This window comes from Lycium ferocissimum, chromosome 1, assembly GCF_029784015.1.
Source record: "Lycium ferocissimum isolate CSIRO_LF1 chromosome 1, AGI_CSIRO_Lferr_CH_V1, whole genome shotgun sequence".
Taxonomy (NCBI): Eukaryota; Viridiplantae; Streptophyta; class Magnoliopsida; order Solanales; family Solanaceae; genus Lycium; species Lycium ferocissimum.
The window spans coordinates 4248238-4392416 of NC_081342.1; the positions used below are offsets into that span (position 1 = coordinate 4248238).

Here is a 144179-nt window from a genome sequence, read left to right on the forward strand (position 1 = left end):
ACGAAACCAAGAAAACCTTTTGGATTAATGTTGCCTTCCCCATTCTCTTCAAAGTATATTGGTAGTAGTACAATATTATTGATATCTTAACTGTGTTAATTTAGCAAAATGAATTTATAGGGAAGAAAAGGCTTTGACCAAACTTTCAGTTGATGGAGAAATAATAACCTGTTGTTGCAAGCATCATATGACCACAACTTACAAGCGCATTTTCATATACTCCTCACATATTGGAGTGTATCCAGAAGTCAACCATTGAACTTCCTTAAAATTTGCTTTCACCAGCGTTTTCATGTAAAATTGAAATAATTTAAAAAGTAGATTAATTGAAATTCTCCACTATAATAATAAAGTTAAACTCTACCCACTATTTTGAAACATGTTTCTCAATCTCATAAATGAGGGAATCAGAAATTAAAGACTAAAGTTATATGGTTCCAATATATATTTGTACTATATAGAAGAGCCAGTTGGGCTCACTTTTTCGTCGTCCGTTGTCCGTTCCAATTAAAAAAAAAAAAAATTATGGGCCCCATATATATATTAAACAACAACTAATATTTAAAAAAAAAAATTGTGGGCCCCATATATATTAAACAACAACTAATATTAAAAAAAAAAAATGTGAGCCCCATATTAAACACCAACCGGTATTAAAAAAAAAAAAAAGAGAAGAAAAAAAGGTGGAACCTATTAACAAAATCTAGCAATATCAAAAAAAAAAAAAAGTGAACCCCATATTTAAAAAAAAATCATGTCAAAAAAAAAAATTTGCAGACTTTGTATTCGTAGTAAACACTAGTATAATAAAGTTTTAGATACGGAGTACAAACTACAATGTTATATTAATCGTGTTTTGAACATATATATATAAAAAAATCATGTCAAAAAAAAAAAAATTTGCAGACTTTGTATTCGTAGTAAACACTAATATAATAAAGTTTTAGATACGGAGTACAAACTACAATGTTATATTAATCGTGTTTTGAATATATATATATATATATATGCATAAAAATAGTGCAAATTAATAATGTCCAAAAAAAAAAGTGCACCCCATATTAAAAAATCAAGCAATATTCATGTAATTTCCAAAGTATCTCATTAAGTCAATAATGATGGATTATTGCACGTGCGTATCAATCCATTAGTGGTGAGCAAATAAAGCTTTTCTTCAAAAGTTAAGTAGTCAAACCATACAATTTTCTTTCTTTTTTTATATTAGCCTAAGATCTAATCTAGCTATTAAACTGTTGTATTTGCTATTCCGCCATGTCATTTATTTGTTATGTTTACTAAAATAAATATACTTAAAATATTATTTTTTTAAATTATGGGCCCCATATATATTAAACAACAACTAATATTAAAAAAAAAAATTGTGCGTTCATGATATCTACATTCAATCATTGAGACACGGTCGAAGCACGCCCCATATATATTAAACAACAACTAATATTAAAAAAAAAAATGTGGGCCCATATTAAACACCAACCGGTATTAAAAAAAAAAGAGAAGAAAAAAAGGTGGAACCTATTAACAAAATCGAGCAATATAAAAAAAAAAATAAAAAAAAAGTGAACCCCATATTAAAAAAAAATCATGTCAAAAAAAAAAAAAAAATTGCAGACTTTGTATTCGTAGTAAACACTAGTATAATAAAGTTTTAAATACGAGACAAACTACAACGTTATATTAACGTGTTTTGAACATATATATATATAAAAAAATCATGTGTAAAAAAAAAATTTGCAGACTTTGTATTCGTAGTAAATACTAATATAATAAAGTTTTAGATACGGAGTACAAACTATAATGTTATATTAATCGTGTTTTGAACATATATATATATATATATATATGTGTGTGTGTTTTGAACATATATATATAGAACGTGTGAAGCTCGACCGCTGGTGACATGGCAATGCACCCAATAAAAAAGAGACAGGTCACTAAAGAAAAGGAAAAAAATAGACACATTAGAACTTTTTTTTTTTAAAGAAAAACACACATATGTTGGCCGATCTACTCCACAACCAGATCCTACGAATCCACCCTCTTACCACTCTCCCCACCTACACAGCCACCAATTTGTGCCAATAATGAGGCTCGATAGTGTGTAGGAGGGACCTATTAGACTTGAACCATGACCAGCTGCCACATCCCTCACCGACCATCCTTCTCACCTTGATCGGAAATTTTCATCTCTGGCGATGCCCAAAAGCTCTATGGCTGTTTAGTTTGAATTCAAATTTAGTTTTATTAATTTATATACAAAATCTTGAGAACTCTATCCTAGCTTATATTTGAAATTTTATTACTGTGGATGTATATACATTTACACTTTGTATTTTGTAAACATTATATAACCAAAATGCTTTTGCAAATTTGTGTTCAACGGTGTAAAGTTCAGACTCATTGTTGATTGCAACAATGATTGATGAAAATTGTAATAGCGCTAAGGGGACAATTTTTTCCACTGGTAAACGAATAAAGAATTGGACAGAAATAACGGAAGAGAAAAGGGATGAAGAAAGAAGTATCCTACGCGCTAAAGATCAGTGAAACACACGCTATGAAACATGTCATCACTATGTGTGTTGATAGACACATGCACTTCAAGGGAGTTTGAGTGCTTAATACGTAATTATCTTAGTTGAGATGTCTAAATAGAAAAAATGGACAAATTTAAGGGCCCACACATGTATTCAGCCTATTAGTTATGAGTTGACTGGGGCCATTTTTTATGTTCATACCTGATATGAATTAAAATACACGGAAACATTAAATTGATAAACACGTAATTAAATAACAAGACAAGATATAGACCAAAACTAAACAGGAAGGGAGAGGAGACTTAGAAGAAAGAAGGGATAATCCCGCAAATGAGCTAACATTTAATTACTAAAATAAATACTAGGAGTAGAGGTATGAACACATAGATATTCTATCCACGCATGGATCAATTCAAGACAGAGATAAAGGATAAACCCTAACAGTCACAAAGGGATTACAATCCAAAACTAGCTAGAATAAACCCAAGATTATACTACTACTTAAGTATAAGTAAAACTTACACAAATAACTACCTTTTAATAGCTTTTAACAAGTTATAGCTACAAGTTGAAGATTTACAATTCGTAGCTACTTTTGGCTGTATTTCAGTTGTATCTCGCGTTTTTGAAATACAGTGAAATACAACGAAATACAGCGCGGCTGTTGAGTAAAAAAAAGGCTATATTTATGGCAATAAAAATCTTTTTCAAATTATATGGTAATTTGTATTAATGGTTCCATGACTCACGCAAACTTCATGAGGTTCCATTACCTAACGTCTCTCTATCAAAATCACTCCATTCAAAAATTTTCTTTGGTTTTTGTTGTATTCGGTTGTATTTCGCGTTTTTGAAATACACGAAAATACAAAATTTGGTAGAGTAGAAATAGGCTATATTTATGGAACATATTCTCTTCTTTCACTTTAAATGGTAAGTCAAATTAAATCAACCATGTATCACGCATAATACCAAGTTCCATAACAACCCACGTTTCTCTCTCCAAATTACTCCATTCCAAACTTTTAGAAATACTTCCAAATACAAAAAAATATACACTGGAATACAATGAAATATGGTTGATTGTTTAAGAAATATAAAATTGTAGTATCCGTGTATACAATGGAATACAATGAAATGTATCAGAAACTGTTTCGTAAATTAGAAATACATTGAAATATAGCGAAATGTACTGAAACAGTACATTGAAATACACTAAAAAAATGACGAATATACATTTCCTCCTTCGAAATACAAAGCGAATACAAAAAAATACATTATAACAAAAAAAATAAAAAAAAAAATACAACCACCACAACCACAAACCCTACTGAACCACCACAACAACTGGAAAAACCCTCCTCCTTCCTCCGCCGCCTTTCTTCCGATCCACCATCCTGCTCCACTCCAAAAACCCTACCGAACCACCACAACAAACTGGAAAAAAACTCCTCCTTCCTCCGCCGCCTTTCTTCGATCCACCACTGTCCTTCTCCACTCCAAAACCCGAACCGAACCACCACCAAAAACCATTAATACATAAAGCATATGGAGTTCAGATCTGAAGAACTAGAACCTTAAGGTTTTTTTCGAGTTTGGAGATGGAGATGGTAGTAATAGTGGTGGTGGTGGTAACTGTTGACATGCATGGGTGGTGTAGATAAGAAGGAGGGAGGAGAGGTACGTGAGGGGAAGGAGAGAGACTAAGGAGATAAAGAAAAAAGGGAGGGAGAGAGGCGGCAGTGAGGGGAAGGTGAGAGAGGAGAGAGAATTTTTTTTTAGGGTTTAGAGAAGATGATAAATTTTAAATGTGTAGTGAGGGAGAATAGAGATGTACATGTATTTCAAAAGTTAATGGACCAGTTATGAAATGTAATTTTGGAAAAATAAAGCTACAAAAATTAAATAAAAAATAAGGTAGTTATTATTCATAAATAAATCTTAGAGGTAGCTATAGCAAGTAAATTTTCCTAAGTACAATCACTATAAACATATCTAGCCAAATTAATGGGCCCTAATTGGAATTAATGAGTAAGGATTGAGGCATATTGCCAATATGAATTTGGCATCGGGCTGTTGCCGTAACTAAGAGACTTGTTATGCATGCCATCACAGATATTTAATACTCATATCGGATGACTACGGTTTGAAAGTATATTTATGACCCAAACTATGCTTCAGACTAAGACAATGCATATGACGAGAATCAGATTTTTTACAAAGTTCAGGGCTGCCAATGATGAGCATGCATGCATATGGGGGAATTGAATAGGGAAAGATGCTTCAGCCCTTCTCCTTCATGATATCATCATGTTATATAAATATACTGAGATGGTATCATAAAAGCTAGTGATACCATCATGGTATATAAATATCGAGACGATATTATGGATGATCATGTTCATTTATTAAAAATAACATACTTTTCTAAAAAAAAAACCTCTATGATACCATCGTCTTATATAAATATATTGTGATGGTATCATGGAGAACTGCTTCAGTCCTTTAATGAGACACTCTTCAGGACCATGGTACCATCGTGGTATATAAATATACTGCGATGATATCATGGGGGAAGGGATTTAGGCGAGGTGGCAAGACGTTGGGTTGGGCTGGGCAAAAGCGAAAATAATTTGGGAGGGGGCGTGGCGAGTAATTAGTTTGGGTTGAGCGGGCAATTAGTGATGATTTCCCAATTGAATAAACCAACCCTCTATTTTGGATATTTGTGGCACAACTCATGTTTTTAGCCAATGAACAGGTTAATATTACCATCTGAGACTTGTTGGGATGGTTTGGATTATGTTATATCCCGTGTTTTGCACATTCGGGAAAACCGGACATAGATGTGACTTGTTAAGAGTAAGGCCAAATCTTGGTTCTATTTATCATATAAGTTATTTATGAGAGGTATGGACGCGGAAGTATCGAGGAAGGCCTAAGGGCAAAAATTGGAATTTTGAAAATTTGTTTCGGGAATTTGCAAAATACGATTCATGAAAAATTGGGCCAAAGAAAAATGGAAAAAAAATGAGGCCCAAAAATGAGGGTGGTGGCCGGCCATTAATAGGCCCAAATCCACCACATTAATAAAATTTCCATGTGCCAAGCATGTGCCCGATTAAGGAGGCATATATATATATGAGTGTTCATCCTAGAATGTTCAAGAAAATCAAAGAAAACTTGAGAGCAAACACTTAGGGCCATTAAACCTTCAAGAAGAAAAAAAAAAGAAATTCCAAGTCCTTTAGGCTTCATCCAAAAATCTATCCTCCTTGAATTCTTGACAAGTGCAAGACGCCCTTCGACGCGGTATAATTGGTTAAGCGAGAAAACTACGTTTGCGACAAGTTGGAATTTGAAGGAAAAGGTAAAATTCCATGTTTTTGTGTTATGGAATGGGTATATGTGTTATAGTGATTAGAGTTGCATGAAAATTATGGAATTGTTGAGTGTATGTGCATGTGTGTGATGTGGCCGTGGGGTGCCATGCATGAAAGGGAGAAGGATTGAATTTATTTAATGTATTAATTGTGTTGTTGTGTTCTTGTGGAGTAAATGAAAGGAGAATGGTTCAAGTTGGCATGAAAAATCCATTGTTAGGTTGTTGTAGGAATTATGTGATTTTATTCTAGTTTTATGTTAACATGGAAATGAAATTGTAAGATGCAAATTATGATGATTGTTGATGAAATTGAAAGATGGAAATATGCTATGAATATGCATGCTAAAGATTAAAAGTTTTGGATGTGTTATGGCTTTGTTGGAAAGTTTGCATATGTAGTATATGTTGCGAATATTTTGTAGAAATGATATGAAGTGTTTAGAATTGTATTTGAATGGTTTTGGATTAGTAAATGGATATAAGAATGTTGACATGAAGTTGGAAAGGTGAAGTCGGAATGGAAGTCATAGTGTTATGTTGGAAAGAAGATTAGTTGTATTATATTGTGATTTGTAGTGATTGTTGTTATTGTTGGTGTTGTTGATGTTGTTGTTGGATTGGTTGTTGTCATTAAAGCGGAGTTTAATGCTCGGGGATGTTGAATTTATAGGGGAAATCGAAATTTCGGTAGGCAAATATGGAGTTAAACTTGGAGTTCTTAAAAGCTTGTAACTTATTTGGTAACTATGACCAATTGTAGATTTTGGTAGAAACGGGAGCGGAGCCCAGACGAGCGTAAGACGCGATCAAGGTATGTAAAGCTAACCCTTTCCTTCCTTTGGCATGTCTAGGTGTACTAGGTTTGGATTTGAGCCTCGGGGTTATTCTATTCATAGAAATCCGAGTTTGAAATTAGTACTATTCATTGTAACGCAATTGAATTAAAATCCTTATCTTTGGTCAAAGTATGCTTAAACCTTTGTAACGATGGCCAATGTGTCCAAATCGCTCCGGAACCTTTATGGATGGCTTAAGGGAGCCTAATCTTTGTAATTCATGTTTGCCGCCTCGACTCGACCCAGGTGGGCCCACGATCCGAGATCATTTGACTCAATTTGGAATAATAATTAGAGAGCTAGTTTTGTACAAAGAGACATAAAATTGATTTTCTTTTAAAAGAAAACCACCCGAAGTGGGGTGCGAGGTTTTATTATTTAAACTTTTCAAAACCACTCCAAATGGGTGCGATAGCCTCGGCTTATGCCTAAGTGTGCTATGGCCTTGGTTTGTATCGAGTGAGCCATGGCCTCGGTGATCCGTTTGTGAGTGTGCTATGACCTCGGCTCATACGGCGCTATGGCCTTGGCTTATGCACGAGTGTGCTATTTTTCCAAAACCACTCCATGAGGGGTGCGAGGTTTTACTATTTCATTTCATTTACTATTTATGTTTACGCTATCGTTAATAATACGCCGGCCGTGATCACTATTATGCGAAGCGGCAATGCCTTATGATCGGCGGGAAGCGGTAATGGCTATTATTATTATTTCGCCGGAAGCGCGCGTGTGATGTATTGTATTACCTACCTTAAAACGTTAGTTAGATTGCGATTATTTATTAAAGCTTGTATTAGGGCTTTGTGTGTTTATTTATGTTTTTCGGTGTTTGTGAGGTATTGGGTTGGTTGTGACTTCTTTCTTCCTAAATTGCGCGGTTGCTATTATCTATCCTCGCTTTACATATTCGGTACATATTCGAATGACCCCCTTTCTTCGGGGCTGCGTTTCATGCCCGGGTACGGGACGCGACTCGAATTAGGGGGAATCCGGCGCTAGATAAACTTGTTCGAAACCCTATTTTGGTATAATTTTGTGTATATATTCGTAAATCGTACTTTTAGACGTACGATACGAACGGCGTGGGTGTTATTTCTTTGTTTGGTCTTGTCGATCACTATGTTATTGTACAGTAGCGGTAGCCTCTTCGCCGCCTTGTCTTATACCATGTATATATTTATGTATGTGTATATACGTCAGTACTTTTAAAACGCTTTAAGTTATGTATCGACTTTAGTGTTTTATCTAGAATTTCAAAAAAAAAGTTTATGAATCGCCATATTTGGGTGCTAGTAGTAAATGTTGAATCCTTAGACAGGGTAAACCCGGTCACTTGTCACGGCCCTAGGTTGGGTCGTGACAGATTAGGACCTTGAGGAGCTCGGGTGAATTTCGACACCGTTGGAATACTTTATAGCCCAGGCCATTGGGCCATGTAGCTAGTGCTCTACTCCCGAAATGGATCGGAGCCCATGCTTTTGGGCGATACATATATCTTTGGAATAATTACTTGGTGTAGTTACTTTTAAGAGATAATTATTGATAATAACTACCTTTTGATTTATTTATATTTAGTAGCGATAATGATTTTGTAAATTGTCATTCATAGCTATATCAAAATACATCAAAGTGGTTATTGGGTGTGGCTCTGCCACTGCCCGCCCAGGTTCAAACCCAGCCAACCACATTAAATATGAAAAGGTAGTTATGAATGGTTAATTGCCCCTAAAAGGAAGTTATTTAATTTGCCATAATATCTTCAATATGATGCATGTTGAGACGTTTGGAACATGACTTGTTTTAATATACCAAGCATGACATAGTTGCACAGTTAAATTTCATGACTTGGCATTTGCTATTGAGATACGTGACATATGATATGTTAAGACAATTTTGCATCTAACTAATGTTGTTAAATGACACATATTATCTTACGAGCAATCTATGCCCCTTCTATGCACGGCATCCAACATAGTTAATTTGGTTACTCATTTGTTAGTCTTTATGGTTTGTATTTTGTTAAACAACTCTTAATAACATTCTAATTGTTACTATACTTTTTCCGTACACTTTTACTTGTCTATCATACTAAAAATAGATTTAGCTTTTACTTGTCCACTTTAACATATCACGAGAAAATGATTTCTCTTTCCTAACCTTAGCATTAATTATTCATTCTAAATCATTTTTCAAGTCCATTAAGATTATATAAGTACCAATTAATATGGGTATCATGGTAATATATGCACTTCATTATTACTCTCTTAAGGAGTGTGCAAAGTCTATTGGGAACAAATAAAAGTGAAAGGAAGGAGTATATAGCAACATATAATATATTATACGTATTATCACTTCAGTTAAAATTAAAAAATTGAGTTTACAAATTAAATATGCCTTCTAACGTTAACGTTAATGCAAGCAAGTTTCATCCGTTTTAAACCATTTTCTTTTGAACATATGATGGAAGTCTTTCCAATGGAAAGAGTTGGACTTTTTCCTCACTGTCATATCAATGAAAATTTCAACTTCGAGATGTAGCACAAACCTATGTTAATGAAGACTGACTGAGAACAAAATCGGTTAAGATTTTTCTGATGCAACTGACATAAACATACTAAATCAATAATTTTCGACAGAGATAAAAATATTTAAAGGTTACCAGGTGAAAAGTTCCTCAGATTATAGGAGCGAAATATCTAAAGGTAATTCCTGAACTATTTAGCATCCACAGCCAAGTGAGTAAAACAACAGTTGTAGTTCTCCATGCTCCCTTTTAAGAAAAGGCGTGCCAAATAACAATAAGAGTTCCCAATGACGCACTTGACATACCATGGCATATATTTTCAATGATAAAGAAGGAACCAAGAACCATCAAAATTGAGAAATTTGGAAGAAAATGGTGTGAAGCTCACAGAGAAGCTGAGAAGCGCAAAAGAAACTGGACAAAATCATGTTGTTTGGTCTAGCTAAGGACTTATATATGCATGTTTTAGTCTAGCATGTCTTAATTGCGGGGGCCTATGTATTTGGTCTAGTGGATTCATGCCACGATGGCCTATTGTGTGTGCGTTTTAAGATCAATCCCTTGCTTGAATGTTGTTGAGCTAAAATACGTTATATGGTTTACTTTTTGCATATGTGACATATTATTCTCTCATATATGTGACATATTATTCTCTCATGCACGATATTTTATAGAGTTGCTCCAAGGCGTATGATAGGGGCGGGTCGGTGACTTGAGTCTTTATGGCTCATCATTTTTTGCACCATACAAATCCTTCCATTAGCACTACCACACGACCCCTGAAATCGTTTGTGGCATTCTTGGATTATTGCTAAGGTGAGCCAACCACATCTATATATCGTGGCAGCTTTTGGTTTCCTTCCTTTATATTCTGCAATCGGGCTACGTCCCCAAACTATTGTAGGTAGATTTATAATAGATGCTTCTTGGCTACATTTTTGTGAGTTATGATTGGGTTTCAGACTTTGTGTGAGATGTTTAACTTTTACTTAAGTTGTGATTTCATTTTTAATGTGAGAATGCTTTATCATGATAAATTATAAACAGTTCTCTTAATATATAGATAATAGTTTGTTAGGTGTCAGCTGCAGCCCATGGATTTAAATCGTGACATATTGGCACTTGACGAGTATTCAATTATAAAAAGAACCACCAATATGTATTTCAAAATAGAGGTATATTTAAATCTCTAAAACAAGAACAATTCGGATTTAATTGAAGGTAAACCGCATGGGGCAAATAACAAGTTCAGATACAGTAAAAAGGGTCAAGGTTTACCTTACATCTAACCCCATTTTACTTTCGGGACATATATACCCTTATCATTAGCAAAGTATTCAAATCTAGCCTTATTTTGAACGGTGCTCCAATGTGACAGTGTGGACTCAGATACTAAAATGCTACCATCAATTCCACGTGTGTATTATTGTTTTCTTATTTTTTGCCCATCATTGTGTCGAGAGTTTGGGTTATTCGTTAATGCAATTGCTCTCTTTTCGGTTAATTACAAGATACAAACATTTGCTTACTCTTTTTTCCGCTTTTCCCATTCCAAAAGATTGAACTTTCAAGTTACTTATGTTTTTTATGGTTTGAATAGTCTGCCTTGAAGAATGAGGGTAGATTTGAATACTTTGCTAACTGTAGGAGTATATATATCTCAAAAGTATAACGGAGATTAAATACGGACAATATTTGAATGTAGAGGGACAAAATCTAACCCTTTTTCCTTTAATTGTTTATCATTACAAATGAAGTCCCAAAAACATAAATCAGTCTTTGTTGCTCTCGACGACTTCTAGTCCATTATAAGCTGGTTTGGGGTTGGGTGGGGTGGGGGGGAGGGTAGTTATTTTACAATAACAACTACGTGTCTCCAAGTCACATGCTGGAGTAGTACCAATTGAGCATATTAGTTGGTGAGGACAGTCGTCATCATCATTGCATAGAAGCCCCCCATTGCTTCCTTGTCCTAATTACATCATTAACATTGTTGAATAAGTTATAATGAAAAAAAAAAAAAAAAACTACAGTTCTCATAATTAATTTAATAAAAAAAGATTAAAATTGCTCATAAGTGGAATATAGAGGAGAGTTGGATTAGTACTTACCTAACACAATAAGCAAAAATGACACCAAGAAAACCTTTAGGAATGTTGCCTTCTCCATTCTCTACTCCAAGTACTAATTTGGTAGCACTATGATAATTATATGACTGTTTTTATTGATATCTCTTCATAACTTAATTGTGATCTTAGCAATGTATTTATAGGGAAGAAAAGGCTTGCACCATAATTTCAGGTGATGGAAAAATAGTTAACCAAGGTTAACTATAATCTAGCTATTTGGAAAAGTTAGTAATTACTTGATCAGTTTGTCTTTTGATGTTTGGGAAGTAATTTAACTTCTTATTCATTTTTGACAAGGTAATTAATAGAATTGTTATAAATTCAATGTATTTGGTGGATATCCATCCAATGAATCTTTTTGTACATGTACCTAATTAATATTATGCTTAACTTTAAAAACTCATGGATAATTTTTCATCCTACAAAAGGTGTTCTACCCTTTGTTATGACACACACTTAAGATATACTTCAAAATCAATTGAAATAAGAAAGTCTTCCCCATATCCTCTCTACAATTATCTATATATATATCTGGTATATTAATTCATTTGCTCTCAATTTAAAGCACGTTATCAGCACGACAGTTCTATCTCAGAGAAGACTTTGGTATGATTTTTTCTTTTGCTTTACAAACATCAAGCGAGGTATGTTTTCCAAAAAAATATACTTTAATTCGGTTCTTGGAATACAGATAGATGGTTACATTCTACTACATGCATGTTGTCAGTGTAGAATTTGATTATATCTTGAATTCTCAATACATAAGCATGAAATAATACTAACGATGATGGTTGTAGCTTAAATGAATTTGATATAGGTTGATTGTATATAACCTTATAATTACAATCACATGGTCGTCACTAGGTAATTTTACCTTGATTCACTATTATGTGTTTGAATATATGTGGGACGATATAATTTTTTTTTTTCAATTATCGCTCATATTTGGTAATATTGTTTGATTATCCAAGATGCCAAAGTTATTTTTCACAATTAAAGTATGACAGTTTATGGTGTGACGTTGCATTCTATATAACCCATGAATTAGCTGCTCAATTAACTATCACATGAGACCTTTGTGTTTAAAAAAAATAAAATAAAAATAAAAACCTTTCTCTATGATAAAAGACTTTAAAAATGACTAAATTTTTCATTAATCTTTGAATGCAAACATCAACAATCAATTGTATCTTGATCGTCTTTCATATTAAGGGAGTGATGATCATCATATTTATGTAGATATCAACATTAAATATATCTTCATTAAAATTTAAAGATTATAATACGAAATACGTGATCGTGTTTTTAGGAAATGTTACTTACAGAAATTGTAGATTGACATTAAATATTTTCATAAAAACTTATTATGACTAGGCATTTAACTTTACAACTATTAAATTAATTTATAAAACGTTCAAAGTACTATTAACTATGATTTTACTATGATCATTAAAAGTGAAAATAGCTTCAAATGCTTTTCATGTTTATTATTGATGAATACATATTAGACAAATATTCTTTATATCACATGCCTCAAATTTACCCATGAAGTAGAAATATTTTGAAAGAGGCTTTAAGACAAGTGAAAACATATCTCTACCTTTATATTCTTGTTCCTAGCTTGTTGCTTACTTAGTTATCACTTTGTAGCTGGCCACGGTTGCTTAAAGTTAAATTTGTTCACATATTTTTACTGCTTTACTACTTGTAGAAAATTATTTAGTAAGTTTTTTAATGATGTGAAAAAATTGTAGCTTACAATTGTATAAAGGAGGAAAAAGTTTTGAAAGTCCTCATCAGGTATGCAACAAGACCAAGTTATGTTTTCAAACTTTTTGCCTACTAAGATATAACATTCAATTATTCCATAAAATTGAAAATACATGAATATTGATCTGAATAGCTTTGAGATTAATTACGAGAATGTATAAGAAAACATTCTCTATTTTTATGGTCTCAACTCTGCTCCAGAAGCAGCAATTATGAAATAAATAAAGTAGTTTTGAAAAATATTACTCCCTCCGCCTGTTTAAGTGTCCTACTTGCTTTTTTGGTTTGTCCTAAAAAGAGTGTTTCTCTATATTTAGTAAGTTTTTCAATTTTAATATTTTACATGGAAAGTTTAAGACTACAAAGATCTAAAGGACTGCACACATCTTTAATTTAAGAGCGCAAGATTCAAAGTCTTCCTTTATTTTTTAAAGTCAGTCAAACTAAGACAATTAAATTGAAACGGAGGGAGTATGAGATTATTTTATACCTAATTGTGGTTACAAAATTGTGTTTTATTCTTTAGAGTATTTGAGGGTAAAATAATGGGTTCAAATCTCAGCGCACCATGAGGCCGGTAAGACATCGATGTCAAATCCTTTAATATTTTTCAATCCTTCCAAATACTCTTTTTGGTTAATTACAAGTTACAAACATTTGCTTACTCTTTTTTCCGATTTTCCAATTCCGAAAGATTGAACTTTTCAAGTTGCTGATGTTTATTTTATTGTTTGATTAATCTGCCTCAAAGAATTTGGGTTTCTACACTTACTCTGTTTTTCTACCTTTACAGCATGTGAAAGTTGGAAAATTCTCTAAATTAAACAGAAAATTATAGTGATGCTTTTTTCAAGATTTTAGTTCCTTTTCGTGGGAGTTTCTAGAGTAACCCTCTTCGGCACGGGTAATGCAGGAGAAGACTTTCTAAAAGGGTTTTTCCTATATAAAACTTTAAATATAATGATTAATAAAATAGCAATGCACACGTTACGGCATCGCGTCCACTGCCCACATTGGAGCACCATCAAAAATTAGGAATAGATTTCTACTATATTAAAATAATTTTTTTAAAAAAAATTTAGGTGAGGTCCACGTAAAAATAATTAAAAAAATTAAAGTGGGGTCCATGTAAAGAAGTAGGAGACAATTACAAAAAGAAAAAAAAGGACATTTAAATAATGATAATAAGTTCATAAAATGATAAATGTACGCTTAGAGAAAATTTAAAGAAGAAAAATTCAGGCAAAAATAAATAACGATTTAAATTGAATATAAAAATCGCTAAAGAAGTCATAAAATCAATAGATTTAAAAATAATGATAATAAGTTCAGAAAATGGTAAAGGTACGCTTAGAGAAAATTTAAAGAAGAGAAATTCAGGAAAAAAGAAATAACGATTTAAATTGAGCACAAAAACCGCTAAAGAAGTCATAAAACCAAAAGATTTAAAACTTAGACCTTTGGGTAAGAAGAAAAAGGCACTAATTTTAGATACATACGTCCCACACAAATAATGAAGAATAACATCAAGAAGACGAAATATAAACGATCAAGAAACGTATACACATATTTTCTTAAAATGATGAAGTTGGTCTATACTTAAAATTTAAGACTACAACGGATGTTGCTAACACACGAAAGCGTTTTCGGTATTGTTGAGTAGAAAGAGATGATGGCATGAAACTCGGTAAGAGAATGTGTATTTCAAATCTTTCAATTGGAGAACCAAACCAGGAAAGTCATATATGGGAGAAGCGGACTAAGTAAAATAACTTATTGATATTTTCAATTAATTGAATTATAATAATTTCTAGAATAAAAATTCCATAATTATATTACTAAAAGGTACTCTCTTTATCCTAATTTATGTGACGTAGTTTGACTAGGCACGAAGTTTTTTTTTTTTTTTTAAAAAAAAAAAGGAAAGATCTTTGAAACTTTCGGTCTAAAATAAGTCATAGATATTTTTGTCGATTTAAATTATTTCATTAAAGGTAAAAAGAAAAGTTTCAAGTTAAATGATTTTTAAACATAAAAATATATCATTCTTTTTTTATATTAAAAAAAAAAATGTGATCTTATTTTTTTTGTGTTGGTAACAGGCTTTCATCATTATATATATATATATATATATATATATATATATATATATATATATATATATATATCATCTACTATATAGATATATATCCGAACCTGTAAACTAGATTAACTGTAGACAATATTTGAATGAAGAGGGATAAATCTAAGCTTTTTTTCTTTAATAATCGATCATTATAAATGATGATGACCCAAAAGTATAAATCAGTCTTCGAGGACTTTTAGTCCATTATAAGCTGGTGGGGGTGAACAGATTTTACAATAACAACTCATTGTCTTCAAGTCACATGCTGGAGTAGTACCAATTGAGCATATTAATTGGTGAGGACAGTCGTCATCCTCATGACACACAAGCCCGCCATTGCTCCCTTGTCCTAAGTCCACCATTAAAGTTGTTGAATAAGTTATAATGAAGAAATAATAATTAAGTTATCATAATTAATTTATTGAATAGAGATTAAAATTGCTCATAAGTGGAAGATAGAGGAGAGTTGGATTAGTACTTACCTAACAAAATAAGCAAAAATGACACCAAGAAAACCTTTAGGAATGTTGCCTTCTGCATTCTCTCTTTCCAAATACTAATTTGGTAACACTTTAATAATTATATGACTGTTTTTTTATTGATATCTCTTTGTAATTTAATTGTTATCTCAGCAATGTATTTATTGGAAGAAAAGGCTTGCACCATAGTTTCAGTTGATGGAGATTAGATTATCTATAATCTACCTATTTGGAAAAGTTAGTACCTTGATTAATTTGCCTTTTGATGTTTGGGAAGTAATCTAATTTCAAATTCATTTTTGACAAGGTAATTAATTTATAAATCCGATGCAGTTGGTGAGTGTCCATCCAATGAATATTTTCTTGTACATGTACCTAATTAATATTAGGCTTAACTTTTGTAACACGTGGATGATCTTTTCATTTTATAAAGGGAAAAGGTGCAAATATACTCCTCAACTTTGTGATTTAGAGTTGATATACCCTCGTTAAAAAAAGTAGTGCATATAAAACTTTTAGCTGACGGAAATTTTTTAATTAAAATAAAAGCAACTGCAGGGGTATATTTTGACCTTTTCACAAAGTTGGGGGGCATGTTTGCACCTTCTCACATATGATTTTTTTTTTTTTTTTTTTGCTTCTTTAATTCAGCTATTAATTTGAATTTATTGTTTTGATGGTCAAATGATATTTTATTTTTGTGCGCATCTTCTTATTAAATCTACCATAGATACCCTGAATATGCGACTCAAAGAATAAATTGCAATTTGATCACTTACGATTTTTGGGATTATTAATGATCACTAATGGGTGGGGTTTAATTTTTAAATTAAATAATATATGTGGCCAATAACAACAAGCCACGTGGCATTTTAAAATTCAAAAAATACCATCAAAATTAGGGTGTCAGTTTGAGGGGTATTCTTGAGCCAAAAAAATAAGTTAGGGGTATTTTTGGACCAAATAGGTGGATGGAGGGGTATTTTTAGACTAATAGGTGGATGGAGGAGAGTATTTGTGAGCCATTTTCCATACGTGTTTTGGGACCTTTTCCGTATCTTGTATTATGAAATAAAAACCTTATTTGAGCTAACATTTTCAAGTAACTTTAATTAAGTATCATATCAGCTATTAACTATATTTATATTAGAGATTATTATTTTTTATTCAAATTATTACCAATAAACTAGTTTATAAAATAAATAGACTTTCAGTATGTAAGTACAACATGAAAATAGAAAAATGCTTCACAAAAATTTAGTTGTTGTAGTAAAATTTAATACTGATAATAATATAAATAACGAGATATATCGAGACGTTTTTAAAATTTGAGCTCTAAAATAAAATAATTATACGATCAAGCCTAATTTTTGGGCTTTAAAAAAACAAAAGAAAAAAAGATGTATAAATTTAATTATAAAATACTATTACTTATATATTTTAATTATTGAAAAATATGTCATAATTTATACTATTGAGGGTTGTTTTTTGACATTTTAAAAATATATGAAATAATTCAACTTATTTCTAGCCATTGATTTAATATCAAAGGGGTTTATTGTCCCATTCAATATATGAAGGGAGTATTGTTTTCCAAACCCAATATGTTAACATTTTTTTTGCGAGGATTGTCCTTCAAAGGCACTGGTCTTTAATTTTTGTTTAATTTTTGCCCCTCAAATTTTTGGTCTTTAATTTTTGCCCTTCGCTTAAACAAGTGACCGAAAATATCCTGAGGTTCCGGGTTCGAACTCGCGCTCAGTCAAAAATTTAAAAAAATTACAAGGTAAAGGTTGGATTCGCAAAACAGAGTTTGCCTTATAAGGTAGAGTTGCTACCTTAAGGAGAACTCAGCCTTACGATTTTTTTTTTTAATTTTGATTGAGCGGGGATTTGAACCCGGAACCGACCAACAATTTGAGGGGCAAAAATTAAAGACCACTAAAAAAAATAAGTAGACATTTTTTAAAGTCGCGTGGCCTTTTTTTAGACTTTTTTTAAAGTCCCGTGGCATTTTTTTAAATTAAAAAATAACCTAAATGATTTTTAGAAAAACTCTCGTCAGCGAAAAGGGTATATTTACACCATTTTATAACGGCAGGGATATATTTGCATCATTTTGTAACGGCAGGGGTATATATAACCCACTTTTGTAACGAGGGGTATATCGGCTTTAAATCGCAAAATGGAGAAGTATATTTGAACTTTTGCCCTAAAAACTATATTAAAATCTTTGCATAGTTAGACTGTGAACGAAATCACTCTTAATTTCTTTCTTTATAACAGTAAATACGGATGAATTGACAACAGGAAAGTGGAAAAGTAGAATATTACAAGGCAAACAATACTATCGAGAGACGTGATGGACCCGATGAAATGACTTTACCCTTAATTAGAGACCTGGAGTTTAAGTCATGAGAATAGAGAAACTTCTTATAAGGAGCGATTTCCTTTTAAAGAGGTTCTACATAGAGATGGACTTAAAATATGAAGTATATAGGTCCGAGATTCTAGCCATTTTCAATTACTGTGTTATCAGTTGATAATTTATACATATTAAATTAATTTCTCAAGAAAAATACATAGTTTAGACAAAAATTAACGGTTCATTACATCCTCCCTAATCCTACATGACCAAAACCTGAATTAGTCAAATTATTAAATTTCGAATGTCACATGATTAAATATCTCAAGGAGGTCCAAATTATCTTACGTTCGAGCTACGCTATTAACGATCCTCGAATTACGGAGAAAAATTATGAGACAAGAATCAAAGGAATAAACAGAATTGTACCCAACTGTTTATCAATAAAATATTCCTGTTCCTTCAAAAACATTTTTTTTTTTTAAAAATGGAGGAAGGTGGGGATGGTTAAATGGCAGCAACATAATAAGAGCCTAAAAAAATATAAGCCACCATAATATATAGCCTTATCCACGCATGGCCGTTACCATTCAAAATATGGATAAAGTAGAAAACATAGAGTGATAGAGATGCCAGCAGACTAAATTAACAGCAAGAACAGAGCAGCACTACGCAACAACAATGGCGGATTCATTAACTATCTCCCTTCTCTCCACTGTTCCAGTTCCTAATCCAGTACTGTCAACAAAATTTGGAGAATCTCAACTCAAATGTAGTGTTCTTTCTCGACGAAACTCATGTTCGATTTCGACGAAAAGTGGTATAAAATGCAGTGGAATGAGGTCATCAACAAGATTATATGCAGGGTTGACGGAGATAGAGCCAGATATTAATGAAGATCCTGTTGATCGGTGGAGAACTAATGGCATTGACATTGTAATGTTTCTTTCTTTATTACTCTTTAATTTATTTTCCATAGTTGTTGTTCATGAAATTGGAGATAGGCATGTTTTTTTATAATCGCGGTGTTTGGGACAGCTTGAGCACACCTCGATTAATTTTATAAGGTGCTTGCTCCCTCCCATCAGCACAGGCAATGGGTAATTCTGTCCACCAAGATTTGAACTGATAGGAGGAAATCAACTAATGTTTTTGCCTCCGCCAAAATTTAAACATCATAATTCTTAACATATTTCCCCAAACCCCACTTGTGGGATTACACTGGATATGTTGTTGTAATTCTTAGCCTGTTTCTTTGACCACTAGTCCAGGCCTTTGGAGATAGGCCTATTAATTAAGAATTGGTTCTTGATTTGTTGCAGGAAGATTTTGTGTTTGGAAAGTACGATGATCATCATACCTACTTCGAGAGTGAAGATAAAGGTACATAACGATATGTGGGGTTTTTTTTTCCTTACGATTTGTAATTTTGATTGGGGAAAAGTATCTAAATTTGCCATGTATTATCTGAATTGGATAGACTTTGGCCTCTGATAGCAAATGTCTCATATTTCTCCTTGCTATTAACGGGGCTCCAAGTGAGTGGATTTCACATGTCCAAATTCTTTGAAACAAAGATCCAAGCTTACTTCCTTAACTTTTATCCATGAACTCCCTTAGGAGTGTCAAGGGTAAAAATGAATTTTTTGTGCAACTGTAAGAGTATACATCAGACCAAAAGTCAAATAAATGACAAAGTTGCTCAATACAGGGCCAATTTGATCCTTTTTTCTTTTCATAGTGCTATAGGTAAAAAAGAAAGAACCGTGGCAACAAGTTATTTATATCACATTGGTAATTCTTATTCCGAAATGAGTAGCTATAGTTGAAAAAGATTTATACTTTGTCTGTCTTAAATTATGTGTTATATTTTGACAATGGAAGTACTCCCTCTGTCCCATTTATGTGACACTAATATTATTTGAGGAACCGAGCAAATTTTTTTTACTACAATTTTTGTTAAAGTACAACAACATACCTAGTGAAATCCCACAACGTGGGATCTAGGAAGGGTAGAATGTACGCAGACCTTACCACTATCTTGGGAGGTAGAGAAATTGTTTCCAATAGATCCTCGGCACAAGAACTCAATTTTTGTTAAAGTCATATTTTGAATTATTAACCAAGCTGGATTATAGTATTTTCCGTGTCGTTTGCATATATATGAATTTTATTTTAAAAACTTAAAAGAATTTATGTTCAGTTTTATACCGAAAATTAAGTATTTTTAACTTGTGTCCCCAGCCCTTTCACATAATGGGACGGAAGGAATAGTTAACTTGATCCTAACTTTCTAGAAAAACTACTTAGCATTATAAAATTTAGACTTGCAGATTATGTAACTTACTCTAGCTGTTTGATTCCTACCAAAATTTGGTCAATTTGGATCTCTTAATTGACCAAATACTTCATCTACATGTTAAATTCTCTATTGGCTTTAGTGTGACACAAGACTTTGTTCTTTATGTTCAATATGATCTCACCTATCTGATAAGTTAGTCCTATCATCTCTGGAATTCAATTCATGATCTGAACTAGCATTGCAGCAACATTTTGGGGATCTATAAAAGAAGATTATGCTGCTGTTGCACCCCCATCAGGATTTCAAGGTATATACCAAATTACCAACCATTTGATCATGATATCATCAACATCTGTTTATTTATTAGTCATGCACTTAGATAGTAAAATTCACCTTGGTTTCTGGTGTTTCACAATAGGTATTATTTCATGGCTATTTCTTCCAGCAATTGCAGCTGGAATGTACTTCAATGTTCCAGTAAGTTGATGAAATCTCCACTATTATGCATATTTCGTGACTCGAAAATATCCTTTTTCGAGCTAACTTAAGTCTTATATTTTAACTTCTTGACATGCAGGGGGAGTATTTGTACATTGGAGCAGCTGTGTTTACAATTGTGTTTTGCATTATTGAGATGGATAAACCAAGTGAAGCCCACAATTTTGAGCCTCAGATATATAACATGGAGAGAGGAGCTCGAGACAAGTTAATATCGGATTATAACACCATGGACATTTGGGAATTCAATGAGAAATATGGCGAGCTCTGGGATTTCACTGTTACAAAGAACGATATCATGAAAAGATAGAAGTAAAATTAAACAAATCTTGTCCTGGATCATCAACAACCTAGTTGTATAATTAAGGTATATATTCCCTTTTTTCATAATTTGTTAATGCTGTAAATTAGATTTTGTTGGAAGAGGAACTAGAGCAAAGATAGAACCCGGTAAGCATCGTTTAATTTCATCGGTTACTCAGGAATGCAAATGTGCAGAGGATGTTTGGAGTAGCTTATGAAGTAACTGGGAAGTTTCCAATGGAAATAGTTCAATGTTAATAATACAAAGTTTTTAATTGAATTCCCAAATGTCGAGTTATAAGATTCCTTGATAGCAAAAATGATTGTGGTAAACAAGGCTTGTGAAAAATGTCTATCATTTCCAAGCACCATTATTGTTCTGTTCTTTCATGAGATTCTTGATGAATCTTGTGTTAATGAAGCACTTGTAATGGTGAACATCTTACCTTATATTCCTGGAAGAAGATTATAAAATTGGTTTAGGTTTTCATAAATTTCACTCTTCATTAGGATACCTAGCAATGTATACGTGCTATCCCTTTATAGTTGCATATCATTCTCATGTTCTGTTGATGGTTAATGAATTCTTTTTCCCTAGAAAAACAAGGAAATTGAGTGTTCAGAAGTTCTGGTAAAATATTTGCATTAGTTTCTATTTCAACAATAAAAGGAAGCAGGAAAGCTTGATTGCAGGATAATGAGTAAGTTGTTTAGTTTTTTGTTTCCATCTTTTTATACGAGTGTTCTGATTGTTTGAGATCTTCATTTGGAATTTATCGGATTATACAAGTGATTCTGCTTCACTGGATTCTGCAAAGGTTACATGGTTGTAATTATTGTTACAGCATTATTTTAATGACCAATTGCATTAAATTTACCACTAGAAAGTGGAGAATGATGAGGGATCGAGTCCGGAGCCAAAATGGCTTCTTTTTGTATTACACCAAAATCATGCCTTTTTTTTTTTTTAAACCAAATGGGTATTTCGTGTAATGTTCATTTTGTTTTTTTTTTAATTTCGTTTTTAATATAAAAAACGAAATTGAAATGGTGTCCAACGAAATGCAACAAATTTCTTTTTTTTTTTTTTTTTTAATTTCGTTTTTTATATTAAAAACGAAATTAAAAAAAAAAAAAAAATTTGTTGCATTTTTTCATCTGCTTGTCTTCTTTAGCAATGCCATAGAGAAAGAACGAAATACAACTATCCTTGAGTGAAAAGCACGTTTCATTTCAAAGTTAACCGCATAACTAAACATAACTAAAAGTCGCCCTCGTGACTTTTAGGTAACACAACTAAAAATCTCATAGGATGGATAACTAAATATAACTAAAAGTCTGCCCTCCAAAGATATTCGGCTTGCATTTCTAAGAAAGTATGCCTCGGATCGAGCTTGCATTTTAATCTTTTCGATATTGTTCCAACTCACATGCTTAATCTCGCTTTACAAATTAACAACAATTAACATAAGTATGAATTCGGCTTGAGACAAGAAGCGATATGTCCAACTTAACGGAATATAGAGTACTAGATTTTTTCGCGAGCTATTAAATTTAAAGTAACCATAAAACTTTGCGTCCAACGATTGAGTTTGTGGTAATTAAGTTATATCCCAAAGAAATTAACAAATCAATATTAATGATTCGTGTGGATCTCGTATATATACTAAAAAAACCTAACAATAAATTGTTCGAATTACGAATAGTAGTTAGTATCTCACGTTAATGACAATGGGTTCGTGTTTAACAATTAACATCTTTGCTATACAATACAACCCATAATTAGTTTGGAATGACAAATACATATATATTGAGCAAATCATAAGGCATAAGTATGCCCCCGTCGGCATAAGTTTGATAATTCGTTAACAAATTTATCTGGGGCATACTTCACTGGAACAAATTCTTTGGACCGACATAACTTTGTGAAGGAATTATCAAAGTTATGCGGACCGGCATAACTAAACATAACTAAAAGTCCTTTCCCCCCTACTTTAGTTAAACAGCTTTTATCAAACACGTTTAAAGATCCTAAGAGCATAAAACTTTGCGTCCATGACGGTGAGTTTGTGGTAATTAAGTTATATCCCAAAGAGTTGGAGTGGTCAAAAACATTGAAGATTTGTCTATGTATTAGTGTCCTATGTAATTTTATGTTTTTTCTTGGTTACTAGTAGTACTAATTAGTGAAGTGAAGTTGAATGATGGTTGTAGTACTAATTAGGTTGAAGTGAAGTTCTATTTAGATGATTCCATGATGTAATCTAATTTTGGTTAGCATATTGAATATGATTATGATGACTTTGTGAAAATAGCGGTTAGTAATGGTTAGCCTATTCAACATGTTAACACTAACAAACATTCAATGGAAAATCTGGACAGAAAATAGCAACTACCATTTCAATGCAAATCTAGACAATAAGCATTGACCATTTGAATGCAAACCTGAACAAAACACCAACTATTCAATGCAAACCTGAACAAAACACCAACTATTCAATGCAAACCTGAACAAAACACCAACTAACATTCAATTTTTGACAATAAAGATAAGACAAGCATAATTGTCAACAAAAACTACCAAGCTACATTGTTTGCTTACATATAGTTTCACCAAAATAGCTAGCTTAAACATAGAAATTGACTACTTCATTGGAGATTTTCCTTTTCCTTTTCTTGATCTTGTTTGAACTCCAAGAGCCTTTGATCTTGTTTGGATTCTATGATTAGCACTTTGCGCTTGGAGTTGTCTTTATTTGCTTTTGTTCCTTTCCACCATCCTTTCTTTGTTTTTGTATTAAAATTGACCTGAATTCAATCATTCTTTGCAATTTAAATTGGTTAGTGTCATAAAGTGGCTAAAAATAATAACAATGACTTAGATGATTGAGAAACACTTACATTAACACATTTGTATCCGGACTCGAACCACAAATACGCACTTTCGTCCAACTGCCTCTTGTACTTAGTCCTGCCCCTATAAAGTACTTGTAGATGCATCTTGAGTGTCATGAACACTACTTTTCTTGTACTTACGAAGATCAAGAACTGCTACTGTGATAATAAGTTAATATTTGACTAATTAATGGTAACCAAAGTAATGCTATTACACCTTTGTAGTTGCTTTTAGGCCTTGGAGGTCGGTGGCTTTGTGTATTTCCTATCCATGGAGAAGCATGGTCGTGCCTCTGTGGTGTTTAACAATTAACATCTTGCTATCTGAACCCATAATTAGTTTGGAATGACAAATACATATATATCTTCAAGGCAAAGTACGCATGGTAATAAGTATGCCCCCGCATAAGTTTGATAATTCGTTAACAAATTTATCAGGTAACTTTGTGAAGGAATTATCAAAGTTATGCCATGACTTATCATGAGCATAAGTATGGGCCGGCATAACTTTAGTAATTCCTTAACAAAAGTATCGGTCCCGGCATAGCGAAATTTAAACTACGCTTGCGAATTTTTTTTTAAAATTTTTACCGCACGTGGGTTCGAACTTTTGGAACCTGGGTGTTGAAGGAAATTTAAAGATTTCAAACAAGTCTAGTATTATAAATCATTGGTTCAAAGATTAATGGAAAGGAAGAAAATTGATGGCAAAAGAGAAGAAATTTAATGGAGAATTCTTGAAATTTCTAATATATGGTGGAGAGAAGGGGTTGTGGTGTATAAATAGGAAGAGAATAGAGAGAGACGTTGGGAAGGAAAATATTAAAGGAAAATGGTTATTTTAAGTTTTTAACGGTTAAAAACTTAAAATAACTTAAAATAACCATTTTCCTTTAATATTTTCCTTCCCCAAAAAAAAAAAAAAAATTTGTTGTGCGACATTGCACGAAATACCCATTTGGGTTTAAAAAAAAAAAGGCATGCCATTTTGGTGTAATGGCTGTAAAAAGAAGCCATTTTGGCTCCGGACTCATGAGGGATCACTAAGGGCAGATGTGGATGTAGCTAGTTGTAAGTGAGTGCAAGTGCACCTACTGCATACGCTCAAACTATGTACTTAATCTATTTTTTGAAGATAAGACAAATATTTTGACCAAGTTTTAAATTTAACCCGTTGTCACAGAAGAGTAGTGGATGCAGTGTTACTTTATAGCCATTGAATTAAAATTCTGAATCTCTTTTGAAGGATGAAAGGGCAACGCAGCTCGACTGTTCCCCACATGTTGGGCCAAATATGCCTAACAAAGACTTACAAGTCAAGAAGAATTAAATGAGCTTTCCAACTTTCAGGTTTAGGTCCATTATCCATGATATCATGGGTGGAGCTGGGAGTGCTAGGGGTTCATTCCGCTTTCGTCGGAAAATTGCATCGTTTATAAGGTCAATTATTTTTTAGGTAATATAGTAAATGTAGAATGACACCAACAAGGGTTGTGGTGGAATAATAAATAATCATTCATCCTTAGAAATTTCAAACTTCAGTCTTGGGTATGGAATCGCCTTTGTTAGGGACGTTTTACCCAATGTAGGACTTTCCCGTCCAAATGCAGGTTCCGGAAACCAAATGAGAAACCAAAATACAAAATAAAAAAGTTGAATGTCTTTGACTTCTTCGTGTGTTAGTTTTTTATAGTTAGGATCTCATTAGCGAAAAATTCCGATTCCGTCACCACTAACCTCATGAGCTCCCAAAGGATTCGATACGAGGAAAACTACACTTACTGATGAATTTGGATGTTGGGGAAAAGACGAAACCAGAACTGTTGACATGCGCAGTAATCTATGTAATCGCCAATCATTAAAGGCAACAATACCCTAAGTGAACTCTGACATGGCCAGTGATCTAAGTAACCAACTAACTATCAATCATTAAAGGCAACAAATGCCCAAAATGAAGCCTGATTGGACCAGATATTTCATGAGCCTCAACTATCCAATGCACTTGGGTAATAAGAGAGGATAGGGCTAGTGCTTTCTGATTTCTACCTCTTGACTAATAAGAGGATAGACCAATGACTTGTTCAATTTTAACAGAGATTAAGAAAATGTTCTGTTATTTTTTTCACCTATCTAAATTTCGGTGGATACATTTACTCATCTGTGTGGATGAGAAATACAATGAAATAATCGGAATGTGTAATCTGATTCAAACATCACGGTTGAAAAAAATAATAATAAAAGAGAGCTTGACTTGTTCAAAATGGACTTAGTCAAGACTTTCAGAGTAACAGCATTTAGACACTGACACTAAGCTTTGATGACTAGTCCTTTTGATGCCCTCTCCAATATGCCAAGGCCCCATTGGCTTCCATAGTCAAGCTTTAAAGTCCTGGTCCTCCAATATAGATCCCAAGTCAATAACAAATCAAATTGAAACACGGCAATTCACTTTTAGAAACCGAGGTTTCGTACAGTAGGGTTCTAACTAATGTTGGCGTCTGGTTTGGAAAATAAGTTTGGTTCATACTTTTGTTATTCATGATAGAATGATATTTTGCAATATTATAAAGTTGAATTTTTACCGACAATGGTTGTAGTGTGATGAATAAGATTTTTTCACCCTTAACTAAAAGTTCTAGAAATGGAAAAGACTCTATTAGGGAGCATTTTACTTGTAAGGCGAATCTGAATTAATTAAAGTCCTAATAAAAAAATAAAATAAAAAGAGGTAGTTGTTAGTCCTGTAACTTTCCAATCATAAAGAAGACAAAGCTTTTAACTTTCTAATAGTTTCACAGTTGTGATCATGTTGATTTTAACATTAGTTAACTTCATCAGACACTTATAAATGAGAAGAAGTATAATTACCTAATTCTTGCAATACTTTTATTTTTATATATATATCTAATATATATATATATACACACTTTAGAAAAAGATATGTCTGAAAGCCTGACAATTTGTCCAAACATGTGAAAACAAGGATACAGAGAGTAGTGGCAATATGGTCGACCCAAAAGTCTTCTAGGTGGGACCATCAAATTGGAAAAACCTCATTCTTCCATCAATTCTCAAGGACAACACCCATATCAGAAATTAAACAACGAGCGCCAATCAAATGGAAAAAAAACCCATCACTCATGTCTGGTCAAAACCAAGACTGAGAAAAACCAACAAGAACTTTGGTATATAAACTTCTCAGCTCCATCATATTCTCTCTCACACAGCTCTCCTTGGACAAAAACCCAACCAAGAAAATGATAACCAAACCTATGTACGGTTTTTTACTTCTCTTCTTCTTATTCACCTTCAACCAAAATTTATGCTATGCACAAGTTCTACCAACGACATCAGGCATTAAATGTAATCCCAGCCAGTTCAATTCATGTCAAACTTATGTATATTACAGAGCTAGAGTTCCAGATTTGCTTGATTTAGCCTCAATTGGTGACCTGTTTTCAGTAAGTAGGCTAATGATTGCAAATCCTAGCAATATTTCTGCCCCAAACACAACTCTTGTCAATGACCAACCACTTTTTGTACCAATCTCATGTTCTTGCAATACAGTCAACACAACTTTTGGTAGCATATCTTATGCTGGTCTTAACTATAGTTTCAAATCAGGTGACACTATGTATGGTGTATCAACAACCAAGTTTCAAAATCTAACCACTTTTCAATCTGTTGAGGCTATTAATCCAACTGTTGTGCCAGAAAATATTGACATAGGCCAGTCCATAAAGTTCCCAATTTTTTGCAACTGTCCAAACAGGACACAACCAAGATTCCTCGTCAGTTATGTTTTTCAACCTTCTGACAACATTTTTTCAATTGCTTCAAGATTTAGAATAAACCCACAATCTATAATGGCTATTAATGGAAATAATTCCAGGATTTATGATACCCTTTTTATCCCTCTTTCTAGTCTACCTAATCTTCCACAACCAGCACCTTCAAATAATACCCAACCCCCTCCCCCACCCCCACTCTCACCAATAGTGCAAAAAGACAGAAAAGGACAAGTCATAGGATTAGCAATTGCTTTAGGAATTTGTGGGCTATTGGTAATTTTGGTTGGCGGTTTATTTTTTAGAGAAAAATCTAAGAAGAGTGAAAAGTTTAGTGATGTAGAAAGACAAAAAAGTCTATATGTTGGATCAAAAAAGGGGTCTTTTAATAATAAGGATGTTGAAGTGAATTTGATGGCTGATGTGTCAGATTGTTTGGATAAGTATAAAGTGTATAAAATGGAACAACTTTGGGAAGCAACAGATGGATTTGATGAAGGGTGCTTGATTCAAGGGTCTGTGTATAAAGGTACAATTGATGGTGAAGTGTTTGCAATCAAGAAGATGAAGTGGAATGCCCGTGAGGAACTCAAAATCCTGCAAAAGGTAATATTTTTTTTTTACTCAAATCCTGCACATTTTTTTATATATATTTTTTTATTTTTTTAAATCCTACACATTAAATATGCACTCAAGAATTGCTTTTGCGTAATTGATATTGAGAAAATGATAAAAATGGTCCACTATGTTTGAGGGTAGTTTGAAAATAGTCCTTTAAATATTCACTTAAAAAGTTTTGGTCCATAATTTGTCGAAAGTTAGAACTTTTAGTCTTATCCAGTTATGTCTGTTTATCTGACTGGAACTATGGGGAAAAGAAAAATTGGCAGGAACTCACATTTAGAGGTACAATTTTTGTAGTTTATGCTATTGTTGATTTATTTCTATAGTTTGATGCAGTTTTTTGAGGTGAATTTCTGCTATTTTGTAATGTCTGGTGCAGTTTTTTATAATGCATACTTTAAGTTTTGATGAGGCTTTCTTGGTGCTTATGAATAATCACTATTTCTGCTATTCTTGGTGCTTAACGAACATTAGCTTTCCTATTAAATAAAGAAAACGTCATCAAGTCCTATTTTGTAACCTTTCTTGTTGTGGAGGCGTAGCTAAGTATTAGGTACTGATTGGAACAAACCAATATTTTTTGCTTAGATCATGTACTTGTATTAAGAAATTTGTTAAATATGTATGTATAAATATTTAACTGTGAATCGAGAAAAGAAGAGCTATAAGTTCGGTGACAAATTTAGAATCCATAATCATTAAATTGTGGTTCGCTTGCAGTGATGTTGTCCTTGGCTACATGAGTAACATTAAAGGCTTGGAACAAAAACAAAGGGGGGAAAAAGGCTATTGAAATATGAATCTTGTTCATAAATAATTGAGTAGTATTTCGATATTAGCAACTGCCAAGTACTCCGTTTAGCCATCAGTATTTGTGTGAATTTCAATATGTGAAATATTGGTAGAATATTGACAAACTCTTTTTTTTTTTTTTTGTGAAATTCATGTTCAAACACAACTTAATAGTAGCCTTCTTTAACCTAAGTACTATTTTGTTCAATTTCAACCCTTTATTGTCCAAATGTCTACTTAATAATTTTCCCTTTCTTTTTGTTTTGGGTAGGTGAACCATGGGAATTTGGTGAAGCTAGAGGGTTTTTGCATAGACCCTAAAGAAGCAAATTGCTACTTAGTTTATGAGTATGTTGAGAATGGTTCACTACATTCATGGCTTCATAGTGAGAAAACTGAAAAATTGAGCTGGAAAACAAGATTAAGAATTGCCACTGATGTTGCAAGTGGTCTCTTATACATCCATGAACACACAAGGCCAAGAGTTGTCCACAAAGACATCAAGACTAGCAACATTCTCCTAGATTCCAACATGAGAGCCAAAGTTGCCAATTTTGGTCTTGCGAAATCAGGATGCAATGCCATAACTATGCACATTGTGGGAACTCAGGGGTACATCGCCCCCGAGTACCTCACTGATGGGATTGTATCGTCTAAGATGGATGTTTTCTCCTTCGGTGTGGTGTTGCTCGAGCTCGTGTCAGGGAAGGAGGCTATTGACGACGAAGGGAAAGTCTTGTGGGCGAAAATTGGTGAATTTTCGGAAGGGAGTGAAGAGAGAAAGGTGAGGAAATTGCAAGAATGGATGGATGAAAGTCTTCTTAGAGAGGAATTTACAATGGAGAGTGTTATGAATGTGATGTCTGTGGCTATTTCTTGTTTGAGTAAAGATCCTTCAAGAAGGCCAGGCATGATTGAAATTGTGTATGCCTTGTCTAAAAGTATTGACCTTTTTTCTGATATCTCAGAGGAGGGACTATCTCCAAGGCAAGTCACAGCAAGATAGGATACAAGTTATGGTCCTTGTGGAGACTTGGTTAATGCTGAGTCTATATTAGTTGTAGGAGCAAATTATGTAAAGTAGATTTGAAGTGTAGCAGCATTTTGTGTTTTGAAGTTTTTCCTTTACCTAAAGTTTGCTTCTATGTATTAAACTCCTACAGTATCTTTTTGTATGTTCCCTAGTGTTGTGGAAAATCTAATTTCGAATAGGAGGATGTTAAAAAAAAAAAAATGTTTAATGTCGTTTAAGTGCGAGAATAATATATAGTCCTTGTAGTGAGATTGTTTTTGGGTTTGACTCTTCAAAAAATGTTGTCACACTTGTACCGAATTCTTCAAAATTATATATAATTTTTGGAGGATGCAAATGATATTTTGATGGCTCCGAACAATATAGAATTTTTTGACACAACTGAAAAGGAGGAGTAAATATTGTATTGCAACGTACTCCTTTGGTGTGTGAACTAAAGATATGTCTGAAAGCCTGATAAAACAAAAGTCCAAACACGTGAAAACAAGGATAACAAGAGCATTTTCTGCATTATGGTGAAAGTCTTCTAGGTGGGACCATCAAATTGTAAAAACCTCTATCTTCCATCAATTCTCAAGGACAACACCATATGAGAAATTAAACAATAAGCGCCAATGAAATGAAAAAAAAAAACATCACTCATTACTGGTCAAACCAAGACTATGAGAAAAAACAAGAAGAACTTTGGTATATAAACTTCTTAGCTCTATCATATTTTTTTATACACATCTCTCCTTAAACAAAAACCTAACCAAGAAAATGAAAACAAAACCTATGTATGGTTTTTTACTTTTCTTCTTATTCATCTTCAACCAAAATTTATGCTATGCACAAGTTCTACCAAGCATAACAGGCTTCACCTGTAATCCCAACCAGTTCAATCCATGTCAAACTTATGTATATTACAGAGCTAGAGGTCCAGACTTTCTTGATTTAGCCTCAATTGGTGACCTTTTTTCAGTAAGTAGGCTAATGATTGCAAATCCTAGCAATATTTCTGCCCCAAACACAACTCTTGTCAATGACCAACCACTTTTTGTACCAATCTCATGTTCTTGCAATACCATTAATACAACTTTTGGTAGCATATCTTATGCTGGTCTTAACTATAGTTTCATAAAAGGTGACACTATGATTGGTGTATCAACAAACAAGTTTCAAAATCTAACCACTTATCAATCTGTTGAGGCTGTTAATCCAACTGCTATACCTACAAATATTGACGTAGGCCAGTCCATAAAGTTCCCAATTTTTTGCAACTGTCCAAACAGGACACAACCAAGATTCCTCATCAGTTATGTTTTTCAACCTTCTGACAACATTTCTTCAATTGCTTCAAGATTTGGAATAACCCCACAATCTATAAGGGCTATTAATGGAAATAATTCCAAGATATATGATACTCTTTTTATCCCTCTTTCTAGGCTACCTAATCTTCCACAACCAGCACCTTCAAATAATACCCAACCCCCTCCCCCACCCCCACTCTCACCAGTAGTGCAAAAAGACAGAAAAGGACAAGTCATAGGATTAGCAATTGCTTTAGGAATTTGTGGGCTATTGGTAATTTTGGTTGGCGGTTTATTTTTTAGAGAAAAATCTAAAAAGAGTGAAAAGTTTAGTGATGTAGAAAGACAAAAAAGTCTATATGTTGGATCAAAAAAGGGGTCTTTTACTAGTAATAAGGATGTTGAAGTGAATTTGATGGCTGATGTATCAGATTGTTTAGATAAGTATAAAGTGTATAAAATGGAACAACTTTGGGAAGCAACAGATGGATTTGATGAAGGGTGCTTGATTCAAGGGTCTGTGTATAAAGGTACAATTGATGGTGTAGTGTTTGCAATCAAGAAAATGAAGTGGAATGCCCGTGAGGAACTCAAAATCCTGCAAAAGGTAATGTTTTTTTACTCAAATCCTACACATTAGATATGCACTCAAGAATTGCTTTTGCGTAATTGATTTTGAGAAAATGATAAAACTGGTCCACTGAGTTTGAGGGTAGTTTGAAAATAGTCCTTTAAATATTCACTTAAAAAGTTTTGGTCCATAATTTGTCAAAAGTTAGAACTTTTAGTCTTATCGAGCTATGTCTGTTAATTTGTCTGGAACTATGGGGAAAAAATAAAGGAAATTAGCGGGAACTCACATTTAGAGGTATAATTTTTGTAGTTTATGCTATTATTGATTTATTTCTATAGTTTGATGCTTTTTTTAGATGTAATTTCTGCTATTTTTAGTGTCTGGTGCAGTTTTTATAATGCATACTTTAAGTTTTGATGAGGCTTTCTTGGTGCTTATGACTAATTTTTCTTTACTATTTTTATCAAATCTAACGAACATAAATTGTTAAATATTTGAAGGACTCTAAAAGTGTTAATTTCTGACAAATTTAAAGGATAAATATTGTCAAGTGTATGCTTAACTGCTTAAGAGATTAGTTTGAACCTACCCTCAAACATAAGGGACCATTTTTTGTCATTTTCTCAATTGATAGTTTACTAATGTTAGAATTCCACTGAGGAATTATTTTCGTCCAAAGCATCAGTTCAAGTATTTAATTAAAGGAACCTATTTTAATAAATAAAATTGTTAGGTTTAGTGACCTGTCGTAATCTTGAGTTATTAGGACTTTATTTAAATATCGAAGTGGGGCTATTATGCCCGTTTGGATTTGATAATTAGTTATTTAAGCGAATCAACATCATTATATATGTACTCAATTAGCTGTCCTTTGCTGTATATCTCTTCATTAAAAATGCGTTCTCTTTGTTTCTTAATTATTCATTTTCATTGGTGCCCGTGACTCGTGAGGAACCCCCTCAAACCCCTTTTAAATGAACAGAATTGGACCCATAAGTTAAAAAATTTAATGTACAATTTATTTTGTCATAGAATAGAGTATCGTATATTATATTAATGAAAATAGACTCAAGATAAAAATTAAAAGTATTTTAGCTATTATTTGTTTGTACTTCACATGACAAAAACAAATCAAATGAAACTTCTTCTCTATGACCTCAATTTTGTTGGTACTCCACTACTTTCCTCTGCCTGCTTTTTCCCAAAATGCGTCATGCTTTTAGCTTGGCTTGGCTATACTACTTTGAATAGATTTTATTAGCTGTCTTATTAAATAAAGAAAACGTCATCAAGTCCTATTTTGCAGCCTTTCTTGGTGTCTGGCGTAGCTAAGTATTAGGTACCGATTTGAACAAACCAATAATTTTTTCTTAGATTATATATTTGTATTAAAATTTTTATTGAATATGTATAATTATTTAATTGAAAATAAGAAAAAAAAAACCAGCTATAAGTTTGGTGACAAATTTAGAATTCATAATCTTCAAATTCTGACTTGCTTGTTGCAATGTTGTTCTTGGCTACATGAGTAACATTTAATGCTTGGAACAAATACATAAATAATTGAGTAGTATTTCGGTATTAGCAAGTAATCTGTTTAGCCATCAGTGTTTGTGTAAATTTCAATATTTGAAATATTGGTAGAACATTGACAAACTCATTTGAATATTACAAGTGAAATCATGATTTTCACTTCCAATTTGTTACTAACTCTTTTCCTCTGTGAAATTCATGTTCAAACACAACTTAATAGTAATCTTCTTTAACCTAAGTACTATTGTCCAAACGTCTACTTAATAATTTCCCTTTCTTTTTGTTTTGGGTAGGTGAACCATGGGAATTTGGTGAAGCTAGAGGGTTTTTGCATAGACCCTAAAGAAGCAAATTGCTACTTAGTTTATGAGTATGTTGAAAATGGTTCACTCCATTCTTGGCTTCATGGTGAGAAAACTGAAAAATTGAGCTGGAAAACAAGATTAAGAATTGCCACTGATGTTGCAAATGGTCTCTTATACATCCATGAACATACAAGGCCAAGAGTTGTCCACAAAGACATCAAGACTAGCAACATTCTCCTAGATTCCAACATGAGAGCCAAAGTTGCCAATTTTGGGCTTGCTAAATCAGGATGCAATGCCATAACTATGCACATTGTGGGAACTCAAGGCTACATCGCCCCCGAATACCTCACCGATGGGATTGTATCGACTAAGATGGATGTTTTCTCCTTCGGGGTGGTGTTGCTCGAGCTCGTGTCAGGGAAGGAGGCTATTGACGACGAAGGGAAAGTCTTGTGGGCGAAAATTGGCGAATTTTCAGAAGGGAGTGAAGAGAGGAAGGTGAGGAAGTTGCAAGAATGGATGGATGAAAGTCTTCTTAGAGAGGAATTTACAATGGAGAGTGTTGTGAATGTGATGTCTGTGGCTATTTCTTGTTTGAGTAAAGATCCTTCAAGAAGACCAGGGATGATTGAAGTTGTGTATGCCTTGTCTAAAAGTATTGATCTATTTTCTGATATCTCAGATGAGGGACTATCTCCAAGGCAAGTCACGGCAAGATAGGCCATATGTTATTGTGGAGAACTTGGTTAATGCAGACCATATAAGTTGTAGTAGCATATTATGTAAAGTAGTTTTGAAGTGGAGTAGCATTTTGTGTTCTGAGGTTTTTACTTAAAGTTTGCTCCTATGTGTAATACTCCTATAGTACCTTTTCATTTAATCTTTTCTAGTTGTTGCAGAAAATCCAATTTCGAATAAGAGGATTTTTTGTGGAAAAAATAATTATAATATCAAAGAATGTATTTATATTATTATTTAAAGTAGTTCTTTAATACCTTATTATCTTACCATTAGTGTTCAAATCATAATTGTCCCTTGATTCTTCATTAGCCATCAATTCTTTGCCAATAATATGACTTTTACTAGTATATGATAACGTTTGATACATACGTTTTCAACCAAATGCGCTGAGGACCATTTCTTATTGCCATTAACTTCTTGGTTCATTAAGTTCTCAAGTATTAACGTAGGAGGCTTAAAAAGCCATCTTTGATATATATATATATATATACTTTAGTCCTTTTTCTTTGGAGGAGATACAAAAAGAGAAATTCTTTTCCCATACTATGATGTGTTGGGTTTTCTTTCTTGTGAAATTTTTGTCAGATTCTGGCTCATAGTTTTGTACCAGAAGAACTTGTTGAATCCTGGGGGATACACGCGCATCGGATAATATATCATGGGGCATTATCTTAATTGACATGTCGTATACGAAGCTATGAAGAATTCCCTGCAGCGTTCATGATAAAGTATTTTTCGTAAGGTTTCCAATAATCTTAAGGATATTATACTTTATTCTTATGGAAAATAATAATTATGTTGATGCTGTCCCAATCACTCCTCTAATTCCACCCTACGGTATGAGTTTTTTCACTCATTTCCTTTTAGAGAAGATAAAGGTATGTGCTCAAACTTCTTGATAAGTGTTTTTGTCTGTATCTAAAAGGTTTATATATGTATGTTAATACATATGATTTTTAACTTTATTAATTCTCAGAATTATGACATGAATTAGTTTTTGCTTACACTAGTATTTGGTGTGCATGTATTTAAGCAATTTCCATTAACCACTGAAAGAAGTACTTTGTTTGTAAATACTTGGATGGTTCAGTTATATATAGATGATCTTCGTGGAAACAAAAATTGTTACTAAAAGCAGTACATATTATTTTTATAACCTGAGTAAAAAGATATGTATGAGTAATTGGTGACACGAAAGCCAAATTATTTGTTATAGTTTGAAGTTCCTAAAGATCAGTAGTTAATGAGTTATTCAAAATTCTACTTTTTTAGAATTGTTTAATTTAATGTTGTCTGAGTAATGTCTTAAATAATGTCCCGTTTGTTTCAACGGTGTGGCCTAATTTTTTATGGTTTAGTTGATTGAACTTTTTGACTGGTAGTTGACGCACCTATCGTGGAGTTTAGGGGTTGTGATGCATAATATCAGAAGCAATATCTCAACTCCATACTGTTATGTATCGCCAGCCCATCAATAATAATTAAGAATGGAAATTGTACTCGTTTTGTGCGGGAAAATAAGCTATCATATATCCCTAAATGTAAAAGAGGATTCGAGAGAAATGATAATCCCGTTAAGTCTAGAATATGTTTGACTAATAAAATGATATAATTATTGTGGTTATATCTCAAGTGAATCTTATGGTTAGTATGAGTGACTGGGTGATAGACTTTGTGCAACTAGGCATATTTGTGTAAATATTTGTGGCTTACACACAAGTTAGTGGAGGACAAAAATTTATTTGTCTTGGTGATTCAAGAATTACTCAAATTCTTGGATAAGAAAAGTTCTTCTTAAGCTCACATCTAGAAAAATATTGACTTTAACTGAGATGTTGCGTGTTCCTAATATTTGAACCAATTTGGTTGATGTGGTAATTCGTAGAAAATATTGGAGTAAAGATTTCTTTTGAGAATGTTATGATGGTTTTAACTAAGAATAATATTTTTGTCACAAATTTATTTTAACCACGATTTAGTTGTGCTAAATGTTTATAGTCATGAATGAAAATGCTAGTAACTTTTCTTTGAACTTGTGCACCCTATAATCTTTGAAAATAAGCTACTTTTATATGCTTGTTAGATACAAAACTAGAGTACCTTATAAGAAATTAAAAACCTTATGAACTATGGAAATGTTATTCTCCTTATTCTGAAATATTTGAAAGTGTGGGGTGGCTTACTAAGGTTATATTATCTGATTTTGAAAGAAAAAAGGTACAATATTTTGGTGAAGCTATATTATTAGTTTGTTATCTATAAGATGAGTCTTATGAGAAATTAGTAATACTTCTTATATTTTATGAAAATATTATTCCCCTGTCTTAAAATATTTAAAAATGTGGGGGGTTACGCTTTCTTACTAGAGTTATGTTGGATCTCAAAATCCATCAGTGATTATGTATTTACCCTTTGTGGGGGTGTAACATTGTGAAAATCAGCCAAGTAGGCCATAATTAAATATGAGTTTATGGTTTGGAGTTGGCTAGTCATGAGGCTAAGATACTTCTTAGTGAGTATTGAGGTTGAGATGAAACCAACGTGTCTATTTATAGTGGTTATCAAGCAGCGCTAGCTGTAGTGAATAAATAACTTTTCAATGGCAATAAAAAATATCCGTTTGAGACATAAAGTAATAAAACAGCGCTGTTGTGAGATGGAATTATTTCCGTGAATTATATGATATCTGAGGTGAATTTGGCCGATTCACATGACTAAAAGAAACATCGTGGGGAATGATACTTTTGTCAATTGAGAAGATCAATAGTGATGGTAACTCAACCTATTTTTGGAGATCTTGTGAATAAGGTTCATATGGGTAATAACAAGTCATTAGTTGATCAAAAGTGCACTGTTAAATATTGTCCCTTCCTATGGTGTGTGAACATAGTGCTATCTTTTAAGAAGGTAAAGTGAGGTTGAGTTATAGACTCTTAATCCATTACCATGTCCTTCATAGGTGGTGTATTGATCTGCAGAATACACTTGATGGTTGGACCTATATGATGTGGAGTGGTGACGCACCTGTGAAATTGTGACGGATTTCTAGAACACTCATGAATACCAGGACACGCGCATGGCCTCTTAGCACAAAACCGTGATAATGACAAAGATTGTGCGAGTATAATTGATAAAATAAGACCCTAGGCTTACGAAAGAATTCTTGGTTCATAGAAGTTTTGAACTTAACCATTTGTTCTGTAAGTATAATCTTGTTTTATTTGTGTTCGCCTGTTGCACGAGACAGGATTGATTCAATGCATTGTACTTATATGTGAAAACCCACCAAAAACTTCTTATTTTATTTTATTCCTTTTTTTTTTTTTTTGAGATAGTGGGGGATTATTGAAAAAATAATTATAATATCTCAAAAAGAATGTATGTATATTATTATTTAAAGCGAATGTATTTATATTTATATTATTTAAAGCCATTCTTTAATACCTTATTATCTTACCATTAGTGTTGAAATCATAACTGTCCCTTTATTCTTCATTAGCCATCAATTCTTTGCCAAGAATATGACTTTTACTATATGATAACGTTTGATCTATACATTTTCAACCAATTGCTCTGAGGACAATTTCTTATTGTCATTAACTTCTTCGGTCAATAAGTTCTTATTAACGTTGGAGGCTTTTGAGCCATCTTTGATTAATATATATATATATATACATATATATATATATATATATATATATATATATATATATATTCTAGTCCTTTTCCTTTGGAGGAGATACAAAAAGAGAAATTCTTTTCCCATATTATGGTGTGCTGGGTTTTCTTTCTTGTCATGAAATCTTTGTTAAATTAACGAACTCAATTTGTCTTAAGAAGCTTATTGAATTCTTGGGAATACACCACACCGAGTAAAATATTCTTAAGGACAGCGTCTTATTTGATATGCCTCAAGCTATGAAGAATTATTTAGCAGATTCGCGCATCAAGTATTTTAACAAGATTTAATAATTTTAAGACTGAGGATAATATATTTCTACACAAGATCCTTGTAGTGAGCTGCTTTTTTTTTTTTTTTTTTTTTTACAATTGAAAAGTAGGAAAAAAGTCGTTTAACCAAGAGTAAACTCCTTTCGTGTGACGGTGTGAGTGACCTAATATAAATTTTACCACCAAAAATTATGGTGGAATGGTAAGGATTCCTCTATTTTTAAAACGGAGTTTTGGATTCGAGCCTTAGTAATGGAACCAACGCCTTTGATAGGGAGCATTTTACCCCCAAATGAGACTTTTCAGCTCGAATCCAAATTAGTCGAGTTCCAAAATATACTGGCCACTGAATAAAATTTTTAATATGAATCTGTCTTGTATAACTCTACTTTATGTTTATCAAAGTGTAAAGTATGTATACCTTACAAGGATAAAGCTCAGCAGATACACAAGATTAAGTAAATGAAAAAGTGCTCCTTTTGACGGTTTAAGTTTTGAATTGTCACACAATTCAACATGATTTCAAATTTTAATTTATTTACTATTGAGCCCCTAGTATATTTTTCATGCTCCAAATGTCTGGTGGTGGTGTTGGGAGGGAATTTACAAGTCTCATATTGGTTGTGGAATGAGAAATTGGTCTCCTTATATAATCTTGAGGATTAAATTAGACTGAGAATTCATTTCTTAAATCTTATGTGATTAATTGACTACAAATGGACTACAAACATTAATGAAAACTTCCTCGGATTGTTGATGACCAGGGGCGGATCTACGGTATCGGGTGGTTTTCCGAGAATCCAGTAATTTTGGCCTGTATTTATATTGAGAAGTCTATAAAACATATAGTAAGAAATAGTTGTTGGAAACCCAATAACAAAACAGTCTTTTGGTGCGGCGGTAGTTTTGCAACCCACTTAATTAAGCTTAGCTAGCCTTCTGGACGGGGGTTTCATTCCCCTTGGGCACAAAGAAGTTTTCTTTAGTAGGCGTTTGGCCATCAATTTTGAAACCATGGTTTTAAACCGGACGTTTACCATCAATTTTAAGTCGTGGTTTGAAACACAGTTTGAAACCATGGTTTGAACCCAAATCATCCAAAAAACGTAGGTTTGGGTTTTGAAACCATGGTTTCAACTTTTTTAAATACAAAATTTAACCCATAAGTTAATATTTTATTAAAAAAACCCATAAGTTGGTAAATATTTTTAACAATTACCCCCATCAATCATTTACCAATCTCATTAACTCCACTAACGTTTATTTATGTCTACCAATCTTTAATTTATGTGGGAAGATTATATTAAATAGTAGTTACATTACTATTCATGTTAAATTTTCGATTTTATTGAAGTACAATTTGATTAATTGATGTTGCAATTTTTAGAAAAGCATTCTAGTAGTGTATTAATTTTGTTATAAACTATGATTTGCTCATTTGGTAAGATTGTTTAAAAATTGAGAATGTTTTGATAGTTTTCACAATTTGTGGGGTTTTTATGTCTATAAGAGAAAATACAATTTAAAATATTCAAATTGTATGTCCGAACATGGTTTGAAACCAGGTTTCAAACCATGATTTCAAACCATGTCCAAACGGGGCCTTAGTCTAATTCAGTTGTTGATAGATGTAGATAACAAAGAATTTTCAAATGCCTATGGGGTCAGCAAGAAGAGATGGAAGACTGCATTAACCTGTTCTGGTGAATGAGACTAGCTAATGCACCACGGTGGAAAAAATAGAAGGAAAAAAAAGAAAAAGATGTATGTTAGTTGTTAGATAGTCAAATACGTATGTGCAATAATTCTACTTTAATTTGTTTGTTAACTATTAGTAATAAGTTTCCAATGTTTCTCCTTTATCTCCACTTTCAGCCCAAATTTCAAACATACATGGATTAGTTTTCTCCATTTATTCCTTAAATATTATTGTGTATGAGATACAATTGTTTTTGTTTAGCCATCAAGTCAAAAGAGTAAAGAACAAGCACCTCAATATCTGCTACGTTTTAGAATTGTCAATATGAACAAAAACAGTTGGAAAAAAAAAATATAAACAAAAACAAACTATAGCAACAGTGATAATAAAACACTTCTTTTTTAATTTGATAAAAGATGGTGGTCACGGACCAAGCCATTATTCGACATGAAATGTGAGGTGCGAAAAGCAACAAATTGTATACACTGAAACTAGCTTATGTGCACCTCAACTATTTTATCGAATACTTGTTACCTCTTATTATCATAAATACTGAGTAACTTTACCCGTAAGAAAAATTGATTTGTGTCTTAGAAACATATACGAGATGAGTATATTTCTTAGGAAGCACATACACCGTTTTTCTTCTTTTGTTACAACTATGTTAAACACACCATAGGTACAATTACATACACGTTTTCTTTTTCGTTTTTCTCCTCACAGCTATGTTAGAGTTATCATAGGCATAGGTCCAATTGAATCATTTTAACACGAAGTATAAAAATATATAAGTAAAACAAGGCTAAGAGCTCATCGAGCTTTAAATTCTCAATTCATATATTTTTTTTTTTTTAAAAAAATCTTTATTTATAAGAATTAAAACCACCGAGTTGAAATCCTTTCAACTAGTACATCATAGAACAACTAAACCACACACATACTGAATTATTTATCCATGTTCTTTAGTACCTTGAGATTGCTTAGGATCATATCTTCAAATTAACGCTATATATAGTCTATATTTCAACTGAAGAATTGAATTATTTATCCGTGTTCTTTAGTACCTTGAGATTGGTTAAGATCATATCTTCAAATTAACGCTATATGTAGCCTATATTTCAACTGAAGTATTTATTTTCTAAGCTATCTTAGAATTTTACTATCAAATGAAAAAGATTAAACATTAAACAACAAAATCAAGGCAAAAATCACGATGTATCATAGACATTCTTGATTTGCGTGAGTATTTCGTGTTTTTCAATTTTTTTTTTTTTCAAAATAAGTCAGCCATAAAATCGGAAAACATTAATACTAGAGTGATACTTTTTCATCATTTAGCTAAATAAAGACTGTTTTCATCACTTAAAATAGGGAAAAGGGTCAAATTTACCCTCCCCTCCATTAGAGTTTTGGTTCATATTTATCTCTTCCGTTAAAAAAATTGTTACATTTGTCCTTGTTACTAACTGATTGCTGACTAGGAGTCCTTATTTTCCAAATAGATACCATGTGTACATATAATTTTTCTTTTATTTTCTATCATACCCATTGCATTTTGCCATATAATTTTCCTTTTTTATGAAAAATAATACAATATCTAATCTTCTTCACCATCAAACCATCACTTCCCCTCTTTCTTCTCTGCCATTGTCACCATCCAAAAAAAAAAAAAAACGATTCAATGGTGAAGTGGAGATTGCATTTCTAAAAAGTAAATAATATATGAGTAATAATATCCCTCCACAAATCTAACACACATGGCTTCTTCTTCTCCAGATAAACTCCAATTGTAAATGCTTCTGCGAAAGGGGAAAAAACAATTAGTACATTTACAGCTCGAATAATGTGGTGAGAAGCTTTTGCATCCAAATTTTAATCCAAAAATCTAGCACAAAGAGCAACATAAAGAAGAACAGAATTTTTCACATATCCGAAAATTAAAATATACCTAGAATGTGGTAATAAGCAACAAATAAATGATTTACTTACAATGCTAATAGGACTCGTCGATGGTGGACGGCGGTGAAAGTGACGGAGAAGAAGAGGGGAAGTGGTGGTTTGATGGGGAAGAAAATTAGGTATTGTTTTTTTATTTTTTATTTATTATTTATTTTTTATTTTTTTATAGAAAAGAGAACTACATGGCATAATTCAATTGGTATATATAAAATAAAGGAAAATTTATATATAAACATGACATCTATGTTGAAAATAAGGGTTCCTAGTTAGCAATTTGTTAGTGACAAGGACAAATGTAACAAATTTCTTAACAGAAGGATAAATATGAACCAAAACTCTAACAAATGATAAATCTAAACTATAAATAACAATTGGACTGTAAATTTGACCCTTTTTCCTTTAAAATATATAATCGATCAGCATCAATTAAAGCAATTTCTTGTTTAAAGCAATGACTATCCAAACATTTTCAATGCGTGCATAAAGATCGATATTCCATAACTAGGACTTCTATCAGTTGTTTCTCTAACATTTTCTCAATGAAAATCATCTCCTTACTGTAAGATGAAAAACATAATCTATTTACAACTACACACTTAGTAACAAATATAGTTAATATTTATTAGAGAAAAGACATGTTTTGATGGAAAAGAAAATTAGGTATTGTTTATTTATTTTTTATTTTTTTTATAGAAAAGAGAACTACATGGCATAATTCAATTGGTATATATAAAATAAAGGAAAATTATATATAAACACATCATTTTTGTTTTTCCTTTATTATTAAATCAGGGTTCCTTGTTAGCTTAAAAAAATATTGTTCATCTTTGACACCAGGACAATCATCTAACAAATTTCATCAAATTCTTAAAAAAAAAAAAGATCATGAACCATCTTTAAACACACAACCAAACATTTCTAAGCAAACCCATTTCTTCTACCACCATTATAAATCTAAACTTTATTTTGAAAATCAAATACCCACATCTACAACCAACCATTTCTACGAAACTCATTTCTTCTAAATTTGACCCATTTTTTCCTTTAAAATATAAAATACCCACATCAGCATCAATTAAAGCAATTTCTTGTTTAAAGCAATGACTATCCAAACTTTATTCAAAATCAAAAAATCAATGCGTGCATAAAGATGGGATATTCCATAACTAGGACTTGGGTATCAGTTGTTTCTGTAGACATTTTTATTTTCAATGATAATGTTTATTTTATTTTTTAATTGTATAACTTTTATTTTATTTTTTAATTTATAATAATATATATAAGCGGGTCCACTTTTTTAACTCTCTTAATTATTATTTTTTTTTTATTTTTTTTACAACTACACACTTAGGGGGTAAATAAAACAAATATAGTTAATATTTATCTACTTAACAGTTATTTTGTTTTTAACACAAATAATATCCTATCAAAGCAATTTATCTGATTATCTCGATCAATAATAAGAATAATAAGCAATTTGGCCTCAGATCTTTTGATCTAATGGTAAGAGCGCAATACGTGATGTGTGCAGATTAAATATATGTTATTATTCGAACTCTACCACAAATAAAAGCTTGATATTTAAGTGAAAAGAGGTAAATGAGCAAGTTTATTATCCACCTAATTTCGAACGGTGTGCTACTAACCTCCGGAAATTTCTAACTATTGAAAAAAGAGCAATTTACCCATTTACACGACATATAGAGGCAAAGACAACATTATAATGAACTGCAGGGCCACCAGCAAAAAGTTCGTACCTTATTACTGTAAATAAAAGTCTTGTATTTAAGTGAAAAAGCGTAAATATTATCTACCAAATTTCCAACAGTGTGCCACTAGCCTTTGGAAATTTCTAGTTATTACTGCCTCTGGTTAATAATAGGTGGAGTATTCACTTAGCTTTTTTTAACTTTGATCGAAAATAAGTTTCCACTTATATTACCAAGAAAGAATTAATTATATTCTTTCAAATTTACTCTTGTCTAGGTAAGTGAATTTTTATGTAATCAAGAAACTATATTACTTAAGTAATATTCCCTCCGTTCATTTTTACTTATCCACTTTAAACTTTTTACGCTATTTAAGAAATAATAAATGAAGTGCATAATTTACCAATGTGCCCATATTAATTAGTGCATATTTTTATTGGATTTGAAAAATGATTTGAAGTGAGTAATTAATACTATAGGTAAAACAACAAAAATAAAACTGCCTCCTCTTGATATGCTAAAAGTGATAAGTAAAAGTGAAAATCTATTTTTGAAATACTGAACAAGTAAAAGTGAACGGAGGGAATATTTAACTAAAGGCATTTTAGTCATAATACATGTTTGCTTTATTATAGAGGCGAAAACAACATTATGATAAACTCCAGGGACCACAGGAGAAAATGGCACAAAGCAATCAAAAAAATCATGACACTTTTTAAACGCATGCCACAAAGCACCAAAAAAACCAAACAGAAGACATTCCCATTTCAGTTCAGTTTAAGTTCCCTCAAAACCCTTAAAACTTCATCTCGCCGGAGAGATAAATAATCTCCGTCCGGCATGGCGTCAAACCAACAGGAAGGCTACGCAGATGATTTCTTAGAGCAAATTCTAGCGATTCCTTCTTATGCTGATGTTGGCACTCCCTCAGAAACGACGTCGTTTAACTCCTCGGCGAGTGCCGTATCTCATCATCTTAATAACTCTGTTCCCGGTGGCGGACTACATCAGCAACCGTTGTTTCCGTTGGGATTAAGCTTGGATAACGGACGTGATGACGTCACCGACCCTGCTGCTTATGCTGTCAAGCATGTAAGCTTCTTTTTTTTTTTTATATATATATTTTAATCCATCAGTTTCAATTTGTTTGTCTGGTTTTGACATGGAGTTTTAATAAAGTAATCCCTCCGTCTCAAATTATTTGTGGTTTTTTTTGTTTTACAAGCCTTTAAATACTTTCTCTGTTCCAATTTATGTGATACACTTATGTTAAAATAATTATACATTTCTGTATTTATAAGTTATTTTACTTAAAAAAAATTCTCGTTTTACCCTTAAAGAAATGATTTACGGTCATAAATATTTATGACTTAACTTGTTTTAGACCACAAGCTTCAAAAGTCTTTTTTTTTTCTTTTTTAAACTCCGTGCCTAATTAAACTATATCACATAAATTGGGACTTGGGACGAAGGGGAGGAGGTATTAATTAGGAAGGGGTTTTGACTACTTTATCCTTATTTATGGCTAAGTTATAATCTCTTTGTATTAAATGTTTACTCTATTTTATTTGCATCTCCTTTAATGACAAAATTTTACTAAGGATAAAATGGGTAAAACTAATTAATTTGCCTTCAACTTCTAAAATGACAAATAATTTGAGACGGCGATTGTGTGTCACCCTGTGCTTTTTAGTCATCCCAAAAACAAAAATTCGCCTTTCTATATTTAGAAACAATTTAACTTTATAATTTTGCGCTTTACCTAATGAAATGTTTTATAGCCACACAAATGTCCATTATTTTTAGACCAAAAATTTCAAAAGTCTCTTGGGTCTCTTTTTTTCCTTAAATTGTGCCAAGTCAAACGGTGCCACATAAATTGGGACGGAGGGAGTAAACAATTTTGAATCTTGTGGTCTTAGACTAAAGATATATTGAATGTACCAAAGTGTCCTTTAATCTTGTTGTCTTAAAATGACATGTGTAAAGTTGGAATTAAAGAGTAGTCAAGAAAAGAAAAAGATATTCTTTTCAAACGGACTAAAAAGAGAAATAGGGCAAACAAATTGAAATGGAGGGAGTTTTTTTTTCCATTGGGCATTTTCCAAATTTTACCATGTTTATGATTGGCGAAGTGACGAATATTTTAACTTTCTTTTTTTTTTTTGGTTTATTTTGCAGGAAAGAGAAGGGATGAATATCGGAAATTTATATGCAGGTCTAGAACAACATTTGCATTCTCATGCAGTTCGACACGCTGTGCCTCCTGTTCACCATGTCCAGGTTAGTCACTGTCTTTGTGTGTGTGTGTGTGTGTGTTTTTTTTTGGTTCTTTTTTTTTTTGGTTGAGAAAGTTATTGCTAAACTATTTCTCCAGAATTGCTCATTATTATTCTCCAATACAGATTATGTTTCCATATAAATGGCTGGAAATGTAAAATTGAGTTTATCTATAGTTTTATTGTGACTTGGAATGGGTCCCTGTGAAGAGTTGCCATTGTTTCTGATGATGATTGAGGAATTAGTGTGTTTGAAGAATGATAAAATTGGAAAAGTATTGTAACTATGCGTCACAGGATTACTGGATATATTGTCTTTAAAAAACGTTTATTATAAATTTGATTTGCTACTGATTTTTTCCGGCATCTTTAATCCCTTATAGTCCTTATAGCCAGTGAGCTGTCTGAAGCTAGTCCAAAATCTTTTTGTACACAATTTTAGTACTCCTTGCCAATGAGGAGAGCATATTGGCATGAGCGAATAATTCTTTTCTAATTGAGGCATATATCCGACTATAAGAAGGTAAAGCACTGTTATATGTTTATTCTTTTAAGACGGAGGTGTTCTAGCCAGCTTGTGCCCACCTCGACTATTCGACCGGGTATTTGTTATCTCCCTCCGATGCAGGTACCGGTAACTCTATGCACCAAGGCTTGGATAGATAAGAAGAAATTACCTATTGTTTTTTGCCTCCACGGGATTTGAACCTTAGACCACATGGAGTCACGGTTCTTCTCCCACCTTGTTGTTCACTAGACCACGCCCTTGGGTGCGTGGTATTGCATACATTTTTCTGTTTAATTTCTCTTTATTTTCGAAGCCTATTTAGTTGAATGATTCATGCTTGGTAACTATGATTTAGGTTATGTTTCTTTAAGACGAAAATGTCCTCTTTGTCAATGAGCGGAGTAGATAATTACTGCATTTGTCGAGCTTATAATTTCTCTTGGTTTCTGGCAGCCTTTTCAAGGTCCTCCAACGACAAGCACAACAGTAACGGTACCGCACCCACCTTCAATTCGTCCTAGGGTTCGAGCTCGAAGGGGACAAGCCACAGATCCACATAGCATTGCTGAGAGGGTAAGAAGATTGATGTAACATGCTATGTAGATAAGTTTCGTAAGGACAAACGTGAATCACATAGTATAATGCCAGATGTTATGAGAGTTCTCTAGAAACAAGTAGTAATAAATAATTATCTGTTTCTTTTTTGCAGCTGAGAAGAGAGAGGATATCAGAAAGAATAAAGGCTTTGCAGGAACTGGTACCCAGCTGCAATAAGGTGTGTCACAGTGTCTAGTTGCAACAAGTTTTTGTTTTCGTGAATAGTGTGTTTCTTTAAGCATCGCAAATGTCATACACAGACTCTCTAAAACACGAAATATTATGTTTACTAATAGTAGCAATTTTACTTTTTTGTCCACATCATGGCCATAAAATACCAGTACGTGTAAAAGTAAAGACAGGTATCAGATGATTCATCTTGTAGGCAAACTTTTACTTGCGATGGAATGTGTCTGATGGTTCAAATTTACTACTTTCGAGTTTCTAGTAGCAGGCTTTTGGATTAGCTTGATTGCTGATTTTCCCTTTGATTGGGATTTTTTAAAATTGGACTTTGACGTAGTTATTCAGTATCTAATATTAATGGCTCCCTTGTATAGAGAGTGGAATTAAAAAGAATGTGGCAGCTTGGGGTATTGAATTTTTTTTTTTTTTTTTAAACCTTTTGCCAGACAGATAGGGCCGCAATGCTTGATGAGATTCTGGACTATGTGAAGTTCTTAAGGCTTCAAGTTAAGGTAATATGTCATTTTTTAGATTTCGTCTTAGTTGCTAACTTAGTCATTCACTCTTCCTACCATGTCCTAGAGCAATATTAGGTTTTTGGCTTCTGAGTTCTGTACAATGAAGCTGCTTTCAGTATTATTCCTATCCATATGATTTGATTCTCAATCAAAAATTGTTGGAACCACCATCATTAATCCATTCCTGTAGAGCTTGCTAATTCATCTTGACCATCATGTTCTTGAGGACACTTCCTTTCTGGGGATTTAGTGGTCATGTGGTTTTCTGATTGTTGGTTTCTCTAAAGGTGATTGGGTTAACATGATCGTATATGCATTACGTATCTTGAGCTATTTTTGGCTTGATTTCATGGGAAATAGTAGCCTTATGAGTTTAATACTGAGAATAGGTTAACGGTTTTGTTTGTATACTAATTTCAGTTTGCAAATAAGTATATTTCTATATCTCCTGGGTTATTTGGAAGTAATTCTCATCCTGGCTTATTCTACCATCTGCTCCTGTCGTGCTGATATATAAACACTTTCCCGATTTACATACTCTTTCTATTTGGTTTAACATCATTCAGCTAATTAATATGTTTTTAGATAAGCTTATTAATCCTTTTAACTGATCAAATTCAAAATTTTGAGGTCTTTTTATTGAACCAACTTTTCAACTACTATTTTATTGTCCTACTACTTGTATAATATGCAAGTCAAACTAATAACTTTGGTTCTGTTTCAAATAGTATCATATAATGGGAGGGAAGGAATGTTTGATGTGTGCAAGAAATTGAAAAAAGAAGGGAGTAATCTCATACTGTTGTTGGTAGTCTTCTAATCTACCATTCCCTTCTCAAAAGAAGTTCTCTGTTATACCATATAAATGCGTAGCCTCCTTACAGGTTTTTGAGTTCCCCATTTTCCATTCCTTTGTGAGTTCAGTGTATATGGGATTTCTTGGCCATCATAGTCCCCTTGCTTCCTGGTTTTCATTCTTTTATCTGTCCACTGAATTTAAACTGCCTAAAGGTACTGAGCATGAGTAGGCTGGGAGGAGCCAGTGCGGTGGCACAACTTGTTGCTGACATTCCGTTGCAATCTGTGGAGGTAATGAATTGAATCCTGTTGGTACTTATTGAACATCATCAAAAGACCCTAAAAACAGTGTCTAATAGCTTGAGTTAAATAAAATTCTTCATTTGCTTGTTTTTCCTCTATTTTAGGGGGACAGTGGTGAAAGTAGATCCAACCAGCATATCTGGGATAAGTGGTCCAATGCCGACACAGAACAAGAGGTTGCTAAGCTCATGGAGGAAGATGTTGGCGCGGCCATGCAATACCTTCAGTCTAAATCCCTCTGCATCATGCCCATATCACTTGCTGCACTCATCTATCCTACTCAGCAACCGGATGACCAGTCACTGATCAAGCCTGAACCGGCAGCCCCATCATAGACCTCCAATTCGTTGCACGTGCCTCTGAGAACTCCTAATGGTCCTGTGTCCCACCCCTCCTTTGTGTCCTTACCTACCATCACTTTGTATTTTTCTCTGCAATTGGTGGCAATGCAATCAATGTCAGATGCCACAACTTTTGCTTTTAGCCCAACCATTGGCCCCTGTTATTACCTTTCTGGAGTTCCGTCAAACAAGGCATGATGTCATACCTTGGACAAAGTTAAGCACCCAATCAATTAGCATCATTTTCAGATGAGGTGAGCTTCTTTTTCAAAGTTATCTATGATTAACAGCTCTTCCCCCATTTTGTTGTGGGATTGTGGGGACTCCCTTTTATCCTTTGCATAGTGGATGGTGGGGGCGTTGTAAAAGTAACCAACTGGTTGTTGTAAAGTGTAATGTAATTTTAGTATATTATTGCAATGGATAGTTGAAGTTGCTCTCCCCCGAAAAAGTTCTGAAAATATTATTTGTGCCTTTGCAGTATTTTTTTGTCTTTTATGCGTTTGAGTGGACTGTAGAGTTCTGGGAAAAAATAACTGGATTCTAGATCACACCTACCCAAGCTAGTAGTAGGTCGAGGCAATTTCAGTTGATACTAAAAAAAAAAATTGTTGGGGACTTTAATTTCCAATGCCAGAAAGTCAGAAACAGGTGAAATTGTTAAGTCAGAGAATAACCATTGCTTGATCCTAGTGCGGGGAAGTCTCATATTATTCTTGACTATTCCAGAAATTTTAAATTTACCTGAGAAGTACGGTAAAAAGTTTGAGTTAGATTTGACTACAAGTTAATAGGGACGTACAAACTTAAGTTCAAAAGTCTATAGTTGATATATATATATTTTTTTTTTGTTATTTTGGGTAGGTGGGAAGGAGTTGGTTGGTGGGATAGATTAGCTAAGGATATCTCATGGGATTATTTTATCCCACCTTCTATGTGGGATAAAATAAATCCCTAGACTAAATAATATGCATTACTAAACACAAGATAAAAAAAAATCTCATGGGATATATTATTATTCTTATTCCACCAACCAAGTGACCCCTTTAGAGTACTATTAATGTAGATATTGGAGCGGAGCAATGGCTCATAATAATGAGAAGAAAAGTAAAAACAAACTTTACTCCTCTCAATTTGCCACTCTCTTAAAAGTGACTAATCCTAATTTATCAAACTATCAGAAAAGTTTCTGCTCATCATATATCCTATTTCACAATAGAGACAAGACTTATCCTTTGCGGGTGGCTCAGTTGGTTGAGTATGGGGCTTTCCTAATGAAGGTTTCAAGTTCGAAATCCCCTGCCTACGAAAGTAAGGGATTTGCCTTCTTGCGGGTTCCGTTGTCATAAAAAAAAATAGAAACAAGACCTAAAAAGAGAATTTGAAATGAGGATTTTAACCTAGCTAAACCAGGAATCAACAATGAAAAGATAATGCATCAGAAAACAGTTAGTCAAAAAACCAAAGGGATCAATCTCAAAGACTGAAAACTTACTAACGCATGATAATTCCCAAAGACCCAAAAAAGATAAGTGAGAGATCTTGCACGGTCAATTTTGAGAAAGTTAATAACAAAATACATTTCTAGTTAAGTTGAAACTCTTTCTAGCAATTAGACGTAGTTGCGATTTGCCGTCAAAGAACGTTAGTGCCACAAGTTCCTTTTGTATGGAAGTAAAACTACAGATTCTACATTTATACAAAGGCAAGAAAGAAAATTTCCCTTGTTTTGAGGTAACAGTCAAAAGACAAGAAAGAATTATGCGTTCTGCATAAAAAAAAATATTAACCTTAAATAACAAGGGTGCCCGAGGCGGATTCGAAAATTATGAGTTTAGATGAACCAAAGTCAGAAGGCTACTTCGATTCCTGCCCGTATATCTATCCAATTTTAAATTAGAACAGAATTTGTAACTCGAAGTAATTAAATTTTATCTAAGCATATGCTAAACTTTTTGTTTGAGTTATAAAACCAAACTCGTTTTTTGGAATCTTTTCATAAATCTTTTTTTTTTTTCATCCAACAACAAATAAACTTTACATTTCAAAGAAAATCTAATTCAACGCATGTTCTTTTCTTCACTCTCCAGAACCCTTAGTTTACTCCAATTCTAATGCGCAAAAGCCTGTTATAAAAAATTAAAAAAAAAATTAGAAGATGATTTTAGTCCTTGTATTAAAACATTGTTTCTATTTTAGTCCTTGTATTATTGAACTAAGCATGCGTGCCTCCGTCCCAAAAAAAAGATATATATTTCGAACTGGGTGCTACTAGAAAAATTAGGGACCATCTGTAACTACCTCTTTCATAGTTACAATTCGTAGCTATCATTAGACATTTTTATTGTATTTGAGTGTATTTGAATAGACATTTTCGATGTATTTGAATACACTGTTCAGTTGTATCCAACCTTATCTGATGTCACATGTATTTGACTGTATTTGAATGTTTACGAGCTGCCGCGAAATTGAATGTATTTACTGTATTTGAATGTATTTCAACAAAATTTCAAAATACACTGTGTACATTTAAAATATATATGAAGCCAAATATATTCAAATACAAGATAAGAAGTCAAATACATATGAGATACAAGACATATGAGCCAAAAATACATATGAGATATAACCACTCAAGTTGGGCCGCTTGATGTGTTGTATCATGTAGCTACAAAATGTAATTGTTGCAAATAATAGTTATTATCCATAAATAGCTCTTCGAAATAGCTATGTCAAGTCATTTTTCCAAAAAAGTATTATCTAACCATGGATTCATACTTTTGAATTTTTCATTTCTTTTATGTAAAAAAAAAAAAAACAAAGGTAGGATCAAAGGCCACAATTAAAACCGGGAAAAAATAATCCAAAATCCAGGTAAAACATTTTCCCGCTTACGCTTTTTAATATGTACGGAAAACACTGGTATAAGTACAAAAGGATGAAACTTAGGGCTTTCACACGGTAATCTCCACAGTAAAAACTCCCAAACCCTGCTCATTTCTGCAACCCAAATGGAATCCCAAGAAGATGAAGCAAAACCCACAAATTGTGAGTCCATTTCAAGCCAAGATTCAATCTTGCCAATGCCTAATCTTCCTATAGAACTCATCACTGAAATCTTCTTAAGGCTTCCAGTGAAATCACTCTTGCAATTCAGGTCTGTTTCAAAGTCTTGGCTTTCCTTAATCTCTAGACCTGATTTTGTGAAGACCCATCTCTTATTATCAGCTACTAACAAGGACTACACCCACCATGGATACATCTGACAACGGTATTATCCAAATCTCGGCTTGAATTAATCTCTAGCAATGAATTTGTGAAGACCCATCTCTTATTATCAGCTACTAACAAGGACTACACCCACCATGGACTTATGTTTACATCTGACATTATCCACGCAAAAATCCCAATGGTTATCCTAGGCTTGTGGGTTCTGTCAATGGATTGATTTGTCTTGCCATCAAATCAAGATTATTTCACAGATTGGATGAATTGTTTCTGTGGAATCCATCACTTAGAAAGTATAAGAAATTGCCAAGCCGTTACCATGAGGATGAACTTGCTGAATCCAAATTTGGTTTTGCATATGATGAGTTGCAAGATGATTACAAGGTAGTGGGTATTTTCCGTATTTATGGTAGGGAGCGTATGTGTCGTGTTGAAGTTAAGATATATAGTCTAAAGAGTAATTCTTGGAGGTGTATTGATGATTTTCAAGGTAGGGAGTTGTTGGATGGTCCTGATAAGTTTGTGAACAGGAAACTTCATTGGCTTGACAAGGGCCGAAACATCATTTCTATTGATTTGGCTGATGAGAAATGGGCAGAGGTAGAGCAGCCTTGCTTCCTTAAAAGATGTGGATTTTTTAGGTTAGGAGTGTTTGGGAGTGATCTTTCCGTGCTTTGTAATTACGCATGGACTCATGTAGATATCTGGGTCATGAAGGAGTATGGGGTAAAAGAATCTTGGACAAAGATGTTTACCGTCAAGTCTCCTGATTATCCTACGGGACATACATTTTATCCACCCATTTTATTGTCAAATGAAGGTGAAATTTTGCTTCGGTTTGGATCACGTTTCGCGAAATGCAATCCAAAGGATGACTCGATCAGATATCTGGATGTTACTGATCTTGAGACAAAAAACGACGTTAAGACCCTAGATTGTCCCCATCTAATCTACGTTAAGAGCCTAGTTTGTCCCTTTTTGCAGGACCCTGAATGTTACTCATCAAAAAGAAAAAGAAAAAAAAGGACCCTGAATGCAACAATGGAAGGCTGAAAAAAACTTAGATGAAGACAATCTTGTGATAACTTGTAAGAGTTGCACTCTATGTATTTTCTTTAAGTGCTGTTAAATTTTGTTTGATATTGCTTGGGATCTTGTTAGTCATTTTCCTTTTTCCAGTATTTTCAAGAAACGATAATCTTTTTCAAGAGCACTTATTTTGGTTGTATTACCTGGTATGTTGAACTTTAAACTCAATGGTACTGGGCGTTTTGCTCTTCTTTAGCAGTTTTTAAGGGGATGAGTGCCTATAGATAGAGAACATCAGAGACATGGAAATCATGGTAGGTGAATGCACCAATGGTGCGCGTAGCTCTTATGGTTATTTTTTGGTCTAGGGGGTTTCTTTTACTATTCTTCTTTAGGTGAAAGCTTAATAGGCAATGAGGAGGAAACCAAGGTATTTGTTAACGAAGTTTAGACTCTGAGATAGTATCTAATTTTGGTTTTTTCGTTGTTGCTTAATTGCTCACTGCTTATTTTCTTCTGGACAAGTTGGTCTTTCCTTTCTAATTGCTAATTTTGTTTTCTTTTAGTTCGGAACTATCTTCCTATTCTTTTACTTATTTGATGTAAGAAAGTCTGAATCTTCTCTCACTTTAGCATTAATATTGATGAAAGCAAGCATGCATTGCAAGGTGAAAGCATTTTAGCAAAGCTATTCTTTTTTTTGCGCAGATTGCCCTTCTTTTGGAGTGGTCTTTAAATTTTGCCCCTCATATTTGTGGCCTTTAAATTATCCTCATATTGCTGGTCTTTAATTTTGCCCTTTGCATTGCAACCCGAGCGCTCACGCGAAAAAATCATGAGGTTCGGTTCGAACCCCCGCTCAAGCATAAATTAAAAAAAAAAAATTGTAAGGCAAGATTTGTCGCGTGTATGCCGGACCAAGATACATTTGTTAAGGAATTACCAAAGTTATGTTGACGGATACTGCGCTATGGGCGCAGATTTCTAAGATAAGATGCCGGTCCAAGATAACTTTGGTAATTCCTTAACAAGTTTATCTTGTCCAAGATAACTTTGATAATTCTTTAACAAGTTTATCTTTGGGTCACCATATTTATGGACAAACTTTTAATGGGACCACACCAGTAAATCATAACAAACCAATAAAGAATGTGGATGTTCTGTTCTACCTAAATGTATCTTAATGCATATTCAGGTCTTAAAATGTTGCAAATGTACCTCAGTCTGTTAGTATTTGCACTACTAAGTGTGCAAATTGACACATCCTACAATGCAAGAGATAAAATATAAAAACAATATCACCTTTTATGAGCATGCTTTGTTTACTCAATGTATGATATGTTTCTTTCCCATAACATTACATTACTTTGTTGATGTTAAGTTCAATTTGGTTGCCAATGCTGAGTTTGAACTAACCAAATTTGGCTTATAAAACAAAGTCTATGTCTTAAGGAAAAGTTATGCGCTATGGGGCATACTTTTAGTTATGCTTTAACTAAAAGTCATGCCCATAAGGCATAACTAGGAAAAGACTTTTAGTTAAGGGCTTAAAAGTTTGCCCCTTAAGTATGCGTTTGATCCGTAAGATAAACATGTGAAGGAATTACCAAAGTTATGCGGGATCAGGCATAATTATGCCAATTTTGCCCATAAGGCATAAAAGTATCGGTCCGCATAACTTTGGTAATTCCTTAACAAGTTTATCTTGCGTCAAGCTATACTTTAAGCAAACTTTTATCGCCGGTTCCGAATAAACTTGTGAATGAGATTACCAAGTTATCTGGATCCGACATACTTATACCAAGTCTGCCCATAAGGCATAAGTATGCCGGTCCCAAGATAACTTGCGATTCCTTAACAAGCTTTATCTTGCGATAGTCTTTAGGCAAACTTTTATAATGGACCAAGAGATAAACTTGTGAATGAATTACCAAAGTTATCGGATCCCAAGATACTTATGCCAAGTCGCCATTTATTAAGCATAAGTATGCGAATTAGGCATAACTTTGTTAATTCCTTCCAAGTGTATCTTAGGTGGGGCATAGCGAAATTTAAACTCGCCTTGCGAATTTTTTTTTTAAATTTTATTTGTGTGGGGGGTTCGAACCTGGAACCCATGAATTTTAGTCGAATAAAAATTTAAAGATTTCAAATATGAGGGGCAAAATTTAAAAACCATCCCAAAAGAAGAAAGCTATTTTGTTGCTACGATATTGAGAGTTCGGTTGGGGTACCAAAGAACTATGGCATATAGGATAACTTTGTTTAATAGAGGGCCTTGTCTATTCTAAAGTAGATTAAAAGGGCAGAATTTTTTCATTTTGTTATTTTGAGCAAGAATTGTTTCCATTATAGCTAAGGGTGTGTTTGGTACGACGGAACATATGGAAAATGTTTTCTTGAAAGAACATGTGAATTTCTTACTTATTTTCTAGTGTTTGGTAAGTAAACAAAAAACAAAAACAAAAAAAGTTACTCAAAGAGCATTTATATGTAATATAGTAAAACACTGGGGGTGGGGAGTGGTGAAAAGAAACCTGGCCTTGAAGTGCCAAACAATTGCTGAGGTTTCAGGCCATTTCAACAGAAAACAATAGACAACATACGGTACATAAATAGTTTATAAATTTGGTTCCTTGGCACCAATTGCAACGATATTTCAAGCTTGTCATCCGAGACACTAGAGTTGAATGGAAAAGTCTCAAAACACTGCCAAAATTTGTCTTTTTTCTTTACTTTTATCGTGTTACTTTTTCTTTACCCTCTTTAAGTAACTAAAACTATGAACTTCTCCTATCTTATACACTGCAGATGAATTTTTCCGCTCATCATGTTTCAGAATAGAGACGAGACCTGAAGAGTGAATCCAAAACAAGGATTTTATAATGAACAATAAAAAGAGAATGCATCAGAAGTCAATCAGTAAAAAGAATAAAGGAATCAATGGTAAAGTATAGAACTTATGTTATTAAATCCTTCTGACCCAAAACTAAGTGAGAAAAAGAGATGTAGCAGGGACAATTTTGAGAAAATTAAGTTAATAATTACAATCTGTTTCTAGTTAAGTTGAAGCTCTAGCAATTAAAGTCCATTTACCAAAAGGCAAGAAAGAATTATATAATTGGATGGTTAATAATAAAAATCTAATAAAACTATGCAATTAGATGCATCCAATGTATAGAGACATCCATCCATTTTTCATTAGTACAGAGTCATATTCAAAGTAATTAAATTTTTAAGCGCACACATTTCTAAACATATTCTAAACCTTTTGTTTGAGTTATAAAACCAAACTCGTTCTCTCTAATCTTTTCATAAATCAATTCAGCGGTTATAAGTGATTTCGTTTTTCTTTTTGATCCAACAATAACAAATTTTATATTTCCAAGCTAATTTAATTTAACGCATATTCTCCTTCTGAAGAGCCCTTAAAATTTTAGTCTAATTCAAATGCCCAATAATGATAAGACCTAATAAAAAAGGAGATAATATTTCACATGGTCACTCAACTATGAGTGTTTCACTCGAAAAATCACTCAACTTTGTTTTATAATCAGAAAATCACTCAACTATTGATGTTTTACTTAGAAAGTCACTCAACTATTGGTGTTTCACCCTGAAAATCACTCAACTTTGTTTTCTAACCAGAAAGTCACTCAACCTATTTAAGTGATTTTTTAATTACATTTTCTTTGATTTTTATTTAAAGTCAAAACTATTGGTGTTTCACCCTGCAAATCACTCAACTACTACTACTACTAGTACTACCTAATACTCTATTTAGTGGGAATGAGGGTAAAATAAAAAGTGTTGGTTATTATATTTTTAGTGGGTCGGATCAATAAAATGGTTAAAAGGGATACTTGTTAATTTCTTATAATTTTGACTTTAAATAAAAATTAGCAAAATGTAATTAAAAAAATCACTTAAATAGGTTGAGTGACTTTGTAGGCGAAACACCAATAGTTAAGTGACTTTCTAGTTAGAAAACAAAATTTAGTGACTTTCTGAGTGAAACACTCATAGTTGAATGACTATCCGAGATATTATCTCAATAAAAAGATGGTTAAAAAACAAGAGTCATGCTTAATTTTTCTTTTTTCGAGGATTGGTTGCATTTTGCTTAAATCGAAAATAAAAAATAAAAGGTCAAACCCATCGATAGACACCTATATGGTCGTTCGGTTCTTTCAATTGAACACCTCAACTAAATCTTGTTTCATTTAGACACCTGAGATAGAATCCAACTGTGTCATTTAGACACTTTTCACTGAATCAGCCAAATTTACAAAATGTGTGTAATACACTCGCTGCTGACGTGGCAAATGACGAATAAAATGAGGACATGTGTCTTTTTTAATTTTTTTAAAAAAAAACTATTTAAAAATATTTAATAACAAATTAAAAGTAATACTCTCAAAAAGAAAAGAAAAAACTTGATTTACACCCAATCAGAAAAGACACATTATTAACAAAAAGAAAAAGAAAAAAAGGACACATTGAAAAATATGAAATGGGTTCTTCACCATCTTCATGTTATTCTTGTTACAACCACAATTTTAATCCAAATTTTCAAGAGAAACTCCTCCAAATTTGTTATAACTTCAGCTAAAAATTCCTACGAAGCCCCAAAGGCAATCCAACATTTATTTCTCAAAAATTTCATCAAATCAATTAACTCATTTTAAACCTTCAAGCTTTCTAAAGACTCCATTAATGGCAAAAAAAAATTTAAAAAAATTATTTTTGGGATTTTTTTCTTTTGTTTATTAAATAGATTTATATATAAAAAAAATTTATCTTTCTTGTCCAATAAACGCTTAGGGAGAGAGAGGGTGGTGGCGGTCTTAATTTTTTTCGGTGAACAAGATAGCAATAGTGGAAGTTTTGTTAAATGGAGAAGAAAGAGGGAAAACTAATAAAGAAGAAGAAGAAGGAAATAAAAAGAATTAAAAAAAAAATCTGTTTTTTGGACTCTTCACGGGCTAATTTAGTGTGAAAATCACGCAAGTTGCTAAATCAGCGAAAAGTGTCTAAATGACACAGTAGGACCCTACCTTAGGTGTCTAAATGAAATAAGGTTTAATTGAGGTATTCAAGTATATGTATTCAAGTATATGTATGATGGGTTTGGCCAAAATAAAATAAAATCCAAGTAAACAGTACATTTTCCCGCCTTACCTTTTTTGTTTTTTTTTCAGGTACGGAAAACATTTCTGTTGTAAAGAAAATTAGGGCTTTCACATAGTAATCCCAGAACTCCAAGACTTGCAATTTGTGCAACCCAAATGGAATCCCAAGAAGATGAAGCCCTCCCAAAAAGGGCCAAACCCACAGGTAAATATTCAATCTTGCCAATGCCTAATCTTCCTGTAGAACTCATCACTGAAATCTTGTTAAAGCTTCCTGTGAAATCTCTCTTGAAATTCAGGTCTGTTTCTAAATCTTGGATTGAATTAATCTCTAGCAATGAATTTGTGAAGACCCATCTCTTATTATCAGCTAGCAACAAGAACTACACCCACCATGGTGTTATGTTTACATCTGACAACGGTGTCAAGGACGGATCTCTTAACGCTTTACTTACCCATCCTGTAACTGAGGCATTTGACTTGGATTATCCTGGTAAAAAAAATCCCGATGATTATCCTACGCTTGTGGGTTCTGTCAATGGATTATTTTGTCTTGCCATCAGTATAGATGAAGGATTGGATGACTTGTTTCTATGGAATCCTTCAATTAGAAAGTACAAGAAACTGCCTAATTATAGCCTTAACCTAAGCCATTATGAGCATGCTCTTAATGATTTCAATTATGGTTTTGCATATTATGAGTTCCAAGATGATTACAAGGTAGTGGGTATTTTCCCTGTTTTCAGATGTCGACTCCCCTGTAGTCCTGTTGAGGTCAAAATATATAGTCTAAAGAGTGATTCTTGGAGACGTATTGAGAATTTTCGAGAGTTCTTGGTTGGTCCTGGTAAGTTTGTGAACGGGAAAATTCATTGGCTTGACAAGGGCCGAAACATCATTTCTATCGATTTGGCTGCTGAAAAATGGGCAAAGGTAGAGCAGCCCCGCTTTTGTAAAAGATGTGGATTTTTTAGGCTAGGAGTGTTCGGGAGTGATCTTTCTGTGCTTTGTAATTACACATGGACTCATGTAGATGTCTGGGTTATGAAGGAGTATGGGTGAAAGAATCTTGGAAAAAGATGTTTACCATCAACCCTCCTGAAGTTCCTACGAGATGTATATTTGGTCCACCCATTTTAATGTCAAATGAAGGTGAAATTTTGCTTAAGTTAGGATCACATTTCACGAAAGACAATCCAAAGGATGACTCAATCAGATATCTAAATGTTGCTGGCGTTGGTCCATGTATTGAGGCAGAAATCTACGTTAAGAGCCTAGTTTGTCCCTTTTTATTGAAGAGACCACGAATGCACCAACAACAGAGGCTGAAATAACTCAGATGAAGACAATCACGCGACTAATAACCTGTAAGAGTTACACTTTATGCATTTTTCTCAAGTTTTGTTAAATTCTACTTCATATTGCTTGCAAATCTTGTTACTCAATTTCCTTTTTTGCTCTGTTTTGAAGAAACAATAATCCTTTGCAAGAGCCATTATTTTGGTTGTATTACTTGGTGTGTTGAATTTTAAACTCAATAGTACTGGATGTTGTTGCTCTTCTTGAGCAGTTTCTTAAGGGGATGTTGTGCCTATAGACAGAGTAAGAATGGAGAGCACCAGAGACATGGAAATTGTGGCAGGCGAATGCACCAAAAACGCCTTATGGTTATTTTTTGTAGATCCAGGAGGTTTCTCTGGCTATTCTTCTTTAGGTGAAAGCTTAACAGCGCGATGAAGAGGAAACCAAGGAATTATTTTATGAAGTTTAAGCTCTGAGAGAGTGTCTAGTTTTGATGTTTTCCATTGCTGCTAATAGTTGGCTGTTTATTTTCTTCTGGACGATTCGGTGTTTACCTTGCTATTAGCTAATGTTGTATGTAATTTTCTTAATTCGCAACTATCTTCTTGCACTTTTACGTATTTGATCTAAGAAAGTCTGAATCTTTTTTCACTTTACCAGTAATATTTGATGGGAGTAAGTATGTGTTGGAAGGTCAAAGCATAAAACAAAAGCTATTTTGCTGCTATGATCATGAGAGTTGGATTTGAGTAGCAAAGAACTATGGAATATAGGAGAGCTTTGTTTAAGAGGGCCTTGTCTTTTCTAAAGTAGATTAAAAAGTACAGACTTTTGTCATCTTTGTTAGTTTGAACAAGAATTGTTTCCATTATAGCTAAATCTTATTTTGTTATAAATAGACCCTTAAATTGTAGTATCTATCATTTGACCTTCTGAAAATTCTTGCAAGTTAAGGGACATGGTTTATATGTAGACCTCCAACTTAAATCGACAATCGATTTTTTGCAGTGCAATGTGCTGCATATGGATCAGCAGGCTATTGCTTGTGACATACTCTTAGCTTTTAGCTTTTTTTCTTTTGGTATTAATTTTTTTTTTTTAATGTAAAGAAATAGATTAGAAATTAGCAACCAGTGAGTGCAAAGGAAGTGTTATTTTGGTACTTATAATAGCCTATACATACCACTTGAGACATGATACTTGAATTGGTTTTGAGATAGGATATCTGAGTTGGTTTGTATGAAGCCCTAAACTTATTTGAGTGTTGGAGTCACCTTTGATAGGAAGAATTTTACCCCCGAAGTGGGATTTTCTAGCCGGAATTTGGATTAGTTGGGTCCCAAGGCGAATATGTGAAAACCGAAAAAAGAAAAAAGTGGTCAAATACATAAGCCGCCTCTTAAACTTGTCCGTCTTATTCACTTTGACACTGAACTATTTAAAATCCTATTTGACACTTTTTACTCGCTTTTCAACAAAGGTTCAGCGCGTGTTCTAAGAGCCTACAGTATGTTATTTACGACCAATGAAAAAAGACACATCAACCAAGACAAAAACCAAAAATTTGAAGAAGAAAAAACACTTACCCTTTTTCCTGTCTTACCCTTTTTCCTGTCTTTTTCGCTGCCCCCTCCCGCTCACCCTTTCCATCATCTTCCATCACACCTCCGTTCCCATCTTCGAAATTTCCTGTCCTATTAAATTGTCTTCTCTGCCATACCAATGTCGATTGTATGTTTTGAGTTAGGTTGTAGTTTTAAATCTGAAAATTTCCATCTCAGGGGAAGCTCAAAGCTCACATCCTTGTGAAGTTTGAGGCGAAATTTTTTGAGTCTACTGTTGGTTCTCAAAAAAAGAAAAAACCAACTTGTATCTTTTGAAATTTTTGGATTTGGGTAAAATTGCTACTGAGATTTGTTTAGATATTATTGATTGGAGCTCTAAACCTGATTGAAACCTTGACTCAGGAGCTTGATATGAAGATTTGAACTAAAGAGACTTGGAGCTTAGGTAGAGCCATTTGAAATTGCTACTGTTAGGTCTGTTGATTATTTTGAACTAGAAATTGAAATATTCTTGTTTGTTTATTTGGTGATTGAATTCAGTTGGTATTTGTCTGTTGAACTGAACGTTAAACCTACATTGGACATCAAACCTTGTAGCTGAGTTGAGGATTATTATTGGGGGGCTTAGAACCATGATTAGCATGTTGAATCTTTAGTTTGGTTTGAAGATTAAAGCTGAAATAGGAAACCTCCATGGCCGTCGGCCATGAAAGTTTCCGGCAATGGTTGACTGCTTCAACCAAGAGTGTAGTAAAAGGGGAAAAAAAATGGTAATGAGAAAGAAAAAGATAAAAAGAATAAGGAAAATGGATTCACCATTATGGAGCTACTTAAACCGCTCAATGAGTGTAAAATACACACTTTGTCGTGTCAGCAAAAGGTGTCTAATAAATACACTTTTTGAGGAGTTCAAGTATTCAAAAGTAACAAATCCTAGTTACATTGTCAAAGAGAATAAAAGGTAGGACTCGTTTAAGGGGCCGTTTATGTATTTAGCCAAAAAAAAAAGAACTCTATTGAGTGCTGCCGTGCTGGTCATGAGCCAAATTAGGAATGGCCTACTAGGAAGAAAGTGCACAGTTTGCCCGTCAAATGGGCTGGACTTCAATTTTTGCCCTTCAAAATTGAATTCATGCCTAGCTGGGCATAACTTGTGGTGGGATATTATGATGCGAAAATATAAAGTTATGCCCCGCAAAAAAGTTTTTTTCCTCGAGGGGCAAAAATTAAAGACCAACACAAAATAGGGAGAAGTGCAGATGACCCGGCTGCTAGAGTAGAGGCTGAACAGCAAGTTGAGTAGTCTTTAGCAGCCCAAGTCGAACAGTCACCATTGGAGTGTTTAGAAATCATGAGGGTAAATGGCTTCTGGGTTTCTCAGTTTCTATAAACCCCACCACAGCCTTCAATACTGAAATTCATGCTATCATCCATGGACTTCGATTAGCTCTTACTCATAAACTTCAACCCCTTCACATCAATATCGATGGCAAGGAAGTTGTACAACTTTTTAACAACTCCAACATACTGACTTGCTCTTCACTTGTTGATGACTGCAGGTACATGATCAAGATGCTGCATAGCCCTGTAGTGGGACATGTTTACGGGGAGCAGAATGTAGTAGCAGATAGATTAGCAAAGGTGGCAAGTGGTCGGACTGGAGTGCCTTGAATGGAGCTGTTTTGGGATGCACCATTTGTTTTGGCAAATATTTAGAATCAAGATCTCTATGGAGAACCATCTGGCTGCATGGTGCCGCCATCATCACTGCCGATTGCACAACTGTCTTCTAATATAAGTAGTAGTAGCAGTTGAGTTAAAGATACTTCAGTCAATGAAACTATGGTCAATATTGTGGATATACCACAACATGCTCTCGTCTAACCTTTTAGTTTTGTTATACTATATAGGGAATTTTACATAAATGACTAACATTTAGGGGTTTTAAATTGGGCATAGCTACATTTTAGCTATTTTTTAAGCTAAGCGCGCTCTATTTTAATTCATTGTTTTAAAATTAGAAGATTGTATTCAAAATTCGAACTCGAGTCGATTTTTGTATTCAATTCAAATTTTTCCCCTTTTTCTATCGGATGTATTCAACTAAAACATCAAAAACACAAAAATTTGCAAAAAAAATTAAGAATACAAATCAATAAGCAATACAATAAATAAATTTCACTTTATTCATTTGTATACACATTCAAAATTCATTGTTTCATTTGTATACGAGAAATAAAATTAACGAATATATTAAATACCGATACTTGAAATAAAATTTGATTGTTATTATCTAGGGTGGCTCAATGGGTTAGTTTTGCTTTAGCCCGCCTAAATTTTTGAAGTCATCAAATTGTATTCAAAAATAGAAATTTATTTATCTTAGACAATATTGAGGAGAAGAGAGAAGTACAAAACAACCACCAATAAAACAACAAAAACTATCTACTTTTTAACAGAAATATTTAGTGCTAAAAAATTACTCAAAATCTTCATATTGTTAAATAAAGTTTTTACAACAACATTTAAAATGTATTTAAGACAATTAATGAATTATCTTATTAACTTGAATCTAAGATATCATCACTATTATAAATATTAATAATAATGTTTTGTGATAAATCTCAATTATAAAAAAACAAAATGGCAAGACTAGTTTATTTTTTTATTCTCTATGTATGAGTATATATTTAAGGTCTCTATTAGATTAAAATTTAACTTTAGGCCTATTAATTTTATTGAGACGCTTACTTCTTGGATTATTATACATTGACGATGAGGTCGTTCATCGGAGTCTTATAATTCGAACCCGGATACTCTCAAATCCGGCGATATTTGAGGGCCATCATCAAGGAGGGAGTTGCACAAGAGAGAGAATATAAATAGTACGGGGTAGCTTTTTTATTTTAAGTTGAGTTAAAGATCTTTAGTCAATGAAACTATGGCCTAAATAAATTGTGGATATACCACAAGATAAAAATAAAGTTTCGTTCTAACCTTTTAGTTTTGTTATACTACATATCGTACTTACCAAAAAAAAAACATGTGTGTGATGGACTAAAGCCCATTTTGCTGGTTATCCAGTATCTCTTTTTTGGCTCAACCATCCGGTCAGTGAAGTCTAGATCGACTAATCTAGATTCACATCGTCTAGGCCCTACTAAGAGTGGTAAAGAACTCTCTACCAAGAAGTTCTCCATTTTTAGGCTGAAAGTATCTGGTTATGTTCAATTCCATCCGTTATCTTCAGCTTGGATGACACACATATATACATATGCATATGGTGTGTTCACTGACAAATCTTAAAATCCCTTTTGTAATTTTAAGATTCCACTAGAATGTCGGACTACCTACAACAGAAATAATACAATTACGGAACCTGTCTCTGAAGTGCCTACAATTGCAGAGGTTTTAGGCCTTTTTTTTTAACAGAAAAGCAATAAACAACATAAGTAGCTTATAAGTTTGGTCCCCAGGCACCAAGTTGCAACAATATTTCAAGCATGTTTTCTGAGACATTAGAGCTGCCAACTAGAAAATAGTGGTCCGAAAATCTTAGTCATCATCATCTATCCAATAAACTACTTGCACGTCATAAACCAGAAACAAGTGTTTTTTTGTGCCTCATTAGTAATATCCCTTTTGACACAAGCACATCATGAGTATGATCTTTGAAGCTCAATATTTGTGCCGCTGAATTTGTTGATGTTGTTAACTTGTTATCACATTCTTTTTCATTTGAATTTTCAAAATTAATATTTAAGGGAAGTGACCTCGTGATGTCTGGGGAAAGATTCTTTTTTCATACGCTTTACAGTATGCCAGAAACCATATGTTTAGCTTTTCATTTTCAATGATTTTTGTTGAAGGGTTTTGTCTTTTTGTTAACTGACAATTGATAGCAAAAATGATCTCTATTCTGCCAAGCATTCTATGTTTTCTAAACTTAAATTGAACCAATACTAGTTTTTTTTTTTTTACTGCAAAATACAGTCAGAATTTTCAATTGAAATCTTCTACAACAAAATTATCAAAGTTTTCGACTATATGAACATACCACAAGAAGTTTCTCAAAAGTCAATTATATTTTGACCTGATTAGATATTTATATAAATAAAATTCTGAATTTCTATCGTTCATAATAATTCTGTAGCATTTTTATTTTCTGACTTTATATGAGCTTCTATTAGTACTAAGGTCTAGAATCAGATTTTTTATTAATTACATGGTTAAGTATGTTCACTCTAATACTGCGGAGACCAAAACCATAATTATGCAATAGCATATGTAATAACTAGTGAGAAGAAGCCCCTGCACAATGTATTCATAAATTTAAATTTTCTAAACTGTGTTGATTAAGTGATTTGGGTAAAAAATATTAAATGTTTTACTTAAAAATTTAACTTTAAAGCACGGAAGACCACCAAGTTTAATTACCGAAAGTCATGAGGAAGTTTTTAAGAAACAGTCATATCAAAGAACTTCAAACCCCTCTCTATATTTGTATGTCTATTTGGGTTTGATATCGTTAATTACATTACTGATTACGAGTTGATTGGTATAAATATTTAAAATTTATTGTATTGTTTGAAATTCTTATGAGGTTAAGAAAATAGATTTTTGGAATTTGTGTTTTTTATATGTAAATAAAACATTTAAAACTTGTGGTTTTAAGCATGGCATAGTATATTTATACGACTAAAATCTTCTCATTATCGATAAAATGAGAAACTTAAATTAATTATTTCCAAATTGTCACAGCGGAATAACTATTAACTAAGTAATTTATTTAATTACTATTTCGGATTTAATTTCTTATATAACAACACGTGATTTATTATATATAAGTACCCCAATAATAGAGTGACTAATGAAAAAAGCCAAAAAAATATAGAAAGACTTAGTGGGCGTTTGCTCATAAAAATTATTCACTTTTTTCCGAAATTTTTTTTTACTTTTTTTACTTTTAACGTTTGGCCATAAAAATTATTCACTTTTTTCGGAAGTTATACTCCAGAATACTAAAAACAAGAAAAACTTTCAACTTTTTTCACTACATTTTATCAAAAACTACAATTTCAAAAGTTTTGGCCAAATCCAACTTTAAAAATTTCAAAAAAGTGAATTTTTTTTTTGATATTTATGGCCAAACGGGGCCTTAAAATATCACGAGGGCAGCAGTACAAGTGACAAAGCTGTGAGTACAATGCTTTTGAAGCATGTAAATGTCATTTCCGAAAGTGCCCTCCGCAGCAAGCAGGCGCGTCAACGAAGGCATGTCTGTACCACCCTCAAGTCTCTCACTTTCTTATATAGGAAGAGAAGAAATCAGTATTTCCCCAAACTTGGAGCTTTCACAAGAACAAAAAAGGGGAAAAATATCATTGATCAAACCCACGTTTACTCGTAATTGCTACAACTCAAATGGAATTTGAAGCCGTCACTGAGCAAACCCACAAATCCTCTTCATTTTGAGTCCATTTCAAGCCAAGATTCAATCTTGCCAATGCCTAACCTTCCTACTGAACTCATCACTGAAATCTTGTTAAAGCTTCCTGTCAAATCTCTCTTGAAATTCAGGTCTGTTTCTAAATCTTGGCTCGAACTAATCTCTAGCCCTGATTTTGTGAAGACCCATCTCTTATTATCCACTAGTAACAAGGAATACACTCACCATGGACTTATGTTTAAGTTTGCTAGTACATCTGACCGAGGTGTTAAGGACTGTTCTCTTAGCGCTTTACTTTGCGATTCTGTAACTGAGGCATTTGACTTGGATTATCCTGGTAAATATTATCGCAATGATTATCCTAGATTTGTGGGTTCTGTCAATTATCCTAATGTTTATCCTAAATTTGTGGGTTCTGTCAATGGATTGATTTGTCTTGCCATCAGAATATTGCACGGATTAGATGACTTGTATCTATGGAATCCATCAATTAGAAAGTATAAGAAATTGCCTAGTTGTAGACTTAATCAAAGCCGTTGTTACCATGAGCAAGCACTTGATGGATTCAATTTTGGTTTTGCATATGATGAGTTCCAAGATGATTACAAGGTAGTCGGTATTTTCCCTATTTTCGGAAACATACGTCTGTGTCGTATTGAGGTCCAGATATATAGTCTAAAAAGTAATTCTTGGAGACGTATTGATGATTTTCAAGGTAGAGAGCTCTTGAATGCTCCTGCGAAGTGTGTGAATGGGAAACTTCATTGGCTTGACAAGCAGAGGAACATCATTTCTATTGATTTAGCTGATGAGAAATGGGCAGAGGTAGAGCGGCCCTACTCTGAAGGATGTGGATATGTGAAGCTGGGAGTGTTTGGGAGTGATCTTTCTGTGTTGTGTAATTATGGAAGGACTCACGTAGACGTCTGGGTTATGACAGAGTATGGGGTGAAAGAATCTTGGACAAAGATGTTTACAGTCAAGTTTCCTGATGATTCTATGGGTATATTTTATCCACCCATTTTAATGTCAAATGAAGGTGAAATTTTGCTTAAGTTTGGATCACGTTTCACAAAGTACAACCCAAAGGATGACTCGATCAGATATGTAGATGTTACTAACTTTGCTCCATGCATTGAGGCAGAAATCTATGTTAAGAGCCTAGTTTGTCCCTTTTTACAGAAGAGAACACGAACGCACCAACAATGGAGGCTGAAATAACTCAGACGCACGACTAATAACCTGTAAGAGTTACACTCTGCATTTTTCTTAAGTGTTGTTAAATTCTACTTCATATTGCTTGGGAATCTTGTTACTCAATTTCCTTTTTTAAACTATTTTCGAGAAACCATAATCTTTTGCAAGAGCAGTTATTGTGGTTGTATTACTTGGTGTGTTTTAAACTCAATTGTACTGGATGTTGTTGCTCTTCTTTAGCAGTTTCTTAAGGGGATGTCGTGCCTATAGATAGAGTAAGAACAGAGAGCACTAGAGACATGGAAATTGTGGTAGGTGAATGCACCAAAAACACCTTATTTATTGTAGATCTAGGAGGTTTCTCTGGCTATTCTCCTTTAGGTGAAAGCTTAACAGCGGAATAAGGAGGAAACCAAGGAATTGTTTAATGAAGTTTAAGCTCTAAGATAGTGTCTAGTTTTGGTGTTTTTTGTTGCTGCTAATAGTTGATGGTTTATTTTCTTTTGGATGATTTGGTGTTTTCCTTGCTAATAGCTAATCTATATGTAATTGTTTTGCTTCGCAACTATCTTCTTATTCTTTTACTTATTGATCTAAGAAAGTTTGAATCTTCTTTCACATTAGCAGTAATATTTGATGGAAGCAAGTATGGATTGGAAGGTGAAAGCATTTTAGCAAGCCATTTTGCTGCTATGATCATGAGAGTTGGGTTAGGGTACCAAAGAACTATGGAGTATAGGAGAGCTTTGTTTAAAAGAGGGCCTTGTATGTGCTCTCAAAGTTGAAGTATCTATTTGTGTTTTACGGAGCAACTTTATCCAAGCTGAGGTGTCTATATGGGCACTCTCAAAGTTAAGAGTGCTTACTTGCCAGCTGAGGCCAAGCTTGAGTGTGTTTATTTATTTGTTTTTGAAATTGGTAATATTATGCATAGCTTAAAAGTGCAGACATTTTTCATTTTGTTATTTTGAACGAGAATTGTTTCCATTACAGCTAAATCTTTTTTTTTTTGGTTCTAAATAGACCCTTAAATTGTAGTATCTATCATTTGACCCTTTTCCTAAAAGTTCTTATACGTTTCATTCTCTCTCAAAAAGTATTAATAGAAGGTAATACGTTTCATTCCTCATCAAGTGCCTGTTCCTTGTTTAGTGCAACCCAAGTGAACAATAGCTAGTAGTACAGATGAAAAATAATTAGAGTTTGACACACATGCAAGGGAGATGAGGTGCAGGCCTTGTTTCTATGAAATCCATCGATTAGAAAGTATAAGAAATTGCCTTATTATAGACTTAATCTGAGCCGCCATGACAATGAGGAGGAAGAGGAACCTGGTGATTTCAAATTTGGTTTTGCATATGATGAGTTGCAAGATGATTACAAGGTAGTGGCTGTCTTCCCTATTTACGGATGCATACGTCTTTGTCGTTATGAGGTCAAAATATATAGTCTAAAGAGCAAGTCTTGGAGACGTATTGGTGATTTTCAAGGTAGAGATTTCTCGGATGATTCTGCTAAGTTTGTGAATGGGAAATTTCATTGGCTTGACACACAATGGAACATCATTTCTTTTGATTTGGCTGATGAGAAATGGGCTGAGTTAGAGCAGGCTTCCTGTTTTAGAGGATGTCGATTTTTGAAGGTAGCAGTAGTAATCTTTCTGTTTTTTGTTACGTATGGACTCATGCAGATGTCTGGGTTATGAAGGAGTATGGGGTAAACGAATTTTGGACAAAGATGTTTACCATCAAGTCTCCTGAAGGTTGTATGGGACATATATTTTGTCCATCCATTTTAATTTCAAATGAAGGTGAAATAGTGCTTCAGTTTGGATCACGTTTCACGAAATACAATCCAAAGGATGACTCGATCAGATATCTAGATGTTACTGATGTCGGTCCATGTATTGAGGCAGAAATCTATGTTAAGAGCCTTGTTTGTCCCGTTTTATAGAAGAGACCACGAATGCACCAAAAATGGAGGCTGAAATAACTTAGATGAAGACAATCGCATGACTAATAACCTGTAAGAGTTACAGTCTATGCATTTTTCATAAGTGTTGTTAAATTCTGCTTCATATTGCTTGGGGATCTTTGTTAGTCATTTCCCTTTTTTTGCGCTATTTTGAAGAGACGACATCTTTTGCAAGAGCAGTTATTTTGGTTGTATTTCTTGGTACATTGAACTTTAAACTCGTTGGTATTGGATGTCGTTGATCTTCTTGAGCAGTTGTTTAGAAGGGGATGTTGTGCCTATAGATAGAGTAGGAACAAAGAGCACCAGAGACATGGAAATTGTGGTAGGTGAATGCACCAATAACATCTAAGTGTAGCCCTTATAGTTATTTTTTTGATCCAGGAGGTTTCTCTGACTATTCTTCTTTAGGTGAAAGCTTAATAGCGCAAAAGAAATTATTTAACGAAGTTTATTGAGATAGCATCTAGTTACTTCTATTGTTGATTTATTGGACCAGTGAATCTTTGTAAAATTATGTGTATTTGAAAATTTGTAATAGAATGCATTGCAAACATTTATCGGTAATTGAAACATGGAGATATGTGATTTATTAATGTCGCACCTTAGGATATTCCAATACCTTATTTATGAACTATGGCTTGCTCATTTGGGGAGATTGTATAAGAGTTGGAAATTTTTGATAGTTTTCACAAATTGTGGGGTTTTCATGTTTATGAGAAAAGGTACAACTTTTGAGATCCAAATTGCATGTCAAAACAAAATTTCAACTCCAAATCAACCTGAAATCATGGCCAAACGGGTCCTAGGACAGTCTAAATCTTCTTTCACTTTAGTAGTAATATTTAATAAGTACACATTGGAAGGTGAGAGCATTTTAGGAAGCTAAGTTTGCTGCTATCATCATGAGAGTTGGGCGTTGTTTAATAAGAAGGCCTTGTGACCTTTTTTTGATAATTCTTATACATTTTATTCTATCTAATTATATATCATCAAGTGAATTCAAAATCCCTGTTTAGTGCAACCCAAGTGTAACTCTATTTGTTATGTTGTCAACTATCAATAGTGATATTACATAACATGACCCTCACCGTATTAGCCTAAGTGATACAATCAAACAAATGAAGAATATCTAGTCGTTGTGGAAAAATAATGTAAAGAATTTGACACACATGCAAGGGAGATGAAGCGCAGACAACGATAACTTAAATGTATTTTGGTCTATCTATATGAAGAAAAAAAAGAAGCAAAAATTTCTGCATGTGGGAATGCTTGCAAGTTAAGGGGCATGGACAGGATACTTGAATTTGTTTTTGAGACAGGATATCTGCTCTTAGATCTCAGAGCTGTGGGGATTTCTCATCACTTTCATTTGATTTGCCACCTGCTATCATTCGGCAAATTAATACTGCTTTTTTTCCACAATACGCCCTTCAGTTTGATACTAATTTGGGGGCTAAACCATAATGGTCTATTTCAGTTCATTCTTGCTACAATGCTCTGGGGGGTAACCATCCTTATGTTTCATCAACCTTTGATCTGGATTTGACAGCTCCAAATCCCAGCAAAAATGAGGCACTTTTTATGGCTTCTTAACCATGCCAGGTTACCTACTGCTAGCTATCTCACTACCTCAATATCGTCCCTGATAAGTTATGCAAAGTTTGCAACTCTTCTGAGGAGGAAACCTTAATTCATCTCTTCTTCAGTTGTCCTTGAGTTTTAGCTTTATGGGATTTTCTTAAACTTCGCTATAAAATAAGCTCAACCCTTCAGGCAGCTGCTTCTTCCACAGCTTGGCTGCTGCAAATCATCTCTCTTGAACCAGCAGAATGTTATGACTGCATCCCTTCCAAAACTTTTATTCCATTCTGCCTGTGGTCTATCTGGATAGCTCATAATAGAACTGTTTTTGATGGTAAATGTACTCATCTGGACTTCACCTTTAGAGCCCGTTTGGATTGGCTTATAAGTTGCCTATAAGCTGTTTTTAGCTTTTTTGAGTGTTTGGTTGGCCAGCTTAAAGCCATTTTGTGCTTAAAATAAGCCCAAAAAATTAATTGGGTTTGTTTGGCTTAACTTATCTAAAGCAGCTTATAAGCCAAAAAAATAAGTTGGACTACACCAACTTATTTTTTTTTGGCTTATAAGCTGTTTCCAGCTTATAAGCTGCTTTTTTTAAGCCCATCCAAACAGGCTCTTATAATCAACCAAGCTACTGAGCTCTGGTACTTTACAGGTAAGAGAGCCCAAAGCCTCCAAAAATCCCCTTGTATGTCAAATGGAACCCACCTACACCTTCCGACTATATGCCTAACACTGATGACATGGTTGATCCTTCCCGCCCTTTTAGTGACATTGGAGGAGTGTTTAGAAATCATGAGGTTAAATGGCTTCTAGGATTCTCAGGCTCTATAAACCCCACCAGTCTTCAATACGGAAATTCATGCTATCATCCATGGACTTCGATTAGCTCTTATTCATAACCTTCAACCCCTTCACATCAATATCGATGCCAAGGAAGTTGTACAACTTTTAAGCAACTCCAACACACTGACTTGCTCTTCACTTGTTGATGACTGCAGGTACATGATCAAGATGCTGCATGGCCCTCTAGTGGGGCATGTTTACCGGGAGCAGAATGTAGTAGCAGATAGATTAGCTAATATGGCAAGCAATCGGACTGGAGTGCCTTCAATGGAGCTGTTTGGGATGCACCATCTGTTTTGGCAAATATTTTGAATCAAGATCTCTACGGAGAACCATCTGTCTGCATGGTGCCTTCATCATCACTGCCGACTGCACAACTGTCTTCGAATATAGCTAGTACTAGTAGTTTAGTTAGAGACACTTTAGTTAATGAACTATGGCCTAATATTGTGGATATACCACAACATGCTCCCGTGTAACCTTTTGGTTTTGTTATGATATATATCGTACTTACCAAAAGAAAGTTCTTGAGTGCTGGGACCTTAAATTGGGTCATGAGAGAGAAAATGCATATATGACGGACTAACGCCCATTTGCTGGTTGTCCAGTATCTCTTTTTTGGCTCAACTATCTGGTATGTGAAGTCTGGATCAACTAATCTAGATTCACACCGTCTAGGCCCTACTAAGAGGGGTAAGATGTCTCTACCAAGTTCTCCAGTTTTAGGGCTCTAAACCGAAAGTGTTTGGTTAAGTGCACTGCCAGTCATTATCTTCAACTCGGAGGACACACAATTATATACATATGCATATGATGTGCTCACGGACAAATTTTAAATCCCTTTTGTGATTTTAAGATTCCACCAGACTGTCGGACCACCTGCACCAGAAATAATACAATTAGGAAACCTGGCCCTGAAGTGCCTACAATTACAGAGGTTTCAGGTCATTTCAACAGAAAAGCAACAAACAACATATGTAGCTTATAAGTTTGGTCTCGGAGCAACAAGTTGCAACGATATTGCAAGCATGTTTTTCGAGATATTAGAGCTGCCAACTAGAAGATAGTGGTCTGAAAATCTTAGTAATCATCATCTATATCCATTGAACTACTTGCACGTCATAAACCAGAAAAAATTGCTTTTTTGTGCCTCGTTAGTAATATCCCTTTTGATACAAGCAAATCATGACTACGATCATTGAAACTCAATATTTGTGTCGCTAAATATGTTGATGTTGTTATCACATTGTTTTTCATTTGAATTTTCAAAATTAACATTTACGGGAAGTGACCTCACGATGTCTGGAAAAATATTTCGTTTTCATACGCTTTTCACCTATAATATGCCAGAAACCATGTGTTAGCTTTTCATTTTTTTTGTTAACTGACAATTGATAGCAAAAATGATCTCTATCCAGCCAAGCATCCTAATTTCACAGAATTATCTATGTTTTCTAAACTTAAAATTGAACCAATACTAGTTTTTCTTACTGCAAAATGCATTCAGAATTGTCAATTGAAAATTTCTACAATAAAATTGTCAAAGTTTTAGACTCTCAGAACCTACCATAATTTTTTTCTCAAAAGTCAATTATATCTTGGGGCAAACTGTACCGACTATTCCACTTGTCTTACAACAATAATATGAAAGGATAAGGCGAAAATCATAAATATTGCGGAATAATAGTAAGACAGTTCTCTTAGAGTAACAAGATCAAATAAATCAGTACAATGACATACATTGGAAAAAGTGGAATAAGCCTCAATGTTCGCAATGGGTACCGTTGGTTTTCTTTTCCAATTTTGTTTTTGACCTGAAAGGATATTAGTATTATTGCCATTCAAAACTTACATCGTTCAGAAATAGTTCTGTTAGCATCTGTAAGCTCTATTAGTTTAAAGGACTACATTCAGAGTTTTGTCAAGGTTACGTACGTCTAATTTAATAATACTGGGACTAAAACCACAATTGTTCAATAGCATATCTATTAAAACGGCAAGTCTCCCAAACTTGGGGGTTCCACAACAAGGAGGAAAAACATGAATGGGGTCACAATTAATTAAGGGTGACTGCAAAGTCTCAAATTTGAGTGTAGGTAACTTAAGTTTTTTTAATTGAGTGTAGGTGATAAATTTATGATTAGTGATTAAGGAACTTTTGACTTGCCCCAAAGTTTTATTTTTAACACTTTGACTCAACCAATATAAACCATAAAATACTCCCTGCCCACCACGCCCCCTCCCCCACCCCTCCGTGACCCCAGCCCCCCACCCCGCCCCCGCCCTTTCCCCCACCCCCCACCCAAAAAAATGTTTTTTTTTTTTAAAGATTTTGAAAAGTTTTATTTTTTATTTTTTTGTACCAACCCCCCCCCCCCACCCTCCCAAAAAAAATTAATTTTATTTTAAAAAAAAGTTTTAAAAAATTTTTATTTTTGATTTTTTGCACCACCCCCACCCTATCCACTCCTCTCCCCGCCCTTGCCCCCCACCCCCAAACCCCACCAAAAAAATGTTTTTTTAAAAAAGATTTTGAAAAGTTTTTTTTTTTTGCCCAAAAAAATAATTTTATTTAGAAAAAAAGTTTTGAAAAGTTTTTGTTTTTAATTTTTTGCACCACCCCCACCCCATCCACCAACCTTCCCCCCGCAAAAAAAAAATCTTGAAAAGAAATTTTTTTCTTTGATTTTTTACTCCACCCACCCATTCCAAAAAAAATAATTTTGAAAAGTTTTTGTTTTTTGTTTTTTTGCACCCCCCCCCCCCCCCCAAAAAAAAAAATTTCTTAAAAAGAAGTTTTGAATTAGAGAGAGAGAGACACCTCCTGCATATGTTAATCCTAGCAAACCTGGAAGAAGGCGGACAAAGAGGAGGTGCGGAATAATTGCGAATGAGGAAAAACAAATGCCCCTTATGCAAAACAGTTGGCCCAAAAAACAACATATCCAAGCCGAAATGCTCCATAGTTGTTAATTGCACTGTGTTGTAATAATAGTTATTTTTTGGAACTTTATGACATTTTAATGTTTTTCTTTTTTAGAATGATAATTTATGTTCTTGGTGTTTGTGAACTTGGTTTATATGATATGTTGATCGTGTTCAAATCACAAATGTGTGTATTCTTGTTAATAAATTGCTGAACAGTTTCCAACAAGTAATGAATTTGTTGCAACAGCTCTGTAACTTGTTGGGTTTTATCCAACAAGTAACAAGACTTGTTGCAGCAACTAGTATCTTGTTGGGTTTTATCCAATTGCTAAAAGATTTCCAACAAATAAGCAATCTGTTGCAGCAACTAAGTTACATGTTGGGGTTTTTTCAACAAGTGGAGTGACTTGTTGCAGAAACTGGGTAACTTATTGTGTTTATCCAACAATAGTAAGGACCTGTTCAACAACTATCTCACTTGCTGCAACAGATACTACAGTTGTTGCAACAAATGCTACAGTTACTGCAACAAATATTATAATTGTTACAACAGATACTACTTGATTCACCCATATTTAGTGATCAACAAAGATAATCAATGATATTTAGTGATAAACAAAGGAAATCAACGATATGTAGTGATCAATATATAATACTTAATCAATTTGATGGTATTTTGAGTCAGGAAAGATGATCTACTAAGTCAGTATGCACTAAATCCAATGATCATTAGAGTGAATTCATGTGAACTACTTGATTCACCCATATTTAGTGAGAAACAAATGAAATCAACAATATTAAGTGGTCAATATATAATACTTAATCAATTTGATGATATTTTGAGTCAGGAAATATGATCTACTAAGTCAGTGTGCACTGTGAACTGCTTGATTCACCCATATTTAGTGATAAATAAAGGAAATCAACGATATTTAGTGATCAATGTATAATACTTAATCAATTTGATGTATCATGAGTCAGGAAAGATGATCTATTAAGTCAGTATGACTAAATTGAGTGATGGTTTACTAAGTCAGTATGCACTAAATCGAGTGATCATTAGAGTGAATTGATGTGAATTACTTGATTCACCCATATTTAGTGATAAACAAAGGAAATCAACGATATTTAGTGATCAATATAAAATACTTAATCAATTTGATGTATTTTGAGTCAAGAGAGATGATCTACTAAGTCAGTATGCACTAAATCGAGTGGTCATTAGAGTGATTTGACGCGAACTACTTTATTCACCCATATTTAGTGTTAAACAAAGAAAATAAATGGTACTTAGTGATGAATATATATATCTACTAACATCCTTCATGGATTAGATAGTAATTTCATGGATTAGATGGGCAATTGTAAGGTATTCTTCCTAAATCGAGTGATCGTTAGAGTGATTTGATGTGAAGTACTTAATTCAACCATATTTAGTGATAAAAAAATGAATTCAATGTTATTCAGTATAAACAAAGGAGTTTAATGTGATCAATATCGTGAATATGTTGCAACAATAAAGGAGTTGTTGCAACATATGAGATATCTGCTGCAACATATGAGTAAGTTGTTGCAACATATGAGATACCTGCTGCAACAAATGAGTAAGTTGTTGTAACATATGAAATACTTGCTGCAACATATGAGTAAGTTGTTGCAATAATTCAAACAAGGTGATTAATCTATTACAACAACTACGCAACTTGCTTAAACATCTGATCCATCTGTTGAAACAGATTTAGTAACTTGTTGTAACTTCTTCAACAAGTGTATGATCTATTGCAACAATTAACTCATCTATTGCGACATATTTTTAGTTTTTGCAAAAATTTAAGCAATTGTTTGATTTTTTCCAACAAGTTGAGTAATTTGTTGTAACAACTAAGCAAATTGTTTAAAAAGATTAGCAACTTGTTGAAACAGATTAGTAACTTGTTGAAACAAATTAGTAACTTGTTGCAACTTCTTCAACAACTGTATGCATCTGTTGCAACAATTAGTAAGCAAAATAAATAAGTTCATAAACAAAAATTGTTTAACGTACCACCTTGACTCCAAATACCACAACTAATCAAAATAAGTAAGTTCATAAACATCATTCACAAATAACATAAAGGACAAAAAAAAAAAAAACATAAATTGTTAAACAGCCACCTTGGCTCCAAATACCACAACTTAAGTAATAATTTTTTCAGCAACTGCCTTCAGGGGTGTAGCAGATTTTCTTGATCTACTCCATCTCCTTCATTTCCATCATTAGTTTCTTCATCTCCTAGTTCTTCTTCACTTTCTTCATTTGTTTATACTGCTTCTTGGCTCTGTTCTTCATTTTTTTCTAAGGATTGATTGTTAGTTTGGCTGTCAATTTGACTATATCTTTCCTCATCATTTGCTGATTCATAAATAGATTGTATACTTGTTGCAACAAGTGTAGAACTTGTTACAGTACATTTGTCGCAACAACTACAAATCTTTGGATATCTTCTACAAACAGAACTAAATAACTGAAGTTATATCCAACAGATTTGTAGTTGTTACAACATACTATCTACTGGTTACAACAAGTGTAGAGCTTGTTGCAACAACTACTAATCTGTTGGATATCTTCTACAAACAGAAGCAAATAACTTAAGTTATGTTCAACAGATTAGTGAGTCATTGCAACAGATTGTCTACTTGTTGCAAAAAGTGTAGAACTTGTTGCAACAACTACAAATCTGTTAGTTATCTTCTACAAAACGTAACGGATAAATACGGGACAAGAACAAAAAAACTATTTGTTGGATATATTTTCCTAAACCCTGAACCATACCAGGATAACAACAGAAAAACCATCTATTTCATTATAAACACACAACAACCTGAATTTTATCCAAATTTTTTCTAAACCCAAAAAAAAAATAATTCAAAAACTCCCTTCAAGTTTTTTTTTTTTTTGGAGTGGGGGGGGGGGGGGGGGAAGTAAGAAACCAAAAAAAAAAAAAAAATCAAAACTTCTTTTCAAGAAAAATCATTTTTCGGGGGGTGGGTGGGTGGGGGGAGGGTGCAAAAAAATAAAAACTTTGAAAAAAAATCTTTTTTTAAAATAATTTTTTTTTGGAAGGGTGTGGGGTGCAAAAAAATAAAAAGAAAAACTTTTCTAAACATTTTTAAAAAAATAAATTTTTTTGGGTGGGGGTGGGGGGGGGGGGGGAGAGAGGGAGAAGGGGAGAGGGGAGTCAAAAAAAAAAAAAAAAAAAAAATTATAACTTTTTTAAAAAAAATATTTTGGAGAAGGGGGAGGAGGAGGGGGGTGAAAAAATAAATAAAAAAATTAAAACTTTTTTTTAAAAAATGATTTTTTTGGGTGGGGAGGCGGGGGAGGAGGGGTGGTAAAAAAAGCAAATAAAAAATATCAAAATTTTTTAAAATTAAAAAAAATTGTGAGAGTGTGGGGAGGGGAAGGGGTGGAAAGAGGAGAAGGGAGGTTGGTGAATTTTTTAGAATTAAGTTAGAGTTTTTTTATATTTTGAAAAAAATTAAAAAAAAATTAAAAATTATAATTCAATCTCATTTTAACTTAATGACAAATTTGACCTACGCTGTCAAGTCAACCTTTAGTTTATTTTTTCCAGTCTCTTCTTAATTTCTGCAACCCAAATGGAATTCGAAGAAGATGAAGACCTCCCTCAACACCCAAAACGTAGCAAACCCGCAAACCCTGTTCATTTTCCATCCATTTCAGTCTTGCCAATTCCTAACCTTCCTGCTGAACTCATCATTGAAATCTTGCTAAAGCTTCCAGTGAAATCACTCGTGAAATTCAGGTCTGTTTCTAAATCTTGGATTGAATTAATCTCTAGCCCTCATTTTGTGAAGACCCATCTCTTATTATCTGGTAGTAACAAGAACTACACCCACCATGGAGTTACGTTTATGGTTGCTAGTACTGCTAACCTCGGCTTCAAGGTCTGTTCTCTTAGGGCTTTACTTTACCATCCTGTAACTGAAGCATTTGACTTAGATTATCCTGGTAAAAATCCCGATGATCATCCTCGGCTTGTTGGTTCTATCAATGGGTTGATTTGTCTTGCCATCAGAATATTGCACGGATTTGATGACTTGTATCTATGGAATCCGTCAATTAGAAAGTATAAGAAATTGCCTAGTTATACACTTAATCTGAACCGCCGTGACTGTGAGGTTAGACTTGATGATTTCAATTTCGGTTTTGCATATGATGAGTTCCAAGATGATTATAAGGTAGTAGGTATTTTCCCTATTTACAGAAGGGGGCGTCTCTGTCGTGTTGAGGTCAACATATATAGTCTAAAGAGTAATTCTTGGAGACGTATCGATGATTTTCAAGGTAGAGAGCTCTTGTATGGTCCTGCTAAGTTTGTGAATGATAAACTTCATTGGACTGCCTGGGGCCGGGATGTCATTTCTTTTGATTTGGCTGATGAGAAATGGTCAGAGGTAGAGCAGCCCTCCTGTTTTAAAGGATGTGAATTCTTGAAGCTAGGAATGTTTGGGAGTGATCTTTCGGCGTTTTGTAATTATGCAAGGACTCATGTAGACGTCTGGGTTATGACAGATTATGGGGTAAAAGAATCTTGGACAAAGATGTTTACGGTCAAGTCTCCTGATGATTCTACGGGTATATTTTATCCACCCATTTTAATGTCAAATGAAGGTGAAATTTTGCTTCAGTTTGGATCACGTTTCACGAAATACAATCCAAAGGATGACTTGATCAGATATCTAGATGTTACTGGCGTTGGTCCATATATTGAGGCAGAAATCTATGTTAAGAGCCTAGTTTGTCCCTTTTTTACAGGAGAGACCACGAATGCACCAACAACGGAGGCTGAAATAACTCAGACGCGTGACTAATAACCTGTAAGAGTTACACTCTGCATTTTTCTCAAGTGTTGTTAAATTCTACTTCATATTGCTTGGGAATCTTGTTACTCAATTTCCTTTGTTGCACTATTTTCAAGAAACGATAATCTTTTGTAAGGGCAGTTATTTTGGTTGTATTACTTGGTGTGTTGAACTTTAAACTCAATGGTACTGGATGTTGTTGCTCTTCTTGAGAAGTTTCTTAAGGGGATGTCGTGCCTATAGATAGAGTAAGAACAGGGAGCACCCTTTATCATTAAAATTAAAAAAAAAAAAAAAAAAACAGGGAGCACCAGAGACATGGAAATTGTGGTAGATGAATGCACCAGATACGCCTCATGGTTATTTTTTTTTTAGATCCAGGAGGTTTCTCTGGCTATTCTCCGTTAGGTGAAAGCTTAACAGCGGAATGAGGAGGAAACCAAGGAATTGTTTAACGAAGTTTAAGCTCTGAGATAGTGTCTAGTTTTGGTGTTTTTCGTTGCTGCTAATAGTTGACGGTTTATTTTCTATTGGACGATTCGATGTTTTCTTTGCTAATAGCTAATCTTGTATGTAATTGTTTTACTTCACAACTATCTTCTTATTCTTTTGCTTATTGATCTAAGAAAGTCTGAATTTTTTCTTTTCACTTTAGCAGTAATATTTGATGGATGCAAGTTGCATTGGAAGGTGAAAGCATTTTAGCAAGCAAGCTATTTTGCTGCTATGATCATGAGAGTTGGGTTAGGGTACCAAAGAACTATGGAGCATAGGAGAGCTTTGTTTAAAAGAGGGCCTTGTATGTGCACTCTCAAAGTTGAAAAGTGTCTATTTGTTTTTAAGGGAGCAACTTTATTCTAGATTAAAAGTGCAGGCATTTTTCATTTTGTTATTCTGAACAAGAATTGTTTGCATTACAGCTAAATCAGCTTTTTTTGTTCTAAATAGACCCTCAAATTGTAGTATCTATCATTTGACCCTTTTCCTAAAAGTTCTTATACGTTTCATTCTCTCTAAAAGTTTTAAAAGAAGGTAATACGTTTCATTCATCATTAAGTGACAGTTCCTTCTTTAGTGCAACCCAAGTGAACAATAGCTGGTACTTATGAAAAAATAATTTCAGAGTTTGACACACATGCAAGGGAGATGAGCAGGCCTTGATAACTCAAAATGTATTTTGGTGGAACCAGAAGTGTTTGCATTTTTGCGATTCTCGCAAGTTAAGGGCGCATGGCTTCTATATATACAACTTGAATTGGTGTTTTGAGATAGGATGCTTGAAATGTGTGCATGCGGGAATTCTTGCAACTGGAATTTTGAGAGAGGATGCTTGATTTGGTTTGTCTGAAGGGCCTAGCTCTTTGAGTGCTGATCATGACCTTAAATTGGGTCATGACAAAGATGAAAAGGCATATGTGACGGACTAAGAGCCTGTTTGGATGGGCTTAAAATAAAATATAAGCTATAATTTGAAACAAATTTATAAACCAAAAAAAAAAAATAAGTTGGGGTAGGTTAACTTATTTTTTTTGGCTTATAAGTTGTTTTCAGCTTATAAGCTGCTTTAGATAAGCTAAGCCAAAAGAGCTCAATTATTTTTTGAGCTTATTTTATGCAGAAAATGACTTTAAGTTGGCCAGCCAAACACTCAAAAAAGTTAAAAACAGCTTATAAGCAACTTATAAGCCAATCCAAACGGGCTTTAAAGCTCATGTTGCCGGTAGTCCATTGTCCTATTTTTTTTTAATTTAACAATCTGTCCGGAGCTAGGCTCGACTAATATGGTTTCCTATTGATTAGGCCTACTAAGAGGGGCAAATAACTCTCTACGAAAAAGTTCTCCATTCCCACGGCGAGAATCGTAAACCTCTGGTTAAGTGCAGTTGTATTCATTATCTTCATCTCATATCACACACTTATTATGTATATACATATGCGTATGACGTGCTTATTGACAAATCTGAGATTCTTTTTTTCCATTTTAAGATTACATCGGAATGTTGTATCAATTACGCAAGAAATAATACAATTAATTAGAAACCTGGCCCCTTAAGTGCCATACAATTACAGAGGTTTCATGCCATTTCAACAAAAAAGCAATAGATATTGGTGGTAAGTTGTGCCGATTACTCCGCTTGTCATAATAAAATCTACAAGAATAAGGATAAAATTATAAATATTGTGGAATTTTAATAGGACAATTCTCTTCTAGTAACAAGATCAAATAAAATTATAAGCACTTTAATCAGAGTTTTGAGTAACTTCAAGGAGACAAGAAGGGATTGTTCAGATGGTAAGCGTCCTCCACTTTCAACTTGAAGGTTGCGAGTTCGAGTCACCAAGGGAGCAAAGGAGGAGTCCGGAACCAAAATAACCCAAAAAAAAAGGGTATGAACCAAAATACCTCAGGAAAAAAACAGGTACAAAAGTACCTTTAATGCATGAAAATCATGCGTTAAAGGACTTAACGGAGACGGGGACTTAACGGAGACGGACCCGTTAAGTCCTTTAACGCATGATTTTCATGCGTTATTGGATGTTCTGTTTTTTTTTTTCTTCTTTTTCTTTCCTTTTTCCTTTCTTTCAAACTTTTTTACATACTTTAGCCATAGATTAATCATGCTTCGAGACTCCAAAACTTGAATATTTTGTATAGAATCTGATATTTTTTTCTGTGTACAATAATGTAGGCCCAATACATCAAGGATTCATAGACGTTCGGATAGTCATTTTAGGAGTTGAAAAGGTGGCCGAAGTAAGTTTTGTTTGAAAAAACTTAGTGTTTTTTCCATACTTTGACCAACGATTAGTCGTGTGTCAAGACTCTGAAACGTCAATATTTTATATAGAACACGATATTTTTTTGCGTACTATAATGTAGGCTCAATACATCAAGGATACGTAAACGTTCGGATCGTCATTTTAGGGGTTGAAAAGGTTCCCGAAGTAAATTTTGTTTGAAAATACTTAGTGTTTTTTTCATACTTTGACCAACGATTAGTCGTGTGTCAAGACTCCGAAACGTCAATATTTTGTATAGAACCTGATTTTTTTTCTGCGTACAATAATGTAGGCTCAATACATCAAGGATACGTAAACGTTCGGATCGTCATTTTAGGAGTTGAAAAGGTTCCCGAAGTAAGTTTTGTTTGAAAATACTTAGTGTTTTTTTCATACTTTGACCAACGATTAGTCGTGTGTCAAGACTCCGAAACGTCAATATTTTGTATAGAACCTGATTTTTTTTCTGCGTACAATAATGTAGGCCCAATACATCAAGGATACATAGACGTTCGGATAGTCATTTTAGGGGTTGAAAAGGTTCAAGTAAGTTTTGTTTGAAAAAAACTTAGTGTTTTTTCCATACTTTGACCAACGATTAGTCGTGTGTCAAGACTCCGAAACGTCAATATTTTATATAGAACTTGATTTTTTTTCTCGTACTATAATGTAGGCTCAATACATCAAGGATACGTAAACGTTCGGATCGTCATTTTAGGGGTTGAAAAGGTTCCCGAAGTAAATTTTGTTTGAAAATACTTAGTGTTTTTTTCATACTTTGACCAACGATTAGTCGTGTGTCAAGACTCCGAAACGTTAATATTTTATATAGAACCTGATTTTTTTTTCTGCGTACAATAAGGTAGGCCCAATACATCAAGGATACATAGACGTTTGGATAGTCATTTTAGGGGTTGAAAAGGTGCCCGAAGTAAGTTTTGTTTGAAAAAACTTAGTGTTTTTTCCATACTTTGACCAACGATTAGTCGTGTGTCAAGACTCCAAAACGTCAATATTTTATATAGAACCTGATATTTTTTTCTGCGTACTATAATGTAGGCTCAATACATCATGGATACGTAAACGTTTGGATCGTCGTTTTAGGGGTTGAAAAGGTTCCCGAAGTAAATTTTGTTTAAGGTTTAAGTGTTTTATTTTTTAAGGTTTTAATTTAAGCGTGTTATTTTTTAATCAAGACATAACTTTATTTTGAATATAAATCTAATTCTAAAAAATATAAGGTGAAAAACTAGTTGTAAAGTGGTCAAACTTTAGATGGTCATAACTTTGCGCGCTCGGACGTCCGATTTATGTTTTTTTTTTTTTAACTTGTGTATTTTTTCGAGATCTATGCGGACAAACCGCCGCAAGGCGGTTTGGCCGAGCCGATTTTAAAAAAAATACCTTTTATCCCATTGATTTCAATTTTTCCCCAAATTGGCATGGAATTTTCAGTTTTATTTACTTATAAGATGATGATACGCAATAGATTTCAACGTAAAAATTCCAGGGTAATATAGTTGTGAATGTCAATTTCACATGTTTCAATTTTTGAAAATAAAGTTGACTAATTTTCTCGACATATAAAGTTGACTAAAATAACCTTACAAATCAAACAAAACTTACTTCGGGCACCTTTCCAACCCCTAAAATGACTATCCGAACGTCTATGTATCCTTGATGTATTGGGCCTACATTATTGTACGTTAAAAAATATCGTGTTCTATATAAAATATTGACGATTAGTCTTGACACACGACTAATCGTTGGTCAAAGTATGAAAAAACACTAAGTATTTTCAAACAAAATTTACAGGGAACCTTTTCAACCCCTAAAACGACGATCCGAACGTTTACGTATCCATGATGTATTGAGCCTACATTATAGTACGCAAAAAAAATATCGGTTCTATATAAAAATTGACGTTTAGTCTTGACACACGACTAATCGTTGGTCAAAGTATGAAAAAACACTAAGTTTTTTTCAAATAAAACTTACTTCGGCACTTTTTCAACCCCTAAAATGACTATCCGAACGTCTATGAATCCTTAATGTATTTGGCCTACATTATTGTATACAGTAAAAAATATCGTGTTCTATACAAAATATTCAAGTTTTGAGTCTCGAAGATGATTAATCTATGGCTAAAGTATGTAAAAAAAGTTTGAAAAAAAGGAAAAGGAAAGAAAGAAAGGAAAAAAAAAAACATCCAATAACGTACGAAAATCACGCGTTAAAGGACTTAACGGTCCTCTCCGTTATCCTTTAACGACGATTTTCACGTTAAAAGTACTTTTGTACCTGTTTTTTTTCCGCAGTATTTCGGCTCATATTTTTTTTGCTATTTTGTTCCGGACCCGCAAAGGAGGGAGCTCTTGGGGGGAGGGGTTAAAAAAAAAAAAAAAAAGAGATTAACTTCAAGGTAACATGTGTTAAGTCTAATAATATGGGGACCAAAACCGCAATTGTTCAATAACATATCGACTAAAGTAGCAAGTCTACCAAACACAAAACTACGTAGTCTCTTTTCTCCACAGCAAAATTCCCAACTCCAAAGAGTTCTAATTTCTGCAACCCAAATGGAACCCCAAGAAGATGAAGCCTTCACAAAGCCTGCTATTTCAAGCAAAGATTCAATCTTGCCAATGCCTAACCTTCCTACTGAACTCATCACTGAAATCTTGTTAAAGCTTCCTGTCAAATCTCTCTTGAAATTCAGGTCTGTTTCTAAATCTTGGCTTGAATTAATCTCTACCCCTCATTTTGTGAAGACCCATCTCTTGTTATCCACTAGTAACAAGGACTACACTCACCATGGAGTAATGTTTAAGTTTGCTAGTACATCTGACCACGGTGTCAAGGACTGTTCTCTTAGCGCTTTACTTTACGATTCTGTAACTGAGGCATTGGACTTGGATTATCCTGGTAAAAATCCTAATGGTTATCCTTGTCTTGTGGGTTCTGTCAATGGATTGATCTGTCTTTCCATCAGTCTATTTCACGGATTAGATGACTTGTTTATCTGGAATCCATCAATAAGAAGGTATAAGAAACTGCCTAATTATAGGCTTAACTACGATGAGGAGGAAGAGGAACCTGGTGATTTCAAATTTGGTTTTGGATATGATGAGTTGCAGGATGATTACAAGGTAGTGGGTGCCTTCCCTATTTACAGATACATAGCTCTTTGTCGTGTTGAGGTAAAAATATATAGTCTAAGGAGTAATTCTTGGAGACGTATTGGTGATTTTCAAGATAGAGAGCTCAAGGATCATTCTGCCAAGTTTGTGAATGGGAAACTTCATTGGCTTGACAGGGGCCGGAACATCATTTCTTTTGATTTGGCTGATGAGAAATGGGCAGAGGTAGAGCAGCTCTCTTGTTTTGAAGGATGTGGATGGTTGAATCTAGGACTGTTTGGGAGTGATCTTTCTGTAGTTAGTAATTATGTACACACTCGTGCAGATGTCTGGGTTATGAAGGAGTATGGGGTAAAGGAATCTTGGACAAAGATGTTTACCATCAAGTCTCCCGAAGATGGACGGACATTTTTTCCATCCATTTTAATGTCAAATGAAGGTGAAATTTTACTTCAGTTTGGATCACGTTTCGCGAAATACAATCCAAAGGATGATTCGATCAGATATTTAAATGTTACTAACTTAGCTTCATGTATTGAGGCAGAAATCTTTGTTAAGAGCCTAGTTTGGCCCTTTTCAAGGAATGCAACAACAATGGAGGCTGAAATAACTCAGCTGAAGACAATCGTGTGATTAATAACCCGTAAGAGTTACAATTTTCTAAACTGTTGTTAAATACTGCGTCATATGGCATTGGGAGTTAGTCATTTTATACTCAATGGTACTGGACGTTGTTGCTCTTCTTGAGCTGTTTTTAAAGTGGAGCTGTTTTTAAACTGTCAACTCTCTAGACTTATGATAGGTTTTTTGTTATCTTTGTATGAGCTGATATTTCCTCCTCTTTTGTAACTATGCATCCCCTTGATGCCTTTGTGATTATAAAACACTTACATCATCAAAAAAAAATAGATAGAGTAAGAATAGAGAGCACCAGATACATGGGAGATGTTATAGATGAATGCACCAATAACACCTAAGTGTAGCCATTATATTTTTTGATCCTGGGGGTTCCTCTGACTATTCTTCTTTTGGTGAAAGCTTAACACCGAAAAGGAATTATTTAACGAAGTTTAAGCTCTGAGATAGTATCTGGTTTTAGTGTTTTTCATTGTTGCTAATAGCTGGCTGCTCATTTTCTTCTGGACTATTTGGTGTTTTCCTTGCAGCTGACAGCTAACTTTGTATTGTTCACTTCAAAACTGTATTCTTATTCTTCTATTTATTTGATCTTACAAAGGCTGAATCAATTTTCACTTTAGCAGTAATATTGATTAAAGCAATATCCATCAGAAGGTTAAAGCATTTTAGGAAAAAGCTAATTTGCACTGCTATCCCCCCCACGCCTGCCTTCTTAACAGAAATCCATGCTCTATTACAAGAGCGGCCCTACTATTCTGAAGGATGTGGATGTTTGAAGCTGGGAGTGTTTGGAGCGATCTTTCTGTGTTTTGAAATTATGGAAGGACTCACGTAGATGTCTAGGTTATGATAGAGTATAGGCTAAAAGAATCTTGGACAAAGATGTTTACGGTCAAGTCTCCTGATGATTCTACGTGTATATTTTTTCCACCAATTTTAATGTCAAATGAAGGTGAAATTTTGCTTAACTTTGGATCACATTTCACGAAATACAATCCAAAGGATGACTCAATCAGATATCTAGATGTTACTGGCGTTGGTCCATGTATTGAGGCAGAAATCTATGTTAAGAGCCTAGTTTGTCCCTTTTTACAGAAGAGACCACGAATGCACCAACAACGGAGGCTGAAAGAACTCAGACGCGTGACTAATAACCTGTAAGAGTTACACTCTGCTTTTTTCTTAAGTGTTGTCAAATTCTGCTTCATATTGCTTGGGAATCTTGTTACTCAATTTCTTTTTTTGCACTATTTTCAAGAAACGATAATCTTTTGCAAGAGCAGTTATTTTGGTTCTATTACTTGGTGTGTTAAACTTTAAACTCAATGGTACTGGATGTTGTTGCTCTTCTTGAGCAGTTTCTTACGGGGATGTCGTGCCTATAGATAGAGTAAGAATAGAGAGCACCAGAGACATGGAAATTGTGGTAGGTGAATGCACCAAAAACACCTTATGGTTATCTTTTGTAGATCCAGGAAGTTTCTCTGGCTATTCTTCTTTAGGTGAAAGCTTAACAGCGGAATGAGGAGGAAACCAAGGAATTGTTTAATGAAGTTTAAGCTCTGAGATAGTGTCTAGTTTTGGTGTTTTTCGTTGCTGCTAATAGTTGATGGTTTATTTTCTTTTGGACGATTTGGCGTTTCCTTGCTAATAGCTAATCTTGTATGTAATTGTTTTCCTTCGCAACTATCTTCTTATTCTTTTACTTATTGATCTAAGAAAGTCTGAATCTTCTTTCACATTAGCAGTAATATTTGATGGAAGCAAGTATGGATTGGAAGGACAAAGCATTTTAGCAAGCTATTTTGCTGCTATGATCATGAGAGTTGGGTTAGGGTACCAAAGAACTATGGAGTATAGGAGAGCTTTGTTTAAAAGAGGGCCTTGTATGTGCTCTCAAAGTTGAAGTGTCTATTTGTGTTTTAGGGAGCAACTTTATCCAAGGTGAGGTGTCTATATGTGCACTCTCAAAGTTGGAGTGCTTACTTGCCAGCTGAGGCCAAGCTTGAGTGTCTGTTTATTTATTTATTTTTGAAATTGGTAATATTATGCATAGCTTAAAAGTGCAGACATTTTTCATTTTGTTATTTTGAACGAGAATTGTTTCCATTACAGCTAAATCTTTTTTTTTTTTTGGTTCTAAATAGACCCTTAAATTGTAGTATCTATCATTTGACCCTTTTCCTAAAAGTTCTTATACGTTTCATTCTCTCTCTAAAAGTATTAATAGAAGGTAATACGTTTCATTCCTCATCAAGTGACAGTTCCTTGTTTAGTGCAACCCAAGTGAACAATAGCTAGTAGTACATATGAAAAAATAATTAGAGTTTGACACACATGCAAGGGAGATGAGGTGCAGGCCTGGTTTCTATGAAATCCATCAATTAGAAAGTATAAGAAATTGCCTTATTATAGACTTAATCTGAGCCGCCATGACAATGAGGAGGAAGAGGAACCTGGTGATTTCAAATTTGGTTTTGCATATGATGAGTTGCAAGATGATTACAAGGTAGTGGGTGTCTTCCCTATTTACGGATACATACGTCTCTGTGGTGTTGAGGTCAAAATATATAGTCTAAAGAGCAAGTCTTGGAGACATATTGGTGATTTTTCATGGTAGAGATTTCTCGAATGATTCTGCTAAGTTTGTGAATGGGAAATTCCATTGGCTTGACACACAATGGAACATCATTTCTTTTGATTTGGCTGATGAGAAATGGGCAGAGTTAGAGCAGCCCTCCTGTTTTAGAGGATGTCGATTTTTGAAGGTAGCAGTGTTTGGGAGTAATCTTTCTGTGTTTTGTTACGTATGGACTCATGCAGATGTCTGGGTTATGAAGGAGTATAGGGTAAATGAATTTTGGACAAAGATGTTTACCATCAAGTCTCCTGAAGGTTGTATGGGACATATATTTTTTGCACCCATTTTAATGCCAAATGAAGGTGAAATAGTGCTTCAGTTTGGATCACGTTTCGCGAAATACAATCCAAAGGATGACTCGATCATATATCTAGATGTTACTAACGTCGGTCCATGTATTGAGGCAGAAACCTATGTTAAGAGCCTAGTTTGTCCCGTTTTATAGAAGAGACCACGAATGCACCAAAAATGGAGGCTGAAATTACTCAGATGAGGACAATCGTGTGACTAATGACCTGTAAGAGTTGCACTCTATATATTTTCCTTAAGTGATGTTAAACTCTGTTTCATATTGCTTGGGGATCTTGTTAATCAGTTTCCTTATCTGCACTATTTTCAAGAAATGATAATCTTTTGCAAGAGCAGTTATTTTGGTTGTATTACCTGGTGAGTTGAACTTTAAACTCAATGGTACTGAATGTTGTTGCTCTTTTTTGGTAGTTTCTTAAGGCGATGTTGTGTCTATAGATAAAGACTAGAGAGCACCAGAGATGTGGAAATCGTGGTAGGTGAATGCACCAGTGACGCCTAGGTGGTAGCTCTTATGGTTACTTTTTTTATCCAAGGGGTTTCTTTGACAATTTCTTTTTTTTTTCTTTTTCTTGGTAACTAATACTTTTATTGATACCAAAAGTGAAACTTTACAAGCACCATAGTCTGGCCAACACAGCCAACACAACCAGCTATCTAAACTAAAGTGATCACAAAAACACTAAAATGTCAAGATGCAACTTGACTTAGACTCAGAAAACCAGTTGCTGTAACTTACAGCTGATACTACTAGGAGCTCATACATTACAGACAAAAGCAATACTTTTAGCCATGCTTTCCAGACTGTTGCTTGTTTGTTCAAAAATTCTGAGGTTCCTCTCCATCCAGATGCTATGCACACACTCAGCATAAACCAGCTTGAACAATTGAGCTTCTCTTGATTTCCCTTTTGCATTCTTAAGTACCCATTGGTAATGTTGATCCCAGTTGTGAGCTCTAAGTGGCTGGCCCTGGAGCCAGGTAAGCAATCTATTCCACAATCTCAGAGTGAAATTGTCACGCCCCGAACCATGGCCTGGGCGAAACACGGCACTCGGTGCCTTACTGCATGTGACCGAGCGAACCACATGGCTTGCTGACTCATCACGAGGCATACGAGCGGAAATATAGCATGAACGTGATGAGCTTTTATAAAACACGAGATGTCATAATAATTTAATGAAATACTTGTTTAAATCACAAATGCGGAACAATACGTAGTCGAGCCAAAGATGACAAAACACCTCGTATGTCTAACATAACTAAACCGACTAGTCTATGAAACCCTTATCGTGAATCTTGACCGGAAAACATACTTGCCGACAGGCCCCAAAGCATGCCTTTAGATGCAAAACTAATTAAAGAATGACAATGTCTAAACTCCGAACGAGATGGGGCTCACCAATAAATTCGGGGACGTGCGATCACAACAGAGCGAGGCGTCGTTCCCGTAAATCCGCACACGCATCGTGAAACGCAGCCCCCGGCAATAAAGGGACGTCAAAGACATCGAATGTACGGTATGTAAAGCAACCGAAAGAAATAACATGGGACATAGAATAACATGATAAGAATCGAAATCGAAAACATGATCATGAAATACGAGTACATATACATATATATCATGCGTAAAGTATCGTAGAGTAAGGGAGAAAGAAAGAATATAACCGATAATACGGTCCGGTACTATGCGTCTACCACTGCAGAACACTCATACCTTGCGGGGGACATGAGGTTTAATAGTATTATGAAAGGATCAGTTAGACATGAGAGATCGTCCTGACATGGGCGGAGCGATCCTCATCCTACTATGGCTACGTAGTTTCAAAGCTATCTCGAAGCCCTCTCCGTAATTAAAGCAACTCCCAAAAACATGAACATGTAAAATAAGTGGCACTTGCTGCCCATGGTTTTCATGAATATAACTTGCTTGTACATGGATATCATGAATTATAGCTTGCTTACATGAACTTGTAAAACATGTATAGTATTTTCTTGAAAATAGCATAATATATCATAAACTAGCATGCATGAACCCATGGAACGAGATATATGGGTTTTTCATAGATTACTTACGATTCTTAATAATCATAAAGAAATATTAAGAGCTCAACGATGGAATTATAACAATTCATACATAATATAATCATGGACATGGACCTAGGGTTATCATGAGTATGGTATAGAAACCCTAGTTTTCGTAGAGAATCGTAATTTATGGATTATGATGCGTGGGGAAGAACAATGATATTCCCACACATAGATAGTAACTCTACATATCTTAGTCGCTTTAAAACTTGAATTAAAGACTTGAGCTTTGAAGAAGATTTTCAAAACCTTGAATTCTTGAACCTTGAGATGGGTTTTCTTGAAAACCCTAGTTTTAGGAATGATGATTTCTTGTTTAGATTACAAGGATATGTATTAGAATTGACTTGGAATAATTACCAGAGTAGGCTTACCTTGGTGTTCTTGATGATGGAAGAGGGTAGGAGGTCGTTCTAGGGCTTGAAGGAATGAAAAATAATGATTTGAACTGATATGGACGAATATATAGTGTTCTGGAAAATTGCAGTTTACGTCCAGCAAAATACTGGCCGTATTTTGAAATACTGGCCGTATTCCGTATGGACTCGCAACCGTGTCTCTTCAAGAAATGGCCATAACTCTTTGCACAGATGTCCGTTTGACCCCCATAATATACCGTTGGAAAGGTATTTCAAAGCTCTACAACTTTCATCAAGGAAGTTTTCTCAAATTCCAAGTACGTTTTGAAATACGGGCCGTATTTTGAAATACGATCCGTATTTAACAATGTAACATCCAAATGTCAAATTCCAGAATGCTCAGAAATCCTTGTTACCAGTTTATGACTTGATTTACGGCCCGTATACTGAAATACGGTCACTGTTCATGGGCGTAAACCCCCATCTTACAACTGAACAGGGAAATTCCAATTCTCACATCCTTTATCTGATTTTCTAAGTCTAGGATCATGATCAAAGCTTAGGTTAAAGGTACGGGGTGTTACAGAAATTAAAGAAACGATATTCTTTATGAAGAGCAGTTACTTTGGTTGTTACCTGGTATGTTCAATTTTATACTCAATGGTACTGGACGTTGTTGCTCTTCTTGAGCTGTTTTTAAAGTGGATGGTGTGCCTATAGAAAGAGTAAGAATAGAAGCACCCGATACATGGAAGGTGTTGTAGATGAATGCACCAATAACACCTAAGTGTAGCCATTATATTTTTTTGATCCAAGGGGTTTCTCTGACTATTCTTCTTTCGGTGAAAGCTTAACAGCGAAAAGGAATTATTTAACGAAGTTTAAGCTCTGAAATAGTATCTAGTTTTGGTATTTTTCGTTGTTGCTAATAGCTGGCTGCTCATTTTCTTCTGGACTATTTGGTGCTTTCCTTGCAGCTGACAGCTAACTTTGTATTTTTCACTTCAAAGCTATCTTCTTATTCTTATACTTATTTGATCTTACAAAGGCTGAATCAATTTTCACTTTAGCAGTAATATTAATTAAAGCAATATCCATTAGAAGGTTAAAGCATTTTAGGAAAAAGCCTATTTGCTCTGCTATCCCTCCCACGCCTTCCTTCTAACAGAAATTCATGCTCTATTACAAGGGCTTATCCTTGCTGTGACTTATAATCTCACACCGTTACAATTAGCTATGGATGCTACTGCAATATTAACACTTTTAAAAGATAATGCTGTTTCTCATCTACCTATACTTGCTGATTCCAGGTTCCTGATGACCAGATTGGTGAGCCTGTACTCATCCATAACTACAGGGAGCAAAATATTATCGCAGATAGGCTAGCTAATATGGGCAGTAGCCAGTACCAATGACAAGGAATCCCCTTTTTTGGTCTTTTGGTAACCTCCAACAGCACTTCATGATCTTATACTTGAGGAACAACAACTCAACGAGACATTCCCTCTGTTCGCATGGTCTCAGCTCCAGTGCTTACAGCTGAACAAGGAGAAATGCAAAGACACCATCCAACTTTTGATGCACAAGCTCCATCTTTGTACCCCTTTTTGTATTGTGGCGGCTGGCTCAGCCAATAGCCACTTTCTTTCTGCATCATGTAGTTTGGCAACAAAGCCACCTACTAGTAGTAGTAGTAATAGCATCTTTTGTAATATGGGTCCTACGAACCCTCGTGCTCCCTTGTAGTACGTTGTTTTTATTAGTATTAACGGAAAAGGTCCTAAAATTCCATTGAACTATGAGATTTGGTATAATATTGGCCTCCGTTTACCTATCGGGCTAAAAATGCCCCTGATGTCAACCTTTTGACTCAATAATACTAATATTTCTAATGGCTCACGTCTAATTAAAAAAATTAATAATTAATTAGCGTGTGGCATCACCTAATTGGCCTAATTTTGAGCCCCACAATAATTTGAAAAAAAGAAGAACCACCCCTTCCCACCCAACCCCCAACTCCCTAATCCACTCCACTTTGCCCAGTTAAAGATAACTAAAGTATAACAAATTATAATCTATTAAAATGTAATAAGAATTTTTGCCAATTAAAGATAACTAAGTATAAGAAATTATAATTTATTAAAATATATTAAAAAAAATTATTGCATCCATTAGACATATTTAGAAATAAAATTTTGTGAAATTTGAAGCAAAAAAAGCTGGGGTTGACTTACAGAGTGTGTGGGAGTTGACTGGGAGGAACAATCTTGGGTGGGCTGAGGGGAGAGTTTTTTTTTTTTTTCATTTTAAAATTTATTGTGGGATCCAAAATTAGGCCAATCAGGTGATGCCACGTGTTAAATAATTATTGATTTTTTAAATTAGATGTGGGCCGCTAAAAATAAGGGCATATTTTTACGCCATGTTAAGCATGTGTATTTAGGGCGAAAAAGGTGGATAGCCGCATTTTGCATCAATTTTAATAGTTTAAAGGTATTTTAGGCCCTTTTCCGTAGTATTAATATGAAGTATTTTTCCTGGCCAAAAAAGAAAATAACATTTCAAGCATGTAAGAAAACATCATTTCAAGCATGTTATCTGAGACACTAGAGTTACCAACTAGAATATAGTGGTCTGAAGATCATAGTAATCTACACGTATATCCGACACAATCTACAGTTCCAGTGTACACAAATAAATAAAAAAAGACGACTCTCTTTAGGAATCATAAGTCGGAGAATTTCCTTTAAACTCTAACAGAAGAGTTCCAAACTGTTCACAATATCTTGTCTTTTTTCTTTACTTTTAACCTGTTAGTCACAAAAAGCAAACCTCAGAACAGTATAATGAGGGGATATATTTGGATCGAAAGTATAATGAAGGTATATTTGACCCTTTTCTGTTAATCTAATACTAAAGGGACCAAAACCACAATTATGCAATAGAGTATGTGCTAAAATCGCTATTTTTTGAACTTGGAGCTTTCACAAGAAGGGAGAAACAACAATAAACCCAGTAGCAAAATTCCCAACTCCAAAGAGTTCTAATTTGTGCAACCCAAATGGAATCCAAAGAAGATGAAGCCATTCCTCAACACCCAAAACGGAGCAAACCCACAGATCCTCTTCATTTTGAGTCCATTTCAAGCAAAAATACAGTCTTGCCAATGCCTAGCCTTCCCGCAGAGCTCATCACTGAAATCTTGTTAAAGCTTCCTGTCAAATCACTCTTGAAATTCAGGTCTGTTTCTAAATCTTGGCTTTCTTTACTCTCTAGTCCTGATTTTGTGAAGACCCACCTCTTATTTTCCTCTAGTGACAAGGACTACACCCACCATGGACTTATGTTTAAGGTTGCTAGTACTGCTATCCGTGGCTTCAAGGTCTGTTCTCTTAGGGCTTTACTTTACCATCCTCTAACGGAGGCATTTGACTTGGATTATCCTGGTAAAAATCTCGATGATCATCCTCGGCTTGTTGGTTCTATCAATGGATTGATTTGTCTTGCCATCAGAATATTGCACGGATTTGATGACTTGTATCTATGGAATCCATCAATTAGAAAGTATAAGAAATTGCCTAGTTATACACTTAGTCTGAGCAGCCGTAACTGTGAGGTTAGACTTTCTGATTTCAATTTCGGTTTTGCATATGATGAGTTCCAAGATGATTATAAGGTGGTGGGTGTTTTCCCTGTTTATAGATACGCAGGCAGCCTTTGTCGTGTTGAGGTCAAAATATATAGTCTGAGGAGTAATTCTTGGAGACGTGTTGGTGATTTTCAAGGTAGAGAGTTGTTGGATCATTCTGCTAAGTTTGTGAATGGGAAACTTCATTGGCTTGACAGGGGTCGGAACATCATTTCTATTGATTTGGCTCATGAGATATGGGTAGAGGTAGAGCAGCCCTCATGTTTTAAAGGATGTGGACGGTTGAAGCTAGGAGTGTTTGGGAGTGATCTTTCTGTATTTTGTAATTACCCATCGACTCATGTAGATGTCTGGGTTATGAAGGATAACGGAATAAAGGAATCTTGGACAAAGATGTTTACCATCAACTCTCCTGAAGTTCCTACGAGATATGTATTTTATTCACCCATTTTAATGTCAAATGAAGGTGAAATTTTACTTCAGTTTGGACAACGTTTCACGAAATACAATCCAAAGGATGACTCAATCAGATATCTAGATGTTACTAACTTTGCTCCATGTCTTGAGGCAGAAATGTACGTTAAGAGCCTAGTTTGTCCCTTATATAGAGGGGATCCTGAATTCAACAACGGAGGCTGAAATAAGTCAGATGAAAACATTTTCCTTAAGTGATGTTAAACTGTGTTGCATATTGCTTGGGGATCTTGTTGATCACTTTCCTTATCTGCACTATTTTTAAGAAACAATAATCTTTCTTTGACTATTTCTTCTTTAGGTGAAAGCTTAATAGCGCAAAAGGAATTATTTAACGAAGTTTAAGCCTTGAGATAGTACCTAGTTTTGGTATTTTGCTTGCTGCTAATGTACCTGGCTCTTTATTTTCCTATGGACTATTCGTTGTTGCCTTGTAGCTGATAGCTAACTTTGTATTTTTCACTTCAAAGCTATCTTCTTATTCTTCTACTTATTTGATCTTACAAAGGCTGAATCAATTTGCAGTTTAGCGGTAATATTGATGAAAGCAAGTATCCATTAGAAGATAAAGCATTTTAGGAAGCTAATTTTGCTACTATGACGAGAGCTTTGTTTAGGAGGGCCTTGTCTATTCTACAGTTGATAAATAGTGCAGACTTTTCCCATCTTTGTTATGTTGAACTAGAATTGGTTTCCATTATAGCTAAATCTGTTTTTGTTCCAAGTAGACCCTCAAACTGTATCTATCAGTTGACCTTTTTTTTTTAAATAATTCTTATTCATTTTATTCTATCTTTAAAAATATTCAAAATTAAAGTCATAAGGTGCAACAGTTCTTTATCATCAAGATTCAAGTGAGAGTTCAAAATCCTAGTTTAGTGCAACCCAAGTAAAACTCTATTTGTTATGTTATCGGCTATCAATAGTGATATTTTTAAAAACTTTTGATATACCACTTGAGGTAGGATACTTGGGTTGGTTGGTCTGAAGGTCCTAGCTCTTTGAGGGCTTGTCATGACCTTAAATTGGGCCATGACAGAGAAAATGGCCTATGTGATGGAGTGAAGCCCATTTCGCGGTTAGTCCATCTTCTTTTCTTTTTTTTTTTTTGTTTAACCATCTTGTACTCGAATCTTGGATCGACTAATCTACGAGATTCGAATAATCTTTTTCCTCATCGGCTAGGCTACCTACTAAGGGGATAAAGAGTTCTCTATCAAAAAATAATTTCATTCTCAGGGCTCGAACCCAAAGTATCCGGCATACAAAATCTCGTCTGTAAACGAGAAACAATCAAATTTTGAATGCGGAGTAGAAGATCTCTCCCTAAACCACCTTTTCCTTTCCAATTCTTCTCAATCCTCAAAGATTTTAGCAAAAACGGGATCATTGGGATACAATGTCTTTAAACTTTCAAAACCTATTAGTTTAGAAGACAAAGTATTAACTAAACCATGCTTTCTGGACAAGGCATCCACCACAATATTTTCTTTCCCTTTTTTGGATTGAATGACATAAAGGAAAAGTTTCAAGGAAAGTTCAACACATTTAGCATGCCTTCCGTTCAATTTTCCTTGGGTCCGAAGATGTTTCTAAAATTCGGTTAAGTGCAGTTGCATTCATTATCTTTAGCTCGGATGACACGTATGTATATACATATGACGTGTTCACCGACTAATCTTGAATCCTTTTTTTTTTTTTTTTTTTGAAGGATTCCACCAGCATGTTGTATTACTTATGCGAGAAATAATGCAATTGAAAAGAAACTTGGCCCTGAAGCGCCATTCAATTTCATACGTTTCATGCCATTTCATCATAAAAGCAATAGACAACATAAGTAGTTTATAAATTTGGTCCCCTAGCACCAACTGCAACAACATTTCAAGCATGCAATCCGAGACACTAGAATTGAATAGAAAATTCCCAAACCCAATATTGCAGGGACTTCCGTTTTTCGATATTTTCTTTGGAGCATTTACTGAGCTAAGATAAATTATGAAGCAACCAATCATAAAATTGCAGCAAGCATATGAGGAGCTATGATATACTACACATGGCAGATTAGGAATTGGAAGTTGTTCAGGAATACAAGTGTTCCTTTTTGGTTTTGGAGGTCTAGCAACTGAGGCACTCTTCCTAGAAGGTGGTTGAGGTTCTGGATACTCGTTGCTTTGTATTACTTTTGTTGGTTTATGGTAATAATTCACAGTTTATTGCCCAAAAAGAAACATTTTCATTTCGAATTAGAGTAAAGGGTTAAAAACATACCTAAACTATCACGTTTTTTTGTGTTTCATACCTGAACTATCTAAAGTGAGCAAAACACACCTAAACTATCACTATACAAGATTAGAAACACACCTGGACTTATATACTATGGTGTGTGTACTACACCCTCTCTTTTTGTTTAAAAATAGTGCCACGTGACACTGCACGTGGATAAATAATTCCACTGTGGTAGAAGTTTATTCCACATGGATAAATAAAAGGTTTAAAGTTAAAGGGGTAATATGTTTGGGTAAAATTAGAAATCACCGGTCATTGTAAAAAATTTGTAAAACTCACACCGGATATTCTCTTCTTCTCCGACATTGGTCTCATCTCTGCTGTGGATGGTGTCTTGCTTTCCCCCATTAAGCTTCAATTTCATCATGGATTCCATATTAGTTGCTGATTTTCTTTAAAAAAAAAAAAGTTAGGGTTCTTCATGTCACAAAATATTGGGGATTTTGTATAAAAATTTAGGGTTTTATATATAATGAAGAAGAAATAAATGAAAAAAATCTGCACAGGAGAAGAAGAAATGAAGAAAAATGGTTGAGAAATGACGAAGAAGAAAGGGGAGAGCTTAGGGTTTTAAAGAATTAATTGAAAAATTTTAAAAAATAAAAATAATAATGAGTCAGCAAAATATAGCTGTTACCTATGCCAAATGGACCAAAATTTTTTGATAAAATTTTGCTTCACGCGCTTTTAGGTGAGTGAGGTCAAACATTTAGTCTAGTCAGTGTCTAGGTGTGTTTTGTTACTGTATAGTGATAGTTTAGGTGTGTTTCTTCACTTGTGATATTGCGTATGAAACACAAAAAAACGTGATAGTTTAGGTGTGTTTTTGACCCTTTACTCTTCGAATTATTTTTGTTTAAGGGCTTTGATTAGTTGACAGTTGACAGCAACAATTGTTCTTCATTTAAGCGGGTAATCAAATTACAATAATATCAACGTTGGCATAGTTGAGAATTTCAATGGCAGAATCAGCAATCAGCCTGGAGGCATGTCTGATGGACGTGGCAACAACTCTTCCACAGGGCATTCACCTTCTCTCACAATGAATTTAGTCTTCATTCCCCATGTCAAATGACGTTCGAAATAGCAGTGCAAAAACCAAACTCCTGATGCATTTGAAAGATAAAGAATAAGCAGAAAGGAAAAGAATGGTCGATTATATAATTAAGGCCAAAGTCATAGATGGACCCCTGAACTTATCCTGATTTTTCATTTAGACTCCCCAACTGAGGGTCGTACCATATGAACCCTTCAAGACAACTGTTAATGTGCCATTTAAACACAAAATAAATATGCAGCAACACGCAAAAATAACAAATAAGATAGAGCCACGTGGATTTTAGCTTTAAAAAATAAAAATAAAAGGATTTTACAAAAAAAAAAAAAAAAAAAGGAAAAACAATAATAGTCATCTTCTTCGCCCCCCCCCCCCCCCCCCCCGCCCCGCCCGACCGACCCCTCTCCTCTTCTTCAAACCCCACCACCCTCCTCTCTTCTTACCCCCCCCCCCCACCGCCCCTTTCCTTCCTCTCTTTTTCTTCTTCCTCCACTAGTCATCCGTCGTCCTCCCACTCCCAACTAATTCTTTTTCTTCTAAATAATTTACTTTAAAAAAAATAAACATCAATAGCAAGTTGAATAGAAGAAAGAGGAAAAGCAAGAAAAGTAAAGGGGTGTGTTTGGATGAAGGGTTTTTTTTGGGTGTTTATTTCAAAGGACTATTGATTTTTTGGGTCCATTAATGGAGAAATCATGGACTATTAATTTTTTTGGTCCATTAAGGGCTCGAATTTGCTGTATTTGAACAAAGCAAAAGAGAAGAGCGACGCCGGCGGTGGAATCCCGCTACCCGGGATAAATTTGAGAGAGAAAACGAGCATGCTCCAAGGCCATTTCGGAAAGAGAGAGACGGAAAAATTCAAATCAATTCTCAAAATTTTCCGCTATCTCCATTTTTTCCTCGCGGTATATTTATTTGAGCACTAACTCTTTTTCATATTACTTTATATTGAAAGCTAGTACATTGGAAAAGAAGATAAAACAAAGCTTGTCGACACTTTACATTCAATGCTTATGCTCTCACTTGAGGTGAAGGAGAAATGGTGAGAGGTGGAGGAGAAATGTTGTTGTTGGTGCAGTAATGGTGTTGGAGAAGATGAAGGGGAGAGAGAGAAAAAGTTTTTTTTTTTTTTTTTGCCTTTTTCTGTTGACACTTGTCAACTGGGATCCACATCAATAGCATTTGAAATGCTTCTCACGCTCCTTAAAAAAGTGGGCAACACGCACAAGGGATACGGGTCTATATGGCACAAGAACGTCTTGGAGGGTTGGATACAGTACAGCCGTTTCGGCTGAGGGGTCCAAGTGAAAAATATGGACAAGTTTGAGAGTCTATCTATGACTTTAGCCTATAATTAACAAATAACATGCTTTTAATTGTACTAGTAAAAGGGTGGGGAAAAAAAGAATTAGGCTTACCTTGGTTGTCTGCTTTGACAGGAAAATGATGAGAAATTAGATGTTACTTGCTCTTTTAACAATCTTGGCTTTGTATTTTTTACAAAAAAAAAAAAACTTTAGGGTTAAGATTATGGTCTTTCGAGGTGTCACTCCATTGCAATGATAAATTGTGTTCAAAAGAGTAAAAATAAGATATTGAGGCTCGTTAATTTTGATGTACAAATTTGAGCAAGTCCTTCAACGATGAGGGCATGTTTGAGATCAAATTTAAATGGAAGAAAACTTTGTTCTATTTTCCATAGTGAAGGGGCAAATCCGAACTAGCCCACAAATGATAAAGACTATTTAGGACTGAATGCAAACGGAGGACGAAGTAATTCTTCTTCCACAGCTGAGGGACATCTTTGGCCGTTTCCTTGAATACAATGCTGAATTAACATCGCTTGTGATAATTCCGTAACATTTTTAGTTTGTGACTTTCTGTTAGTTCTAAGGTCTAAAATCAGACTTTTGATTAAGTTCATGGTTAAATATGCACCCTCTAATAATACGGGGACCAAAAGCATATTCATGCAATAGCATATGTGCTAAAATAGCTATTTCTCCGACCATTGAGCTTTCACAGCAACTAGGGAAAAACATCAAACCTCGTAGTCTCCAAATCCATAGGGACAAAATTCTAATCCAAGAGTTTTAATTTCTACAACCTAAATGGAAACCCAAGAAGATGAAGCTGTCCCAGAAAGGGGCAAACCCACAAACCCATCAAGCAAAGATTCAATCTTGCCAATGCCAGACCTTCCTACTGAACTCTCACTGAAATCTTGGTAAGGCTTCCTGTGAAATCCCTCTTGAAATTCAGGTCTGTTTCTAAATCTTGGCTTGAATTAATCTCTAGCCCTCATTTTGTGAAGACCCATCTCTTATTATCCGCTACTAACAAGAACTACACCCACCATGGTGTTATGATTAACCACGGTATTATGGACTGTTCTCTTAGCGCTTTATTTAACGATAACTGAGGCATTTGACTTGGATTATCCTGGTAATAATCCCAATGATTATCCTAGGCTTGTCGGTTCTGTCAATGGATTAATTTGTCTTGCCATCAGTCCATTTTACGGATTGGATGACTTGTTTCTATGGAATCCATCAATCAGAAAGTCTAAGAAATTGCCTAGTTATAAACTTAGTCTAAGCCGTTATCACCATGAGCATGCATTTGCTGAATTCAAATTTGATTTTGCATATGATGAGTTCCAAGATGATTATAAGGTAGTGGGTGTTTTCCCTATTTACAGAAGGGGCCGTTTGTGTCATGTTGAGGTCAAAATATATAGCCTGAAGAGTGATTCTTGGAGACATATTGATGATTTTCAAGGTAGAGAGTTCTCGGATGGTTCTGCTAAGTTTGTGAATGGGAAATTCATTGGCTTGACAGACAAGGGAACATCATTTCTTTTGATTTGTCTGATGAGAAATGGGCAGTGGTAGAGCAGCCCTCCTGTTTTGAAGGATGTGAATGTTTGAAGCTAGCAGTGTTTGGGAGTAATCTTTCTGTGTTTTGTAATTATGCATTTACTTATGCAGATGTCTGGGTTATGAAGGAGTATGGGGTAAAGGAATCTTGGAGAAAGATGTTTACTGTCAAGTCTCCTGAAGATTCTAGGGGACATATATTGTTTCCAACAATTTTGATGTCAAATGAAGGTGAAATCTTGCTTCAGCTTGGACCATGTTTCACGAAATACAATCCAAAGGATGACTCGATTAGATATGTAGATGTTACTAACTTTGTTCCATGTCTTGAGGCAGAAATAGAAATCTACATTAAGAGCCTAGTTTGTCCCTTTTCACAGCAGGGACGCTGAATGCAACAACGGAGGCTGACAAGTGATGTTAAACTCTTGTTTCATATTGCTAGGGGATCTTGTCAATCATTCTCCTTATCTGCACTATTTTCAAGAAACGATAACCTTTTGCAAGAGCAGTTATTTTGATTGTATTACCTGGTGAGTTGAACTTTAAACTCAATGGTACGTACTAGACGTTGTTGCTCTTTTTAGGTAGTTTTTTAAGCAGTTATAGGTGAAAGCTTGTGTGTAATTTTCTTACTTCGCAACTATCTTCTTGTTCTTTTACTTATTGATCTAAGAAAGAGCGAATCTTCCTTCAATTTAGTAGTAATATTTGATGAAAGCAAGTATGCATTGGAAAGTGAAAGCATTATAGGGCGCTAATTTTGCTGGTATGATCATGAGAGTTGGGTTGGGATACCAAAGAACTATTGAATATAGGATAGCTTTGTTTAAGAGGGCCTTGTCTATTCTAAAGTAGATTAAAAGTGCAGACTTTTGTCATTTGTTATTTTGACAAGAATTGTTTCCATTATAGCTAAAAAAAATAGTTGTTCTAAATAGACCCTCAAATTGTAGTATCTATCATTTGACCTTCTGAAAACTCTTGCAAGTTCAGGGCCATGGTTTATGTGTAGACCACAAATCACTACTTGAAATCGCCAATCGATTTCTTGCAGTGCACTGTGCTCCACATGGATCAGCAGGACTATTACTTGTGACTTATTCTTAGCTTTTTTGTGTTTTGGTATTAATTTATTTTGAAAATGTAAAGAAAAATTGATACCAAACTAGAGGTGTTTGGGTATTTATAAAACATACCACTTGAGACAGGATACTTCAATTGGTACTTTGAGTTGGTTTGTCTGAAAGACTAAACTGTTTTGAGTATTGTTGGTCGCGTTTGGTAGGGAGCATCTTATATACCTCCAAAGTATGATAGTCCCGCTGATTCACTGTTATATTTATGAAATTGCTTTGATTGAAAAACAAGTCGATGAAAAGGGTGGGTTAGGCTAGAGTCCTTCATTGCACTCTCGTGCATCCCAATTAGTCAGACTCCAATCTAGATACTAGACGCCGGGTTTAAAAAAAAAAAATTCTTTTGAGTTTTGAGTGTTGATCATGACCTCAAATAGGGTTATGACAGAAGCCCTTTCGAACCTGAAGGGGGTTCTGGAGTAGCTGCCCAAGAAGAAGTTGAGTTGCGGTAAGTCCAACAGTCATGTTGAACCAATGAAGAGAAAAGGCCTATATGATGGACTAAAGCCCACTTTTGCGCGTGGCTAAAACCATTTGGTATCCAAAGTCTACTGGCTCGACTTCGGGTTTTACGGCGCCTAGGCTCACTAAGGAGGATAGAGCCCTTTTTACCAAGAAGTTTTATATACCTAGGCTGAGAAGCTGAGACCTCTAGTTAAAAGCACGGGAATCTCAATCATCCCACTATATCCCTTATTGGTTCGGTTACTTGTATGAAGTAATTCATTTCTTTATTGATTTTCTTCTTATAAAATAGATACATGTCCTCTACATAATTCATTTTCGAGTTCTGAAATGCAAGATCGGTTAACTGTTCTCTCTTCTTTGATGATACCTAAGAGTTCGAATTTTCTCTAGATTCTTCTAAATTTCATATTATATACAACTTTGACCTGACTTCACTTCGAATTAAGTGAACGATCTTCAACAAAGGATACCACAATACGTCAAAAAGGGAACTATAGCCTTGATACTATCTCTTTTAACCATGTTTATATTTCTATTAACAAAACAAGGTGCATTTCTTAATTGAATGATTGATCTATACTACATACTCCCTCGGGTTAAAAAAGAGTGTCCGCTTAGCCATTTGCACACATGTTAAAAAAATACTAATTCTTAGGCAAAAATAGATAATTTGACTAAACCGCTCCTAATTAAATAGGTATTGAAATTTGATCACTTAATAAGATCAAATCCAGAAAATGAGTCAATTCTTTCTTCATTTGGTAAGTGGACAATCTTTTTTAACCGGAGGGAATGGGAGTTAAGCCAATGATTTTAATTTCCTGCCTCTTAGCTTGTTAAACTACCCAAATATTTTATTATCAATTGTTGGGAAATCCGAGACACCTTTCGCGGATCAAATTTTCAAACTTTCTACAGATGATCAGTTTTATGTTTGAAATATCAAATGATTTCTCCAAAATGTTAAACCATGTTAAGCTTGTATAATCTAAATTGTTTTTATTGATTGACAAAGCAATAGTAATCTCAAATTTCTTTTTTTTTTTAGAAAATCATGTTTGGATCTTAGTTTAGCTAATTAAGTTTTTCATATAGTCAACTAGCTCAAATCGCCATTAAATTTGGCCGATTAAGGTTTTTTTTCTCTAAACAAGTAGTGGCTTGGCTGCCTTTAATCTCTTTTAACTAAACCTTAACTGATTTAGATAAAATCAAATTAGAGTCAAAGCAACTTACGGTGCATATCTTTCTTCTTCTTCTTTTTTTTTTTTTTTTTTTTTTTAAATGATAATTTACCTGTTGTACTAATGATTGTATATGAAATAAGTGGTTGGTATTTTACTATTTTAGTTTAAATTTTTCGATTTGCTTTTGTTAAAAAAACAAATATATCTCAGTTTTGTTGCTAAATAATGTAGCATAGCGCTAAAAGCAGGTATTCATTAGAACAAATATTATATCTCTATCTATGCTGTGGATCGGATAAAATTACTCCACCACTGGAATTTATTTTCAAACATGAGATGATGACAAACACTTAGTTAAATCCCCAATTTTGTGGTATATGTTTCTTTAACTGTCCCAAAAATATTTTCAACTTTGTTAAAAGTCCAACAAATGAAAGGGTGGTTGTTGCATGGAACCAGCAGATGTAGGCCAAAGCCTTGTGACTTTTATGATAAATCAAATAATGATCATCTTTAACTTAATTCATTTTGGCATTTTGACAATTAGTGGACATGAACATCAAGTTTTATCATTTGGCATTTTGATAATGAACATTAAGCATCAAGTTTTCACAAGTATTTGACGGCATGTGACAATACGTTCGTTCATATTTAGATGTTAATTTCATTTGACTATTAAGGAATCGTTTGATTCATAAGATCAAGTTATCTCGAGATTAATAATATAACGATTGTAATAGTGTTATTAATAATTCCTATCAGGCTTGTAGTTTCTAAGTTTGAGATGCATCTAAAACTAAAATGAGCCATGAAATGATATGATGCAACTAAGCTCGATTTGCTCTAAGAAGCAAAGATAAGTTAATTTTTTTTTAAGAGAAGTGCTGAAAAATCTATTATACTAATTAAAGTAGCACACCATTCAAAATGCCATAAAAGAATATTTCTATATATTTTTTTATTATATATAAACGGCTAAGGAGGACTAACGCAGCATCACCAACTTGTACCAAAAGCTTTACAAATTGTACACGTAATTAATGCTTGTACCATAAGCTATATAACATGTACACTTTACCCAACTATTTTTTTATCCCACGTGGACATATGTCATAGTACTTAATATTTATTCCCTTCACATGTATAGACGTATGTACTTCAATTTTAATTCTCCGACACATTTATTTTCCCGTTCACTTTTACTTGTTCACTTTTGACTTTTCACGTTCTTGCTGAATATTTATTCTCTTCTTATTATAGACATATGCAGTTCAATTTTAATTCTCCTATACAAATTTATTTCTTTCATACACTTTTACTTGTTCACTTTTGACTTTTCACTTTCTTGTTGAATATTTGTTCTCTTCTCGTATATACATGTATGCACTTCAATTTTAATTCTCCGATACAAATTTATTTCCTCCATGCACTTTTACTTGTTCACTTTTGACTTTTCACGTTATTTAGACTAAGGAGGACTAAAACAGCATTACCAATTTGTACCAAAAGTTTTACAAATTGTACACACAATGAATGCTTGTACAATAAGCTATATAACTTGTACACTTTACCCAACTATTTTTTTATCCTACGTGGACATATGTCATAGTACTTAATATTTATTCCATTCACATGTATAGACGTATGCACTTCAATTTTAATTCTCCGACACATTTATTTCCTCCGTGCACTTTTACTTGTTCACTTTTGATTTTTCACGTTCTTGCTGAATATTTATTCTCTTCTGTATATAGGCGTATGCAGTTCAATTTTAATTCTCCTACACAAATTTATTTCCTCCGTGCACTTTTACTTGTTCACTTTTTACTTTTCACGTTCTTTAAGAATTAATAAATCCCACGTGGATATATGTCATAAGATCGAATATTTATTTTCTTCTACGTATACACATATGCGCTTCAATTTTAATCTCCAACACATATTTATTTCCTACATGCACTTTTACTTGTTCACTTTTGACTTTTCACGTTCTTGCTGAATATTTATTCTCTTCTCATGTATACATGTATGCACTTCAATTTTAATTCTCCGACACATATTTATTTCCTCCATGCACTTTTACTTATTCACTTTTGACTTTTCACGTTATTTAAGAATTAATAAATGAAGTACTCCCTCCGTCCCATATTACTTGGCCACATTACTTGACTTTTCACATTTTTTTAAGTTAATTAATAAATAAAGTATCTCCTTCGTCTCATATTACTTGGCCCCATTACTATACTTGACTTTTCACATTCTTTAAGAATTAATAAAAATGAAGTACTCCCTTCGTTCCATATTACTTGGCACTTGTACACTTTACCCAACTACTTCTTTATCTCACGTGGACATATGTCAGAGTACTTAATATTTATTCCCTTCTCATGTATAGACGTATGCACTTAAATTTTAATTCTACGACACATTTGTTTCCTCCGTGCACTTTTACTTGTTCACTTTTATCTTTTCACGTTCTTGCTGAATATTTATTTTCTTCTCATGTATAGACGTATGCAGTTCAATTTTAATTCTCCTACACAAAGTTATTTCCTCCGTGCACTTTTACTTGTTCACTTTTGACTTTTTTCATTCTTTAAGAATTAATAAATCCCACGTGGATATACATCATAGTACTGAATATTTATTCTCTTCTCATGTATATACGTATGCGCTTCAATTTTAATTCTCTGACACATATTTATTTGCTCTTTTACTTGTTCAGTTTTGACTTTTCACATTCTTGCTGAATATTTATTCTCTTCTTATGTATACATGTATGCACTTCAATTTTAATTCTCCGACACATATTTGTTTCCTACGTGCACTTTTACTTATTCATTTTTAACTTTTTACGTTATTTAAAAATTAATAAATGAAGTACTCCCTCCGTCCCATATTACTTGGCCACATTACTTGACTTTTCACGTTCTTTAAGAATTAATAAATAAAGTACTCCCTTCGTCCCATATTACTTGGCCCCATTACTATACTTGACTTTTCACGTTCTTTAAGAATTAATAAAAATGAAGTACTCCCTTCGTCCCACATTACTTGGCCACATTACTAAAAATATATGTCCATTTTTCTATTCTATAGTTTTCTTCTTCTTATATGTAAACGCCCAAGGTGGACGAACACAAAAACAATAAGTTGTACAAAAGCAATTGAAATTGTACCCTAAGCAGGGACTAACATGTGTACATTTCAGAAGTTGAACATTAATTCTACCTCTTGTATGTTTACTTTTTAAGTCCCCACAGGTGTCGTTTCATTTTCTTCATTTGGCATGTACTCCCTCGGTCTCAATTTAAGTGTCTACTGACTAGATATGGAGTTTAAGAAATAAAGATAGACTTTCAAATTTTGTGGTTCTAAATTAAAAATGTGTATAATATAATAAAATATCTTTTGAATCTTGTGATTATAAACTTGACATGTAGGATATTTGAATTGTCAACTTACTAAATATAAAAAGAGGCAAACATAAATAAAATAAGACAATTTTTTTTAATTTTTTAGCAACAATAAGTTGTACAAAAGCAACTAAAATTGTACTCTAAGCCAGGACTAACATGTGTACATTTCAGAAGTTTAACATTAATACTACCTCTTGTGTGTTTACTTTTTAAGTCCCCACGTGGCCGCAGTGTCTCAATTGTCCTTTCATTTCCTTCATTTGGCATATACTCCCTCTGTCTCAATTTAAGTGTCTACATTTGATTAGACACAGAATTTAAGAAATAAAGATAGACTATCTTGTGGTTCTAAATTAAAAATGTGTATAATATAATAAAATAATCCTTTGAATATTGTGATTATAAACTTGATATGTAGGATATTTGAATTGTCGACTTACTAAATATACAAAGAGGCGGACATATCAAAATAAGATAAATTTTAACAACAATTGAGAAATTAAGGAAAAATAAGACGAAAAGAAAAAAAATATGGAGGCTCACTAAGGAGAATCGCGGTATCCTTTACAAAATATATAAACCATAAAAACTAATTAAATTGAATAATCAAATTAATCATGTTGGATCTCGCGCATCGCATGAGCATAATTTGCTAGTTTTTCTATATATTAGAAGTGGGAGTTGAAGGTACGAACATTGCATAAATAATTGTACAAGAAGCACTGAAAATTGTACAGTAGAATTAGGACGAACAGGGGTAAATAAGTCTATTTGGTAATATTTTGTTTATGTCCCAGCTCACTCTACAATGAGCATGTGTTTGTCAGATGATTACTTTGCCCTTAATGCTACACGTGTTTAGTGGTTCGAAAGCTGGTATCCTCTCCTTTGAGGCTTTCAGTTAGATTTTCTTTCTATTTCTTCCATTTGATTTCCAAGTTGTTTCTACATGCATTCATCTGATTTGTTCATCCATACCTGTAATTTTAACATGTGTACATTTCAAAAATTTAATATTAATTTTACCTTTTGTGTGTTATTTTTTAAGTCCCCACATGTCGTATCTTAATTGTCCTTTTATTTCCTTCATTTGGCATATACTCCTTTTGTATCAATTTAAGTGTCTAAGTTTGACTAGACATACGTAAGTTTAAAAATAAAGTTACAGACTTTTGAATCTTGTTCTAAATTAAAAATGTGTACAATATAATAAAATATCCTTTGAATGCGTGAATATAAACTTGACACGTATACGATATTTGAATTGTCGTGACGTGAAGATGGACGAACACAACTACACATATTGTACCAAAAGTTGTCTGAGTTGTACATTAAATTTGAATTTATTTCAATTGTACTTGGTTTCTTTCCCTTTTTTTTTTCCAGTTGTGGTTCCACTTCATTTAACAAATACTATTACTTGGTTTGCCACTTGTACACGTGTATTCCACTTTTACGTTATCATATGTCTTTACTTTTACACTTCATTTTATTACTCTATCTATTATAGAAAGCACATGAAATTATACGTTAAGCAGGGACTAACATGTGTACATTTCAAAAATTTAACATTAATTCTACCTGTTGTGTATTTACTTTTTAGGTATAGACGTGCCGCAGAGTGTCAATTGTCCTTTCATTTCCTTCATTTGGCATATACTCCCTTTGACTCAATTTAAGTGTCTAAGTTTGACTAGACAATAAAAATAGACTTTTGAATCTTGTGATTTTAAATTAAAAATGTGTATAATGTAATAAATATCCGTTGAATCTTGTGATTATAAGCTTGACATGTAGGACATTTGAATTGTCATCTTACTAAATATAAAAAGAGGCGACATAACTAAAATAAGACAAATTTTGACAACAATTGAGAAATTAAGGAGAAAAATAAGAGGAAAAGAAATAAAATATGGAGACTCACTAAGGAGTTTCATTTGTGGATTGCTTCTTCGCTTAATCTCTTCTCCTCTTAATTTTTTTCATTGCTTCTCTTTTCTTTGATATTTAGTTTTCCATTTTGTTGCTTATTTTATTCTTCTTTGCAATTCTTTGGTTACTGTTTCTTCACCTTTTCAAAATTTACTATTTTATATTTTCATTTAGCAATTTGAGAATTTTACTTAGGGATTAAAATTATGTGATTTACTATAATACGTCCATTTTTTTAATTTAAACTTCTACACTTCAGAAGCTTAACATTAATTCTACCTCTTATGTATTTACTTTTTAGGTCCCCATGTGTCCGCAGTGTCTCAATTATTATTTCATTTCCTTCATTTGACACATACTCTCAATTTAAGTGTCTAAGTTTGACTAGACAATAAAAATAGACTTTTGAATCTTATGGTTCTAAATTAATTTTTTTTATAATATAATAAAATATCTTTTGAATCTTCTGATTATACACTTGACATGTAGGATATTTGAATTGTCAAATTACTAAATATAAAAATAGACGGATATAACCAAAAGAAGATAAATTTTAACAACAATTGAGAAATTAAGGAAAAAAAATAAGAGGAAAAGAAATAAAACATGGAGACTTGCTGAGGGGGTTTCATTTGTGGATTGCTTCTTCGCTTAATCATTTCTCCTCTTAACTTTCTTATTGCTCCGCTTTTCTTTGATATTTAGTTTTCCATTTTGTTGCTTATTTTATTCTTCTTTGCAATTGTTTGGTTATTGTTGCTTCACCTTTTTAAAATTTATTATTTTATATTTTCATTTAGCAATTTGAGAATTTTACTTAGGGATTAAAATTATGTGATTTACCATATTACGTCCATTTTTATAAAATTTCTGTCTAAGTCTCTTCAAATAATTAAATTGACAAAATATGGTGATTAATCATATTGGGCTCCGTGCATGGCACGGGCATAGTTTGCTAGTTAAATAATATATGTGGCTGTAATTATATCTATTTGATACTAGGTGTTAGTAGAGCTGTCAATATGGGCTTGACCCGCCAGGCCGGGCCAGCCCAACCCTTTATTTAAGTAGGGTTGGGTTAGGATTTGATTTTGTATCAGAAGTAAAGCCAAAAGATCTTCTTAGCTCGCCGACCCTCGAGGTTGGGTCGCGTCGACCTCGAGAATTTAAAAGAATAATAAATAAATAAATTTAAAAAAATATATAAGTAAATTAAACAAAAAGATAAAAAGTAATGAGGAAAAAGAATGTACTTACTACTAAGTAGTAATTAGAAATTGGAGTAATTCTTTTTAGTCTTAGAATTTATATTATGTTTAATTTCTTTTGAACATGATCGGAATTAGTGATTAAAAATAATAATTTATATTTATTCTCTTGATAGGTGTTAGAAGATTCTATTTCATATTGCAAAAGTTTCATGTTTAAATTGTACCAAAAATCACTTAGAAAATATTTTTTCGGAAGACAAAAAACTTAAAGGTGGTGAATAATCATCCTATCCTGCGCCCGCTTAAAAGCTGGTTGAAATTTTGCTTTATTTTCTGCCCTTCAATCAAAAGGATCGGCTCGTCCTAACCCATTTAATTCTTTGATCTTTTGAAATTTGGGTTGGACTGGGCCAGCCCATTTTGACACCTCTTGGTGTTAGGCAAGACCTTAGTGCAACTTTTGGGCCATATGTATCTTTTTATTATGATTCTAGCGGCTATTTGATTTCTGGTGATGAGGAACTTATTGTTCTTAACTTTTATTGGGCTCACTAGGTCTTCGCTTTTCAGAAGTCAATGCCTCAAAGTATACTTTATACAATTTTTTAAAAAAATTCTTCTTGTGTTCCTCTCAATCCATTAGCTATGTTTTTGCTTAATACGAAAAAGGGAAAAGGGCCGAATATACTCCTCTACTTTAGTTTATTAGTTAAATTTACCTTCCGTTACCAAAAAAAGTATGCAAATATACCCCTCTGTTAGTCAAAGTATACACATATACCCTTGGATGGATGGAAATCCAAATCAACCAAAATTATCCGATTTCAATTAAAATTATCCAACCCGTCTATTATAACTTGATCCGCGACCCCATCTCCTCTCCCACTTGCTCCATAGCCATCATGGCCAGCGAGCTCGTGACACCGAAGCTCCGGCGAGCTCTTGACACCGAAACTCTGGCGAGCTCCGGCCACTATCACATCATTTTAGCAAATGACAACCACATCTTCACAATGCAAGAAGAAATAAATGATTACCATGCTCTCCCACAGGTACATAGAAATCAGAAACTGCAGCTGCAAGATAGAACTTAGCACTAGGACCAAGGCTTCTAAAAGATACAGCTATCATCCGAAGAATCTGTTTAATATATCATTCATATTGATTTAGGAAAACAAAAGAAATAAAAAAAAGCTAGCAAAGACAATGCTAGGATCTGAAAAAGTACTATAACCAAAATAATGCAGCTTGTACATTAAAAGAAATGCACACCAATATTGAAAGAACAGAAAGAAAAAAAAAAAAAAGTACCTCTAAATATTACGTGTCTGATACAATTATATATCAGACCGAAATTTCTTCTCTCCCACTATGCTTAAAAATGTTATCAACAATGTATATTTCAAGAATGAGTGTTTCTTTCTGGGTGATAATGGCCGGAGCTCGCAGGAGCTCCGGTGTCACGAGTTCGCCAGCAATGATGGCTATGGAGCAAGCAACAGTGAGAAAGAGGAGATGGAGTCGTGGTCGGGTTATAATAGGCCGGTCAGATACTTTTAATTGAAATCGGATAATTTTGGCTGATTTGAGATTTTCATCCATCCAAAAGCTATATGTGTATGTTTTAGGCCCAACGTATGATATTTATCTCTTTTGATCAATGGAGAGACAAATTTAACCAAATAGAAGTATATTTGACCCTTTTCCCTATGAAAAAAGTATTTGTCTATTAAATAATAAAAATACTAGGTAGCTATGATATCCGTTTGGTTTGTGTTAGGCTAAGCCTACATCTTTTCTTGTCCCCATATATGTATTCCAAAAATTTGATGTGTGATAAATACACAAACAAGCGTATTAGTTCAATAGAAAAGTCGTTGTCGCGAAAAGTGACAAATGGCACTTCATATTCCAACTTATCGCATCGCACTTACTATTATTATTTTTTTATAGCGAAAAGTAACTCAATTGTAATAGTTACTAAATAAAAATAAAATAAGAAGCATCAGATAATTCAATTCGAGAACACAAGTAGTTTGTTATGTCAACAACTCATCTACGTAACATTCACACGATATCACTTAAAAGATAAAATTTTAGATTTTCTTAAAAAATATAAATACTATGTGTGACTTGAATATTATGTAAACTAGCTTGGGTTGAAAGAGACATTAGATATTATAAGTTGAGTTCGAAAATACCTTTTCTTTAAGCGAAGAGGCATATTATGTAAGGTGAGTTGTTGTTGACGTGACTATACTTACGAGATAATTTAATAATTGTGGTGGCCTACTTGTATTTTTCAGAATCTGACTTTTTTTTTTTTTCATGTTTCTAATTTTCTGCAATATGTAGATGTATTGAGTTTTTTTCTGTAATAAAAATAATTTTAAAATTTTGGTGTTGTAAACAAAAAGTTGGATGATAATTACCCCAACTTTTCTCTATTTGAGATACTTCTGATCATCATGAGAACGAAAATGATACTACTTCCTCTCGTTTAGAAAGAGTGTCCACTTAGCCATTTCGTGACACCCACTTAAAAATACTAATTTCTAGGTAAAAATAGATAATTAGATTAAACTATTCCTAATTAAATTAAATAGGTATTGAAATTTGATCACTTAATACTTTATAAGTGCAAAATTTGATAAGTGCGCGCTCTTTTTAAACCGGAGGGAGTATTATTGAAGTTAAAAAAAAAAAAAGGACTAACAGATATAGACTTTTTGGATGACTTTTTGGATCCTTTTTTATATTGAAAATAAGACCCCTTTTAGATATTTTCAGAAAAAAAACAAAATTAAAAGAACCATACATTCTTTTTTTATTATTATTAATTTTTTTTCCCTGCCCTTTCTGATACATAAAACAGGAACTGAAGAACACACGTATACAAATGGCAAACATATTAATAAACAGCAGCTGCTAAAATCCAAGCTATGCTTAGTCTATGTCCTATATTTTAATGCTCAATCAAATTAATATATATATATATATATATATATATATATATATATATTTTTTTTTTTTTTACCAAAAGTGATTTTCTTCCTCCACACTCCATAGCTTAGCACGCATTTCTAGTATTAAAATCTTGAAAACATTTCGTGGAAAACAATGCCTTTAATCTCTTCCTTCTCTGTAATTATTCAAAGGGTCATTACATAATCAAGAAACAAGAAAAGGGTAACAGAAAAATGCTTCAATTGCATTGTCCATCAACTCCAATACTGAATCCAAGATTCTATCAGATTTCTCCTTATAGAAGGTTTGTTTGTATATGTTTGTTATGAATATGTTTTATATTATGTGGTTTAGTATGATTATTAATGTGCAAGTGAACTTTAGACACTTGAAAGTTTTGTTCTTTGGGTGTATTTAAGTATTGTAAGTTCGAAAGTAATTTCAACATTTCATTACCATTTAGGCACTCATTTTAGTGTGTTCTAATCTGAGTTTCTTGCATCTATGTGTATTTTTTGAAGTTCTAATTGCATTTTATTGTAAAAAGATACAAACTTTATGCAGAATTTGAGAACTTTGATAAAAAAATAACATTATAGTCCTGTGCACAATAATTCTTATGATGGCATACAATAAAAAGAAGTTATGAACTATAGTAATCACAATGTTAGGAGTAGTAAGTGTTGGGATTATTTAGAAATCCTTCAAATACCTTAACCAATTTAGCTCTGCCGTACCCTTTTTCCATCTTCATAGACATAGCCAAGGCATTTTGCGATTAGCATTAATAAGAAGTCCTGTAAACAGAATAGTTAATGTTGGACTTTCCTCCATTTCAGTTTGTTGCATATCGTGCTGTCACCAAAATAGATCAGGACTTCCTAATCTTAAGACTTAGATTGCGGGAGAACAATGTCTTAAGGTGGAAGAAACTACTGCAGTTACTTGATTAGTTTAGTGGGAAATGTTGACTGTTGGAAGTCTCTTATTCCCAATATTCTGTGTATTGAAAATTGAACTATGGTGTTCTTTGTTTTCGCTGTCTAGAAATATTCCACTCAACCCGTTTTCCACCAAAATGTCGCATCTTTCTGATTTAACAAACTTGAAGAAACACAATTTTATAATGGATATTCTAAGGTGACAGTTCTGAATAGGTAAAGTTAAACAGTGGTTGCAAATTCGTAAGGGTTCTTTCAAATAGTATGTTGATTATGGACTGGATATACAATTTCAGTCAGAAATTTTGTTGGTTGTATTAAATCAGGGCACGCTAAAGTGAATACATAAGCTCAGATATTTGTGCATAAGGCTGCTAGGTCTTGCAGCTACAGCCTAAAATATTCATGTGATATAGAACCTCTCCTTTTTGCGAGTTGTTTTAACTAAAGTTATTTTAATTTCCAGAAAGTCATTGGCTTGTCCCTGTCGGAGAAACCATGTTTCTGCCTTTTGGATGAATGACTGGCTGGCCAAAAGTAAAGGTGAGTATCTAGATAGTTTATTTTCAGTATGCTGTATGAGTGCTTATGCCAGAAATAAGCTCCAATGCAGCTGAAGTTCATGAAAGTTCAAAAACTCATCATTAAATTTCTTTTCAACCAGGAAAGCTGCCAAGCATTCAACAGACGACATGCAGAGAGCTAAGTTCCTTTGGAAACATGAATATATGGGAAAATCTGAATCCTCGGCCATTTGAAATGTATTTGAAGAATAGTTCTCAGGTCCCAATGCTTCTTGCAACTAACTGTAAATTATTTTCAGTTTTGAACAGAATTTTTGAAGGATTCTAGAATAAGTAGTATTTGATTCTTTAGATTTAATTCCGTTTTACTTTCGGCCATGGATGATATATAGTTTAATGGTTCCTCTACTATCAAGAAAAAAGAATTCACTGTTTCGTGCAGGGTTATTGTTGTCAGATTTCTTTGAAGTTTGTCGCTTTTGGTTCTAGCACTGAATTATTTACTGAAGGCAAAATAACATCTCTCAACACTATAGTATTTTCCCCCAAATTTGGGTAGTTGGTCTTATCAATAATCAAGATATAAGCAAACTGAATTTGATGGTTGTCTATAAAAAACCTAGTCGTACTTCTCTGTGGACCCTTCTTAGAATTTCATGATCTGCTTCGGATTCATTTCTCACCTTGAACTTAAATTGACCACCTTCAGATATCTACAGGAAATTAGTATGTGTACGGATATTTTAAAAAATTCCATCATAGTACAGGGAAAATTCCATTTTTTAATGAAGTAAGTATTTGGTTGCTATGTTAGTTCTGTAAATACATAATGGAGGTCTCAGGTTCGAAACCCCTTGCCTACGACAGTAGGGGATTTGTCTTCTGGGTCGAGCTCGTCGCACGGGGCTTGCCTAGTGCGGGTTACCTGTCCTGTGTGGTTTGCAAGCTATTGCACAGGAGCTGGGTTTACCCTGTGCGCACCCGAAGGGTAGTGGCTGCGGGTTCCCACATCCAAAAAAAAAAAAAAGTTCTGTAAATATGACACTGCACCCAGGATAGTGGAAAATCTTAACTTCTAGATATTGCCGTCTTTGTCCTGAAAAATTGAGGTAGGTTACAAATTCTCCTGTTGTTTAGTATAATATTTAGAAAGTCTGATGAGGAAAACTGCATATCAAGTTGTGAGCTTGGTTCTTGATGATGTAAACTTCAGCTCCATATTGGAGCCATTGGGAGTATACAACTGCCACTTTTCTTCCAATGTTTCGGCTGATTACTTCCATTATACCGAGGAATTTTCCATTCTGTATTCCGTTGAGATGTAATTTTTTGTCCAACTTTGTGTGAGTTCTTCTATAAACTGATTTCTGCAGTGTCGAAATTTTTAGTGGAAACACTCAAAGGTGGATCTATATTATCATGTTGTATTTACTAATAGAATGTTTAAATGTGCAGGACTTCCCAGCTAAAATTGTAATAGCTTCGTTGGCATCTTATTTCCTGATTAAATTGAAGCTTCTAAATCTAATTGGTAAGAAGATGGGGATGATCCGAGAGTTATTCTTCTTTGTAACTCAAACATCAGGGGCTCAAAGTTTACCCTTTGCTTGTCTTTCTAATTCCGTGAATAAACCAATACCACTTCAGTTGGATGTGTCCTTTCCTTCACTGAAAGACATCAAATGGAGTTTGGCACGGTTAATATATTTGTTCAACATACAACTAGAGAAAAATGTCGCTATGTAAGTAAGCCAATTATAGCTCCTTTTATGTATGTCGCCTTTCTATTTATCTTTCTCAATGGCTTAGCTCGTTGATGGGTGCAGAAATGACATCACAGTACATGCTACACAAAGATTAAAAGTTTGCTTTGTAAAAATAAAATGTAGGTGGCTTGAATCAGGAAACTCGTACTCGTTACTTCTTTAATTTTGTTCTGGACCTGAATCGTAATACGTATAACTTTTCAAGTATTCATGGACTTGTACTAGTAGGGTTTTAGGTCATCTGAACTTATTATTTTCTCTCATTTCGGTTGCAATAATGCACTTTTTAGTTGTAATCTTTGTACTGGTCTACCATCCTTCTAGCTAGTTTAAGTTTATAATGCATGGAGGGATAGGAAAAACGTATATGCAGACGGTAGTTCTTTGTAGCGCGTTCATAAAATGCAACACAAGACCTTATTCGGATTTTTCCTGGGAAAGGTGAATCATCAATTTTCCATTTTGTGCAGGTTTTTTATTGTGCTTCTGGTATCATGCTTCTCATTTGTGATGATTGGTGGTTTTCTGTTCTTTAAATTCAGGTAACTCTTCCAGACATGATATTCGGTATACTTATTTGTACTCAAGTTATCTACAAATGTATGAAACCTATAGGAAGATTAAGTCTGTCGTTTACAAATGCCGAGTAATCCTTTCTTGTACTAATTTCCAAAGATCTTCTTAAAGCACCTTCTTTAGCAGAAGCATTTTGTAGATTTCTTCTGCCTTTGTTACCGCATTATAGAGGTCATTAGTGTTTTGGCAGTTTCTGAAGAACTAGTTATCCTAGGTTCGAGTCACACCCCTATCCATTATCAAAAAGAATTTCCACGTGCTTTGGCCCATGAGAATCAGGCGCGCACGTGAGGAGGCATGGTGAGACATATCATAATTAAGTAAATAAAAGTGTGCTCTCTCTAATAGCTGAAGCTTTTAGATGAGATTGTCACACACTTCAACATGAAGACTCACAAAAGACTTGATGCTTTTTGGTATAAACGCATGCTAACATGCATATGTGACAAACCAAGCCATATTTTGTATGAGCTAATGGCGAAAAATATCTAGTATACTCTTGATTAGCCACTATCAGGTAATAATGACCACTTTAAGAAAGTTGAAAGTTCTTTAGGATGTTGAATAAAGTTCCGACGTGATTTTAATTTTTAACCCGTGATAAAGCAACCTGCATGTTTATTTGGTTTCACTTATGCCATGCTCCAGTTAGTCATGTTACTTCTCTTGTGATCTTATTTTCCTGGCTTTCCCTCTCTTTTCTTTTCTTTCCCTTTATTTTTTTCCTATTACTGAAAGCACTGTGTATTAGGAATCTTCTTCACTTTTAACTTTCTCTTGTATGGAAATTTGGCAGTATTTGGTGGTTAGTTGCTTTCAGATTTAAAAGCAACATTTATGGATATTATCTTATCCATGAGATAGTTTTATCACTTGCTTTCATTGTGTGCTTCACTATATTATCGTGTGTCATATTATATCTGATAATGAATTTTTTTGAAGCAATATATGATAAATTATTCAATATGCCGATCTTCTTCTCCAGCTGTTTCCCTATCCACATGTTTGTTTGCTGATTTGGATATTTGCATTATGGAGGCAACGCAGGGGTAGTGCTAACTCTTTGGAGGACTGCTTTTGGGAGGCCTGGGCATGCCTCTGTTCATCATCTACTCACCTGAAAGTGTGGTTTATCTTTATCACATTTGAATTTTGTTGATAAAATGTAATCTTCTTACTGATTAGCAATATTTAGATCATAACAATTATCATTACTAAAAGGATATTGCATTTGACTGCAGCAAAGAACAAGAGTTGAACGTGTAATAGGTTTCATCCTTGCCATATGGGGCATACTATTTTATTCTCGCCTATTGAGCACCATGACCGAACAATTTAGGGTAAGCTCTTGAAAATGCTATATTCAAGCTTAATGTCAGCAGTCAGTACTCCGTCCCCTGACAAACATTTGGACAGAATAATATGCAAAGACTCAGAGAAGGGGCACAAATGCAAGTTTTGGAGACCGATCATATTATAATTTGTGGAGTTAACAGTCATCTGAACTTTATACTAAAGCAGCTCAATAAGTACCACGAATTTGCTGTTCGCTTAGGTACTGCCACTGCTAGGTAATTACATTGCCTAGAGTTTACCATATAAACTATGGACAGTTCTGCAAATATTACAATTTCTTTTTCCTGTTTGCAGGCGGCAAAGAATTCTTCTTCTATCTGATCTTCCAAGAAAGCAAATGGACAAGATATCCGACAACCTCACCAAAGATCTCAATCATATTGATGTCCTTACAAAGAGGTCAGAGTCTTTTCATAGAGAAAAAGAAATGTTAGGTTGTGGAGGTCTGGAAATCGCTATAGAAGATCAAACGAGTCCTAATGAAGCTACTTCATTAATTATATAGATCACCTGTGCCTAGTGAATCTACCCCATTAATTAAATTCAAGTTGCTGTAATTTCAGTTGCCTTCAATCTAACATTTCATACATTTTCTCTAACAGTTGCAGTTTAAGTATGACAAAATCATTTGAAAGAGCTGCAGCCAATAAGGCACGCGCAGTTGTTATACTTCCAACGAAGGGAAATAGGTAAGTGACTTGTTTTACCTTGGGCACGTTATCAAATGTTTGTCGTATCAAATGTCTTGTTCTTTAGTTCTCTTCAAATGGTAAGTGGTCAAAGGGACGGAAGGAAGTTCCTGTTTGAGTTCTCCAAACACTAAAATCACTTCTACTAATTAAATTTATACTCCAAATAGACATGGGAGCACCACTCTCCCCAACTTAAAAAATTGTATTGACATCATGGACTTCAGGAAATTTTATTCTTGAGTTTTGATAATTTTCCGAGTTTTGGTTCAATATTTGGAAAATAACCAACAAACATAGTATCATATTGATCAAAATTGAAAATAATGAAGAGCGATTCACAACATTAGAAGCTGGGTAAAGTATGATGATTTTCACTTGAAAGAGGTCAATCTTTCAAGTGCTTGTGCTTTCTCCTCTTTTCTTATTTGCGATAATCTTAATTTAATTAGGTATGAGGTCGATACAGATGCATTTCTCTCAGTGCTAGCCCTTCAACCCCTTCCAGAAATGATCTCTGTGCCCACCATAGTTGAGGTATGTTGCTCTGGAAGAGTACTTCAAAACATCTTGAATTTTCATTTATAAGTTAGTGACTCCTTCCCATATTTCTTTCAGGTTTCGAGCTCCAACACATGCGAACTCTTAAAGTCAATTTCAGGATTGAGAGTGGAACCTGTTCAGAATGTCGCATCAAAGTTGTTTGTTCAATGTTCTCGCCAAAAGGGACTCATTAAAATATACAAACATTTGCTCGATTATCGAAGTAATGTACTTTTTCTTGGTTAAATCATCTCTGTTTCATGAATTCATTTTATTGAATGCATAACCTGAAGAGGCAGATTTGTCAAGTCTCTGATTGTCTTCCAATTTTTTTAGTTCTGCATTCTGATAATGGTCTCAAATGCATATATTTTTTGTCAAAAAGTGGATCATCCAGTGGTAAATTTGAGTTAAATATCATGTAGCTTGTTTGGTTATGATGACTAGTTAGGTTCTTTCGCTCACTTCATCTACCTGTAGATATTTGTGACAAAATTAGCATAGCAATGTACATGGATTTGTTTCATGATTAAACACTTTTTTCTAAGAAGAACACGGTTTCGTCTGGCAGAGAACGTATTCAACCTCTGCAGTTTCCCTCACCTGGTGGGACTAAGATATAAGCAATTAAGACGTGGCTTCCAAGAGGTAGTCTCTTTGACTAGAATGGTTTTAACTAACGATTTCATAAAGTTTGTAGGTCTTGAAGTCATCTTCAACTCTTCTTTTCATTCAGGCTGTTGTTTGCGGTCTCTATCGACAGGGGAAGATAAATTTCCATCCAAGGGATGAAGAAGTTTTGGAAGAAACTGATAAAGTATGTTTCTCAACATTAAATAGTGCAGTTGTGTTACCTGTTAGAATAATCCAACTGTTGATGTTAAATCAACTTGGATTATCACTGTGGAGAAAGAAAAATTTATATACTAAAATTTATATACTAGCTTCTCTATGGAGACCTAGTTTGTGAAAGTACAATGATACACTCATACACTGCTTTTATACTATCAGAATTATTCTGCATCTGTCCTTTAAAGATATTGTATGCTGCTTATTTATTTGTAATCTGTATATCTAGTATAAGCCATCCTACATTAGTTTCAAGTAGGAGAAAGGAATATTAACTAGAAGCACATTTATCTAGGAAAATCATAATTGACTCGATCACACAATATTGTGTATGTTCTCATCCGAAAGTTCTGAAAATTGTACAAGAGTTCAAATAATTTTTTTACTATAGTCCCCTAATTTAGTTTACTTGCATGCTGATTCTTTCACTTTGAATCATACAGGTTTTGTTTATTGGACCTGTTCATGGGAAAAAAAGGCCACAGCTTGCATACTCAAATATTTCTGATGAAAGTGACAATGCCATAAATGATTCTTACACTGTGGAAAAGAATGGACAACTTCGGAGTAATGCTTTGGAGATAACAAGAACACGCCTTGAGAATATAGTGAAACGAACAAAATCAGGATCTAAGGTATAACATATTAGGAATGGCCATTGCACCTGCCACCTTTATTGCTAAGTATTTTAGCTAACTCTGTAAGTATCTAAATACAGGGATCTGATTGGTGTCCAGGACCTAAAGAATGCATATTAATGCTGGGATGGCGGACTGATATTGTGGAAATGATTGAAGAATATGACAATTACCTAGGACCTGGCAGTACACTGGTAAGTCATGCTTCTACATATAGGCGGAGATAATTGGATGATTACCTTCTCAATTTGTTATTGGGGAACACACTTTTCTTGATTCTGCATGGCATCTGTCGATATTTCTGGGATTCATGACAAGGAAAAATCAAGATTGTCGAACTCAAAAGGGTTACAATGTAAAATGCAACCAAAACGCTTGGTTCTAAGTAGTGGGGTTGATTTGGATTGTTATTTTTCAAGTAGATACAAGGGATTGACACAACAAACAACATGATTCTGTCAGCCCTGCGTACACCATATCATTTCGTCCATGAATTTCTTGTCAACATTTGCATAGTTTCAAGAGAGGTGATTTATGGATTACATTTCAGGAAGATAATCCAGAGGAGGTTTCTTTTCGTTTAAGGTTATCTAATGTTAATAAATTATGCTACCTTTCTACTGATTTTAAGTACAAAGAGACTTTACTTCATCTTGGTCGGAGATATTGAAGTGGGAAGTTTTGGCCTTGGGTATATTGCTGATGAGTGCGACGTCTTCTTCCACCATGATTGAAGAATACCAATGAAATTGCTAGGAGAAAAGGAGAGAGGAAAGAGATTTTGTGGATAGACACCAAAGAGTGTAAAGAATACGCGAATATATGTCAGCGAAGAGGGAGAGGGTTGGAACAGGTGAAGAAATTAGGGAGTTTGGGCCACGGAATCAATGGCCTTGTAGGGAGGAATCAATGGCACTGAAAAGAGAGGGTTGGAAGGGAGAAAACGAATGGGGAGAGTAGAAAAAGGAACAAACAATTTTCCTTTTTTTTTTTTTTTTTTTTTTTGTGGCTCAATAGCTTGTTTTCTTTTTCTTTTTTTTAATTATTTGGGATTAAGAGCCACATTTCTTTTTTCATTGGCTTCTTTGCCACGGCTCGCTGGCGGAGCTAGGGGGCGCAAGGGATCCGAATCCCTTTGCCGGAAAATTACACTTTATATACAAGGTCAAAATTATTTTATGTATATTTAATAGACGTTGAATTCCCTTGGCTTCTTCGTGTGTTTATTTCTTTATATTTTGAATCCCCTCAGTGAAAATCCTAACTCCGCCATCTTGCAAATATACAATGTTGCAGCTAACTGGTCCTTGACTCAAGTTTTCCTTTCTCCCCTCATTGTCACATCACTTGTCTAGCTTCTTTTCTACTGGAATTAGTAGGTCGTCACCTTAGAATCATACATTTATTTCAAGGGTCTTGTTTTATCCTACTGGTTCATCTGGTTCATCGAAATGACAATGCAGTCGCTTCTTGCTAAGAGTTAGCCCGTAAACAACATTTTGGTGTTCCAAATGTCTTACTTCGGTGTCGCAGAACATTTAGAGATTAGAAACAACAACATACTATTAGCATCTGAATTAATCGCCATATCAATGGACTTTATGACTGTAGATTTGCTTACTACCAAACTAAGTCCTCTTCTCTATCCTTTTGTTTTGTGTCCCATAAACTTGTAGGAGGTGTTATCAGATGTCCCTATGGATGACAGGCATACGGCTAGCAGACTTGCTGGTCAGGGAAAGCTAAAAAACGTTCGAGTCTCTCACAGGGTATTTTTCTGACTCATTATCTTGTGTTGGTTACCTGGATTAAATTTAGAACTATCCATCTTAATCCGTCCACATTCATAATATTTTACAGGTTGGAAACCCAATGGACTATGACATGCTGACTGACACCATTGCAAATATTCAAAAATCATTTAAACAAGGCGAAGAATTTCCATTCTCCATTGTCGTAATTTCTGATAGAGAATGGTTACTTGGAGGTAAGAGAAATGGTGTTATCTTATATGTGATATAGACGCATGTTTAAATTTATATTTCATTTATCCAGATGCATCGAAGGCAGACAAGCAATCTGTATATTCTCTCCTCCTTGCTGAAAACATCTGCAACAAGCTTGGCGTGAAGGTATTTGGTCAAATATGTCTTCACAAATCTAATTTCTTCCTTCATTGTTCTGTATAAAGTTCTTCAGTCTGTAAGATGTTCCCCCCTATTCCTTTCACAAATCAGAGACAAGTTTCAAGTGCGTCTAAGTATGCAGAGAGGTCTATGGTTGATCTTAGACATGCATGGCCAACGGGATTTTAGGAATTCTAAAACAAGATATATTGGCAGTTTTGGAAATATATGTCTTGGTTTCCTTCTTACTTCATCATTAGTACGTTATTTGTGTGGTACTGTGTGGGGGGTTTGCAACCGCGGGGTAACTCCTTTTCTTAGCTTGCATAAAAATTTTGTATCCCATAGTACAGTTGCAAAGAATTAGCTTTGTAGAACTATGTCTTCTTTGAAAATAAGAGAAAAAAGGGCAGCCCGGTGCTGGCGGTGCACAAAGCATCTCACGTTCATGTAGGATTCCACGGTTCGAACAGATGACCAGGTCACACGGAAACTATTTTACTGTTGCTCCAAGGATCCCTTCCTTCTTTGGAAATAAGAACGAAGACTAATTCAGATAAACTATCTTTTGTCAAACTATACCTTTTGTATATCCACTTTTATCCTAAAATGAAAAGGGTGTCTCTAGAAGATTTTTTTCAGAGCTTTTTTTTTTTTTTTTTTTTTTTTTTTTTCACTTGGTTGCTGGTATCTTGAAACCAAAAGAAAACAATTTCATTTACTTGCATGATAGAATCGATACCTCCTTCATGATTTCAAGATGCATGTTGTAACTCTTCAACATCATGTATGTATCTAGCAACCTTGTTTACTGGGTATTATTTCTACCAGATGGTGATATAGCTGACAGGAGTTACTGAGACGTGCATGCTTATCTAATGACAATCTTTCCCTTTCCTACAAAATGTTTTGAAAATAAAAACTATGTTGCTGATGTAGTAGCAGTCATGTAAAAAGGTGATCATATTTATAGAAGAAAAAAAGAAAGAAAAGGGGTAAAAAGGTGCCTGTTTCTATTTCCTATTTTTGAGGGTTTTCATATATTTGATTTTTCAATGCTCTAGATTATTTTTTCATGATTCTAGGTCAAAAAGCTATAATTAAACTATTTAATTTGGGTTGAAGTTTGGCAAGATAAAATAACAATCCCTCATATAGGCTTTAGAACACAAAATCTTTCATGGTTCGAGCGCTGCTCAAATCTTCTGATCAGAGTAGCCTGATGTTTGAAGAAAACAGTCTTATTTCATCACTATTCCTGTATTTTTCTTTACATGGAAAATTGTCAGTAACTCTACTGATTGGTTCACTATTCTGCTGTGCGGAATCAATGATCAAATTGCAGGTGCAAAATCTTGTTGCAGAAATTGTCGATTCCAAATTGGGTAAACAGGTAATTTGTTTCTAAAGAGGGCTGTTCTTGGTTAATTTAAATGAATGCGTAAGTCATGGCTTTGTTTTTCTCAAGTTGTGAAGTTCTGATGGCATGTCTGAATGTTCTGTTCTCCAGATTACAAGAATCAAGCCTTCCCTCACTTACATTGCTTCAGAGGAAGTAATGAGTCTTGTGACTGCTCAAGGTTTTAAATATTTCCTTACAAAAGCCAAATGGATTCTTCTTAGTGAGGTTTGAAGTGATTCCTGAATTGTGGTTGCTTCTTTTTTTGGCACAGTTGCAGAAAATAGTCAGTTGAATGAGGTCTGGAAAGAGATATTGAATATCGATGGAGATGAAATATATGTTAAGGTAATAATTGTCTTTTTTTAATATCCGATTGTGTGTGCTATATGCATAGGATATTATGTTAATTGGTGAAACTAACAAGATATCGACCAAAAGCTTGTACTATAAAAAAGCACTCTAGAAAGTATGGGCTTTAGGATAAGTAGAAGTAAAAAGATTATGTGCTCCGGGAGTAAGCCATCATAAGAAGAATGAAGCTGATGTGAGATTAGATGGGATTGTGGTGCTTAATATAGACAATTCAATGTGAAGGCTAGATGTTTCCTGAGAATGGTATGACAAATGAAGATGTAAAGATAGAATTAGAAGAGAATGGTAGAAATGTAGTGCTACCGGAGTGTTAAGCGAAAGGATAGTGCCTATTTATTGCCCTAAGTTCCAAGCACCATGACTTCGTCATAGATTAAACATCTCACTGTATGGACCCTCTTGCAGTCTCGTCTTTCATAGTGTTAAATGTAACAGAAACTTGACTTGGTTATGACTATATTTTCATCTTTCATTTGCAGGACATTCGCCTTTACATGAAGGAAGGTGAGAAACCTTCATTTGCTGAACTTTCTGAAAGAGCACATTTGCGAAGAGAAGTTGCTATCGGATATGTGAAGAACAACAAGAAGGTACAGAATATCGATTTTCTTCTGCAAATAGAACAGACATTGGAGCTCAACCTAATCCCTCATCCATTGCAGGTTATCAACCCCATCCCGAAATCAGAACCCCTTTCTCTTGAACCGGGTGATTTGCTGATAGTGATATCAGAACTTGAAGGAGAACAACCTGTGATCACAGTTCAAGGAAAATAATAGAGGTAGCACCTTACTTTTGATTATACCAACTACGATGAATGCCAAATTGGATAGGTTTTCTGTTGGATCATGAGTTCTTGGCTTCTCGCAACTGATGAAGAAAGAACGAAGAAAAGAAACAAGGAGCAAGCACGACGCGGAGTGTTCATGAATGTTGCAGATAATAGGAGATGCAAGTTACAAGAAATACATCAAGGTTTTAAAATTAAGCAAAGAAAAATCATTTTTGGATTGAGCTATAGTGTTTTCTTTTCTTATTCCTTTTTTTCTTTTTTTCCACACTGGTTAAGAGGGAAAATTTGGATATGAACTCCTACATTTGTTAGTAGCAGTTTAGAATCATCAATTCAGAAAAGAGGTTTTAGAAACAGTTCAAGCCAAAATATGATTTCATTTTGTGAAGGGTTCATCTTCCAAGCTTTTGATACAGAGAGATGATATACTTCTTCACTGTACAAAGGAAGATTCTTGATAACTCGTTGTGATGTATAACAAAAATTATATTCCTTTTTTCTTGGTTCCATAGTAATGAGCATCTTTAGACCTTCCGGTTCTTTTCATTTGTATTTTTATTGTATTTTATGTAATATTGAATTGAGGTAAGCTTAAATGGATCAACATGGATATTGAGGAGACTCTCACTCTGATTTATTGGGGAAGTTGTAGTGAAATGACCATTTTTGCTAATTATGGATAATTTACTTGGGTCATGGAACTCTTTTACTTTTAAAATAATATCTTTAAATGAAATGAATGTGATTTCCAGTGAAGTTGTCCGGAAAATAGCAAGAATGATATTGTACAAAAAAAGAGAAATTGAGTGATTTTGTGATTATAAAAATAAGTCTGATGATTTTATCCCAATTATAAAGTTGAACAACCTGTGAAATATACCCCAAATGTTAAAAGCATTTTGTTAGAGCTTAAACAATTAATTGCAGAATGGAACAATTTTTTGGGACAATTTTCTGTTTATAAATCGAACTGAACAAAATTACAATTGCGAAATGAAAATAATAGAAATGGAGCTAGATTGATAGAGAACTTCCCAAGCTACACGTTACACCTGCAATTTGGGAAAGAAGATTTGGATTAGGGAAGGTTAGAAAGAAATAGAGAAGAAGAGATTGAGGAAGAAGAAGACAAATGGAAGAGAGAGAAGAAGTGACGTGAAGGAGGAAGAGGAAATACCAATTTTCAGTTACCCCCCTCATTCCTCTGACATGGTAGTTATATTCTCCCACTTTAATCTCCATCGTTGAGCTTCATTAAACAAGTATTGATCTAGGCCCTCCACGTGTATTAATTCTTAAGCACCCCCTCTTCTTATTTTAACTCACTAAGCAGCTCATAACATCTCTCCCTCCTTCAAATAATCCTTGACCTCAAGGATTGAAATCAAAATTAGGAAACATGGTCTTCAAATCAGCATAATCTTCTCACGTGGCATCTTCATGAGCTAGATTCGACCACTGGATCAGCACCTTAACACTTGCTACATTGCCCTTTTTAACTAATTGCCTCTGAAGAATAGCCACAGGTTGTACTAGGAATTGACCCTCTTCATTAGTAACTGGTAATGTAGTCTGTACCAACACTCGAGAACCAACCTTCTTTTTGAGTAAAGAGACATGAAAAACTAGATGTATACGTGAAGATGGAGGTAAATCCAATCTATAAGCAAACTGGCCAATCTTTTCTAGAACAGTGAAAGGACCCTAATATTTGGAACTCAACTTGAGATTTTTCCTTAAGGCTAGGGATGATTGCCTATAAGGTTGTAACCTGAGAAACACCTGATCTCCCACGAGAAATGACCTCTCTAATCTATGTTGATCAGTATACATTTTCATACAATTCTGAGTCTGTAGCAAGTGATCTTGAAGCAATTGTTGAAATTGTTGTCTCTGCATGAATATATCCTCAACTGTTGGTGCAATTGACTCCAACATAGGACCCATGAAAATGTGAGGAGGAACATAAGCCTAAAGAGCTTCAAATGGAGAACACTTCAAACTAGTGTGGTAATTTGTGTTGTACCACCACTCAGCCATGGGAAGCCATTGTTTCCAGTTCACAGGTCTGTTAGAGGTCATGCGCCTCAAGTAAGTTTTTATGCATCTGTTCACCCTCTCAATTTGGCCATCTGTTTGAGGGTGATATGGCAGTGCTATATCTTAGTTGGGTGCCTGTTAATTTAAAAAATTCTTGCCAAAAATGACTGAGACAAACCTTATCTCTATCAGAGACAATTGATTCAGGAAATCTATGCAAGGTATGAACTTTTTTCATGAACTTTTGAGCTACCTTGAGGGTAGTAAAGGGGTGAGATAAACTCATGAAATGGGCAAATTTAGTCATTCTGTCCATAACAAAAATAACTTCCTTACCCTTAGATTTGGGCAAACCTTCAATGAAGTCCATAGTGATGTGTCTCCATGCTTGACCAGGTATGGGCCGAGGTTGATGCAACCCAGGGTAGGGCACTGATTCACTCTTGTTCTTCTGGCAAATGTCACAACTGGTTACATAAGAATTTACCATCTCCTTTATTTTAGACCAATAGAAGAACTTAGACAGTCTTTGTATTGTTCCATGTTGCCCTGAATGACTACCAACTGGTGAGTCATGAAAAAGCTTAAGTAACTGTTGTCTTAAATCTCCATTAGCTCCTACCACAATTTTTCCTTCCCGTCTAAGTACACCTGATGAGTAATCATACAAACTAGGACATTGTCTGTTGACTGAGTAGTGAGTGATCAATTCTGTGACTTCAGCATCCCCTTCATAGCTGTTGTGAACGTCATTCATCCAACTAGGAACTAGCACACTGATAGTTAATAGCTGACCATGGGAATCAGGTGGTTTGTGCAAGGTCAAGTCATCATATTCTCTAGAGAGTGCATCTGCTACTCTATTTTCTGTCCCTTTCTTGAATTGAACTTCATAATCCAGTCCTAGGAGTTTAGTAAGACCCTTTTGTTGAATGGCACTGGTCACTTTTTGCTCCAATAAATACTTTAAGCTATGATGATCTGTCCTCACAATGAAATGTTTATACTGCAAGTAATGCCTCCACCGATCAATGGCATTCAACAAGGCAAGATATTCTTTCTCGTAAATTGATTTTCCCCTATGTCTTTGAGCCAACACTTCGCTGAAAAATGCAATGGGCCTGTCTCTTTACATTAATATTGCTCCTATGCCAGTATGACTGGCATCAGTTTCCACTATGAAGGCTTGACTATAGTCAGGTAAAGCAAGAACTGGGGTTGAAGTCATTGCTATTTTGAGCTTTTCAAATGCTGCATCTGCTTCTGTATTCCACACAAATGCATCCTTCTTCAGGAGATCTGTCAATGGTCTACATATTTGACCATAATTTGCTACATACTTTCTGTAGTAGCCAGTTAATCCTAGGAACCCCCTTATAGCTCTCAGAGTTGCAGGTTTAGGCCCGTCAAGCATTGTCTTTACCTTGTTGAGATCTGTTGCAACTCCATCTGCAGTAATGACATAGCCCAAGTATTCTACCTTCTTTTGTCCAAAAGAACATTTAGATTGTTTGGCTAGTAGTGAGTTCTTCTTAAGTATTTTGCTTGTCTCCAGATGTTGCAAATGTTCTTGATCAGAATAACTATAAATGAGAATGTCATCAAAGAACGCTAATACAAATCTTCTGAGGTAAGGTTGAAATATCAAAGCTTGAAAGGTTGCAGGTGCATTTGTAAGACCAAATGGCATAACTATAAACTCATAATGTCTCATGTGTGTTCTGAAAGCTGTTTTGTGTACATCTTCAGCTTTCATTCTTATTTGATGGTAACCAGCTCTGAGATCAATCTTGGAGAATATGACTGATCCATGAATCTCATCTAGCAAGTTATCTACAATAGGGATGGAATACTTTTCCTTAATTGTAACCTCATTTAAACCCCTATAATCTACACAAAATCTCCAGGACCTGTCCTTTTTCTTGACTAGCAATCTTTGGTGAAGAGAAAGGTGATTGACTATGTTGAATTACTTCAGTACTCAGCATCTCTTGTACTTGCTTCTCCATCTCCTCCTTTTGATAATGGTTATACCTATAAGGTCTAAGGCTAACTGGAGATGCTCCTGGTTTCAAGGGAATGGTATGATCCATCATCCTAGCAGGTGGTAATGCCTTTGGTTCTTCAAACAGCTCTGCAAATTGATCCAGTAATTGTTGCAATGGTGCACTTATTGGTTTTTGTTCAGGAACCTCAATAGCATTTACCATGAACAGATGTGCCATAATGCTTTACCCCTTTTTTAAAAGTTTACCCATGGAGCTACTAGAAGCTCAGCTTACTATCAACTGTTATTCCCTTGACCACCACCTTGTTACCCTTCTTCCCAATGGTGACACGATTCCTTTCATGGTCAAATTTAACAGGGTTATACTTCCTCATCCAGTCATTGCCCAACACAATGTCACAACCTCATAAGTTAATGATACCAAGGTCCTCCATGAAGGATTTACCTTACATAGTCCATTTAATCCCTTTGCAATGAGAAGTGCAGTACATTTAGTTACCATCAGCAACTGTAACTCTGATGGGTGGGGTATAACTAACTGAGAATCCTGTGTCTTTTGCAGTTTTAGCATCTATGAAACTGTGAGTACTCCCAGAGTCCACTAAGACAGTTAGGACTCTATTCTTGACATTTCCCTACACTAAGATGGTGCTAGCTCCTGAGTAATTACCAGCTAGAGTAGTTAGACAAACAGCTTCTTGCATTACCATTTCCTCTACATTATGAGGCACTACCTCTTGTCCAACCTCCATTTGCTCAACATACTCTCCAATTTCGTCCCCAGTCTCCCCAATGATACAATTCAACTATCTAAATTTGCATTGATCACTAGGACTGTATTTCTCTCCACATTTATAACAGAGATGGTTGGCTTTCCTGTAATCATAAGTTTCTTGGCTCACCTTGTACATAGGAGTTCTGCTAGTTCCACTCTTATTAGTAACCAGTGGTGCATTGGTTTTGGTACCACTGACTGAGTTCCAGGACTGAGTTGTTCTAGTACCAGATTTGCCCTTCTTTTCTGCAACCTCAATTTCTCTTTCTTGCATTCTAGCAGTTTCAATAGCAGCCTTGAGGTTTTGTGGTTTATGGAGCTTGACGACCATCTTAATATCATCCTTTAGAAATCCTATAAAGCTAGATAAGAAGTGTGCATCATTTAGGGCAGGATTCCTAATCAACATTTGAGTTTTCATTACCTCAAATATCTTAAAAATTCATCTACAATGCCAGTCTGTTTAAGCCTATTAAAAATTTCCACTACATCTTCAGCATGTTCTTCTCCAAACCTATCACATATTTCATCTCTAAACCCCTCCCAACTATCAAAACCCCCATTCAGTTCAACTGACTGATACCATGATTCAGCAATACCAATCAGATGAACAGCTGCAATTTCTACTTTTTGGTCTTCTCTGATGTGAAACACATTGAAGAATTTTTCACATCTCCTCACCCATGGTTTAGGGTCCGACCCATCAAATAAAGGGAATTCAAGTTTGGGAATAGGGAATCGCTAACCTTGTTGTCGATTGCCCCTATCATCTGGTGGATTTTCTCCAACTCTAACCTCTCTATTAGGTCGTCTAGCGAGGTTAGGAGCTGGTAGAATCCCATCACCTCGATTTGCTTCATCCATACATCTCTGGTTCTATTCAATGGCTGTTAACCTCTCCGATATTTGACCCAATGCTTGTGTTACTCCGGTATGCTCCCTTGCTAGTGTTACATGTGAAGCTGCGATTTCTCCTAATTAAGCCGTTAATTGTTGTAGCAGCTGTGCGTGTTGTGCCATAGCCTCTTCGTTCTTAGTGGTTCTTTCATCCAAAACCTTGAGTCGTGTTCCTTCGTTGACTGTCATAGTGGATTTGGTCGCAGGATTGAAGCTCTGATACCAATTTGTTATAGCTTAAACAATTAATTGCAGAATGGAACAATTTTTTAGGACAATTTTTTGTTTATAAATCGAACTGAACAAAATTACAATTGCGAAATGAAAATAATAGAAATGGAGCTAGATTGATAGAGAACTTCCCAAGCTACACGTTACACCTGCAATTTGGGAAAGAAGATTTGGATTAGAGAAGATTAGAAAGAAATAGAGGAGAAGAGATTGAGGACGAAGAAGACAGATGAAAGAGAGAGAAGAAGTGTCGTGAAGGAGGAAGAGGAAATACCAATTTTCAGTTACCCCCCTCATTCCTCTGACATGGTAGTTATATTCTCCCACTTTAATCTCCACCGTTGAGCTTTATTAAACAAGTATTGATCTTGGCCCTCAACGTGTATTAATTCTTAAGCACCCCCTCTTCTTATTTTAACTAACTAAGCAGCTCATAACATCTCTCCCTCTTCTGCAATTTCTACAATGTAAGCATCACCCTTTTTAAAAAAAATATATATATATATATATATAATAATTAAAAGAAGAGAAAAGGGCCAACATACCCTTGAACTATTTAAAATAGGTCAATTTCACCCCCTTATTACGGTTTCAGCTCAAAAATACTCTCACCGTTAGTCAACTAGCTCAAACATACCCTTTAACTAATCAAATAGCTCAAAAATATCCTTCCTAACTATTTAAAATATACCAACTTTTCCCTTTTTTAAAAAAAAAAAAAAAAAAGAGTGAAGTAATTATTTGAAATTTATGTAGGATAAAATTTCCAAACCCCGCCTTTGCGAGTCTAACAAAAGGGCAGCTAGCTAAAACCTAACTCCTATCACTCTACAATACGCCATTAGAGTTGTACCATTTGTTACTTTTTTAATGAGGGATATATCTGTTCTAAATTGCAAAGTTAAGGGATATATTTGCACATTTGCTTTTTCGACAATGTAAAAAGAAAAACATCAGGAAAAATGACAAAAATGGTCCCTTATTTTCTATAGTAGGTTAAAAATAGTCTATCAAGTATCAAGAAAGCACTTTTTGGCTAAGCTTAAAACCTAACTCTCGTATCACTCGACAATACGCCATTAGAGTCGCATAATGTCCTGTCCACAACAGATGCTTCTCTAGAATTCCTCTCTTCTTTACATATTTCTTGTTTCTAATAATGGCACATGGAGGTTATGGGAAACGTAGAGTTCCTGAAGCTAATAATAATAATAAAAATAGAAACAGGAGACCCACAAAATCATTAGGTGTCGACAAGAAGAACAAGTCCAAACCCAAGGCTAAAGCTAAAGCTGTGTCTATCAAGAATCAAATTCGCTCAGTTGAACGCATGCTCCGCAAAGTACATATTTACCCCTTGTCCTCTCCTTTTTGTTTTTGAGATATTATTATAGAGAAACAAAAATGAAGGGTTTGGATTGTACATTTATATTGTGTTCATATATTCTGTTGTTTTTAGGAATCACTGGAGGTTGAACTAAGTTTAGGTATCACTTTGGATATGATTTTTGTTTTGTTACATATATATTTAGGTATTTAGGACGTATGTATAGAAAAGATAAAACCTTTTTTGACTTCAAAATAGTAATGGGGCATTGTAACATACCTTTTTCACTCCTTTTTTTATAAAAAAATAAATAAATTATTATACAGAAACAAAAATGAAGGGTTTGGATTATGCGTATATTTGTGTTTGTATTTCTGTTGTTTTTAGGAAGCACAGGTTTTGTGATACTGGAGGTCGAACCATCTTGGTTTAGGTCCAACTTCGGACTTGATTTTTTTTAACAATTAAATTTAGGTGTTTTAGGAAGTATGTAAAATACTGTAAGTAGCATTTTTGTGTAGTAAAAACTTTAGTTAGTTACAGAAAAAACTTTTTTTTTTTTTGCTTCAAATAGTAATGGCGCATTGTAACAGGAGTATTTATACTAGAGTGCAACGAAATGGGGTTGAATAATGCTAATATCTCTGAAAAACTTGAACAATTTATGAAAAGAGTGATTTTTTTTAAGGTTATAAAAAAGAGTGAATTTTTTGAATGGTAAAGTATATGAAAAGAGTGAATTTTTTGAATGGTAAAGTTTATTCAAGAGTAATTTGGGAAAATGCTCTTTTCTTTTTTTCCTGTCAAATGTAGTTTTGATTCTTAACTAAGCTCATTTCTATGTGTGCTATTAGAAGAATTGTTTTGTTGATGCAACATATAAATTTAAGTTTGATTAGAGTTGGTTGCAGAATTGATTAAATCCTGGGTGGTGTTTGCGTCTCTTAACTGAACTAGTAGTTGCACACCATGGATGGTTTAAAGTTGTTGTCTTTGCTCAACTTTGATGTTGTTTTATCTGTTGTTTTTTTTTTTTTTTTTTTTTTTTTGTTAAGTGTTTTGAAAATAAATGTTGATCATAAAGGATGGGAATTGTAAGTACGAAACAAATGGAACTTATAGATTTGGAGAAACTTTAACATATAGGAGCAATAGGGTGCTTAGTTTTTGGCATTCAGTTTACGGCCTGATTGTTTTCCTATCATCTTCTGTGAAAGAGTTGCTGCTAGCCATGGATTACTGGAACAATCTACAAAGCATAGGAGTAACTAGTTTCGCACCCAATAACAGATAGTCTTTTCTGACAATGACTTCTATCAGATGTAAGCAACAAACTAGTGTTTTTGATAATTTTTTTTTTTTTTTTTTTTTTATACTGAGCAAGGTTAGATCAGACAAGTTAGACATTAGTTAGATAAGACAACGAAATGGATGTAGTGGATTCATATTGCCGACCACAACTGATTTGGGATCAAGACGTAGTTAATTGATTGATTGGCATGTAGTTATATAGGATTTTAGTTAAAGCAAGTGTAACGTCAATTTAATGATTAAACATCCTGTGAAACAGAAATTATGTAGGATGATTATGGATTACATTTTTTCACTTCTCACTAATTGTATAGTATAAAAACATCCTGTGAAATAATGTCGGATGATTATGGATTACATTTTTTCACATTCTACATGTCATGCTGATGTGTCTGTAATCCACTTTGAATTCATAACTATCTACCTGTAAATTTTGTTATCTGAGTTTTGAGACTCAAATGTGGGTTTGCACGAAATAGAATTAAAGCAAAGTTCTGTGCTTGGTATTAGTTATCTCTCACTTCAAGCTCTCTCAAGTGACATACAGCTAATGTAGGAAGCTAGCATGTTCATTTAGCATTTTTAGTCTGTAAACCCTGAGGTGGTATAAGATTTGAGTGCAAAATTGTTGAGAAAAACATAGTAACAGGATATTTTTCCAGGATCTGCCTCCTGAAATTAGAGAAGTTCAAAAACAGAAGTTGGATGAACTCAAAAAGCAGCAAGAGCTTCAGAATCGTCTGGCTTTGGAACGCAAAATATTCCTTCGCAACAGGAAGGTTAAGTTTTTTGGTTAGTAAGTTCTTCTCGGCTTTATAGATTTGATATGCTTCCACATATTACGTTCTAGTGTCGGGATTGATTCATTGAACTTTCAAATTTATGGGCAGATAGAAGAAAAATTGAGAGAAGAATAAGACGTTTGGAGAAACAGCAGCGCACTTCATCTGGTAAGGCCCAAGAAACAGAAATTGCTGAACAACTTGCTAAATTGAAAGAGGATCTTGAATATGTTCGGGTGAGCTTCTGATTGGTTTACCTGTTTCTTATGTTCTTTGGTTCCCATCTCTGTTTGAGTTCGACTCTGTTTCTCGCAGTGATGATCTTTCCATTGAAGCCGTTTTCTACATTTTCTGGTCCAAGATTTAGAGTTTAGTCTATTTCTTTCCAAATAGAGAATTCAGTGAGAAGTATAAAGTCAAGTGTTTTTTTCTGAATATTATCGTTGATGCATTTGTTTTTTGCTAGCGCGAGCATTAGGTCCTCTTATCATCTCAAACTTGCACTTTCATATTGATGCCTAGATTTGGGGTCATTTAGGGTTCCTTTAAGAATTTGCTAATGCAAAGATCACCTGTTGTAAATGGCTAACTCAGAAATATACCTCTGTAAATGGTTTCTCATATAGTACAATACTCCCTCCGGATCAAATAGAGTGTGTCCACTTAGCTATTACACACCCATTAAAGAAAATACTAACTCCTAGACAAAAATAGGTAACTCGACTAAAATGCCCCTGATTAAATAGGTATTGGGATTTGGTCACTTAACACTGAATAAGGGTAAATCTGGAAAAGTAAGGTTAATTCTTTCTTGATTTGGTAAGTGGCACTCTTTTTGAACCAAAAAATAAAGGCTAAGTGGACACTTTTTTGATCCGGAGGGAGTAGAACTTATGGGGTCTCTGCTAGTGTAAGGTCAAACATAATTAATCATTTTTGTCTTCTTACTCTGATAACGAATTACTATGTCAAACGCAGTTCTTTCCCAAGACTGAGAAATATGTACCCTTGTTTTCGGGAGGTGACGAGCAAGATATTGTGGACAAAAGATGTAAATTACGGGAGCAAATCAAAGCCAATATAGTTGCTGCTGCCGCAAGTGGGAAAGATCTGGAAGGTACTACATTGTTGTTCAATCTGTAGTTCACATTAGTTTTGACTAGCTCGTATAGAGTTCCTTTTGTTTTGAAGATGCTTATTGCAACACCTGGTATGTCAAAGTCTGTAACTAAAAAACACTACATAACAGAATATGTGTGCAAGCTGATTTTATCTTATCTTAGCTGCTAAGTGATCAATCCTCGTATCCTCATCAAAACTAAATGAATCTTTCCGTTTTCTCATTTTAAGCATTTAATATGAAACATGTGAGCAAGAGTGTTAATTACTTGTGTTCCTTTTGTTTTGAAGATGTTTATGCAACACCTGGTAGTCAAAATCTGTAACTAAAAAACACTACATAACAGAATATATGTGTAAGCTGGTTTTATCTCATCTTAGCTGCTAAGTGATCAATCCTCGTATCCTCATCAAAACTATGTGTGTAAGCCGTTTTCTCATTTTAAGCATTTTAATATGAAACATGTGAACAAGAGTGTTAATTACTTGTATAGGGGAAAAAATCTTTTATAGGAAAAGGTGCACTTTGGTTGATGGTTACGTAGTGTTAGTTTGTTGTAGGTATTCAAATTAGGTATTTTCGCCCATGCTTCTGAATATGCATTGTGAACAAGATCTTGGTTAGCTTCAGAGAAATATTTAAGCATAATTTATGGAGCAACATGTGGAAACCTTATTTCCTTTTTTAAAAAAAATGTGGAAACCTTATTGCCTTAGATTAAGAACTTACTCTTAAGAAGCCTCCGGTAACATGCATTTCCTTGATGCCTTTTTATGAAATGCAAAAAAAAAAAAACCTTGCGCTTAAGAAGCTCTGAAGATGTAGCAAATCTGAGAGCGGGAGATGGACTTTGTGTCAGAAGCTGCAAAATAGTGACCTTTGGTGAACTTTAGTGGATGGACTTCTAGATGGAACTTAAGTTGCTCCTCTCATTGTTGTACTTGTTAATTTCTAATTTGGTATTGGCAACATTGCTTGCATCGACTGGAACTGACCCCTCTACTTGGGCCTTTCCTAACAGAAACGGGGAGCGAAGATGATGGACTTCTTGATTTAAGCGATGATGATTTCTTTGAAGGTGGAAGCTCAAGCGATGATGCTGATGACGAGTGGACTGATAAAAGTGCAAGGTACTGATTTGTCCTTAAAAAATTACCCTTTCGTTTCAATTTGGGTCTTACTTTCTTTTTTAGTCTGTTTTAAAAAGAATTGTCATTTTCTATATGTAGTGGCTCTTTAATTCCAATATCCTACCTGGCATATTTCAGATCGTAAGATTCAATGTGCATTTTGGTACATTATGCACATCTTTAGTTTAAGAAAGCAAAATTCAAAAAGGCTTCTTTACTTTCTTAAACTCCTTGCCTAGTCAAACTAAGACTCATAAATTGAGACGGAGGGAGTAATTGCTATAGACTTCATGCTTGCAAGCTTTTAGTAATTGTTCTATGTTGAGTCAAAGTATCTTTTGGGTAGATGGACTGAAGTCTATAATATGTGCAAGGGGAACACTTTGCTCAGATTCTTCATTTTCTTAAGACAAACAAACAACGCCTCAATCCCCGACTAGTTAGCGTCCACCTCAACAACAACAACAAACCCGTGTAATCCCACTAGTGGGAGCTTGGGAAGGGTAGTGTGTACGCAGACCTTATTCCTACCCCGAGAAGGTAGAGAGGCTGCTTCTGATAGACCCTTGACTCAAATAACGATGAAAAATAGGCAGTAGCAATAAGCATAACAAGATAATAAGATAACTGAGGCTAAAGAAACAACTGGTAATAATAGTAATCTAAAAATAAGGAAGTACAAGAATAAAACTAACACTGAGAATGGGAAAGAACCTCGCTCGACTACCTACTAATCTTCTACCCTAATTCTCGACCTCCATACCCTCCTATCAAGGGTCATGTCCTTGGTGAGCTGAAGTTGAGCCATGTCCTGCCTAATCACCTCACCCCAATACTTCTTTGGCCTACCTCTATCCCTTCTCAAGTCCACTACGACCAACCTCTCTCATCAACAGCGTCCACTTCCTACTTAAAAAGGTGTTTTCTCTGCGTCTTTATAAGGCGATTAATGCTTTCGTACTGATCGATTTGCATGAAGCCTTCAGTGTGGAACTTCTTTTTGTGAGCCATTTTCTTGTTGATCATTATTTGGAGAGCTCTAATACTTTTTATTGCAGAGAACAAGCTTCTAGTGCATCTGGGAAAGCAGCTTCAAGCATGTCCAGCGATGAAAAGAATCAGGTCTCTCAGTTGGAAATTTTCTACCTTTGCTGCTGAAAATTGACTTCGGAATTTAATATCATCGTAGTCCCTTACCATTTGAAATGGTGTATGCAGAAGCAAGTATCTGCCCGTGCTCTAATGCCGCCACCTCGTCCTTCGAGCAAGTCTTTTAGTCATTCAGCAAATAAAAAAGCACGGTTTGGAGGATCTACAAGTAAGAAATCATCTTTCCGTGATGTGTCAACCTCCAGCAACACATCAGATAGCATTAATCGATCTACCTTCAGAAAAGGAAGACCTGCAGATTCACTCACAGGCAACAGTGGCAATATCAGCTCTAACTCTGATGCTCGAAAACCCAAAAGAAAGAGGAGACCTAAGAAGAAAAAACAGCAGGTTGTTACTTTTGAATGCAATGTGGCTTTTCCTTCCTGATCATCATTACTACTTTTGGTCTTTTGGGGGGACTTGACATTCTGAAGACGTCCCATAAACATGAGGCTAAAAAAAGTCAAAACAATAAGTTGAAGTATTCATGTTGGTAAAAAAAAAAATTGAGAATGGCTAGTTCAATTATGTCGGGTTCTAATACATGAGTGTGTATACACAGAGTCAGTTGTTTGGTGCGGACTGGAAATAACCGGAATATCCACACGGTGCGGAGTGGGAATAACTGGAATACCTATACATACATATATAGTGTATGTACCGCCTAGCATAAAATATGTTGAAGTATGTTTGGCCTCATGCTGTTGCGTCCTCGTTCCCTTGACTAAAGGTCGAAGAAGCCGTCTAATGCATCTTCTTTACTTGTCTTTTTCCCCTCGTGTGAAATGCATCCTTTCATCGTTGAAATACCAGATGATAATAAATAGGCTGGGTTTAAAATAGGTTGCCTGTTTGTGGTACTCTTTTCTGTTACTTGGTAGGTCTTTTGTGGAGTTTAGCTCTACATTACAAGTGGAAGATACATATATAGAAATTTATTCAGTGCATCTTAGTCAAGTTCTGCGTACACACTACCTCCCAGACTCCACTTGTGGGATTACATTGGGTATGTGGTTGTGGTCATCTTCGTCAAGTTCTTGAATCTTTAGACTGCTTTACACAACTTCACCACCTTCTGTATAAAGTACAGAATCCTTATGACTGTATATTAACCACTCTTTTGACTCATGTTTCAGTCCATATTCATAACCAACTCTTTGTTTACAATTTTCCCAGGCTTGAATCAAGTTCGTATGGTTGCCAATATCGTTGCAGCTTTTTTCTACCAAAGTTGCGACGACATTTAAAATGCCTCTGTATTTCAAGAATTAGATAGCAATTTGTTGATGCTACGTATGTTTGAATAACTTATGTTTGATATAGTCTTCATTTTACTGTTGTAATCGTTGCCTTAATTTCCCACCTTTTGCACCAGTGCTTCCCCCAGTTTTCTCCAAAGGGGTCAAAGAAATATTTATTTTGTGGCAGTTGTTAAGACACCACAATTTGCAAATACATCCCTTTTATTCTCAGAAGTGAAAAATCTGTATTTAGAGATATCATCAAAAGTGACACCCCCCCCCCCCCCGCCCAACAACCCCCACCACACACACATTCTTCACTTTTTAAAAGTCATCAAGGTAACGGACACTTGTGAATTAATTCTTACAATTTCAGTTTCTTTTGGGACACCGGAACAAGACTTCTTATCGATTTTATCAAAACTCTTCTTAATCACTGGAATTTTTTTTAGACTGCTGTCTGTGGCAATTTTTTTTTTTAATTGTTTCAAAAAGACTATATCTTTATGTATTTTGAAATAATTTGATTTTAAGATTTTTATTTTAGTGAGATGAATTATAGTCACTCAAATGTCTATAACTTGTCTTAAATAAATTACTAGAGAGTTTCTTTTTAAAACTACGTGTCTAGTCAATATATTACATAAAATGGAATGGAGCGAGTGCTACCTATGTTACACTGATTTTTCTTAAAGAGGAAATAAGAAACATTGAAAAAAATTTGGTTAAAAAAAGTATGAAATTTCCATCTCTGAGGTTGGTACGTAAATTAACCTTTTCATCTCATGAAGTGAGTGACATTCATTTGAATGGCTTGATCAGATGCCCACCGTCATTGTCCTCAGGCTTTTTCTGTAGCGATTGATTTTTTTAAAACAATTATTGATGAAAATATAATTACAACTAAATATGAACAAAAACTTCTTCAGGTTGATTTATGGATGTTTCACTCTTTTTAATGCGAGTACAAGAACATTTCTTTTTGGTCAAACCATGATAATCTTAATTTGTTTTTTTTTTTCCTTCTTTTTCTTGGACACAAGTTAAACAATATTGCATGATCAAACAAACTCTGAGTTAGTTATCACAAGAACGTTTTCCTCATCAGGTAAAGCATATTCTTCATCAGAGACTACTTCTTCATGCACAACTTAAACCACTTTTCATACAGCTTCAAGGAAGAATGACTCCTATTTTAAGTGTTGAAAATCTTCCATATAAATAAGAATTTAGTGGACAATAAAGTTTAATATAACATAGTGTCATATGGTAATAACTTAATATACGTACCTATTAAGGAGTAAAGAGTTGGTGTAGGTTTATTAGTAAAGTAAACAATATACAAGCTTGTTTGTTATGGTATTAGAGCAATTAATTCCAACATAAAATTCCGCATAAGATAATGCACTGGTTAGCTGCATAAAAGAAAATTAACCATATAATTGATGCAAGATAAAATGTTAAATAAGTATATATGTATTAACAATTGGTGATTAAACTATTGAAAAAAAAACTGTTCTTTTAAATAACTTTTTGTGTTGCTAGCGCCTTCTTTTTCTTTTTAACTTTTCGTTCAATTTTTGGGTGTCGAATGAAATCCTTATTGATTGCTACATTGGATTCCAAGTGCTTTTGATTATTTTTTTGGTCAATGAACAGTAGATAATTAACTCTACAACTCCCCCCCTCCCCCCCACCACGCCCACAGTCCCAAAAAAAATATTACTGCAACACTGGGTCTAAAATAAAGTAATGAAGGTTTAATTAAAAAGGTACTTCATGAAAGTTTAAAGAATTTTACAATAACGATGTAATTAAACCTGTTATAAATTTTTTAAAATCATTTTATCATATTATGTTATGAATGAATGCATATTAAATAAAATTATATTAATTAATCTGATTGTATAAATACTTGTTATAATAACATTGTGTAGAAATTAAACTCTTCTTGAATACAATATGCAAAAAGTATTCTACTCCTTCCGTCCCAAAATAAGTATCACCTTAGCAAAAAAAAAAGTTTCAAAATAAGTGTCGCCTTAAGAATACAAGACAAAAACTAGCAAGTGTTTTCAACTATGCTTAGTATTAAAGAAGCAGTCCTCTTTAATATTGCTCAATTCTGAAAAAACATCAAATAAATAGAGAGTCTAGTAAACTCTA

The 144179-nt window shown here is 34.3% G+C and overlaps 10 protein-coding genes and 3 pseudogenes across 26 annotated transcripts in view; 12 read left to right on the forward strand and 1 right to left on the reverse strand.

The window, feature by feature from the left end:
* The window catches only part of LOC132067956 (uncharacterized), a 2095-nt gene extending 2025 nt beyond the window's left edge, over positions 1-70 (reverse strand). Inside the window, exon 1 of the mRNA XM_059461391.1 lies at positions 1-70. This exon is cut by the window's left edge and continues 18 nt beyond it. Within this exon, the coding sequence (XP_059317374.1) occupies positions 1-43 (43 nt within the window). The 5' untranslated portion in view covers positions 44-70.
* An 18659-nt stretch (positions 71-18729) lies between these two features.
* LOC132063992 (photosynthetic NDH subunit of subcomplex B 5, chloroplastic) lies at positions 18730-21551 on the forward strand. Of its 2 annotated transcripts, XR_009416495.1 has the most exons (6): positions 18730-19104; positions 19491-19551; positions 20715-20777; positions 20889-20947; positions 21048-21335; positions 21451-21551. XR_009416495.1 is itself a non-coding variant. In XM_059456864.1 (5 exons), the coding sequence occupies exons 1-5, from the start codon at positions 18850-18852 to the stop codon at positions 21276-21278; spliced, it is 669 nt and encodes a 222-aa protein (XP_059312847.1). In that variant the 5' UTR covers positions 18731-18849; the 3' UTR covers positions 21279-21551. The 2 variants fall into 2 exon arrangements, 1 of the variants encoding a protein (XP_059312847.1); XM_059456864.1 differs by having other exon boundaries at positions 18731-19104; positions 21048-21551.
* A 5687-nt stretch (positions 21552-27238) lies between these two features.
* Positions 27239-30652, forward strand: LOC132064096 (serine/threonine receptor-like kinase NFP). The gene is made up of 2 exons (XM_059457011.1): positions 27239-28560; positions 29642-30652. Exons 1-2 carry the CDS (start codon positions 27424-27426, stop codon positions 30374-30376), a joined length of 1872 nt encoding a protein of 623 aa, XP_059312994.1. The 5' UTR covers positions 27239-27423; the 3' UTR covers positions 30377-30652.
* A 390-nt stretch (positions 30653-31042) lies between these two features.
* On the forward strand, positions 31043-35081 carry LOC132064180 (serine/threonine receptor-like kinase NFP). The gene is made up of 2 exons (XM_059457117.1): positions 31043-32299; positions 34093-35081. Exons 1-2 carry the CDS (start codon positions 31163-31165, stop codon positions 34825-34827), a joined length of 1872 nt encoding a protein of 623 aa, XP_059313100.1. The 5' UTR covers positions 31043-31162; the 3' UTR covers positions 34828-35081.
* Positions 35082-44928: 9847 nt separating this feature from the next.
* Positions 44929-50147, forward strand: LOC132064267 (transcription factor UNE12-like). The gene is made up of 7 exons (XM_059457228.1): positions 44929-45258; positions 46348-46449; positions 47407-47526; positions 47663-47728; positions 48183-48248; positions 49266-49343; positions 49460-50147. The coding sequence occupies exons 1-7, from the start codon at positions 45007-45009 to the stop codon at positions 49688-49690; spliced, it is 915 nt and encodes a 304-aa protein (XP_059313211.1). The 5' UTR covers positions 44929-45006; the 3' UTR covers positions 49691-50147.
* Positions 50148-52590: 2443 nt separating this feature from the next.
* LOC132067961 (F-box/kelch-repeat protein At3g23880-like) lies at positions 52591-54200 on the forward strand (annotated as a pseudogene).
* A 5109-nt stretch (positions 54201-59309) lies between these two features.
* Positions 59310-60444, forward strand: LOC132067962 (F-box/kelch-repeat protein At3g23880-like; annotated as a pseudogene).
* A 6956-nt stretch (positions 60445-67400) lies between these two features.
* On the forward strand, positions 67401-94583 carry LOC132064344 (F-box/kelch-repeat protein At3g23880-like). 14 transcript variants are annotated; one of them, XR_009416647.1, is made up of 5 exons: positions 67401-67483; positions 86047-87156; positions 87262-87495; positions 87627-88513; positions 94064-94583. XR_009416647.1 is itself a non-coding variant. In XM_059457980.1 (4 exons), exons 1-3 carry the CDS (start codon positions 67459-67461, stop codon positions 87348-87350), a joined length of 1224 nt encoding a protein of 407 aa, XP_059313963.1. In that variant the 5' UTR covers positions 67401-67458; the 3' UTR covers positions 87351-87360; positions 94064-94583. The 14 variants fall into 14 exon arrangements, 10 of the variants coding, with proteins under 10 accessions (XP_059313963.1, XP_059314113.1, XP_059313387.1 ...); XR_009416541.1 differs by having other exon boundaries at positions 86047-87495; XR_009416561.1 differs by lacking the exon at positions 94064-94583 and adding an exon at positions 89102-90112 and having other exon boundaries at positions 86047-87495.
* Positions 67459-73298, forward strand: LOC132065001 (F-box/kelch-repeat protein At3g23880-like). 2 transcript variants are annotated; one of them, XM_059458246.1, is made up of 2 exons: positions 67459-68645; positions 73158-73298. In XM_059458246.1, the coding sequence occupies exon 1, from the start codon at positions 67459-67461 to the stop codon at positions 68620-68622; it is 1164 nt and encodes a 387-aa protein (XP_059314229.1). In that variant the 3' UTR covers positions 68623-68645; positions 73158-73298. The 2 variants fall into 2 exon arrangements, with proteins under 2 accessions (XP_059314229.1, XP_059314301.1); XM_059458318.1 differs by lacking the exon at positions 73158-73298 and having other exon boundaries at positions 67459-67766; positions 67806-69435.
* Positions 94584-95473: 890 nt separating the features above from the next.
* LOC132065138 (F-box/kelch-repeat protein At3g23880-like) lies at positions 95474-97150 on the forward strand. The gene is made up of 2 exons (XM_059458429.1): positions 95474-95993; positions 96069-97150. The coding sequence occupies exons 1-2, from the start codon at positions 95815-95817 to the stop codon at positions 97039-97041; spliced, it is 1152 nt and encodes a 383-aa protein (XP_059314412.1). The 5' UTR covers positions 95474-95814; the 3' UTR covers positions 97042-97150.
* Positions 97151-102228: 5078 nt separating this feature from the next.
* LOC132065222 (F-box/kelch-repeat protein At3g23880-like) lies at positions 102229-103763 on the forward strand (annotated as a pseudogene).
* Positions 103764-115478: 11715 nt separating this feature from the next.
* On the forward strand, positions 115479-128506 carry LOC132065296 (putative ion channel POLLUX-like 2). Of its 2 annotated transcripts, none has more exons than XM_059458654.1 (24): positions 115479-115728; positions 116832-116908; positions 117030-117148; positions 118345-118631; positions 119126-119197; positions 120270-120354; positions 120473-120571; positions 120648-120802; positions 120882-120986; positions 121190-121276; positions 121729-121813; positions 121895-122042; positions 122391-122467; positions 122556-122636; positions 123112-123303; positions 123387-123500; positions 124983-125075; positions 125167-125293; positions 125362-125438; positions 126778-126825; positions 126943-127012; positions 127106-127179; positions 127686-127796; positions 127869-128506. In XM_059458654.1, the coding sequence occupies exons 1-24, from the start codon at positions 115658-115660 to the stop codon at positions 127980-127982; spliced, it is 2568 nt and encodes an 855-aa protein (XP_059314637.1). In that variant the 5' UTR covers positions 115479-115657; the 3' UTR covers positions 127983-128506. The 2 variants fall into 2 exon arrangements, with proteins under 2 accessions (XP_059314637.1, XP_059314715.1); XM_059458732.1 differs by having other exon boundaries at positions 120279-120354.
* Positions 128507-134908: 6402 nt separating this feature from the next.
* LOC132065414 (rRNA-processing protein EFG1-like) lies at positions 134909-142132 on the forward strand. Its single transcript, XM_059458839.1, has 8 exons — positions 134909-135292; positions 137251-137380; positions 137479-137606; positions 138349-138487; positions 139512-139620; positions 140679-140742; positions 140839-141120; positions 141949-142132. The coding sequence occupies exons 1-8, from the start codon at positions 135110-135112 to the stop codon at positions 141952-141954; spliced, it is 1041 nt and encodes a 346-aa protein (XP_059314822.1). The 5' UTR covers positions 134909-135109; the 3' UTR covers positions 141955-142132.
* Positions 142133-144179: the final 2047 nt, after the last annotated feature.

Bases quoted from the DNA above. Each gene is read 5' to 3' on its own strand.
- LOC132063992 (XM_059456864.1), top strand. From the start codon at position 18,850: ATGGCGGATTCATTAACTATCTCCCTTCTCTCCACTGTTCCAGTTCCT. The intron at 19,552-20,714 runs GTACATAACGAT...CTAGCATTGCAG, and splicing joins CTTCGAGAGTGAAGATAAAG to CAACATTTTGGGGATCTATA. The intron at 20,948-21,047 runs GTAAGTTGATGA...CTTGACATGCAG, and splicing joins GAATGTACTTCAATGTTCCA to GGGGAGTATTTGTACATTGG.
- LOC132064096 (XM_059457011.1), top strand. From the start codon at position 27,424: ATGATAACCAAACCTATGTACGGTTTTTTACTTCTCTTCTTCTTATTC. The intron at 28,561-29,641 runs GTAATATTTTTT...TGTTTTGGGTAG, and splicing joins AACTCAAAATCCTGCAAAAG to GTGAACCATGGGAATTTGGT.
- LOC132064180 (XM_059457117.1), top strand. From the start codon at position 31,163: ATGAAAACAAAACCTATGTATGGTTTTTTACTTTTCTTCTTATTCATC. The intron at 32,300-34,092 runs GTAATGTTTTTT...TGTTTTGGGTAG, and splicing joins AACTCAAAATCCTGCAAAAG to GTGAACCATGGGAATTTGGT.
- LOC132064267 (XM_059457228.1), top strand. From the start codon at position 45,007: ATGGCGTCAAACCAACAGGAAGGCTACGCAGATGATTTCTTAGAGCAA. The intron at 46,450-47,406 runs GTTAGTCACTGT...GGTTTCTGGCAG, and splicing joins CTCCTGTTCACCATGTCCAG to CCTTTTCAAGGTCCTCCAAC. The intron at 49,344-49,459 runs GTAATGAATTGA...CCTCTATTTTAG, and splicing joins TTCCGTTGCAATCTGTGGAG to GGGGACAGTGGTGAAAGTAG.
- LOC132064344 (XM_059458130.1), top strand. From the start codon at position 67,459: ATGCCTAACCTTCCTACTGAACTCA. The intron at 67,484-86,046 runs TCACTGAAATCT...AACCGCAATTGT, and splicing joins TAACCTTCCTACTGAACTCA to TCAATAACATATCGACTAAA. The intron at 88,514-94,063 runs GTAAGAGTTACA...TGCTGATTCCAG, and splicing joins AGACGCGTGACTAATAACCT to GTTCCTGATGACCAGATTGG.
- LOC132065001 (XM_059458246.1), top strand. From the start codon at position 67,459: ATGCCTAACCTTCCTACTGAACTCATCACTGAAATCTTGTTAAAGCTT.
- LOC132065138 (XM_059458429.1), top strand. From the start codon at position 95,815: ATGGAATCCAAAGAAGATGAAGCCATTCCTCAACACCCAAAACGGAGC. The intron at 95,994-96,068 runs GTCTGTTTCTAA...ATTTTCCTCTAG, and splicing joins AAATCACTCTTGAAATTCAG to TGACAAGGACTACACCCACC.
- LOC132065296 (XM_059458654.1), top strand. From the start codon at position 115,658: ATGCTTCAATTGCATTGTCCATCAACTCCAATACTGAATCCAAGATTC. The intron at 120,355-120,472 runs GTGTGGTTTATC...ATTTGACTGCAG, and splicing joins CATCATCTACTCACCTGAAA to CAAAGAACAAGAGTTGAACG. The intron at 121,814-121,894 runs GTATGTTGCTCT...TATTTCTTTCAG, and splicing joins CTGTGCCCACCATAGTTGAG to GTTTCGAGCTCCAACACATG.
- LOC132065414 (XM_059458839.1), top strand. From the start codon at position 135,110: ATGGCACATGGAGGTTATGGGAAACGTAGAGTTCCTGAAGCTAATAAT. The intron at 137,381-137,478 runs GTTAGTAAGTTC...ATTTATGGGCAG, and splicing joins CAGGAAGGTTAAGTTTTTTG to ATAGAAGAAAAATTGAGAGA. The intron at 139,621-140,678 runs GTACTGATTTGT...TTTTTATTGCAG, and splicing joins TGGACTGATAAAAGTGCAAG to AGAACAAGCTTCTAGTGCAT.